Consider the following 140941-nt stretch of genomic DNA (forward strand, 5'->3'; position numbering starts at 1 on the left):
ATGACACTGTGTGAGATGGAAAGGTACCCCACATCTGCTTGGAGAGGACTCTGCTTTGCCTCTACTACCCAAAAAGAAACTCTGGGGCTTATGGGAAGCTCTTCACAGTATTTCCCTCTTTCTTGTCCAGGGGCCCCTGACTGCTGTCCAGTCCAACTTGCTGCCCAAGTGGCCCAGAGAGCAGTCCCAGTTCACCGTCCTCTTTGAAGACGTCTACGTTTCTAATTCAGATGAAGAGGAGGAAGAAGAGAGCCAAGAAAAGCAGAAGATCACCAATGCACATTAGTCTGTCTTATGAGATAATGGGGAAGAAGTTTTTTGAGCAGGAAGAAAAAGAAAAGACAAAAAAAAATCATTCTGGAGAGCCCACACAGACAGTGCTCTGCCATCAAGATTGTGTTCAGAACCCAAAGATCTGACATCAGATTCTGGTTCTTTCAATAATAACAGCAATGACACCACCACCTCATATTTGTCTAATACTTATTCATCAGACACTTTACTATTTGTTATTTCATTTTATCCTTACTACAACCCTGGGAGGTAGGTGTTATTTTTATCGCTATTTTTCAGATGAGGAAACTGAGGCAAATAGAGGTCAAGCAACTTACCTAGTTACCTTGCTAGTAAGTATCTGAATTTGGACTCAGGTCTTCCTGACTCTACACCACTGCTCTGGAGTGCCCATTAGTCATCCCTAACTCTAGGGAATTGGGGAAAATATTTGAATTCTTAAAACTTCAGTGACCCCATGGGCAGCTAGATGGAACAGTGGATGGAGCACCAGTCCTAGAGGAAGGAGGATCCAAGTTTAAATCTATCCTCAGGCATTTAACATTTACTAGTTGTGTGACCTTGGGCAAATCACTTCACTCTGATTGTATTTTATCCAGGACCATCTCCAGTCATCTTGATTCATTTCTGGCCACTGGACCCAGATGATTCTGGAGGAGAAAGTGAAGCTGGTGATTTAGCACAGCCCCCACCTAACTCAAATCCAGCTCACTTGCTTGTCATGACATCACCTCCTCAGATGTCATGATCCTCAAGAATAAAGGACAGTTCATTACCAAAAAAGAGAAAGAGAGCGTTTCAGAAAATAAAATGGGCAAATTTTATCACATTAGAAAACAAATAATGCATCTAAAATGTCTTAGGAAGTAGTTAACTTGGGAAAAGATTTGAAGCACAAATATTCAAGGTATATAAAGAACAAATACAGATTATATAGAGGAATATAAATCATAGACACAATAGATAGGAAATTTTGTCCTGCAAAGCTGACTATATTTAGGCACAACAAACAATTTTTAAAGGAAAAAATGCAAATTAATAACCAAATAAAAAATGTGGTCCATATTTATAATCACTAATCTAAATCAATAGAAAGATCTTATCTCAGATTGATAAAGATGATAAGAATCACAAATATTAGAGGAAATTTATTTATTTATTTTAGGTTTTTGCAAGGCAATGGGGTTAAGTGGCTTGCCCAAGGCCGCACAGCTAGGTAATTATTAAGTGTTTGAGACCGGATTTGAACCCAGGTACTCCTGACTCTAGGGCCGGTGCTTTATCCACTGCGCCAACCCAGTCGCCTCAAAATTTATTTTTCTTGATTGGAGTTTTGAGTCTTTCCTTTTTCACCTAGAGATTAGCAAATGCTCATCAATTTTAAAATGAAATCTAAGTTAAAATAAAATATCCTAAATCACTAGTATTAGGTAAATGCAACTGAATAAACTCATATTTTACCTCACCCTCCTGCAATTGGCAAAGATGAACTCAAAACAAGTCTTGGGGAAACTGGGAAAATGGACATCTTAATTTACTGTTGGTAAAGCTGCAAAGGTGAAAAAGTCTCTCTATATATATACCTTTTGATTCACTGGGGGAATTTTTCCCATAAATCAAAAAAAAAGGAAAAGGACTCAGGTATATGAATATATAAAAGTTTTATTTGTCGGGAAAAACTACTAGAATCTCAGGTGTGATGCCCTACCAAAGGATAATGACTGAATACATTTTGACAAAGAAATGGAATGGAACACAAATGTCACAAAGTAGGCAATTTCAGTGAACCCTGGGAAGAGCCATATCAATTAAAGTGTGCTGAGTAAAATCTGGGGGCTAATTGATAATAATAATGATAGTGTAAATGCCACAATTTGACACGTCAAAGAAATGATTAGTATAACGACCAGACATTATTGCGGGGTGATTATCAAGTTCTGAACAATCTGCCTCTTGCACAAGAAGTGAGGAACAAAAGATATACAAAAAAGTACATTTGAGATTAAAAAAAAAAAGAATGAAGGACAAACATCATCAAAGGGAACTTTAAATGTCCTTTAGAACTTCAGAGCTGAAGGAGGAGGTAGGGGTCTGGAGATAAGGAAGATTCAACTCAAAGAATTTTTCCAAAGAAGGCAGTACCACAGACTCAATTTCTCCAAGATCTTTGAAGATCCATCCTTCCCAGGTCCCACCCAATCTCACCAAGACCTCTAGAGAAAATGAACCTATGGAGGACACTTTCTTCCCTTCTCTCTATACCTACAACTTTTCTTAGTTTCCAGACTTTGTGGATTAGGTCCCAGCCTGGCTTTAAGGTCTTTTCTTTTTCTTTGCAAGGCAGTGGGGTTTAGTGACTTGGCCAAGGCCACAGAGCTAGGTAATTATTAAGCACCTGAGGTCGGGTTTGAACTCAAGTCCTCTTGACTCCAAGGCCGATGCTCTATTCCCTGTACCAGCTACACCTAGCTGCCCCTTGAGGTCTTTTCTAAAAAAAAAATAAAAAAAATAAAAATAAAAAAAAGGTTGGAAGTGGGAGGTGTTGCGGATGGGGGAAGAATGGGACTTTTTTCAAGGCAAAAATCATTATCCAGTTTCTTATCTCCAGGCAGGAGCTCAAGGAAGATGTGAGTCAGTCCTATTCATTTCAGTTTCGCAAATATTTGTGCCCCATTTTGAGGGGTCTAGACAGGACACAAGGGTATTATTTTTCCTTTTCTTTTGAATAAGGAGCAGTACTAGGGACCGCAGAGACCTCTATGCAAGACTCTTGATTCTTTAGACCTGAAGCCAAATCATTTGAGGAAAGGCTGAACAAAGTGTGGCATGTGATTATCATGAAATGCTATTAGAAATGTTGAACAGGATGCTCTCAGTAAAACCTGGGGAGACTTATATGAGCAGATGCAATGTGAAATATATTGTATACAAAAGAACAACAATATTGTAGGATGTTCAGCTGTGAATGACAGTTTTTCTCAGCAGTGCTGTGACCCAAGAGAACTCTGAAGGACTTTAGGATAAAGAATGATATCCATCCCCAGAGAGAGAATGTATGGCTAATATTATAATACAGATTAAAGTATACATTTTTGGCTTTATTTTTCTTGAGGTTTCTTTTGTGGGGAGGAGTGTTTTCTTTCACAACATGACAATTATGGAAGTATTTTGCAATTTATTTGCTTTCTCATTGAGAAGGAAGAGAATTAGGAACTCATAGTTTTACAAATGAATGTTAAAACTTGTTTATTATATGTAACCAGGGAAAATAAAATAAAAAGACCTGGAGGCCAGGTAATTCCACTCTCTTTTGGCTAATGTAAATAAAATATATCCTTCATGAAACTTTGTGTATCTGATCTGATCTCTTATTGTCTCTTCCCGGTAGGACGTCTTCCAATATCCTGATCATTGTCCTTTTGATTTTCTCTATTAATATTCCATCCATGTTCAAATAAACACAAACAGCAAAACATTACTTCCAGAATCTTTTTCAAAAACAATTAGAACATCTTTAGGTGACTTCCAAATAATTTACATATAGTTCTACAGGTGTTTTAAATTTCAGATGTAATAAGCAACATACATTAGATTCCAAATAAGATGGCAATATGAATTATTATCCTTCACCAAACATAATGTTTCAATACTGAAATCTTAGTTTTTTAGAACACACAAAGCAACAAAGAGGTTTTTAAAAACTTTAATCTTACCTTAAGGGACTTTAAATTTTGTTTCATAAGTGTATTCACTTCTACTCAAATATGCTCATATCATTCTCCAAGGAAAATGAGATTCTTCAGAAATTTAATCTTATACATATGATTATTTCAAAAAACCAATATAATTTTTGCTTATGCTATGTAATGATAACACATTTAGATTAAAACAGCAAGAGTTTTTCTGCTTGCAGTTATTACAATAACTTTACATTTTTTTGATGTTATTTAAAGATTAATCTAATGGCTAATTGATTTGGTATTGCAATGGCTACTTCCAATTTTCTGAGAATAAATATTTTCTATAATGTTTTAGACAATATCCTCACATTATTGAAATATATTAGCTTACAGATTTGAAAATTTAGTAGACCCTACTATAGACTAGACCCTACAGAGAAAATATTCTCTATACAGAATCACTTAAAAAACTTTATAAAAAGTAATTTCTTAGTGTCTCTATTTTAAAAAAACAGGAATAAATATTCCTGATGTTAAAGGGACAATCAGAAAACCTTCATAAAATACATTAGTTGTGAACCTGTAAAGTGAAAGATATTTCTTTCTTATTCAATCTTAAAGTAAAAAGTAAATCTTTAAAATTGGAATTTACCAAATCTAAGTTGGTATAAAATAATTTTAAATATCATAAATTAATCCAAAAGTTCTTCACAAACAAAAAACCTCTAATTATCCCAAAGTTTATAAATAAGTACCAATTTCCTTGAGTCAAATGGTGTTTGCAAAAGGAAGGGTGGGTTTTTTTAGGAGAAATTACCCTATGACAAAGTTCACCCAGGTTTTAAGATTTACTCAGACAATTTTTCTTTGTCTTTACCTTTATCATTAGAAATAATCCTATATTAGGTTCTAAAAATCCCCTCTCCCCCTTTTTAAGGATTTACAAGATTTCCTTTGCCCTGTGTTTTTGTTTGTTTGCTTTTTCTTTTTTGGCAAGGCAAATGGGGTTAAGTGACTTGCCCAAGGTCACACAGCTAGGTAAAATTATTAATTGTCTGAAGTCGGATTTGAACTCGGGTCCTCCCAAACCCAGGGCCAGTGCTCTATCCACTATACCACCTAGCCACCCCCCAAAAGGTGTACTTAACACTTTTTACGAAATTAATGAATCGTAGCCAAAAAGCTTTAGTTATATATAAGCAACAGTAATACATAAGAGATTTATTTTACTTAAACTTTCTTTGTTCATTCATTCTGTTTGTTGTTAATAGCACAATTTTAAACTCCCAAATGTTTAATTTATAAGAATATCTATCCTAACTAATAATTCTGTTACACTTACCATTTTGGAACATTATAATATCATCATCAAAATAATGCATTTTAAAAATTGAAAACTTCTCAAGTTAATATAATACTTTATTAAAGATTACCTTGCACGGAAAATCAACCCAATTTATATGGCTATCTAAAAGAGATCATATAACTTAAACTTCACATTTCTTAATTTAGGTAGTCCTGTTCCCTTTTCCTTCAGGGCTATAATTTGGATTAAACTAAATCAACCTGCTGTGCTAACTTTAAAAGCTTCCTACACATATTTATCTCAAACTCTCCTAGTTTAAACCTTATTTACTAACTGATTTCTAAAGGGAAATATTATCTTTGCAGTTTCTAACTGATATACTATTAAAAATTCTCTATAGTAAGGAGTTGGGCCCTAAAATCTTAAAAAGATGACATGCTAAATTAGATGATAATCTACTATTTCTTATTAATTTAAAAAAATTAATTCTAAAATCTAAACAAATAAAAGGAGAAATTCTTTATTTTAGAACTTTCATTTCATTTAGATGGGTGCTGAAAATGAATCCAGTTGCCCATGAATCTTATTTCTCAACTATTGTCAATTAGTTTTAGATGAATAATTTAGCATTCTAAGTTACACACACACACACACACACACACACACACACACACACACACATAATATTTAAAATTAATATCAGAAAAGAACTTTTTAGCTTTTATCCTTTATTCTGAAACCAAAAACTTGATTTTTCCTTAAAGCTCCCCAAACTAGCTCTGTGTTTATTTTCATGATACTAGAATTCAACCTACCCCCAAACGATGGGCATATCCTAAAACTATTTCAAATCTGGGTTCCACACTCCCTGAAAGATTTCATAACTTACCTTTTGGTTTATAATTGTCATATAATTTTAAAACTTACTCATAACATTCTTCACATGCTTAAGACCATCTGTCATGTTAAATATACCTCTTTTATGGTTCTGAAGCAGCCGTGAACCGGCTCTCCTAGGCCCACCTTGCTCCCCCACGCTAAGTCTCCCTAAATTCCGATTTTCTATAACAGTGTCAGTTCTTGGTAAATGAAACCTAAGGACCAAGTATCGCTTCCTCGTTGGGAAACATCCTGTTAGACAAACAACTCTAAACCACGAGGAACTCAGCTGCTGAGAACGTGTCCCCACTCAGCTCTCCCAGGAACTCCTTAAACCACAAAGCAAAATCCCCCTTGAGGTTTTCAGACATAAAAAGACTGTGCTGAGAGCAGCTCGGGGCCAGTTCTTGACTGAGCCCCAGCGAGCTGGTTAATAAATCCTCCTGCTTTTGCATCAAGTCTGGCCTTCTGTGGTGATTGGGGGTCTCTGTCTCTCCTGAGGGGCTTTTCGGCCCTAACATCTGGAAGCTCGTCCGGGATCCACGGGGACCCCCCTCCACTCCAGGAGACAGCCTTGGAGGTAAGACACTTGCCTAGGCATCTTAATCTACGTATTGTCCGTATCTGTGTATCAGCCCCTGTTCTATCTGTATCTCGCTTGAGTCTAACTTCTGGTTTCTGTTTTGGGACAACTCCTGCTGTCCGTGGTTGGCAGATGTGTCCAGGGACCACAGTTGTCACCCTGGGGGACACCCCGGGGGAAGGAGAGAGCCGGGATGCTCAGCATACTCCTTGTTGGAAGTAAGACGCCCAGATCACACGGCGTTCCTCTTGGAGTGGTCTTCGCGAGCCAAGCTTCTTACTCTCCTGTACGTTTTGTGTGTCAATGTCGCTGTCTTGTGTTTTAAAGTTATGGGTCAAGCAAACAGTAGCCCTCTTGGCCTGACCCTGGGACATTGGGCAGAAGTAAGAGCCAGAGGACATAACCTATCAGTGGTGGTCAAAAAGGGGCCATGGAAAACCCTTTGCAGCTCTGAGTGTCCCACCTTTGGGGTGGGGTGGCCAGCTAATGGGACCTTCAATCGGTCTGTCATCTTGGCGGTGAAAGGGATTGGATTTTGATCAGGGAAGGAGGGCCACCCAGATCAACAACCTTACATCTTAGTATGGCAGGACCTGGTGGAAGACCCTCCCCCTTGGGTCAAACCCTGGGTCCCTCCCCTAGTTAAAACCCTGGCTCTTAAGGCTGCCCAAACCCCCCAGCCTCCAAAAATTTACCCCAACCTACAGGATGACTTGCTCCTCCTTGAGTCTCTGTTACCCCCCCCTTACCCTACAGCTGGTCACCACCCTCATGTGCTGGCTGCTCCCTCCCCCTCAACCTGATGAGCTCCCCCCTCCCTCAGCCCCTGAGGCTCTGGGACCAGCCCTTGGCACTCGCAGATGCCCAGCGGCCACTCCCGATTCCACAGTGGCCCTCCCTTTCTGAGCGCTGGGTCCCCCACCACCCACTACGGCAGACAGGGAAACCCCCCTCCAGCCCTTACAATATTGGCCTTTCTCCTCCTCCGATCTCTACAACTGGAAGACTAACCTCCCCCCCCCCCTTCTCTGAGGACCCTCAACGTCTCACTGGGCTGGTAGAGTCCTTAATGTTCTCTCACCAGCCCACTTGGGACGACTGCCAGCAGTTGCTACAAACCCTCTTCACCACAGAAGAGAGGGAAAGAATACTGTTAGAAGCAAGAAAGAGCGTCCGTGGACCTGACAGGCAGGTCACTCAGCTACCCCATCTAATCGAGACCGCCTTTCCCCTCACCCGACCCGATTGGGATTTCAACATGGCTGAAGGTAGGGAGCGGTTGACCGTCTATTGCCAGACTCTTGTGGCAGGGCTAAGGGGGGCGGCCAGGTGGCCCACCAATTTGGCTAAGGTAAGGGAGGTCCTCCAAGGTCCCACAGAACCCCCTTCAGTCTTCCTTGAGAGGTTAATGGATGCGTTTCGATGCTTTACACCTTTTGACCCAATGACTGACAGCCAGCGGGCATCCGTGGCGATGGCCTTCATTGGTCAATCTGCATATGATATCAAGAGGAAGCTGCAGAGGGTGGAGGGATTACAGGACTACTCCCTACAGGATCTGGTCAAGGAAGCGGAGAAGGTATACTACAAGAGGGAGACTGAGGAGGAAAGGGAAAGTAGGAAAGAAAAAGAAAGGGAGGAAAAAGAAGAAAAAAGAGAAAAAAGAAGAGGAAAAAAACCTGACTCGCATACTAGCGGCTGTAGTGGCAGAACAGGGTCAGGGGCGGCCAAGGGAAAGAACACACAAAGCAGGGTGAGAGAAGCCATCGCAGGATTGCCGGCCCCTGGGAAGAGACCGGTGCGCCTATTGTAAGGAAAACGGGCACTGGAAGAGGGAGTGCCCCAAGAGAAAGATGAAAGAAGGAGGAACTAAGCTCCTGGCTCTGGGGACAGATTCAGAGTGAGGATGTCAGGGCCCAGTCCCCCTCCCCGAGCCCCGGGTAACTCTGTGTGTGGAGGGGAAGCCTGTAGAATTCCTGGTAGACATGGGGGCCCAACATTCCATCCTACTGGACCCTAAGGGGCCCGTGTCTAACAAGAAATCCTGGGTGATAGGCGCCACGGGACACCGACAATATCCATGGACCACCAAGCGGACTGTGGATCTGGGGACAGGGGAAGTGGCCCACTCCTTCCTTGTTATCCCCGAGTGCCCTGCCCCTCTATTAGGGAGAGACTTGCTAACCAAGCTTGGCGCACGAATCACCTTTCTCTCGGGAGGCCCTTCGGTCACCCTGCGAGGGCGGGAGATTGCCACCCTCACTCTGAAACTGGAGGATGAGCATCGACTATATCCTAGCACACCTGCACCACCAACAGGAGTAAGCTTAACCTCCCATTGGGTGACCAGGTTCCCAGATGCCTGGGCAGAAACGGCGGGCTTGGGGTTGGCAAAGAATAGACCCCCCATTATCATTGAGTTAAAGACAACCACTACCCCAGTGGCGGTAAGACAGTATCCCATGGGCCAAGAGGCAAGAACCGGGATCCAACCCCACATTAACCGGCTCATGGACCAGGGTGTCTTGATCAAATGCCAATCCCCATGGAACACCCCTCTTTTGCCCGTGAAAAAGCCCACCACAGGGGAGTATCGCCCAGTGCAAAACTTGAGAGAGGTAAATAAGCGGGTCCAGTATATCCACCCTACAGTGCCCAACCCGTACAATTTGCTTAGCTCCCTACCCCCACAGAGGACCTGGTATACTGTCCTAGACTTGAAAGATGCTTTCTTCTGCTTGTGCCTGCACCCGACCAGCCAGCCACTCTTTGCTTTTGAATGGAAGGACCCAGGGACGGGGGATTCAGGGCAGCTAACATGGACTAGACTACCCCAGGGGTTCAAGAACTCCCCAAGCATCTTTGATGAGGCCCTTCATGAGGATCTGGCTCACTTTCGGGCATCCCACCCCCAGGTCACCCTGCTGCAGTATGTTGATGACCTGCTATTGGCAGGAGCCACACGGGAAGACTGTGAACAGGGCACAGAACTGCTCCTTCGGGAACTGGGCAAGCTGGGGTACCGAGCATCAGCAAAGAAGGCGCAAATATGCAGACAGGAGGTCCAGTACCTGGGATACTCCCTGAAGGAAGGGGAAAGGAGACTGACAGAAGAGCGGAAGCGCACTGTGGTCCAGATTCCACCCCCACGGACTCCCTGACAAATGCGAGAGTTTCTAGGGACCGCCGGATTCTGCCGCCTATGGATCCCATCTTTTACCACATTAGCGGCCCCCTTGTACCTACTCACAAAGGAGTCGACCCCTTTCCAGTGGGGAGAAGAGCAGCAGAGAGCCTTCAACAGCATCAAGAGGGCCCTCTTGTCAGCACCAGCACTGGCTTTACCAGACCCCACGAGGCCGTTCCATCTCTACACTGATGAAATAAAAGGAGTGGCTCGAGGTGTTCTGACTCAGACCATTGGTCCATGGAGGCGCCCCGTCGCCTACCTTTCCAAGAAACTGGACCAGTCGCCAGCGGATGGCCCGCTTGTCTATGCTCGATAGCGGCAGTGGCCACTTTGGTCAAGGACGCCGATAAGCTTACCCTGGGACAGGTTCTCACCATAGTGGCTCCCCACTCTTTGGAAAGTATCATCAGGCAACCCCCAGAACGATGGATGTCCAACGCCAGGATGATCCACTATCAGAGCCTGCTTCTGAACGAGGATCGAATCCGGTTTGGCACCCCTACTGGTCTGAATCCCGTGACCCTCCTACCAGATACTACTGAGGAAGAAGTGGTAGTCCACAACTGCCAAGACATTCTGGCTGAGGAGACAGCATCCTGCCGTGATCTCCAGAGCCACCCTCTCCCCGACGCCCAGCTCACCTGGTTCACGGATGGGAACAGCTATATCACAGATAGAGGAAGGAGAGTAGCTGGAGCTGCAGTGTTGGACAAAGACCAGCTGGTCTGGGCCAGGGTGCTTCCAGAAGGAACCTCTGCCCAGAAGGCCGAGTTAGTCGCCCTGACACAAGCCCTATGCCTGGCAGCTGGAAAAACAGTCAACATCTACACCGATAGCCGGTATGCCTTCGCCACCGCTCACATCCATGGGACCATATATCACAGGCAAGGATTGCTTACCTCGGCAGGAAAGGAGATCAAGAATAAGGAAGAAATACAAGCCCTCCTGGAGGCCGTTCACCTACCCTCCAAGGTGGCAATCATATACTGTCCTGGACACCGAAAGGGGGACGGAGAAGTCGCCAGCGGGAACTGGAGGGCAGACAAGGAAGCCAGGTTAGCTGCTCTCGACGCACCCACTGCCTTGCTCCTCCAAGAAGAAATCCCAATGGACCAGAATTCTGGGGACGCACAAGGTACCCCCAGAGCTCACTAAAGACCAGACAGCTTCATTACTCTGCCGCCTTCATGACTTAACCCATCTAGGATATAAGAACCTAGAGACCCTGGCCAGAGCTACTCCTTACAAGATGCACGGGATAAGGGAATTGGCAAAGATGGTGACCGAGAATTGCAAGCCCTACCAGCTGGTGAATGCCCCCACACAGAAATCCCCATCAGGGCAAAGGGTTAGGGGGGGGACCGCCCAGGAAGTTACTGGGAAATAGACTTCACTGAAATGAGACCAGCTAAGTATGGGTACCAGTATCTCTTGGTCTTGGTAGATACCTTCTTGGGGTGGGTTGAGGCATTCCCCATGAAAAGGGAAACAGCTGCTGTAGTAGTCCAGACCATACTACATGAGATCTTTCCCCGATTTGGGATACCCAAGGTGATAGGGTCATATAACAGGCTGGCCTTTGTAAGCCAAGTAAGTCAGGGGTTGACCAAGGCCCTGGGTACTGAATGGAAGTTACACTGTGCTTATAGACCTCAGAGTTCAGGGCAAGTGGAAAGAATGAATAGGACATTAAAAGAGACCATTACTAAATTATCCCTAGAGACTGGCTTAAAAGACTGGACAGCGCTCCTACCATACGCCCTGTTTAGAGCCCGCAACACCCCGGGACCCCTACAGCTCACTCCTTTTGAAATCTTGTTCGGTGCAACCTTTGGTTGCAATGATATCTACCCCCCCCCCCCCGTTTGGTTTCTTCCTCCCTCCTTGACAGGTTGAGGGCGCTCGAGGTCACCCAACGAGAGGTCTGGAAGAAAGTATCTGCAGCTTATGAACCAGGGGACCTGCGAGTGCCTCACCGCTTCCAGGTCGGTGACTTCGTCTACATCAGATGACATCACTCAGCCAACCTCGAGCCCCGGTGGAAAGGACCTTACCTGGTACTCCTCACCACCCCCACCGCTGTCAAGGTCGATGGGATCGCTGCCTGGATACATGCCTCCCATGCTAAGCTGGCACAGCCCCCTGATCCATCATGGATAGCCGAGAAAACTGACCATCCCCTCCGTCTCCACCTTCGTCGGATGCATGATGATGGCAATTCTCCTAGGAGTTCCTCCAACTGATTCCTCCCATGCCTTCCACAATCCCCACATGCCCCAAAAACTTACTTGGCAGGTAGTGACTGGACTAGGTGGAGGGAAAGTAGTGTGGTCCACCACAGGTCAGCACACTCCCTGGACCTGGTGGCCCGACCTGTTCCCTGATCTATGTCGGTTGTCTGAAGGATATGAGGGATGGGATGCTTTTTGGGGATCGGATGACCGCATGACGGGATGCGGTACCCAAGAGCGCAAAGAGCGACTAGGCACACTCTCATTCTATGTTTGCCCGTGGAACCACAAGCCCATAGATTGTGGCCGTGCGGTAGACTTCTACTGCAAAAGTTGGGGATGTGAGACCACTGGGACCGGGTATTGGATCACAGGCACCTCACAGGACTTAGTGACGGTAACCACTAATTACACCACCAAGATCTGTGACTCCTACAAGTGTGACCCCCTAGCCTCCCCTGAGTGCCAAACATCGCATTGGTGCAATCCCCTATGGGTTAGCTTTACTGGAAAAGGAAAGGAGGATAAACGATGGGTGACAGGGCACACCTGGGGACTTAGGTTATACAAGGAAGGGTATGATAATGGCCTCATTTTCACCATCCGATTGAGAGTAGAATCTATCCCATCCCCTCCTCTAGGCCCCAACCCCGTCCTTCTGCCGTCCCAACCTCTCCAGGAATCCGAAGAAACCTCCCTCCCGAACTGGGCCCGAACCACTGCCCCACCCTGGAACCCTTACCTCCTTGGACCTCCCTAGCACCTCCATACTTGAAAAGCTAGTGCAGGGATCATTCCAGGCCCTTAACACCTCTGACCCTAATATAACTTCATCTTGTTGGCTGTGTTTAAACGCACAGCCCCCATACTATGAGGGGATAGCTCTCCTAACCAATGATACCAGCCTGCCCTTAACAACCTCCACCTGCTCCAAAGGATGGACTAACCAGCACAGACTGACCTTAGGTACCATTACGGGGCAGGGGCTCTGTGTTGGCACAGTCCCCAGTCCTTTTCAGTATCTCTGTAACCTAACTCTCTCCCTGACCCGCAATGATAGCACCCCCTTCCTGAACTCCCCGTCAGGTGCTTGGTGGACCTGTAACACAGGTCTGACCCTTTGTGTCCACACTAAGGTCTTTAACTCCTCATCGGATTATTGCATTCTGGTTCAGGTCTTTCCTAAAATAATCTATCATGAAGCACAATCTTTTGAAGACGCTCTTGATGAGGACCCCCACAGAGCAAAGAGGGAGCCTGTTTCACTGTCCCTAGTTGTTCTCTTAGGGTTGGTCGGCATAGGTACGGGAGCGGCAGCTCTTGTGCAAAACCCTCGCCACCTGGAGGATCTCCGGGTGGCAGTAGATGAGGACATCCAGGCCCTAGAATCCTCAATTTCACACTTGGAAAAGTCGCTCGCCTCCTTGTCTGAGGTAGTACTACAAAATCGCAGAGGCCTGGATCTCCTGTTCTTGAAAGAAGGAGGCCTCTGTGTAGCCCTTAAAGAGGAATGCTGTTTCTATGCTGATCACTCAGGGGTAGTAAGGGACTCCATGTCAAACCTCCGGAGGCGGCTGGAGGATCGCAGAAAAGAGAGGGAATACCACCAGGGATGGTACGAGGGCTGGTTCGGCCGTTCCCCCTGGTTCACGACCCTGCTCTTTACCCTCATAGGCCCCCTCATGCTTCTCCTGCTACTACTCACCATAGGTCCCTGCGTCATAAACCGCCTAGTGGAATTTGTCAGGGACCGAATTAACGCTGTCCATGTTATGATCCTCAGTCAGCGGTATCAGACCCTCCCCTGAGAGGACGAGCTTCCCCTAGAGTTTGAAGAATCAAACTTCCAATAGGAAAAGGGAGGAATGAAGCGGCCGTGAACCGGCTCTCCTAGGCCCACCTTGCTCCCCCACCCTAAGTCTCCCTAAGTTTCGATTTTCTATAACAGTGTCAGTTCTTGGTAAACGAAACCTAAGGACCAAGTATCGCTTCCTCTTTGGGAAACATCCTGTTAGACAAACAACTCTAAACCACGAGGAACTCAGCTGCTGAGAACGTGTCCCCACTCAGCTCTCCCAGGAACTCCTTAAACCACAAAGCAAAATCCCCCTTGAGGTTTTCAGACATAAAAAGACTGTGCTGAGAGCAGCTCGGGACCAGTTCTTGACTGAGCCCCAGCGCACTGGTTAATAAATCCTCCTGCTTTTGCATCAAGTCTGGCCTTCTGTGGTGATTGGGGGTCTCTGTCTCTCCTGAGGGGCTTTTCGGCCCTAACAGTTCAGAAAACTCAACCTTTCTTATCTCCCATTTTCCTTTTAATCTTTTCTCTTTTCTCAAGTTTTTCAAAATTCATTTTATGTTTCCTTTACATCCTTTTAAAATATTCACAACTCAATAACAAAACATTTTAAAGTTATTTTCTGTATTGTACAGTGAGGAATAAGACATTTCTTTTAAAATTTAAAATGTATATTTTTAAAAAACGTATTTTAATTTCATATATAATTTATATCCAAATTCTAAATTGCCACAATATCCCTTTTGAATCAAAAGAATATTTTACATAAAATAATCCTTAATTTGTAACCTTTAAAATGCCCAATTAAACCTAAATAAATAGCTATTATTTTGAGACCTATTTTCTTAAAACAAACATTGAGTTTCAAAATAACAGCTAGCCTGTATTTTTCTTTTTAGATTTACAAAGAAGGGTGGCTAGGTGGCACAGTGGATAGAGCACCAGCCCTGGAGTCAGGAGTCCCTGAGTTCAAATCTGCTCTCAAACACTTAATAATTAGCTAGGGTGTGTGGCCCCGGGCAAGCCGCTTAACCCCATTGCCTTGCCAAAAAAACCCCTAAAAAAAACCCCCAGATTTACAAAGCGACACAGAGGTGAAGAATTCAGGAGAAAAGCTTCCAATGTGAATAAGATGAGAGAGACAGAGAGAGAGAGAGAGAGAGAGAGAGAGAGAGAGAGAGAGAGATTCTTCAAAAAACTCATGGAAGTGAAATATTAAATGGTTAGAAGCCATTCTCTGGAAGGGGAAGAAAAGTCAGAAAAAAATACAAAAATACAAAAAAGGTAGAAAAATACCAGTGCCATTTAAAAATCTTATTTTTTTAAAATACTTTTTGATTTTAATTTATATAACCTTTGGAAAAATAGCCACTCAAAAAATCTGCCCAGAAGCTGAACACAAAGACTCACTTTTAGATTAGAGGCAGAAAGGGAGATATTTTTCTGACAAAGTGTGTTTAAAGCCTCTTTCACAATGCGGAAGGCTGGAGGTAAGCACATTGAGAGAGGAGGGGCCTAGTTTCCCAGGGAATGAGAGAAACAGGAAGGTCACAACTGGTCAATCTAAACAATAGCAACCACTTGGTTAGAAGACTCTCTTTCCCAACAAACCACTGGTCTGGGAGAGTCTTCTCCCAGTTAGAAAGGGGAAGGGGACTTGAGACATATATACTTATTTGGTCTCCCAGTGCTGGTGGCAAGATTGCCAACGCAGAACACAAAGAAAAAGTAGAAAAGGAAGAACAGAATCTTTACTCTTTCCAAAACAATATAATTTTCAGGAAAATCTGTCCTTATGTGTTTAATCATGATTGTTTTGAAAAAGAAAAAAATCAATTTCCTTGCTTTGAAAAAGAGAGAAGGGGAGAGGGAGGCAATGAGATGCTCACCTAGAAGGGAGGGGAGTGAGGAGAGGGAGCAGGATTTAGTCAATCAGGACAGACACTTTACTGCAAGCACACCAGGCAGAAACAGTGGAGAGTTTGATTCTTCCTTCGACACATAGAACATCAATTTAAACAAGCACCTACAAAAAACACATAAACCAAGTCAAAGTACCTTGAAACAAATTCTCTCACCAGACAGGCACCAGACCATGGGAAAACCCACTTTGTTCTCACATTAGAGGGTCTTAAAAACACAACACAGACAAAGACATGCAATAAGGTCCCAGAACAAAAAATAAGTATTCTAAACGCAGAGCAAAGCATAATATGTTTACTTTTTTGTTTTTTTAGATTTTTGCAAGGCAAATGGGGTTAAGTGGCTTGCCCAAGGCCACACAGCTGGGTAATTATTAAGTGTCTGAGGTTGGATTTGAACTCAGGGACTCCTGACTCCAGGGCCGGTGCTTTATCCACTGTGCCACCTAGCTGCCCCCACAATAATATCTTTAGAGAGAAAAAGGGAGAAGAGAAAAATTTTATTCCTAATGGAAAATAAATTCAATTCTTATATTGTAAATTAATAAGAAAAGGGGGAATTGAGCAGTAAGATTTTGTTTCAGCAAAGAAAAATGATAGTTAGAAATTATTATGGGTATAATCTATCTCACAGCTTAATTTTGAATAATTATGTCTTTGTGTTATTTATTTCCTATTAAATTCTATAGTCAGTGATTTTATGTTTGTTAAAGCCTCAGTGATCAGGGACTTTAATATATAAGCAACTACTTACAGGAGATGTGAAAAGTTTTTTAAAAAAGGTAATTTTAATATTTATATATTTAATAGAATAAAAGATGAAGTTAATTTTTTAATAAACTGTGAGGGCTCAAAACTAGTTTGTTAATTAATGAGAAAGATATTGCAATTTTCTTTCAAAATAGAAAAATATTAAAACTTGACCCTAGATTATCTTAAAGTGAGATGTGAACCTTAAAACTGTAAACCTTAAAAATATAAGGTTAAAATATCACAGAAAATATAGTTTTAGACATGAAGTTTTATTCTCTGGGATTTACAGCTAACCTATAAGTGGGGGCCATTTTGGTAACGATCACCATGAAATGAGAAAAAAAGGAACATTTTTCTAAAAGTAAAGGATAAGAGAAACCTCCTTGGTGGTCTGACAGTGAAGGTTGCACAATCTTAAGTTGCCTAATTGCTCATCAGAGACTCTCGTTCTTATACAATACTTTCTTTTTTTAGAAAGATTTTATTTTGAGTTTTACAATTTTTCCCCCATTCTTGCTTCCCTCTTCCCACCCCCCACAGAAGGCATCCTGTTAGTCTTTACATTGTTTCCATGGTATATATTGATCTCAGTTGAATGTGATGAGAGAGAAATCATATCCTTAAGGAAGAAAAATAAAGTATAAGAGATAGCAAAATTATATAATAAGATAATGGTTTTTGCACCTAAATTGAAGATAATAGTCTTTGACCTTTTGTTCAAACTCCATAATTATTTCTCTGGATACAGATGGCATTTTCCATCAGAGACAGCCCCAAATTGTTCCTGATGGGGACTGAAAGAATGAGCAAGTCCATCAGGGTTGATCATCCCCGCCATGTTGCTGTTAGGGTGTACAGTGTTTTTCTGGTTCTGCTCATCTCACTCAGCATCAATTCATGCAAATCCCTCCAGGCTTCCCTGAATTCCCATCCCTCCTGGTTTCTAATAGAACAATAGTGTTCTATAACATACATATACCACAGTTTGTTAAAGCATTCCCCAATTGAAGAAAATTCACAGTATTTCCAATTCTTTTCCACCACAAACAGGGCTACTATGAATTATAAAATACTTTCTGATGAATTTTTATCTCTTCCTGGACTTCAAGCATCATGAGGGCAGGACAAATCTCACAACATCCTGATCATTGTCTTCCTAAGTTTGCAATTAATGTAGGGAGAGATACCCATAGATCTTGACTTTTCATGTAGTGAGATGTAAAGTCTGAGTATTGTTAAAAGAAATTAGTTTTTTTTATGAGGAATATAACTGTGAAATTGCTATTATAATAGCATCATTAGCATCATTATCATTACACGTTGAAAAGAATATGGTAATGAGTCAATAGCAGGCTGGGTATGATCACCCAGCTGAGTTATATGGATGTTAAAACTATAAACTCATGGTACATTTAAACATTTCACTAATTTGTTTTTATTATTAATTTGTTTTTAACTTAATTTTCAGAGTTTTTTTTAAAGAACTTATTATTCCTTACCAACTATTTATTCAGTCAGCAAATCAGGATTTGTTAGGGTTCTTCCTTACACTTGAGACTGTGCTAAGTGTGACTGAAGTGGATTAAAGAAGTAGGGCATGGGAAGAAAGTTAGCTGAGAAATTGCATTAGAGTGTTTGAAGCAGAATCGATATGAATGTTGAAGTTCCCTCATATCAGCATAGGAGTTGGAGAGACAAGAATAGTCATGACCTGGACTCACTGAGAAAAAATGGGTAGCTACCAGGAGTTTCATTGGGTGGTAGATATGAATATTATGAATCTCAAAGGAGGAGAGGTTATTGAGTGATAAAGGTAAGAAAATTGGGAAGTTTTCCTTGATCAGTGAGCTAAGAGGAATTAGTGAAGATATAAACAGTCCTGTAAAGGGTGACCAGGGAGATTGTTCCATCTGAGAAGCCAGGTTTCATAACAGATAGTAGTTGGAAGTAGTGAAAGAGTAAAAAATTTAGGATGAAGGAAAGTTGTTGCCTTTGGAACAGGTATTCCATAAGGCACAGTGGTAGGGCTGGACTGTGTTTTATTGAAACTTTGGGATGGGAAGGTTGAGGGGATGTGAATGAGGAATCAGATAATAGGAGTGTGGAATGGAACTTGGATGATGATCTATAGAATTTAAGAAACATCCAGATGTGAAGAGTATGACCAGGTATTAGAATGTTCATCACTTTATGGAGGGTGTCATTCCTTTTCCTAAAGGAAATTGGAGTTATCTGGATCCAAGACGAGAGGTGCATAGTTGAAGAGTCAGCTTGAAGGCTTATTTCACTATTTCTCTTCCCTCTGAATAGTGAAGAGAGAGTTGAAAAGGTTATATAACAGGAAATGGACATCAAAATTACATAGCAGGAAAAATAAGGTAGAAAATGGAAGTAAATCATTGCTTCGGGGAACTGATATACTTCTTCATTTTTAAAAATCAATACTAAATAGTTTTGGTAGTTAATGCATTATAAGATTCTTTGAGGTCCCTTCATTCTTACTTTTAAACATGATTTTCCTGGAGATTCTAGAAGCTGTTCCCTTTGAATTTTGCTAATATGTTGTCCTCTATAAAGTAAGCCAGTGGTAGTTGATAGTACAATAAATCTTCAAATTAATTTATGAAGCATCATTATTTTTCATTAAAGTGCCTCCTCCTAACCACAAGTAACAGATATATCTCCAATTACTTGTCTTCCTTGATCTCTGTAGAGTGTTTTTTTTAAAATTCTATTTACAATGTCTTGAGTGTGTTGTGTCACATTGATTCAGATATCTGATGCATGTTGAAGTCTTTTTTTTTAGGTTTTTGCAAGGCAAATGGGGTTAAGTGGTTTGCCCAAGGCTAGGTCATTACTAAGTGTCTGAGGTTGGATTTGAACTCAGGTACTCCTGACTCTAGGCCCAGTGCCCTATCCACTGCTCCACCTAGCTGCCCCGGTATTATCAACTCTTATTTGACTCTCATACAAAGAAAGAAAAAATCTTGAAATACTCTAAGCAAGGGTGAATGAGATATTCCAGAAAACTTATATCTCTGGTGAGAGGGCTTATTGAACTTTTTGGGGGGCTACTTATCCACCATTAGTGTCCACCTGAACTCTAAGAAGTTGTGGCATATCCTGGGCTCCAAGAAGGTATGGCATGTCCAGTTAAACCATCTGGGCAAATGGGTTAAACCAGGCTGAGAATAACCAAGGGATCTCAAACCTGCCGGTGAGTTAGGGATACAATACGTCTGCCCCAAGCATGTTAAGACTTCTCTCAGCTGAATGAGAAGATGAAAACAATTGGTTCCAATGACCACAAAGGTAGCTAAAGCAGGATTTGTGGAGCACTGAGTTTAGTCAGACACTGAGAGCATCAAGGCCACCCACTACATCCTGGGCCAACACCAGTCAACTTGACTTCTGGATTTTGTTGACTCTGGAAGAGAGAGTGAAGTTGGAAACTTTGTGCTGATCTGCCTCACTTGAATCTAATTTACGTGAAATCAAGACCTTACTTGTGATATCATTGGTCATCTTCAAAAACAAAGAATGGGTAACATCAAGATGTGGGAGCAGCACAGTGGATAGAAAACTGAACTTGGAGTTGAGAAGGATTGAGCCTCAGATACTTAGGGCTGGGCAAGTCACTTAAGTGCTCTCTGCCTCAGTTTCCTTATCTACAAAATGGGAATAACAATAACATCTGCCCCTCAAATGAGATAATATTTGTAAAGTATCCATAAACCACCAAATAAATGCTAATATTACCATGAAAAAATGGGAGGGATTCTATGACACAGAAGCAAGTATGAAATATATTGTAGGGTGGAGAACACCTCCTATGCCTGAAATGAATTCTCTACCTTGGCTTCTTAGAATCCCTAACTTTTTTCAATGCAACATTCAACAGCATTCTTCTACATGAAGCCTACAATCATCAGTCCAACATCTCTGAAATTGCCTTCTACTTTTGTAAATGTAATGCCCTAATTAAATAATTAGATCATTTTAAGTAAGAGGAAAAAAAATAATACCCCTAAGATCCACTACTTTTTCTTTTTGGCTTTAAAGAATTTAGTTTAGCTGGACAGTTTTGAGTTCATCAAAATTGCTCTGAGCCACCAAAAATTCTTAACACTTAGGCAGAGATTGGATGCACGAACCTCTTTGTAACTGAGGCAAAATTTATTTTCCAGGAAAAAATTGAGTTAAAGGGGAATAGTAGATTGCATTATAGTATCTAGAGATAGGTATCTGGAAGAGAAATTGAGGAAAGGGCCAATCTTTTCTTGAGACTTCCCTCAGGCTGCATCCTCCTTTCTTCCATGCTCATTTAGCCAAGTACTTATGATATGTTGTTTCTCTTTCTTCCTCAGTTCTTCTGTTGATCCATTTTGCTCTGACAGATGGAATCAATCTGGGTGCTCAGAATCTATTTTTCTTCAGTTCTGTGATGACTCCTTTTAAATCAAGTCCTTAGAGAATGGTCCAGTCTCTCACAAAATGGATTTGATTAATTCAGGAGGTATAAATTCTAATAGACTGATTTAATCAAAAAAAGAGTTTGGGCGGCAGCTAGGTGGTGCAGTGGATAGAGCACAACCGACCTCAGAGTCAGGAGGACCTGAGTTCAAATGTGGCCTCAGACACTTAATAATTAAGCTAGCGTGTGACTTGGGCAAGTCACTTAGCCCCATTGTCTTGCCAAAAAACCCAACAACAAAAACAAGTTTGTGCTTAAAGAATAAGAGTCAAATGGGGTAGGTTCAACCCCACTTAATTATGTGTGTATGTCTGTGTACATATATATATATATATATATATATATATATATATATATATATATATATTATACAAATAAATACACATGAAAATATATTATATATTAAGATGTGTAAATAAATGTACATGTTATTTCTTCCAATAAAATTGGTGCTTCTTGAAATATAGCCTCATTTTTGCCTTTACAGTCTCAGTTTTAGCAAGTAATAAATTCTTTTTTCCTTCTTTTATTTTGTGGCAATCTTTTTCTTTACATGTAATGGATTCTTACTAATTTTCTTACTAATTGATTACTTTCTGTCATTTTTATCTGTTTCTATATTACTATGGAGAAAAGCTAAACATTTCTCTTACTTTGTTTTGTATCTTAAGAATTATACTGAGGCTATTAATCACATCCGTATTTTATTGTTTCTTTGAAATAATAAAAATAGAACTAGAAACAAGAAAAACAGAAAACTTCTTTGAAGTTTTCTAAACAACCTATCATGTCCTCTGCAAGTAGGAATTGTTTCGTGCCTTATTTTTTGAGGTTAATGCCTTGAATTTCTTTCTCCTGCCTTTTTGTTATATCTAGTATTTCTTTAGAATTATACCCAGGAATAGTCAGGAAAAGAAGTTGCCCATGTCTTTATTGGGAAAGGTTTTTTTATATGTTTGGGGTTTTTTTTTTTTTTCTGATATTTATCTATTGCTAGTCATTGGTTTTAGATGCAAACTATGCTAACCCTGGACAGCTACATATCACAGTGGATTGAACACTGGGCCTGGACTCAGAAAGATTCATCTGGTCTCAGACACCAGCTTGTTTTTACCTAATTTCTGTTAAATGCTGCCTTGTTTTCCCAGGATTAATTATCTCATTTGCCCTGGTAGAGGAAGCTTCTCCCTGGAAACTTCTTATACTATAAGAAATCAAAGGTCTAGTTTTATAAAATACAAAAGAAAAAGTCTCATCTCCTATTTCTAGTTTCTGTTCTGCCCCACTTAAATTGAATTGAATCTGCCTCAGTGTTCTCCTTTTGTAAAATTTAACCACTGACATTTTTTTATCATTATTACATTATTATGTGATTAGAGACTGACAATCTAGGTCTCCTTTAATACCTTCCATCTTTCCACTTTCTCTAGTCCTTACCTTTTGCTCCTCCAAATGAATTGTGCTTATTTTGCCTAGAATCCCCCTAGTAACTGGGTTGATATAGAATGAAGTTGACAGAATAACTTAGGCAAAGTACACATTTTTATTAGATGATACAATCCAGACATGGACATTGGATATGCCTGCAATGATTTTGATCTCGTTTCAATTCTTTGAACATCATTTTGTATTTTTACATACTCTGTCTAAGTAAGCAAAATTTTCAAATGTTATTTGTGTTTCATGGCTATCCAAATAGAATTTCTATTTTATATATATATATATATATATATATATATATATATATATATATATATATGTGTGTGTGTGTGTGTGTGTGTGTGTGTGTGTGTGTATAATATTATTTATACATTATATATACTTATTAGTTATGAGTAATGCTGATAATTTTTGGAATTTGGAACACTATGAACAATATAAAGACCTTAAACTCAAAGAATAAAGCTCTTTCTGCCAATAAATTATTCAATAAGAAAGTACAGTATCTGAAATGTCCACTGAGTGGCACTATGATCAAACCACCCACTTAGTGATTTCATCAGTCCAAGATGTTAGTAGATATGGATTTTAAAATATTTCTGGCAGTGTCCTGCAGAGATCTCCCAGTGGGACTCATACCACATTTCCAAGTGGTTTGGAAAATTAAAATTCATGCTATTCAGGGTCTGAATTTGGACTCAGATAATCAGTATACTGTGGCCACAAAGTTTATTTGACATAAAAAAAATAAAGACAAAACTGAAGCATGATCTCATGCTCCTCTTTCCCCTTGGATTTATTGCTTCCCTCCCCTCCCTCCAGTGGAACTAGAGACCATTTCCAAAATTTTATGATGGAAAATGCCATCCACATCCAGAGAAAGAACTCTGAAGTGTAAATGCAAATCAGAACAGAATATTCAATTTTCACTTTTTAAATTTTTTAAATTTTATCTGTTTTTTCCAGTTCATGCAAAGATAATTTTCTACATTCAATATTTTGCAAGTTTTTAAGTTCCACATTATTTTCTACCTCCCTCTCCAAGGCAATGAGCGAGAAATCTGATAAAAGATATACAATCAAGTTTAATATTTTTCCATATTAATCACGTTTTATTTTTACTTTTTAAATTTCTTTTTTTTATCTTTTATTTTTCATAGTTTCCCTTTTTTTTTGTTCTGATTCTTCTTTCATGGTAAAACTAGTATGGAAAATTTTTTAGCATAATTGTTCATGTGTAACCTATATCAGATTGCTCGTTGTCTTAGGGTAGGGGGAAGGATGGAGAAAATTTTACAAAAATGAATGTTGAAATCTACCTCTACATGTATTTGGAAAATCAATGGCTTAAAAGTGAATCTGCCTAGAGATCATAGAGCAAGAATAAAATGTGTGTTTAGAGTAATAAAGGAGTATCCATGGCCCCTAGTCTGTATCTCAGAATTTAAATAGGGAAGACTTGGAAGCATAGGCTCCAAAGGTTGTTTTATTATGTCTGACTTACAGATCCATTGGACATTGAGGCAGCTGACAGTTATGGTACTCAGACCCTCCTAATATTTTGGTCTCTGCTTCTGCTCCAGATCTTGAATTATCCATAACACTGGTCATAGTCAGTAAAGGATGGGTCTATGACCTTAATTCCATTATCAGTCTCAGATCAAATGAAATATTTAGAAAAAGTGTTTAGCATTCTTCTTGGCTCAGAGTAGATACAATATTCTTTTTTCATCAGTTCTCTGGCTTCCAGTACCATCAGCTTAGATAAGGTTCCAAGCCAACAACCCCATTGTCTGACATTCACCATCTATTGCTAACCTATCCTGATTAGGGGAGGGGTCAGGAAGTCCCACTAGGTCTTCCTACTCCCTAAATAAGTGACCAAAAAATCTCTCTCAAATGCAAGGTCAGAGGAAATAGGGAGCCCTAAATTCTTCATGTACACTTACATTTCTCATCATTTGCTACGGTTCATTATTAGTTTCCCTTTAAGGAAAATTTTTGAGCTATTTTGGCTCCCACAGAGATGAAATGTCATTGCTAAATAAATCTGCTAAGATATATTATGTAACCCCTAACCCCATTAAAGTTATATCTTAATGAGGAGAGAACATGCCAAGATAACTGATCAGTCAAAATCTTTTGAATAAATCTGAAATTAGTCTTTGATCAAATAAGAGATATTGCATTGAGAATTCAGCTGATTAAGGAAACAATCAAACCCCAGAGATTTTTCTATAAAATACCAGTTTAAAGCCTGATAATTGAAAGTCGGCTCAAACTAATAATAATAATAATAATAATAGTAATAATAATAATAATAATAATATTTGTCCTTTATTTTTGAAGATCACAACAACAGGGAGGTGATGCCATGACAAGCACCGGATTTGAGTGAGGGGGTTGTACTAAGTCCCCAGCCTCACTCTCTCCTCCAGAACCATCTGGGTCCAGTGGCCAGAAAGGAATAGGGATGACTAGAGATGACCCTGGATGTGAGGCAATCAGGGTTAAGTGACTTGTCCAAGGTCACACAGCTAGGAACAGTTATGTGTCTGAGGCTGGATTTGAACTCCTGTCCTCCTGATTCCAAGGTCAGTACTACAACCACTGAGCCACCTAGCCATCCTGCTGAAGGTTTGGGGATAGAATGGAATGGAAAAGGATAGGAGAGGGTACAAGAAAAATGATGGAAGGGTAGTGGAACACCTCAACTTCAATTCCACATTAAAGGAAGGCATGAGTACTCTGCATATTTCTCAGGAATGTTCCTGGAACCCCTGACAATGCTATATGCTTTGAGAAGCAAGAAAAAATTGCCCTGTCACATTTGTTGCCTAAAGCTGAATCCCCGTTTCCCAGGATTCTATTTGCACTGGTGAGAGAGTGTGTTATATATTTTTTTTAGGTTTTTTTTTGTTGCAAGGCAAATGGGGCACAGCTAGGTCATTACTAAGTGTCTGAGACCGGATTTGAACCTAGGTACTCCTGACTCCATGGCCGGTGCTCTATCCACTGCGCCACCTAGCCGCCCCAAGAGTGTGTTGTATTTGAAGGAGGATGTGATTCATCAAGCATACTTACTATACAAGTTTAGTAAATACGCCTTTCTAAAAGTTAATTAGGTCTGGCTGACTAAGTGATAATCAACCTATAATTATAAAAGGAAAGAATACCCGTGGGCTCCCTAGCTCATATAACACTAGAAAAACACCTCCAAGTCCTCAGAGCTATCCCTGAAGTTCTTAGGAGGGATATAGAAAACTCGCTCTTGAGACTCAGCTTGTCTGTTTGGGGGAGAATCAGGACAGCCACCTCAGAATGCTGTTGAATCCATAATGAACACACCTAGTTTCATGGGCAAATATTTAGTCTCCAGGTAGCACTGTCTTCTCTACTACAATAAGCTGCTGAAAAATGAGTAGGAAGGTAGGAAGAGACAGGACACCAAGGTAGAAGGACAGAGAAATGAGACAAAAGTAGGTTGAGTTGACTTGGGTTCCTTTCAAAATGGAAGTCCTAAAGATAACCGACATTGACTCAGTCATCAGCTCTGCCAGGGTGGCATTAAATAGGTCATGGTTATGTTGCAAAGACTAGGTGTCAAATTGATTTTATTAGGTTGAAAATGGTGTGCGGTAGGCCAGTAACCATCTCTGAATAGCGACTTTGGCCACATCCTGCTTATTTCAGTTCATCCCCCACCTTAAGTAGTTTCAATAGAAAATGTATTAAAAGACTCTTTCTTAGTCTTGACATGACCAAATCTCCCGCCACTTGCTGCTTTTCTCTTTTCTTTGGAATACTTGCATTCAAACCAGATGTAATTGGATGCTTCTCTGTCCTGGTCCATAACCTTTGGTACGGGCTGCAGGATTCCTAAGAATTGGACTGGGGAAGGGAGAAATGTTCCTGGAAGATGCCTAATGCCCATCCACATCAATATGGGCACCAGTCACATGAATGATAGATTCATGTGGGCCACTTAGGGAGTAAGGGGAGGGAGAATTGCCCCAAAGACTCCCAAGGACTGAGTACTCTACTAGTCAAAATGAAATCACCAGATGTTGGAAAAAAGGTCAGGCTGACAGTTAAGCATGGTCATTGCTATTTGTTTTGCATTATATCAGCAAAGTTGAGCTGAGCTGAGGCTCAGCTGTGTGAATTAAAGATTTAGAATTAGAAAAAAAAGATGCAAATTCCAACCTCCCAATAAAGAATGACAGAAGCACGTCATTTTTCAAGGGTTTGAGGCTATTAGTTCCCAAGAGTTAATAGTGTTCTCTTAACATCTAACAATTGAGACCCTAGGCCATGAGTCCCTTGAGAAAATGTAGTCAGATGTGGGGGGGGGGGTTGAGGGGAAGAAAGAAGACGCAGATCCTCTGCTTCCATACCATGTTAGACTTGAATTAGCTAGAGCAAGGACATATGAGGAATGACCAAAGCCCTTCACCCTTGTACAATCTATCTTGAATCCCCAGGATAGTCAATAGATTTAGTAGCCAGATTTCACCAGAAACCAAAAGAATCCAGTCTTATACGGATAGTCCAGTTATGTGATAGTGGAACAGAGCATTAAGCTATTTGGGAATAGGGCGATAACCAACAATCTGCTTTCCTTAATGCCTAGGCATTGGTGGCCCAAAATAGTGTTGCAGACTATAGTGTCCCATAAGAATTAGATGTTGCCCTCAATGTTGATCTACACATATCATGGATGCAAATGTAGAGACTACATCTTATTGCCTTCTGTTGAGGGGAGGGGGAGGGAAGGGAGGGAGGGAGAAAAAAATTGTAAACTCAAAACATTGCAAAAATGATTGGTAGAAACTATCATTTTATGTAATTAGAAAAAGAAATAAAAATGTTTATATAATGGAAAAAAAAGAATTAGATGTTGTTACAGTCCCTTGAGTTCTGGATGCCCTTAAAGGAGTGGGTTGAGAGAGTGTGTTATGTTTGAAGGAGGATGTTTTTCATCAAGCAATCTTATTATCCAAGCTGAAAGAGCTTGCCAAAACTCACTTCCTCTATGGCACTATAAATGATCTTCTTATTTAGTGAAAGGGAACTCTCAGGCCATTAACCCTTTAAATACAGTATGATTATTGATTGCATTCTTTTGGTCATTGAATATTCAGTTTGTCAATCTGGCTGTTGTATTTTTTGTCATCTGATCCCATTGGGAACAGGAGAACCAGTACATCAGATTAGATGTTCCATGCAATCAGTGAGAAGAACATTACAGAAGATCTCCATGGCTATGTCTGTCCTTGGTCATGGAAGAGCATCTTGGAGAGTTGAAGCATTGAGAGGCAATGACTCTTGGAACCTAGAAATTTTTGTTAATAAAACTAAGATCATGCAAAATGCTCTAACTAATGTCCTTTTTAAAAATTAATTTTATTTTATTTTTCCAATTAGATGCAATAGAAATTTTTCAACATTCATTCATTTAAAAATTTATAAGTCCTACATTTTTCTACCCCCCTCCCCCCTCCCCATGGTGGCAAACAGTCTGATTAAAGTTTGTACATGTATAATCATATTTAACCTATTTACAAATTAATCAAGTTGTGAAAGAGGAATTAGAACTAAGGGGGAAAGAATCATGAGAAAGAAAGGAAAAGCATAAAAGTTTTTTTTATTGTTTGTTGAATTTTACAATTTTCCCCCAATCTCACTTCCCTCACCTCACCTCCCCACAGAAGGCAGTCTGATAGTATTTGCCTTGTTTCCATGCTATCCATTGATAAAAATTGAATGTGTTGAGAGAAATCATATTCTTAATGAAAAAATAAAATATAAGAGATAGCAAAATTACATAAAGGTAATTACATCAGTCTTTGGTCTTTGTTTAAACTCCACAATTCTTTGTTTGGATACAGATGGTATTCTCTATTGCAGATCCCTAAAACTGTCACTGATTGTTGCATTGATGAATTGAGCAAGTCCTTCAAGGTTGATCATCACCCCCATATTGCTCTTATGGTGTACAATGTTCTTCTGATTCTGCTCATCTTGCTCAGCATCAGTTCATGCAAATCCTTCCAGGCTTTTCTGAATTCCAATCCCTCCTGGTTTCTGATAGACTAATAGTATTCCATAACATACACATACCATAATTTGTTCAGCCATTCTCCAAATGATGGACATTCACTCAATTTCCAGTTCTTTGCCACCACAAACAGAGCTGCTATGAATATTTTTGTACAAGTGATGTTTTTAACCTTTTTCATGATCTCTTCAGGTTATAGATCCAGTAGTGGTATTGCTGGATCAAAGGGTATACACATTTTTATTGCCCTTTGGGTGCAATTCCAAATTGCTCTCCACAAAAACTGGATGAGCTCACAGCTCCACCAACAATATCTCATCTCCCACAACAATTCCAACATTGATCTTTGTCCATTCTGGTCATATTGGTCAGTCTGAGAGGTGTGAGGAGATACCTCAGAGATGCTTCAATTTTGTATTTCTCTAATCAGTAATGATTTAAAGCAATTTTTCATATGACTATGTATCGCTTTGATTTCCTCATCTGTAAATTGCCTCTGCATGTCCTTTGACCATTTGTCAATTATAGAATGGCTTGTTTTGTTTTGCTTTTTATAAATTTGACTCAGTTCTCTATATATTTTTGAAATGAGTCCTTTCTCAGAAATGCTACTTGTAAAAATTATTTCCCAATTTATTACATTTCTTTTGATCTTGGTTACAGTGGTTTTGTCTGTGCAAAAGCTTTTTAATTTAATGTAATCAAAATTATCTAGTTTGTTTTATAATGATGTTCTCCATCGCTTTATTGGTCATAAACTGCTTTCCAATAAAAGAAGTTTTAAAAAAGTGAACATAGTATGGTTTGCTCTGTATTCTGACTCTGTAGTTTTTTCTCTAGCTGTGTATGGCATTGTCCAAAGCAGATCTTTCAGGGTTGTCCTAGCTCTGAGAGAAGCTGCATCTAATATAGTTGATCATTTCACAGTGTTTTAGTTAGTGTGGACCATATTCTCTTGGTTCTGCTCACTTCACTTAGCATCAACCCATGTAAGTCTTTCCATGCTTCCCTAAAATCCGATTACTCATTTTTTTTTAGAGCAAAAGTATTCCATGACATGGAATTTGGTTAATCATTCCCCAATTGATGGGCATCCCTTTAATTTTTAATTCTTTGTCACTTCAAAAAGAGTTGCTATGAATATTTTTGAATATGTGAGACTTTTCTCATGTTTTTATAATTTCTTTGGGATATGGAGTATTAGTATTGCTGGATCAAAGGGTATGATCAGGGGAGACTAGGTGGAGCAGTGGATAGAGCACTGGCCCTGGAGTTAGGAGTAACTGAGTTCAAATCCACCCTCAGACACTTAATAATTACCTAGCTGTGTGGTGGCCTTGGGCAAGCCACTTAACCCCATTTGCCTTGCAAAAACCTAAAAAAAAGGTTATGATCAGATATCTTGCTCTTTGAGCATCTAACTGTTTTTGTATAAGGTGTGCTACATGCTTAAAATTTACAAATATCATGGCAACCAAAGCTCTTAAACTCCTGTTACATCATCCCCTACCTTAGGGGCGTTGCAGAAGAGGTCATCATGAAGATTACTGGGGCCAACCAAGAAGGGATAGGCTGTGGGTTAAGGGGATGATGGTCACATTATGACTTAAACTAATCATGGTTGCTGTTAGGAGCAAGAAATTCATATATATCCCAGCTGGATCAAAAATGATGTGTGGTAAGGTATCAGTTCCATTTTAGTTGAACACTGCTTTGGTGATACTGTGCATGCTTCAGCCCATCCACAACCCTCTCCCCCACCCCCAGTTAAAAAAAAAACAATAAAAAAAAAGAAAAACCATACTGCTTGATATTTTAGGGGCTCCTAGAAGTCAATTCCCTAATAAAGTCTGGAATAATCACATGGGCTTTATGTGATTCTTTCCTTGGATTCCTTATATCAGAAGCACATCCAATTAGTTACTTTGCTTTCCCCATCCATAATGGTCTGTTCTTTTAGTTGTCCCAGGATGTTTTTCTGGCTCTAGGCTTGAAATTCTCAAAGGAAGTGGTAGACTTCTCATTATTTTCCCAATCACAGTATTGGGTGTCAATGACCAGACTGTGTAGACTATGGGGTTCCTTATGATACTGAAATTTTGGTATTCTCAATTTTTACACTCAGAGAATACCAAAATTTCAGTATCATAAGGAACCCCATAGTCTACACAGTCTGGTCATTGACACCCAATACTGTGACTGGGCACTTTGTTATGTGCTTGTCATTATATCACCTCCCTGGTGTGGTAGTCTTCAAAAATGAAGGACAAACATTTTCCTCTATTTCTATTCTCTCCTTACCAGTCCATAGAGCACTATCCTTGATAGAAAAAACAAATTTTAAAGAAAAGTGAGTAGATTTCCCTTTTCTCATGTATCTTTCGCATCCTTTTTTTTAATTCTCAGCATAAAGTTATTATAATTAGCAGCTTAAAAAAGCCCCAATCTATTGCTGTAATAAACATGCTTCAGTGACTTCAGTTTATTCTCATTTTGAGTCATCTCCTTACAAGACCATGTTAAATGTTTGCATTACTTCTTATGGACACCTCACAGAGTACAATCCTTGAAGTATTTTTGCCTTTTTTTTGTAGGTCCCCTAGCACATTTCATGGGGTTTGGGACATCTTAATTTTTAAACGTTTCAGTCATGTAAACTCTTTGTGACCCCATTTGGGGTTTTCTTGCCAAAGATACTAGCGGTTTGCCATTTCCTTCTCTAATCACCACTTCCTTAATAAAAAGTCTTCATAAATATTTCCTGAATCAAATCAAGAAGACCTGGCTGGGTTCAAAGCCATGTATCAAGGGCAAATCACTTAACCTCAATTTCCCCAATTGTAAAATGTGCTATTAATAGCTATGCTTCCTTACAGTTTTATTGTGCAGCTCAAATGAAAGGATAAATGTGAGATGCTCTAGGAAAATTGCAGAGCTCTGTAAATTAATGTTATTACTATTGCTCTCCTCTATTTGCCCTTGCTTTCATCACTATCTGTGTCATTTAAAAATTTTAGATGGACGATAACTTCATTGTCCATCTAAGCCACTCTAGGCAACTTCCCCTTATCAACCATGTAAAAGTTGTTTCTATCTTTAGTGTAGAAAAGGGAAAGCTCTCAAAAATCAACTTCCCTTCTTGAATTTTAGGTCATGAATTTCTATTTACCTTGTGAATTTGTTTTCCATATATTACATCTGCATGTCCCATCATTCCCTCCTCTCCTATATCATAATACTAAATGGAAATGTCCTTTTCTTCTTAAGTTTGCATAATTTCTACTTGAAGAGACAGTTTCTTTTTAATTGGCTAATATCTACTCCAGAGAACACGGTCTCTTCATTGCTTCCTTTACCTTTCCAAGATAAAATTATTGCTGAGGTAATTCATCAATTAAAGCAAATAGGATGGAACAGAAATCATTACTTTCAGTGATCAAGAGGTCACTGGTGACCTGGGAAAGAGGGCACAGGAGAATGGAAAGAGACAGATTACATATATATTACATATAATCTCTCACAAGGGTCCACCAGAAATGGCACCAGAGGTTCAAGTTATTCTATGGGTTCTCATCTAAATGAAAGCATATCTTAAGAGTCCAAAGTGATGTGTTTCCTTGAAAAAGTGTGCCAGAAGGTAAGATTAATTTGAAGCAAAAATAGTTAATGAAATAATATGGTAAGAAAGTTGCAACTGAAACTCTTTAACCATCCCAGTACTCAAACCCTCCCCAAAATATACATATTATCAATGAGAAGAGTGAATACACATAAGAATTATGGTGGGGGTGGGGTGGCACACATGTCAAACTACCAATATTTTCTGGTGATGTCATTGCATGGACTGCTTTCCAGTTTGCCAACTCCTTCTGAGTTTTGCATCTCTGCTTCTCTTTAGTAGAAGGCATACCTCCACTTCTCTCTGTTAAGTGGGTTATTTCTGAAGCCCCCAGCAATATTAGGAAAATAATATGAAAACAAAGGCTATATTAATATCAAAAAAACCATGAAAGAATATGTCTATTTCAATAGATGCAGGAAAAAGGTTTTTGACAAAATCAATATCTATTCCTGTTTAAAAAAAACTTTAGAAAGCATAGATATAAATGGACCTTTTTTTTTTGCAAGGCAATGGGGTTAAGTGACTTGCCCAAGGCCACACAGCTAGGTAATTATTAAGTGTCTGAGGCTGGATTTGAACTCAGGTACTCCTGACTCCAAAGCCAGTGCTCTATCCACTGTGCCACCTAGTTGCCCCTAGATGGACCTTTCTTTAAAGTTATAAGTAGCATAATTATTCAAAATCAAAAGCCAACATTATCTGTAATGAAGATAAGCTAGAAACCTTTTCAATAAGATCAGGAGTAAAGCAAAGATGTCCGTCATCACCATTATTTTTCAGTATTGTACTAGAAATACACATGTTAGCAATTAGACAGAAGAAAGCCAAGTTAATGAAGAAGTAAGATTATCACTACGTGCAGATGATATGGTAGTATTTTTGGAGAACTCTTGAGAATCAGCCAAAAAATGAATGAAGACAGTTAATAACTTCAAGAAAACTGCAGGATATGAAATAAACTCAAATAAATCATCAGTATCTCTGCATATTAGCAGCAAATCCCAGTAGGAAGAGATAGTAAGAAAAATTCCATTTAAAATAACTCCAGGCAACATAAAATACTTGGGAGCCTACTGCCAACACATAAACTATATGAATACAATTTAAAAGTACTAAATTATACAAAAAAGATAGATTTAAATAATTAGAGAAATAATTGCTTATGAATAAACAGAGACAATACAATAAAAATTATAATATTTTCTAAATTAATTTTATCAGTGCCATATCAACCAAATGATCAAAAGGACTATTTTATAGCTAGAAAAAAATTAAAATTCATCACTAAGAAGAAAAAAGTCAAATAGGATTGGAACTTAGCAATTCTCAACTATAAGTCCAATATTCTATCCTTTGTACCACCTATCCTCCTTTAGAAGGACCTTTTCTTAAGGGGACAAAAGTATTGCGCTGGGGTCCCCTCTCCAACCACTTTGATGCTTGAGTTCTTTTTCAAGACTTTAGCTTTCTGAAAGAATGGAGGAAAATGTCAAGCAGGATGGGAAAGGCTTTAAATGTTTAACTAAGAAAAGTAAGAGTTGATTCCGGTCATCTTTCTATGAGAAAGCCCTCAGTCAGAGACTGAGCCAATCCAGAAGCCAAGGAAATCTCTGCAACTTCATTCTCAGTGAGTTTTTGTTTAAGATTGAAGTAATGCCCAGCCTAGACTGGATTTTTGGTAGAGATCAATTGGCACTTGAGAGTAAAAGAGATCAAAGGCCTTCCATGGTGGCAGATCTGCCCAAGATGGGAGTGGGGATGGGTGGCTCAAGACAGCAAAATGATTTCACCAGAAGAAATTGGTTGCCCCAAAGCACTGGAGGCATCAGTTTTCCCTCCATTCTTGTGTTCTAGGTTCAAATGCTTCCTACATACATACATACTTCTGAACCTCTATTTCTTAGCTATGTCCACTCTTTTCCACAGTTGGTAGATAGATAGATAGAAAAACAGATAGATGGATAGATAGATAGATACACATACACACACACGTATATACACATACCACATCTATATAGATTCATATGTGCATATTTGTGGGACTGTGGACCCTGCTACTAATTAAATTCTTTTGTTTTGAATTTGTTGTGTCCTCTGGCTGACTAGCAAGGTAAATGCATGAGTCAGGGCTCAGGGGTTATGGTTCTGAATTAGGAATGAAATTTTGTCTGAGGAATCCACCTACAATTTGAGACTGCCTTCTTGGGTCCCACAATGGTTAAAGGGAGATGAAAGATGAGAGAATACCCTGAGCAAGTTAAAGGATTTTGAAAATGGATTTGGGGGAGAACAGAATCAAATCCATTTTGTCTTGGATTTGCTATGTTTCTTCTTTCCCTGTGATACCTCTCTGACACATACTGTCTCCTTGAAGACTTTCTTTTCACCAGCCTCTCAAAGAAAAATCAGAGAACTTCCAGGGTTCAAGGAAGTCACTTCCTTTTCTTGATCTAATCTGATAAAGTCCGTCTTATCTGATAAGCAAGGTTCTAGACAAATGCTAAGTGACTGACTGATAAACAAGGTTCTAGACAAATGCTAAGTGACTGATAAACAAGGTTCTAGTTTCTTTGATCCAGTACAAATGACCATGATAACAAGGACATATTCTTTCTGTCAAAGTTGGAGCATCTGTTTTTGTTTTGGGAGTGTCTTTTTCTACCAATGTGCTTTGCCTGCTCTTACTAAAACTTCTTTGTAAAGAATACATCTCCTGGGAGGCAGCTAGGCAGTACAGTGGATAGAGTCAGGAGGACCTGAGTTCAAATCCGATCTCAGACATTTAATAATTTCCTAGCTGTGTGACCTTGGGTAAGTTACTTAACCCCATTGCCTTGCAAAAAAAGAAGCACATCACTTTTGCTATTCTCTCTGGATCAGGCAACTCAGAAGGAAAGAATATACACACATACACAAATACATATATAGAGACTATATATATACACACAAATGTCATCTGTGGAATGTCACATGTTTGTGACTTATTGATGATGTGTGCTACACTCAAGTGAATTAACTGCAGTTTTCCTGCCTGTCTATATTCTATATTTTTTATTTGAGTAGTAGCTAGTAAGAATCATGAAAATTCTCATCAAAAAGGCAAAAAGGTTAGGAGAGATAGGAACATGTTGGCACTTTGGGCCCATGAAAGGGGCCAATAGAAAGGGATAGATGGTAGGTGAAAGCAGAAGTGATTGTGAATAGACCAGATCTCAGAACTGAATAAAGAGAATGGAACAGATGGTTCAATGGGAGGACTTTGGTTGAGCAAAGATAAATGGATAATAAGACAGGAAAGATTTGAAGTGCTGCCAGGAGCAGAAAAAATTAGGAAACTCATTCAACATCTAGTCTCTCAATCTGCTGGGTCAAGGAAAGAGTGGGAAGAGGAGGTCATATCTAAGGGATTCTGGGTACCTAAACCCAGAATCCCAAACTCCTGATAAAGGGAAAGTAAGGAGCTGAAGGGAGAAATTGATATTCTTGTAGAGAGTGTGATGCATTCCCTCCCCACTCATCTCCACTTCTCAAAATTGCGACCTTTGTTCAAAGCTCAGGTTTTGGCACCATCACCCCTGTGGTGTTAAACGCTGTCTTTGCCAAATGATCATCTATTGATTTATGCTTGTGATCCTTGAGAGACTTGAAGATCCCATCAACAGGAATGGCTTCATTTTTGCCTTTGTATACTTAATATCTTAAAATGGTGTTTCACACACAAGATGCAATCTTGACAAATGTCATTGAATTGATCTTTCTCTTGGAAATTAAGTCCTTTCCAGGCTTAATGAATACAAGCTACTCTCCACAAATTATAGAGTGGGAACCAAACCGGGCTTCTTATAACCCAAATTGCAACTCTCTTCTTGCCTGTCTGTGTACTACTTTGGTATAGTCTTCTTCACTTCCACCTTTCAGAATCCCCAGCATCCTTCACAGTTCAGATTGGGAACAATACCTGCATTTGGTCTTTTCTTGATCTGCGCCCCCCTCCCTCACTCCATTACCTTGTGTATGTTTTGTCGGCAATCAGCGAGTGAACCAGACACTGTGTGAAAGGCAAAAACAGAGTTCCTGCTCTCAAATTGCTTCTGGTCCACTTGAAGTACTTCAATGAGGAAGTCTCTTCCTCCTCAGAATGTTTCAGATTGAACTTCCCTTGTTCAATCCCTCATCATTTATCTGGCCAACAAAAGGCACTTAGGAATGCTTAGTGATTGATTGATTAATTGAAGCCTATGTCCCTCAGAGAGACTGAAAATGGGGTGCTGGAGGGGTTGGGGGGGCGGAGGGAGAAGGAAAGACTCCACCCATGGGCCTACTTCCAACAAACCTGTGGAGGGATTCCAGTCTACCTCTTTTTTCGCAGTTGGAGGTGGAGACCAGCTTGAGAAGAGACTTGTTTTCCAAGATGGAGCCATGGAGGGAGAAGTCCGAATCCGGGGGGTGAGCAAAGCCCAAGAAAAACAAACACTTAGAGACTTTCTGAGTTAAAGATGAGGGTCAGAGATCCCTAGAAACAGAAGGAGTGATAGAGACAGCAAGGGCCCTGAGAGACAGGCTTGTAGGGAGGCAAGGTGTGGTATATCTAGAACTGAATCCTGGCCCCTGGGCCGTGGGTTTGGGTCCTGCTGTACCCTCAACTCCCTCAGGGACCTTTACTCAATCAGCAGAGCAAAACACATTTATTAATCACTTACAGTATCCCAGGCCCAGACCCAGGTGCACACACCAATGTGGGCAAGGAAACTTGCCTTCCTGACAAGAAGTTGGTCAGTTCTTTCTCTCTAGGCTTCAGTTTTCCCATTTGTAAATTGGGGGAGGGGAGGGAAAGAAGGGGGCAGGTTAAATTCATTGTTGTCTAAAAGCCATTCCATGTTCCCTGTTTTAAGATTGTTGTGGTTCTCCAGACCCACTTCAAGGGGTCTGAAAGGTGGAAACTATTTCCGTAATAATACCAAGATATCTCCATTTCTCATATGGTAATATTGATGGATATAACCCACATAAACAAAAGCTTTTGTGTGAAGTTCTCAGTAATTTTTAAGAATGAAAAGGAGTCCTGAGACCAAAAACGTTTAGAACTGTTCCTCTAAGATCTCCTCTAGCCCTGATATACCCTGAACTAAGGACCCTCCCAACTCTGATATCCTTTTTTTTTTCTTTTGGCAAGGCAATGGGGTTAAGTGACTTGCCACACAGCTGGGTAATTATTAAGTGTCTGAGAACGGATTTGAGCTCAGTGCACTATCCACTGTGCCCCCTAGCTACCCCATGACATCCCCTGTTCGAAGGGTCCTCCTAGCTCTGACATCTCTTGTTCTAGGAACCTTATGTAGAGATAGAGACAATGACAGGACAAATGAGCAGTCTTTGAAGCCCAAAGAAGGTGCATTCTAATTACTTTCTCCCTTCCCTAAGGTGATATTCTGACCTCTGTCCTTCTCTTATTGCAGGACTGGCCTTTCTGAGTCCCAGAAGTCACCAGACTCCTTCCCTGTCCCCCAGACCCTGGCCCTGAGCCAAGTAAGGCCTGGACCAGTGGTGGCACCAGGATCTGTGCTGCCCCAGCTTCCTGAGGGTATGGCTGCTGTCACTATACCCATTCGACTGGATGCTCTCTCCTACCTTCTCCACAGTGCTCTTCTTGGGGCCTACAACCTCAGACCTGGCCCAACTCTTTGTCCTTGCCACCCTAACCCATGCTGTGTACAGCCACTAGCTTCAGATCATCCAGTGGCCCAGGATCTTCCTAAACAGCACTGGGTCAGAAGGCAGAGCCAAAGGGAAACTCTTTGCTCAGGGGAGATGTGGCCCAAGGGTGGCAAAGGGCTGGAATCCACTGTAGATACCAACAAGCAGAGTCGAAGGGTACGACCTTCACACATTCAACCTTCTTTCAAGGATGAGAGGAGCGAGTACCCGCGCCGAAGACCCTCTGCCCCTCTGGCAAAACCCAAGAAGGAACGAGAGAGCAAGTACCAGCAGCGAAGAGCCTTTGCCACCTCTATCCCGCCACCCTCAGAGAGGTGGGAGAGAAAATACCAGCATTGCAGACCTCCTTCCCCTCCACCACAGCCCAAGGATGACTCTGTTGGTGGGTATCCCCATCAAAGGTCTCCAACTACTGAAGATTGGGAGATTGAGTACCAGGAATCCCAGAGTTCTACCATGCCAGACCCCCAAGATGCCACCTCAGTCTGCTCGGAGAACATGCTCCTGGACCCTAGGGAGGAGGACAGCCTAGAGGCTCAGGCCCTCCAACCCTAAAGGGATACCTTCTCTCCAGCATCTGGAATCCTTTCACAGATTTTGGGGAGCTGTGAAGGGGATAGTTAGTCTCCTCTGGAAACCCAGTCCTAGACATCCCAGCCCCAATTCGTTCCCATCTCCTAGCACACTCCCACCCACATAACCACCACCTTACTACTATCTTCATTTCCATTTCCCACTCCCACTCCCATCCCTAACTCTGACATTGGCCGGAGGTCCCTGGGCCCCAACACCAAAGATGGGGGCTTCATGCCCCATTTGTCCAGCAGGTCTGGGCATCTGGTGGTACCACCTTTTCCCCAAGGTTCTCTTCAAAATATGTCTAGTGGTGCCCTAAACTTCAGCAATAATGCCTAATTTGGCCTCCCATAAAGTACCCAGATGTTGTAAGCACTGCCCCCACCCCATGGGGACTCCCTAATCCCTTCGTTCTTGACCTTCTAGAAACCTGAGCATCCTAGTTGCCTAGTTCAATAATAAAAGTTATGATTGGTCATTTTTGAGTCCTGGTTATTTAAATGGAGGCAGCAGAGGGTTAACCAAGAAAGGCAAGCATTCTGGAGCTGGGAGGAGCAGATAACTAGGGGGGTCACAGATCAGATGAGGGACATCAAAGGAAGGCAGGGGGAAGGCCTGAGGAGCTGTGTGTGGGGGCCTACCCTTCCCCCAAAAGAGTTGTCTCAGCAACTCTCATTTAGGGCCTGCTTCGCCAACTCAGCAACTACAGGAACTAGAAGCTACTGGTTCCTGGGCCTATTGTCCTGAGGGGTTAAGGGATTTGGGGGGCCCCAGGGGAGGGCATTCAGGAAGGGCTAGGACTAGACTGGGATTCAGTCTGCATCAGGAGGACGTGATCATCGGTGGCTTCAGCACCATCTCATCGACCAAGGTATGGAGCCAAGCCTCAGCTCCTATACTAGGAGATTTAGACAGAATCCAACCCCTATCCTCATTGAGGGTCTCAGTATCCTGAATTCCCAGGGATTTATATCTAGGGAACCCAAGCATCTTTTATGTCCAGGTCTCTTGGGAACTGCCAAGATATCCTCTCTGTCTGATAAAAGATCCCTAGTCTCTCAAGTCTTACCACTCAAGTCCCAACCCCCTCAAGGAGAAGGGCATCTAACATTCCCCCTTGGAGATCCGGGTATCTTGCATCTTTGGACCCCCACAGGTACCAAAGTATCTTAATAACACATATATCCAGAGAAACTTGTACCCAGTCCATTCCCTCTCAAAAGCCAGGCAACCTGATGCCTCAGTGTCTACCCCTGCCCCTCTAGGGACCCAAACATACTAGTTCCGTAACTCTCAAGGACTTAGATAATTAGACTCCAGGGTCCCAATTCTCTAGGACTCAGGTATGTGGCATTTCATACCTTCTAGGACATTCAGTTGGCTAATCCTGCCTCCTCCCAACCCAGCACCATTCAACCAGGTGCCTCTCTGTTCCATCCATTCTTATTTTTCTAAAGAACCTAGACATATAACAACTCTGCTACTAAATTCTCAGACACAGAATCTATCTCCACTCCCCCAAAATGAGATCGATAAGGACCCTGGCATTCTTGGGACATAATATCCTCTGCCCCCACCCTCTCTCCTTTGGATGATCTGGGTCTCCAAGGTCCTTAGGTCCCCAGTACCAACAAGGTCAAGAATCTACCCATCTAGTCAAGCACCTAATCTTCATAGTGACCTCATCTCTCTTCTTCCTCTTCCTCTCTTCCCTCCCCCCTCTCCCAGGACACCATGTACAGCTTCATGGGTGGGGGTCTCTTCTGTGCCTGGGTGGGGAATATCCTCCTTGTGGTTGCCACAGCTACAGATCATTGGATGCAGTACCGGCTATCTGGGGCCTTCGCCCACCAGGGTCTATGGCGCTATTGTCTCAGCAACAAGTGTTACCTGCAGACTGAAAGTATTGGTAAGAGGGCTGGGGTTGGTAACGGGTGGGGTGTCCACCTCTGGGACCCTGTTACTGGGAAAAGGTTGCTAAGACACTGGGTGTTTGGCTCTAACTGGATAGAGCAGGTTGGGCAGTAGCAGAAAAAAACAGAGTGGGTGGATAGATTCAGAGGCTGGGGAGCTTAAGTTTTGCAGATCATCAGAGGTGGGGGGCTTTTATGAGATTTTCAGAACTAGGAGTCTTAGAACATAATGTCAAAGCTGTGCATACCCTTTAAATAGGAATGGGAGGACTTAGAACAGGGAAGGTCAAAGCTGGAAGGGTCTTAGAATAGAGAAGGTCAAAGCCAGGAGGGGTATTTGGACAGGGAAGGTCAAACCTGGGAGGGCCCTTAGAGTGGACAATGAAACCTAGAACTGAGAGATGCCTCAGTCTTTTCACCTGAAGCAATGGCTTAGGAAAAAAGAATGGGAGTCTGGGACCAAGACAGTTGAGTCTGCTGTCTGTTGTCTCATGGAGCATATCTGGCCACCGAAACAGAGATGAAATGATTTGTTGCTTGATCCACTCATTTTTAAAAATGAGGTTATCTTTGGTAGGAAAAACTCCATTGCAGCATCAGTTTTCTGGACCTCAGTTTCTCCTCCTCATTCTCCACCACATTAGGAGGCAAAAGCTCTGCAAACTTTCCTTGACCATACTAAACCCCTTTCATTAGGTAGATCCATCCCCCAGCTCCCTTGTCCATGAAGTTGCAGTAACTCCCTATTGCCTCTAGAAGATAAATCAAATCCCTCTACTTTCCACTTAAAATTCTCTAAGCAGGACCTGTGGTCAGCATCTTTCCCAGGTAATTTCCCATTATTCTGCTCCACCTACTTAACATTCCAACCAAACTACGTAACCACCTGTCTCCAATCCAGGACATTCTATCTCTCATCTCTGCCTCTGTCGAGGCCCAGTCCTCTATCATGAACACCTCCACTCCCGGATCCCCAGCTGAGGATCTAGTGATACAATGGAAAGAGCAGAACACTTGAAGTCAGGAAGACCTGAGTTCAAATCTGAACTTGCACAATTATTGACTGGGTGACCCTGGGCACGTCACTTCATTTCTGTCTACTTCAGTTTTCTCATTTATAAAATGGAGATAACAGTGCCCTACATTATATATACAACATACATATTGTAATGTTATTTATATTAAGCATTTAGCATAATAGTAAATATGCAATAAATTCTTGTTTCATGTCTCTTCCCTTTTTTCCTTCCTTCCTTCCTAGCATTAGGGGAAATGAGAAAGGTTTCTTATAAAGGGTAAAATCTTCCTTCTTTCCTTTGTTCTCTTTCTCCCTCCTTTCCTCTTTCTTTCCCTCCTTCCTTTCTTTTTTCTCTTTTCTTTCCTTTTTGCTTCCTTACCAACAAGTCAAAGGGGTGCTTTCCATCCTTAAATTTCCCTGAAACAATTGGTATATATATGTTTGTGTATGTATATATAAAAACTTATAGATATAGATTTAGCCATATATCTACCACCATCACAATCTACTTTGCAGCCTGCTTATCCTTGTACATTAAAGTAACGAATGATCCTGGAACTGATTGAGAGGTGGGTATGCAGGTAAAAGGCAGCCAGAATGAAGAAATAAAGAATGAGAAACAGATCTAGGGAGATTGAGAACCAAGGAAAATAGAAATAGGATTATGATGGCAACAAAAAGGATGGTAGCAACTGAAACCAAAACATCAAGGTAGAGATAGGGAAACAGAGATAAACAGATTTAGGGGATGGATATAGACACAGACATGAAGGAGACAGGATGGGAAGATTGAGAGACAGAGATGGGCAGGGAGGGAGGCAGAAATAAACAAGAGAGCAGAAAAATCAAGTGACAGGAAAACACAGAGATAGAGACATAGAGAGACAGAAAATGACAAATAGGGAGAGAGAAGGAGGGAAAGAGGAGGAGGAGAAAAAAGGAGGAAAAATAACAAGAAGAGAAGGAGAAAGAAGAGAAAGATGGGTGAGGAAGGAAAGAAAGAAGGGAAAGGATCATAGAAGAGACAGAAACAAACAGAGACAGAGAGATGGGGAGGGGAAAATCCTCTAGGGAAACAGATGGAGACAAAGAAAAAGATAGAAAATAAACAGAGAGAAATAGGCAAAATTAAAAACAGAACTAAGTCCTATCAATCCAGGGGAAACAGCTGGTAAGCCAGGTAGGCCATAAGTACAGAGGACACAGGGTCCAGTTGCAGAGAACAGGTTGGACCCTGTGCTGAATGCAGGGGCGCCAAGAAAGGCAAGAACCAGTCCCAGCTCTTGTGCTCATGAAATCCCAGGTGGGAGATACCACCCCAACAATTAGGTGCAACAAGCTAGCCCCGGGTAAATTGGAGGTGACTCTCATAGGGTAGGTGCTAGATGTTTGTCCCTCATTTCTGAAGATCACATCAAGGGAGGTGATTCCATGACAATCATATGTATTGGATTTTAATGAGGAGGTGCTATGCTAGGTCACCAGCCTCACTTTCTCCTGCTTCGCCTTCTTGGTCCAGTGGTCAGCTATAGCAATAAGGGAGATGGGAAAGGCTTCTTACAGAAGATGGGATATCAGCTGGGACCTGAAGGGAAGCAAGAAACCCAAGAAATGGTGATAGGGTCGGGGTGGGGAGAAGAACATGATGATGCAACCTGGCAATAGCCTTAGAACACAGATCTTTACAGCTCAAAAAAAAAAAATCCTGGACTGCAGGATAACCCAAGGAGAGAAGAACTAGGTTCCATTCTTTTTCTTTACTTCCAGCTCTATATTTCTGTGCCTCCATTCCCCTATCTGCAAAATGAGGGTTTTTACTCTAAAATTTTGATCCCTCCTCACTCTGAGATTCTCAGATTCTATATCTTGAATTCTAGAATTGGACTTGATCAATTTACCTGCCAAGTTACAGCTTCTCTCTATGGAACAGAGAAAGTACAAGTCTTTCCAACTTCAGATTTTTATGGGGATGCAAGGAGGTAATATTTACCTAAATAGTGGCGGCTAGGTGGCAAAGTGGATAGAGCACCAGCCCTGGAGTCAGGAGTACCTGGGTTCAAATCCGACCTCAGACACTTAATAATTACCTAGCTATGTGGCCTTGGGAAAGCCACTTAACCCTGTTGCCTTGAAAAATCTAAAAAAAACCAAACCCCCCCCCCCAAATATTTACCAAATACTTGGTGACCAGAGAAGGCTACATGTATTAGGAGAATCAAATAAGCTAATTAATATATTTGAACAAGGCTATATAAATATTGCCTGTTTTCATTCTTTTTATTTTAGGTTTTTGCAAGGCAGATGGGGTTAAGTGGCTTGCCCTAGGCCACATAGCTAGGTAATTATTAAGTGTCTGAGGTCGGATTTGAACCCAGGTACTCCTGACTTCAGGGCTGGTGCTTTACCCACTGCGCCACCTAGCCGCCCTGCCTGTTTTTATTCTTATTACTGAGAGTTATCATTTCTTCTAATGTGATGTTCAATACATTTGTTTTATTAATGACATCATATTTCTATACATTTCCTAACAGCTTTGTGAGGAAGTTGGAACAAGTATGAAGCAGTTGGGAGGAATGGTAGATAGAGGGTTGGATTCAGAGTCAGGAAGACCCAAGTTCAAATTGTGCTTCAGAATCAGTCTCAGTGCGTCCATCTGTAAGATAGAGATAATAATGGTACCAACTTCTCAGGATTTTTGTGAGCATCAGATGAGATGTAAAGTGTTTTGCAAGCTTGAAATGTTATGTAAATGTAGTTATCATCATTACCATTTTGTAGAAGAAATCGAGGCTTGGGGGAGGGAAGGGGATCTCTCAGTATCACAGAATCTCAGAACTAATAAAGATTTCTGGACTATCTCTTTCAACCAGTACGTGAAAAAGAATCTCCCCCCTAGGACATCCCCGATAAGGGGTCCTCTAGCTTCTTCTTGATACCTCCAGGGATCAGGGAACTCACTACCTCCCAAGGCAATCTGTTTCACTTTGGGACTGCTTTCATTGTCAAGCCTAAGTCTACCTCTGCACTTTTCTTCCATAACCTCTGGTTCTGCCCTCTGAGATTAAGCTGATATATGAAGATAGTTGACAAGGCTAACCTGAATCTTCTTTTAATGTGTCCATTTCTCTTAATGTCCCTTCATCTGCCATAGACTCAAGGTCCTTTACTACTCTGGTGGACATCTCTGGGACACTGTTGAGCTCATCACTGCCCTTTACCTTGGTTACCCAAATCTAGATGAGTCTTACTAGGATATTGTACAATGGATAGAGCAGTGGATAGAGTACTGGCCTTGGGGTGAGGATGGGAGTTCAAATTCCACCTCAGACACTTGACACTTATTAGGTCAGGCAAGTCACCTAACCCTGATTGCCTCACATCCAGGGCCATCTCTAGTCATTCTGATTCATATCTGGTCATTGGATCTAATGACTCTGGAGGAGAAAGTGAGGCTGGTGACAGCACAGTCCCCACTTACTCAAATCCAATTCAAGTGCTTGTCATGGCATCACCACCCTGATTCATGGTCTTCTTCGAGAATAAAGGACAAATGTTGTTATCATTAGAACAGCAGAATTGTAAACTATCTAGTTTTATACATGAGGCTTTCCTTTGGGAAACCTAAGGAAACAATTGGTTTTCTGACCACAGCATCATATTGTTGATACATTCTGAACATGCAGTCCTCTAAAAACAAAAGCAAAATTAAAATAAAAACCCAACAACCTGGATTTTTCTCAAACAGTTACTCAGTCAAACCTTTTCTATCTTCCCCAGGAAAGTTGACTTCTTGAACCCAAGTATAAAACTTTACATTTATCCTCATTCATTTCATCTATTGAGATTTAATCTCATTGGTCTGGCTGGTCAATATCTTTTTTGGATGCTGACTTTATTGTGTGGTGTTGGCCATCTTTGAACAAGCATGCTATCTTTGCCTTTAATCTGAATTATTGAGAAAAATATCACTTCACAAGGGTCATATATTCAGTTAGTGTCAAGAACCAAGAATAAGAATAAGAATTAATAATTATTTGAGACCTTGTCTTCTCAGAGACCTATGTCAGAGGAAGAAAAAATATCCAACCAATTGTGCTATCCTAGGAAAGCCTTGAGCTCAATCTAGCAATAATCTTGCTGAACATGGAGAAGCATATCACCAAAAAGATGACCAGATGCAGTCAAGTTCTCTGAGAAAACAGGAAGAGAGAAAGAACACTTCAGTCTTGGAAGATCAGGGAGGGTTTCCATGTAGGTTGTGCCTAGGCTGAGCTGGGCAGGAAGAGAGGACACAGGCAAGGAGAGAGGGCTTTCTCAGTCATGGGGATGACCTACGAGCTGGCAATGAACCAGAGGAGATAAGGTGAAGTTGAGAAAGTTCTCCCCACACAATAGAGCTGGAAATATGGGAGGAGCATTGAGAAAAAAGGCAGGAAAGGGGGCCCTTCAAGTTGGCTCTATGTTCTAATCCTGCCTCATGTCATACCAGCTGTGTGATCCAAGACAAATCTCTATAAATCATGGAGCTTTGTGAAAAGAACAGATCAAAGGGCCTGAGTTTGGTTTCCAAATCTGCCATTTAATAACAGGGGACTTCAAGTCACTCACTTTACTTTTCCGGACTTCAGTTTCTTCATCTGTAAAATGAGAGGGATAGGCCTAAAGAGATCTATTCCTATGCCTGGGAAAATCAAATAACATTGGATTTGGAGAGTACTTGGTGAACTTTCAGACTCTATAGGATTTTAACTTTTTATTATCTTTATTATTATCTTATTATCTTAAAATAAACACTGAGCTGGGTGGATGATATTTTTCCCTCTAGGTAATGGGGAACCACTGGAGGACTATGAGCAGGGGAGGGAACATCAGGAAGATATTTTGACAAATGTGTAAAGAAAGAAGAGAGGACAGAGGGTCTGACTAGTACTCCAGAGGCTGAAGACTGAGAAAAGTCATTTGGATTTAGTAATGGGAAGGTCATTGGTAATTTTGGATTAAAAAAAAACATTTTCAGGATATTGATGGGAATAATGAAGACAGAGTGAGTTAAGATTTATATTTGAGGTGGCGAATGGAGGATGGGGAAATCATGCTAGAGGATGGAGAAAGAGTAGGGGAGCTGAGAGAGGTTATGAATGGGCAATGGGAGTGAGGAGTCAGTGACTTAATGGTCCAGTAAGATATGTTGGGGAGTGGGGAATAATGTAAGAGAAAAGGTAGGGGATGGAGTTGCGGGAGTGAGGGAGAAAGGTGTCTGGATACTCCATATCCCAGTAATACCCCAACAAGTTATGGCTGGAACCTGAGAATGAAGGAAGTGAGCAGTTGTTGAACCTTGAATAGCATATTGGAATGCGACCCGGGCCTTCATGATCCTGGCTGCTCTATGCTGTTTTGCGGGTATCGTCATTGGGATCCTGGCATTTGCCCAGCTGCCCTCCTTCCACCGACTCACACGCCCCTTTTCAGCAGGCATCATGTTCTTTATTTCCAGTAAGTGAACAACTTCTTCCTTCTCTCCCACCCCACCCTTGGCATTGGCCTAGTCTAAAGTCCTCACCCAACTGGAACTCACATCAGTGGGAAACCTAACAACACTGATCCATTATCAGTCCTCATTCATATGCCATTCCCCTCTCAACTCTCACCCCAGTTCATCCTTGAATCTAGAATGAGAGATCCTAGTTTTAGTTGTAAATCTAGCTCCATTTTCTCATCCTTTATAATCATTCACAAAACTATCACCAGTTCCATTTCCATCCCCATTGTCAATCACATTCTCTACAGACAACTCCAACACTTCGTCCATGAATGAGTCAATGACCCTATCCCTACCCGCATTCCTGATACTATCAATACCTCATCTCTAACTCCTACACAATCCCATTCCTTTGCCCAACTGCAGCTCCAGATTCACCCCTATATCGATTGCTGTCTTAACTCTCATGCTCTCTCCTCACCCCAGTTTTTACTCTAACATTTCCCATTTGCATCCAACCCCTACCTTCATCCTTCCCCTGGGCTTCTGGTTATATCTCAGCTCTCTTCGTCCTTCTTGCCATGGCCATCTACACTGGAGTCACCGTCAGCTTCCTGGGCCGACGCTTTGGTGATTGGCGTTTCTCCTGGTCCTACATTCTGGGTTGGGTGTCTCTGCTCATGACCTTCTTTGCAGGTAATTGTGGACGAGGTTGAGAAGGGAACAATCAGGCAGGGTGTGTGGGGAGAGACTGTGGTGAAGTGGTGGGGATGAAGAGGGTCTGGATCCTTGGTCTGGGTTCCCTCACACCCTCTGTCTTTGCAGGAATATTTTACATGTGTGCCTACCGAATGCATGAATGTCGTCGCCTGTCAGGGCCTCGCTGAGTCCTAACGTCCTCCGTAGACACCTGGATACTCCTTGTCCCTTACCCCAACAGTACACTCCCCCTTTTCATTTACATTTGGATCTAACATAAATGAAGACTGAAAGAACAGGAAATCTGGGTCCTTGAGGGGTAGGGGTAGGGTGGTCTAGATTTTTGAGTGTCTGAGAAGGGGTAGAGCTGGGGCTAACACATTTGGGATATCTGGATCTGGGGAGGGGTGAGAACTATAACTCAGACACCTGATTTCCCTGCCATGACTCAGTCGTAGTAGCTGAAATCTCGGGCTCTCAACGAATTTGGGGACAGGAGTCTGAGTATCTGGAGCTAGATTGAGGCAGGGAGGAAGAGAAGAATGGAAATCATTATTCTGACTTCTAATAAAACTAATCTGAAGCCCACTTGTGGACTCTGAGTCAATATTTATCCCAGTGGTCACTAGAGTCTCTCAGGGATTATTGGAATGAGGTTAAGATAAGCAAGCCTAAATCCCTAAGGGAGCTAGCAATGGGAGTCAGGAAACCTGGAAGACTGAGTCTGAGGCTCAGGATGCCTGGGTCTCTGAAAGAAGGGTTGCAGATCAAGATGTCTGTGCCTCTGAATAGGGTAGGGGTGGATTGAGGGATGGAGATACCCAGGTCTTTGAAAAGGTGGGTGGGGTCTGGGGGACAGAGTTCCATGGCAGTTGAGGGAGGTGTCTGGGGAACTATACAGTTAAAAATCATCATCAAGGTAGTGCTGAGCAAGGTGGGCCAAGATGCCTTTTAAATGGCTCCAAAGCATCCCTGGGATCCTTTCCTTTAAGAGTTTGTTGTTCATCTACCTAACATTCTTTTTCCCATACTGGGCTCTCTTCTATCACCAAGAACATGAGACCTTGGTATATGCCAGCCCATGGATCATATGTGTGAAGAAACAATGTAAATTCTTCAGCAAGATGGGTAAGGCCTCCCATCCCCATCTTCACCTCCCTCACTACATTTCTGGACTCCTTCTATTACCTCTGAACCTCACAAACCTCAATCTCCCCATCCCCTCATGTGTGAGTGATCTCTTTTGGACTCTTAACTGGTGACAAATGTCTTCTAACATCTCACCTATGATAAGTTACTTCCAACCTGTAACAAATGGCATTGGTTAGGTGCTGATCCCTGCCCTTCCAAACTGACCCTTTGCCTTCCATACCTGACTACTGATTGTTTAATGTTTGTCCAATAACTCCTTGGGAACAATTGACTCACCTCTTCAGGAGCTGACCTCTCCAAGATCTCCCTCTCTGAGTCATCAACTTCACATCATCAATCATGTTTAGTTTTTTCTAGTATGATTAAACCATTTTTTCTCTTCCCCTACCCCCTAAATGATCCTCATTAACCCACCTGGTCACTGCTGTGGGTGAAAAACTGACTATGATATAGTTGTGGGCAATCCAACAACTTTAGGAACAATTTAACTTAATTCCACAGTCATTTATTAAGAGTTTGGGACCCTATGCTCAGGACAAGGGAAAACAAACAAAATGAAACAAAAAATCATGGCAAGTAATGTATTCTTTGCTTTCAAGGATCTGTGATTTTGACTGGGAGGGTCCAACCCTGCCCAATCCTTCTAGAGTTCTCACCAAGTATTTAGTATCTCTTTATTGTGGGAAAGGCACTATGATAAACACTGGTGAGACAAAGAAAGGGAAAACCCCCATTCATGTCCTTAGGAAGCTCAGAGTCTGATGTGGGAAGACATCATTCAGACAACCCTGTACAAATGAGATACAGGCAACATCATTCTATAGATGGCCTTTGAGAGTCATTTGGGCCAAAAAGTTCACCACCCTGCTGCCAACTTAGGGTAAGTTCTGAACTTAATAAGATTGGTCATCAGATAAATCATCATCATTATTGTTCTCATGAATATTGACAATATTAATTATAATTATATTGATATAGATAAGTAATTACATAAGTTGTTTTGTTGATATATTAATTATATTTATACTTGATATAATTCAAATATTATGTTAATAATAGTAGTTTACATTGATAAAATACTTTGTGTCCAGAGTGCTTTCCCACAGATGACTTCTTTCATTCTCAAAATAACCTGGAAGAGAAATTTCTTTAATCCTTGTTTTACAGATGAAAAGTGTCTGAGGTAATTTTTGAATTCAGGTCTTCCTGATTTCAAGTCCCCCTACTTTAATCACTTACTGAGAACTTTCATTCTGTCACTAGAGTCTTTTTAAAAACCAAGGGTTAGGGGCGACTAGGTGGTGCAGTGCCTAGAGCACCAGCCCTGTAATCAGGAGTTCCTGAGTTCAAATCTAGCCTCAGACACTTAATAATTACCTAGCTGTGTGGGCTTGGGCAAGCCACTTAACCCCATTGCCTTGAAAAAAAAGCAAGGGTTATCTCCTTGCCATGGATAGGGTGAAGTTTATATAAGGGAAGACAAAGAGGAAAGCAATTATTCAGTGACTTCTTATGCATCAGACCCCATGCTTAGTGTTTTTCAAATATTTCAATTTGTTCCTCACCACAACCTTGAATGGAAGTGCTGTCATGATCCCTCATTTTTTAGCTGGGAAAACTGAGGTGGAAATAAGTGACTTAACAGCCCAAACTCACACAAGTCAATGAGTGTTGGAGAAAGTCTCAGTTTAGGTTTTCCTCAAACTAGGATCAATTATTTTAATCTTAGTGGAAAAAGAATTAAAAGTCAAAGGAGACATTAAAACTAAGTATTTTTGGGGAAATTTGAGAAAGGAAGGACCATTTCTGGCTGAAGGGAGATGACAGAGAGTGAAAGGTTTGCAGATTGATTACAGATCTTAAAGATGGGGAAAGAGCACATGGATGCAGCAAACATAGGAAAAGATGAAAGAACAATGATGAGTTCAGTTAGGATGAAGTTGGAGTTTGTGAAGGAGAGGAGTTTGAAATAAGGCAAATAGGAGTTCAGTTATAAAGGGTCTTAAAGACCAAGATAAATGGTTTTTATTTTATCTTTGAAAAAAGTGGAAGCCACCAAAGACTCCTGAGAGGAGGAACATGGGATTTAGAGCTAAAAGTAAAATACAGCTAGGAGTGAAGTAACCTGCCTAAGGTCATTCAAGAGTAAGTCTGATGACTTAGTACGCCTCCCCCCACTCAAATCCAATTCATGTGCTTGTCATGGAATCACCTTCCTGATGGCATAGTCTTCCTCGATATCGAAGAAAAAACATCAGCAAAGTTAGGCTCTGAGCCTATATCTTCAGACCCCAGACTGAGTGTACATTCTTTTTCTTTTGTTTTTTAGATAATACTTTATTTTTATCAATTGTGTGTAAAACCATTTCTAACAAGCTTTTTTTAATTTTGAGTTCAGAATTCTTTCCCTCTTTTCCTACCCCTCCCAGAGGACAAGCAATTTAATATAGGTCATATATATATATATATATACATATATATATATATGTATATATATATATGCGATCAAGCAAAAAATACCCATCTTAGTCTGTTTTGTGAAAGAAAACAACAAAAACATGTAAAAAGTAAAATGAAAAATGGTATGCTTTGATCTGCATTAAGACTTTTTCAGTGCTTTCTTGAATGTCTATAGCACTTTACATCAAGAGTCTGTTGGAATTGTCTTGGATCATTATTTTGCTGAGAAAAGCTAATCATGGTTGATCATCACCCAATATTGCTATTACTGTATACCATACTCTGGTTCTGCTCACTTCACTTTGCATCAGTTCATTTAAGTCTTTACAGGTTTTTCTGAAAGCATCCCATTCATCATTTCTTATAGCACAATAGTATTTCTTGTTTTTTTTTCCAAGGCAATGGGGTTAAGTGGCCTGCCTAAGGCCACACAGCTAGGTAATTAAGTGTCTGAGGTCGGATTTGAAGTCAGGTACTCCTGACTCCAAGGCTGGTGCTCTATTCACTGCACCACCTAGCCGCCCCAATAGTATTTCTTTACAAGCTTATACCACAACTTGTTCAGTTGATTTCCAGTTGATAGAGAATCCCTTCAATTTCCAATTCTTTATCACCACAGAAAGAGCTGCTATATTTTTTTATAAACTGGTTCTTTTCCCTTTGTGAAAAATATCTTTGGGAACAAACCCAGAAGTGGTATTGCTGGGTCAAAGGGTGTGTGTACAGTTTTATAACCCTTTGGCTCTAGTTCCAAATTGATCTCCAAAATGGTTGGATCAGTTCACAACTCTACCAACAGTGTATATGCATTCCAATTTTCCACATTTTTTGGCATATTAGTCAAGCTGATAGATGTGAGGTGATATTCAAGAGCTGTTTAAATTTATACTTCTTGAATCAATAGTAATTTGGAGAATAGTTAGCTGCATTGGTTTTGTTTGTACAAAACCTTTTTATGCTAATATCAAAATTATCCATTTTACATACATAATGCTTTCTATCTTTAGTCAAAAATTTATCCCTTATTCATAGATTGACAAGTAAACTATTTCACATTCCTCTAATTTGTCCATGATAGAACCCTTTACGTCTAAATCATGTAGCCATTTTGACCTTATTTTCATGCAGAATGTTTCATGTTGGTCTATATCTAGTATCTTGCCAAACTGCTTTACAGAGCTGTCCCTGCAATTGTCAAATAGTGACTTGGATCTTAAAGCTTGGATCTTTCTGTTTATTAAATACTAGATAACTGTGGTTATTGACTAGTCTGTTCCACTGCTCCATCACTCTATTTCTTAGACAATGCCAGATTATTTTGATGATTACTGGTTTATAATTTGAGATCTAGTATGGGTAGGTCTCTTTTTTCATATTTTTCCCATCACTTCCCTATATTCGTCAACTTTTGTTTTTCCAGATAAATTTTATTTTTTCTAGATCTGTGAAATAATTTTGAATAAATTTGGGTAGAATTGTCATTTTTATTAGGGTGACTTGGCCCACTAAGAAGCCATTAATATTTTCCCAATTGTTTAGTTATGGCTTTCTGTGAAAAGTGTTTTGTAAATTGTGTTTATATAGTCCCTGGGTTTGTCTTGGCAGGTAGACTCCCAAGTAGTTTATATTATTTATCTTTATTTTAAGGAATTTCTCTATTTCTTGCTGACAGTCTTTTTTTGGTAAAAAAATTATTTTACTTTACATCTTGCAACTTTGTAAAATTCTTAATTACTTCATTTTGAGCTGATTGTCTTGTATTCTCTAAATATACCTCCAAAACATCTGCAAAGCTAGTTTTGTTCCCCCATTGTCTAATTCTTTTAATTTCTTTTTCTTTTCTTATTGATATAGCTAACATTTTTAAGTACAATATTAAATAATTGTGATATTAATGGGCATCCTTGCTTCACCCCTGATCTTACTGGGAAGTCTTCTAGCTTATCCCCATTATAGATAAGTAACGAATAACTAAAACCATCAACAAGCATTATTATTTTTAAGAAGTTCCATTTATTCCTATACTCTCAAAGTGTTTTTAAAAGGAATGGCTTTTGTATCTTGTCAAAAGCTTTTTCCCATATCTATTGAGATATGATTATTGGTTTTGTAATCGATATGGTCAATTATGCTGATGGTTTTGCTAATATTGAACCAGCCTTGCATTCTTGTATCAATCCTATAAGGTGATTTTTTTGTGATATATTTCTGATATCTTCTGTACAGTATTTAAAAAAATTTCCCTGATATTCATTAGGGAAATTGGTTTTCAGTTTTTCTCTGCTTTGGGTGTCAGTTCCGTGAGAGTGTGTGTGTGTGTGTGTGTGTGTGTGAAAAGGAATATAGAAAGCCTATTTTTCTTTTTGTTATTACATCTTAAATTCAGAAATGTCTTCCTCCTTCACCTCATACTGGAGAAGGCCATCATTTGACAAACACAGATCCATGTGTGTATATATATATATATATATATATATATATATATATATATATATATAATTTATTCAGAGGATCCCTTAAAAACAATATTTTGCATATTTCTAATCAGTTCTTTCTGTGGAAGTAGACTGCATCTTCCTTCAAAAGTTGATTTGAGTAGATGATTTGTAGTTGATCTGAGTATTACTATTATTACACTCATTTGTAGGTGATTTGAGTATTACTACACTCATTCGTAGATGTTCTTTGAACAACACTGTTCTTACTGAATACAATATTCTCTTGGTTCTGCTCATTTCACTTTTCATTGTTTCATGCAAGTCTTTCCATATTTTCTAAAGTCAACCTGTTCATCATTTCTTACAACATAGTAATATTCCATCACAATTATATATCACAATTTGTTTAGTCATTGCCTAATTGATGGGCATCCCGTAAATTTCCAGTGCTTTACCTCCACAAAAAAAAACCCCAAACTATTCTTAGTACATATAGGCTCTTTTCCTTTTTTCTGATCACCTTAGGAAATAGAACTAAAATGGAATTGCTGGGTCACAGGGTATAGATAGTTTAATAACTCATTAGGCATAATTCGAGATTGCTCTCCAAAATGGTTGAATCAGTTTACAATTCCATAACAGTGAATTAGTGTCCTCATTTTCTCACTTTCATCCAACATGTCATTTTTTCCAATCATTTAACCCAATCTGATAATTGTGAGATCTAAAAATAATTTAGTTTGCAAGCATTTTTTCATATGATTCCATATAACTTTAATTTTTTTTTCATCAAAAAATTATCTATTCTGGCAGCTAGGTGGCACAGTGGATAGAGTACTGGCCCTGGAGTTAGGAGGACCTGAGTTCAAATCCAGCCTCAGACACTTAATAATTACCTAGCTGTGTGACCTTGGGCAGGTCACTTTAACCACATTGCCTTACGAAAACCACAGAAAAAGAAAAAGGAAAAAGTTCATATTCTTTGACTACTTTTCAATTGAAGAATGACTTGTATTCTTATAAATTTGACAAAGTTCTCTATATATTTTCTGCTTTCCTTCTATTGTTGATTACATTGGATTTTATTTGTATAAAACCTTTTTAAATTAATGTAATCAAAATTATTCATTTCATATTTCACAATGCTATGTCTTTTTATTCATAAACTCTTTTCCTGTCCAAAAGTCTAATAGGTAATAAATCCATTTTCTTCTGATTTTCTTATGTCTCCCTTTATATCTAGTTTATGTATTCATTTTGACCTTATCTTGGTAAATGGTGTAAGATATTTATCTATTCCCAATTTCTGCCAGATAGTTTTCCAGTATTTTCAAGCTTTTATCAAATAATGAATTCTTATACCAAAAGCTTAAATCTTTACATTTGTCAAACCTAAGGTTAATAGAATCATTTACTATTGTGTATTGTATGTCTAGTCTGTTCTACCAATTCACCTATTTCTTAGCCAATGCCACATAGTTGTGATGATTATAATATAGTTTAAGATCTGGTACTGCTAAACTTACTCTCTTTACATTTCTTCATTATTCCTTTGATATTTTTGACCTTTTGTTCTTTCAAATGAAATGTTATTTTTTTCCTAGCCCATTTTTAAAATTTTGTAATTTAATTGGGATAACATTGAATAAGTAGTTCAGGTACAATTGCCATTTTTAATTGATTCTGTCAACCCACAAACAAAATTTTTCTATTTAAATCCAACTTTATTTGTAAAAAAAAATGATTGTAAATTATCTTCATGTAGTCCCGGGGGTTTCTCTTGGCAGGCAATACTTTTAGGGATTTTATGCCATCTATAGTTAATCAACTATGATAGTATATCTTTTTTTTGGTGATATATATATAGAAAAGTGGATTATATATCCTGCTACTTAGCTAAAATTGTTTCAACTAGCTTTTAGTTGAATTCCCAGAATTTTCAAAAATATCATCCTATCATCTGCAAAAAGAATTCATTTATTAGCTCATTGCTCATTTCTTCAGTTTCTTTTCTCTTATTGTAATTGCTAACATTTCTAATATTTAATATTGGTGATGATGGGTATCCTTATTTCTGATCTTAAGGATTTTAGTTTATTCCCATTACAAATAATGCTTGCTGATGGGCTTTTTTTTTTATCAATTTAAGGGAAAATCCATTATTTCCCATGTTTTAATAGAAATAATCTTATTAGGGGTGGCTAGGTGGTGCAGTGGGTAGAGTACTAGCCCTGGAGTCAGGAGTACCTGAGTTCAAATCTGGCCTCAGACACTTAATAATTACCTAGCTGTGTGGCCTTGGGCAAGCCACTTAATCCCATTGCCTTGTAAAAACTTTAAAAAAAAAGTAAACTTATTTCTGTTAGTTGTATTATTGACATAATTATGTTAATGGATTTCCCTATACTAAACCATCCCTAGTATGCTGGTATAAATGTCACTTAGTCACAACACATCATTGTAATGGTTGCCTTTCTTCATTCTTGAAGAAGACCATGACATCAGGGAGGTGATGCTATGACAAGTACATGAACTGGATTTGAGTAAGAGGGAGCCTGTGCTAAGTCACCAGCCTCACTTTCTCCTTTAGAATCATCTGGGTTCAGTGGCCAGATAGGAACCAGTGCAACTGGCGATGGCTCTGAATGCAAGGCAATCAGGGTTAAATGACTTGCCCAAGGTCACACACAGCTAGTAAATATCTGAGACTGGATTTGAACTCCCATACTCCTGACTTCAAGACCAGTGCTCTATCCACGGCACCATCTTTGTGATATATTGTCTTAGTCTCTTGACAAGTATTTATATTTTTTGCATTCATATTCATTAATGAAATTGGTCTATAAATCTATATTTCTGCTCTATCTGTTCTCATTGTCAGCACCATATTTGTTTCATAAAAGGAGTTTGGTAAGACTCCTTTGTCTATTAAACCAAATAATTTAAAATTTTTGGAATAGTTGATCTTTTAATGTTTGATAGAATTCGTTTCTAAATTCATCTGGTCCTGATGCTTTTTTTTAAGGAAGTTCATTTATGGATGATTCAATTTTTTTTTTTTTTTACAAAATAAGCTTTTTTAATTCCATCTCATCTATGTTTTTTATTTTTTTAGGCTTTTTTTTTGGCAAGGCAAATGGGGTTAAAGTGGCTTGCCCAAGGCCACACAACTAGGTAATTATTAAGTGTCTGAGACCGGATTTGAACCCAGGTATTCCTGACTCCAGGGCCGGTACTTTATGCACTGCGCCATCTAACCACCCCCATCTCATCTATGTTAATCTAGATGGTTATGTTTCCTTTTAAGTAAAATTTTTATCGCATTATGATCTGAAAAGGATACATTCACTATTTTTCCTTTTTTTTGTTTTTGCAAGGCAATGGAGTTAAGTGACTTGTTCAAGGTCACACAGCTAGGTAATGTGATTTGAAATCAGGTCCTCCTGACTCCAGGGCCGGTAATCTATCCACTGTCCCGCCCCTCCATTTTTTTTTTTTTTTTTTTGCTTTTAATGACAAGCTAGATTTATCTAGTTCTGAGAGGAGAAAATTGAGGTTCCTCATTAGCAGTTTTATTTCCTACTGTAATTCATGTACCTTAAAAAAAACCTCCACAGCAACTCTTCTTTCTGGTCTCCCTCTTGTTTCACCAACTGAAATGCGTTTCCCTGCACTCCTTTCTGTTTTCCCGCACTCCACCCTCATCTCGCTGACCGTCTTCCCTGCCCGCATCCTCAGGTCTTTGGCCGTATGCTCCCCTCCAGCTCGTACCCTCTCCTGTTCAACCCTGCCCTCATGAGGCTCCGGCCTTGCTCTCCTCTCCAGGACAAGCCGAAGTCTGTCAAGTGACGTTGATCTTGTCGCTGGCGCTGTCCGTGCCGCTGGTGCTGAGTCTCCCGGCGCAGTGCACCGGGTTCTTGTCTGGCTCCATGACACAGGCCATGCCCATGTTCACCAGCCTCATCTGCCTGATTCTCGGTGCGCGGTCCTTCCGGGGCCCGGGGAGGGGGTGGGGGGTAGGAGGGGGTGAACCCAGAGCTGAGCTCTGCGCGTCTCTTAGGATCCTTTGGCCCAATGGCTTTGCTGGAGCTGTGTCCCCTCCCGCCACACTCCCCCAGGCTTGACTCTCCTTTGCTCCCCTCCAGGTGTCACAGAACTGCTCACCTTCGTGTTCTTCCTCATGTTGCTGAACCACTTCAAGTTCCTATTAAAAGATTTCTCTATTAGGCTCAACTGGCCGCCCTGCCTGCTCTTAATCTCCGCAGTGGTCTACATCGCAGTCGGTGCGGCCTGGGATCGGGAGCCGGGAGCGGGTGGCGGGAAAGGGAGGAAGGGGCGGCATCGGAGGGGTCGGGAGAAGAGAACAAGAGTCTGGGGAGGCGGGGAGGGGGGGAAAGGCAAGGCGAGAGAGGATGCAGGGCCAAGGCGAGAGAGGATGCAGGGCCAAGGCGAGAGAGGATGCAGGGCCAAGGCGAGAGAGGATGCAGGGCCAAGGCGAGAGAGGATGCAGGGCCAAGGCGAGAGAGGACGCAGGGCCAAGGCGAGAGAGGACGCAGGGCCAAGGCGAGAGAGGACGCAGGGCCAAGGCGAGAGAGGACGCAGGGCCAAGGCCAGAGAGGACGCAGGGCCAAGGCGAGAGAGGACGCAGGGCCAAGGCGAGAGAGGATGCAGGGGCAAGGCGAGAGAGGATGCAGGGCCAAGGCGAGAGAGGATGCAGGGCCAAGGCGAGAGAGGATGCAGGGCCAAGGCGAGAGAGGATGCTGGAGAGAGCGTGGGAAGGGAGGTTGCAGCAGCGGGAAACAGTAGTGTGAAGAAGAACAAGATCTGGGGAAAGGAGAGAAGGGGGGGTGGCAAGTGGGGAGAACAGGTAAGGCAGGAAGGAATGAAGTGGCGAGGGGGGAAGGACTGAGGCGGAATGAGAGGGAAGGGCATGAAACACCCCTTCATGGGGCTCAAGGGGCTGTAGAAAGGAGGAAAATCGAGAACGGTGATAGAGGCTGTTGCTAGGGGTAGGGAAGAGAACCTAGATGGGGTATAAAAGGAGGGAAAAGGAGAAGTGTGGAGGGGGAGGCGGAGAAGGAATTAGTAGAGCAGGAAAATGCAGAGAGGAGGATAGAGGGGACGGTTGTGAACCAAGAAGGGGCAGCTATATGGTGCAGGCTGCAAATTAGAGGGACCTGGGTTCACCTCAGAGTAGTTGTGTAATCCTGGACAAGTTACTTAACCTCTCCAGTCTGTTTCCTTGTCTGTAAAAGGAGGGTAATTAAGAGTATTTCCTTCCCAGGGTTGTCAGGAGGATCAAACAAGTCATTTGCAAACTGCTTCGCAAACCCACTATAGAAATGCTAGTATTTTCTGTAGAGTGGTGTAGTGAAGACAGGGAAGCAGCATATTGAAGCAAGAATACCAAGGCTGTAGACAGAGGTGGAGTTAACAAGACAGTACTGATGGGAAGAGAGATTAAGAAGGGATATGGAGTGATCACAATGAGATTGTTGGAGCAGAGCATAGGGGCCAAAGCAAGAAAAGAAAGGAAATTCAGTTGACTAATACTTCCTGAGAGTATAGCTGGTACCTCTCCTTTCCCCAGGGACCTTCATCTTCTATCATCATCTTAATTTCTCCACCTCTCTGATACAGCCTGTAGGGAAGCAGTTGGTTTCCCAAAGCTCAGTAGTCCAACACATTTCCAAGACCTCCCAAACTACTGAACAATCTGAGGCCTTACAGAAGAAACCACCCAAACTTTCCAGAACTCATGGTCTCCTCTGGATCCCAAGGACCAAACTTCTGACTTCAGGGAATAACCCACAACTCTGGAATCAAAAACACCCCTTTTCTAAAACATCTAGCAGATTCTGGGGTTATGAGAAGCCTTGGCTTTCCCAACACACTAAAACCTCTTCATACCCCTTGGGTTTTAGGGTTCAATCAATCTTTATGAATTCCCCAAGTCCCACTGATCCCCCCAGATCTCAGAGCCCCAATTTTAAAGAAACAGCCCTGTAAAGTCTTGCTCTCAAAATCTCAGCAACGGTTCCCCCATGGCCTTATAACTCACCAACTAGATATTAAAGATGTCAAAAAATACTGCCTTTTAGGAGTACTTCTTCTAGTCCTCTGCTGGAGGTTTCCTCCACCACCCCCCAGCAAGATAAGGGTTGCATTTTCTATGATATCTGTCTCCATTCCCTTAAGAGAACAAGGAAGATTTTCTGAGATTAATGATTTAAAAGTGACAGATGTCAATGTTCTAGATGAAGTTCTCATTAAAGAAAGCCTGCGGTTTCTTTTTCAATCCACTGTTTGGTCCATTTATCATCTCAGTCTCCAATCCCACTCCCTCTCTATAACTGGCCATCATCCTTACCTCTAAACCCAGTCCCAACTTGCTCACTAACTCCAACCTGATGTCTAACCCAACTCTCTTCCAAACCCCACTTCCTTTAACTCCAAACTTAAACCCATATTTTTCCTCATGCCTAACTTCACTTTCACCATTCTCCACAAGTCACCTCCAACTCATCCCACCCCATATCTATGCCCATTCTCATCTTTTTAAAAATATTTTGTTTTTTTTGTAAGGCAATGGAGTTAAGTGACTTGCCCAAGGTCACACAGCTAGGTCATTATTAAGTGTGTGAGGCCAGATTTGCACTCAGGACCTCCTTCTATCTCCCAGTCCTACTGCATTCCCCTTTCTCTGCCCTGAAGTTGGGGGGGGGAGGGATGGAGTGGGGTTGTCAGTGATGTCAGCCTTTGGAAAGTTCTATGACAGTTGGGGCCCCAGAGGGAGTGGGGAAGATGAAAGAAGCCTAGGGGGAGAATACAACTATTGTACCCAGGGGAAAATCTGAGGGACTAGGAAAGAGGGGAAAGGCCCTAAAGGACCTTGCTTTTCTTGTACTCAGTGGAAAATGAGGAAAGGGGAATGGAATTCATTCCACCATACAGAGGATTTTGTGACCTTCAAAATGACTCTAAACACCCTTTGCTTTATGCTTCTCCTTCTCACTGTGTTTTTGCCGTACTGGATGAAGATTGAAGTGTCTCACACTGATCTCTACATGGGCCTATGGAAACCCTGTGGGGATAAAATATGTGAGGACATTCTGAAGTCAGGTACATGGGGTTACGGAGGAGAATGGAGGGCAGAAAGTGGGGTTTAAGGATATTGAAAGAGGTAATGTATGTGAATGGGGACAGGGATAAATATGGAGAAGAGAGATGGTGGATGGAGGTTGGACAAAGATGGGAGGATGGAGAACGAAGATGGAGAAGGGAATAAAGGTAGGTTGGGTGGGAGGGGAAAGAGGATTCCTCAAACCTACTGAATATGATTTAAGCAACTTGGGTTCCATTAGTCTAAGGGGGATATTTGCTGTGGGGGGGCATTTGGGCACAGGAGAATGTCCATGGGGATCTGTGTGTGCGTATTTGTGACTGGCTATTGCTATCACTGCCTCTCTCCAGACTTAACTAAAGTAGTCCAAATTCTGATGGGCATAGCTATTGTAACAGGCTTCCTGGCTCTTGTGGACATCTTCCTGATACTGATCAATGCAGTGAATGATAAGACATCCTTTTACCTTTTATCTGCTCTTTGGAGTTTTGCCACTGGTAAGACACCTAGACTACAGTGTCCTTATGGGGCTTGGTCAAGAAATTTTGGGAGGCTGGATACATGTTGTTCTGGGTTGGTGATACCATCTAATTCCTCCTGCAGCCTTCCTGGGCCTTGTTGGTCAGAGCACCTTCATGGTGGGCATACAGATAATGTTTCTCCCAAGCATGGATCACTTTGTCTTTGAATGGGTCTTCTACTTAGGCTGGGGTACTTCCATACTGTACCTCCTGAGTGGTGAGAGGGGCTGAAAAGGGCTAGGGGGAAGAGATAAGATTGGAAAAGGAGTACAAGGATAAAGGATGTTGATGGTGATGGACATGAAAATGAGGGTGGAAGTGGGAAGGGGCAGAAGATGGGTATAGGACTGGAAAGGAAGAACAGGCTAAGTAGATGGGTATAGGAATGAGGATGGGCTAAGGGTGGAGGTGGGTTTTGACATGGGGATGGGAATGGTAACTTAAGAGCTCTCCCCTCTCAAAGGTTCTCTGATATTGGTGAGGAGGTACCCCAGAAGGGTGAAGTCAAGAATCTTGATTCAAGAATCCAAGCCAACCTTCTGCAGGACCCCTTCCTCCATTCTAACATCTTTATCTTCAGGTCCTCTTCCTCTTTGTTGTTATTCTTCCCAAGGATCTCCTTTGTGTTTGGCAGGGAGGGAGAAGAAAGAAAAAATGGCTGAATTAATCTCCAGGCTACTCTGGAGACCTAATTTTCTAGCTAAGAAATCATTTGTATAAATGAAAACAGTGAATAGACAAGTAAACAATCCAGCTAACCACTGGTGTCTTTGGGAAATAAATTGTACCTTTTGATGGACCTCCTAGACATTTCAGGTCAAAAAGCCCATGAAACCTCAGGGATTCTGGCTTCTCAAGCCCCTTGGAGTCCAGGTGTCTACCCTATAGTACCTTTGACCTCCAGTTTCCCTTCATTGTCCATGCTTTAACCTTCCTAGCATCCCCTTTTGGGATCAAAAGGTTCTGCCTCCTCCCTCTATTTACTTCAGGGACCTAGGCAGTTAGTCACACCATCCCTTCCCCAGGACAACAAGAGGGGCTTAGTCAGTTTTACCAAGTCTCTGCTGTTACTAGCCACACCTCCCTCCTACCCACATCCTGGCCACTTTTTTTTGTGATGACCTCATACCATCTCCAGGATACCTTCTTCCCTTTCAGGAAATAGGAGGGAGAGATCTTTTCCCTCAACATCCCATTTGATCCTCACTACCTGGTGGGATGTTAACCTGTCTTTACTCACACCCAGGCCCCATTAGCCCCAGGCAGAGGACTGTGAAGCTAGGGATGGAAAGAAGGAATACAGAGATGCTCTGAGTCATCAATCTGGTGTGAAACCCCCTACCGCTTCCCTTTCCGGACTCACACTAGGAGTCCCCAACCTCTTGTTGGCTTGGCCAGGTCTCAGTCCCCTCCCAGGCCCCTGAAACATTTGCTCTCCAGTCTTCTGTAATCCTTCAGGTCCAGCCAGGGGCACCAGCATCTCCCCAGAATTCTGGCTGCCCCCCCAATTCTCCCAAGCCCACCCTCCTTGTTCTCTGCCTAAGTGCCCAGGCATTTGGCTTCCAGTTACTACCTACTTCTGAGAATAAGGCTCCTCCGTTCTTGAGCACCCAGGTCAAGGATGCGGCCATCCTGGGTGCTTGCCCTGCTCTCCGGGAGCCTTGCTCTGGCTTTGCTGCTGGTGGCATTGAGTACTGATAACTGGATCGCTGCTGTAGGTGCTAAACACCAGTCTCATTCTGGCCTCTGGCATCCAGAACTGGATTCTGTGAAAGGTAAGAGGGCAGCTCCCATGGTTTTGAGAGGTGTTGATCCCGGAACACCCAGCTTGGGCTGAGCTGCTGGCACCTCTGTTGTAGATTTCATCCTGGCCACCCGGGTCTTTATCATCATGGCTGCCCTGGCAGGGCTGCTCTCCATCTCCTGCCTCTTCTTTCTCACTCCATCCCTCTGCAACCCCAACTTCAGTCACCTGATCTCTTTGATTTTTTGTGTCACGGCCTTTACTGCAGGTGAGCCCCATGGCAGGGGAGGGAGAGAAACCTAGGAGGGAGAGCTGGCAGGTTGGGGAGGTGGGAAGGGCCTCACAGCCCCCATCCACAGGCCTCTGCAGCACAGTAGGAATGGCGGTCTACACTGGAGAGCGATGGAAGGAGCCTTATAATTCTCAGATTCAGATCTCCTTTGCCTGGTCCTTCTACATGGGATGGATTTCTGTTGTCTTATTCCTTTTTACTGGTGAGTGGGGGGGGAGGAAGTTAGGTATGGGGAACATGTAAAGGACTAGAGGCATCTGAGAATAGAGTCTCTCATCCTAGGGAAACAGAGAAAAAGGGCAAAGTGGGTTTTACCTCTTGGGTTTCTAGAGAGAAGCCCTAGATCAGGAGAATGGACAATATGGAATGGGGGGGGCAGGATGCAGCTTGGGGGCTGCTGGGGAGGGAATCAAAATGAAGCCCTTCTGAAGTCTCCCTCTCTACCACAACAGGAATCCTGAGCCTCGTGGTACACCAGGGTACTCCACGTCCCAACTATGAGATCCTCTCTGCTTAAGAATTCAGCCCCAAATTCACTGAATAAATCAAGTCACCCACTGGGTAGATTTGTGTCTCATTTTTTCAGCCTAATCCTAAATCCCCACTCTGCTTGAGTTACTTTCTCCTTCAATCTCTTCCTGGTAACCAACAGCAATCCTTTTCCAGACTCCCTTGACTCCTCCCTAGTGTTGGTCCCAGTACATTTTTGCCTAATGTTCCACAAATAGCCCACCTCCATTCCCACTTTCTCTTCCCCCACTCGGAGCCTCTTGCTTTCAACCAGTTTGCCACTCATCTGTTAAGGCCTAGTGTCCCTCAGTGTACCCTTATACACCTCTTCCAGTCTTCCCCTTATTCCTGGTTTCCTTCCCCCCCCCCTCCACATACCATCTCCTCTATTTGTTCACTCCATTCTTTCCCTTGTCTCCATCCTCCCATTTTCCTCTTCCAAATTCCCAAGCTACTTGTCTCCAAGGTAAACTCTATTCTATCTCTCCAAGTCTTATGTCTGTTGTTTCCCCCCTTTGGCCTCATGTCCCAAACCCCAAATGTCCTCTTAACTCCCCAACTTCTTATTCTGCCCCATCCATTTCCACACTATTTGGGTCTGACTACATAAAAGACTTATTTCAGGAGTCCTTTAGTCCAGCCTTCCTCTACCCTGACCTAGGGCCAATGGACTTTCTCAAGGAGAGAGAGAGAGAGAGAGAGAGAGAGAGAGAGAGAGAGAGAGAGAGAGAGAGAGAGAGAGAGAGTGTGTGTGTGTGTGTATGGGGGGGTCCCTTTAATGAAGTGAAAAGGGATTCTGGAACTCCTTCCTCATAGAGAACTCGTCCCCCCTCCCCCACTCACCATCTCCCCACCTAAGGCGGGAGGTGCTGGGGCTGGCTGAGCTGTGTGCGGGGCCCATCCACGGAGGCTCCCCTCCCATGGAGACATCCTGAAGCGGTCTAACTGAGCTGGGTGTGAACCACAGAGGTGGGGTGTGCCCCTCAAATGTTGGTACTTGTACTGAAGTGCAGGCTGGCTGGGGAGGGGCTGGGGTGTCACACGGGTGGGGGGCTCCTCAAGGGGAGGACCTTGTTCCTTTGGAGCAGGCTGTGTGTGGTGTTTGTGTGTGTGTGTGTGTGTGTGTGTGTGTGTGTGTAGGACTTCTATGTGACTCCAGAGAAGGGAATGAATGGGTGGGAGAAGCCGCTCTCCACAAACGGAGTCCCAGCTCCGCCACACCCCCTGGTCTGTAGCGGCCCCTGGATGGGAGTGAAGCGCAGCCTGCAGAGCACCGGCCTGATTCTGGGGGTCCTGACCAACATCCTCCTCCTCCTGGCCACCAGCACCAACTTTTGGAGCCGCTTCTCCAATGGCCACAATGGATTGTGGCTGACGTGCCAAAGGAACAATTGTACCAACTCCCCCTGCGAGAGTGAGGGTCACTGGCCTCGGGCCCCTGCCCGTAGCTGCACAGCCCTGGGGGGCACCTCGCCCTGCTAGCCTATGCCCTGGCCCTCCGAGGTCCTTCCCTCCGCCTTGTCCTTCCCTGGAGGTGCGCCTCCACCCGCCACAGCCTCCCTCCCCGTGCCACACAAAGCGGGATGCCGGGCCTCATGGCGGGAGGGGGTGTCACCGCCCCCCTTCACCCCCTGCCCCCTCTGCCCAGCCATGCTGACGCTGACGGCAACCTGCATGGTGCTGGCCAGCGGATGGAGCATCCTGGCCTCCCTCTTGGGGCTCCGGGTCCTGTACGCCTCCCGGAAAGGCAAGCTGATCCCCCTGCGAGGTCGCAACGCCTACCTCATCTTCCTCCTGAGCGGTAAGAGGGGCCCGGCGGGAAGGAGGGGGCCGGGGCCGGGGCCGGGGGCCGGGGGCCGGGGGCCGGGCCGGGGCCGGGGGCCGGGGCCGGGCCGGGGCCGGGGGCCGGGGCCGGGCCGGGGCCGGGCGCCCAGGGCGTGGGGTGGAGGCCGGCCAGAGAGAGGGGCTGGGGGCGGGGCGGGGGCACGAGCCAAGCGGACTTGGAAAAGGGGGCGCGAGAGGCTACCTGGGACAAGACGCGCCGGCCGAGGGCTGGGCCCAGGACGACGGGCGGGGGATCAATCCCATGCCGGGGGGGGCTCAGGCAGCGGGGGGCTGGTGGTCGGAGCGGCAGCCGGGGCGCACCTCGGGGCCCTGCTCACCCGAGGGTGGGGGGCAGCGCTGCTGCTGCTGGCAGGCATGGTGGGCTACACGGCGCGGGACGCGCAGAAGCTGGACAGCTTCTTCTCCTGGTCCTATTTCACGGCCTGGCTGGCGATGCCCTTCGCCATTCTCGCAGGTAGCCCCCCGGCCTTCCAGGCGCCCCAGGGACCCCTCTTTCCTTTCCTAGCTCCACCAAGCCCCCCCCCCCGCCTAATGGCCAGTCTGTCAGAGCTCTCCTCCTGGGGTGCCCCGGGGACCCGGTCCTGTCCCAGGCGTTCCGGGGGCTCCTCCCCGGGACCCCCCACCCCTCCTGGCATGAGCCCCTCAGCCCCGCCAGACTTGCAGAACCCTCTCCTCGGAGTCCCCCAGCCCCCTCCCCTCCAGGGACCCCCAGTGTCCCCGAGTCACCCCGCTCCCCCGTCCCCGGGCCCCGCCCCCCAGGGTTCTGCTTCCTCTTCGCCGACATGATCCTGCAGAGCACCGACGCCATCAGCAGCTTCCCCGTCTGCCTGTGAGCGCGGCGCGGCGAGCCCCGGGCCTGGCCCAATAAAGGCGCTTCTCCCCCTGACTCGAGGGGTCTCCCTCCTCCCCGTGGGGGGCCCGGGGGGAGGGGCAGGGAGGGCCGAGCCCCGCCTCACCCGCCAGCGCCACGCCCCTCCCCTGGCCCCGCCCCCGGACTCGCTCCCGCCCATGCGCAGCGAATGCTCAGGGGGGCGGAAACTAGGCGGGGCTCCAGACTCTCCTTCCTAGCTTGCCCCGGCGCCCGAGCCCCGCCTCCCGCACACACCTCCTCCCTTCATTGGCTCGCGGTCGTACGCCCCTCCCCAAGCTTCCAAAGCATTTGGCGGCTGATTGGAAGAGAGGTGCTGTGGGGGGAGGGCGAGGCGGGATCATCGTCTTTCTGATTGGTGGAGGGCTACGGGTCGGTGTAGGGTAAAAGTGAGCGCAGTTTCGGAGGCGGAAGTGTTAGTGGCTACGGATTGGCCAAGACGGAGCTAAGGGGAGGGACCTAGAGACGGTCCCGGCTTCCGATTGGCGGAGCCCCGTGAGGGCGGGGCGCTCTAGTCCCGGAGCTAGCCAGGGCCAAGGGGGCCGCGGCTTTAGGCCGAGGGCAGCCTCAAGATGGCGGAGCTGCGCGCGCTGGTTGGAGTCAAGCGGGTCATAGACTTTGCTGTGAAGGTGAGCGCGATCTCGCCCCCCCGTGTCCCCTCCGCGTCCTTTGACCGTGCTGCCTGCCGTAGGAGCACGAAAGCCTGGGGGCGGGGCCGGGAGCCTCCCGGCTAACTGTGCGAGGGCAAAGGTCCCGGGCTGACCTTTACCCTTGGCGCCTTCCCTTCCCCCCCCTGACCCCTGACTCCCACCAAGGAGTGACCCTAGTGACCTAGGGTCTTTCACCGACTGGAACACTGAAGTTCAGGGTGTTAAGAGCCACCGGCCCTAGGTCCCCCCTGCCCCCCCCAGCGTGGGCGGACCCCAAGGGGCGGGGCTTCGAGATCACCTGGTGGGGGGAAGGGGAGAGACCCCTCCCACACCTGGGGGGAATCTGAGGCCCGGAGAGGGCACCTCGGTGGGAGAAGGGGTCACCCAAGGAGGGAACCCCCTGGTTGGGATGTGATCCGAGGGACCCCCATTGGGGGGGTTACCCGAAGAGACCCCCCAGTTGAGGTGTGGGAAAGGGGGGTCACCCAAGGAGGCACTCCCCCACACAGGGCCATGGAGGAGGCGTCCTGGAGAAGTGAGCTGGGGAGCTGGCCTCCTTACCTGTCCCCCCCAAAGCAGGGGTCTGAGGGAGGGGAAGTAGCTGGGGCCTCTTGCCTTCAGACTTTCCTCCCCGATACCCTCAGATTCGGGTAAAGCCGGACAAGACCGGGGTGGTGACCGATGGGGTGAAGCACTCCATGAACCCCTTCTGTGAGATAGCGGTGGAGGAGGCCGTGCGGTTGAAGGAGAAGAACCTTCTGAAGGAGGTGATCGCCGTCAGCCTTGGCCCCAAGCAGTGCCAGGTGAGCCTCTGTGCCCGGGGGGGGGGGGCCCGGGTGGGCAGACGGTGCAGCCAGGGGGGCGAGGAGCAATGACCACATCCCTGTCTTCATCCCCAGGAGACCATTCGAACAGCTCTGGCCATGGGGGCTGACCGTGGCATCCACGTGGAGGTGTCTGCGGCTGAGGCGGAGCGTCTGGGGCCCCTCCAGGTTTCCCGGGTGCTGGCTGCTTTGGCCCAGAAAGAGAAAGCTGGCCTGGTGCTGGTGGGCAAACAGGTGGGAGAGCTGCCCAGCCTCCTCCCCCTCCCCTCCCTGCACCTTCTCTCTTCTGTGTGCCCTCTTTGCCCCACTTTTCCCTTCCTTTCTCTCCCCTCCCCTTAGCAAGCCCAAGTTCTCCAGGGTCTGAAGGATGGCCTGTCCTTGGGCTGCACTGGCCTTCCAAGAGTAGTGGGAGGAGGAGCTCACTCTGGGGAGGGGGCAGGAGCTGCCTGGCCTTCCCCATGGGAGCCTGTTGCCCTTTCTGTACAAGGAGATGACTTCCAACTCTTAGATTCCACATTCTAGCATTCCCTCATCCCCTCCTCACAGGCCATCGATGACGACTGTAATCAGACGGGACAGATGACAGCTGCCATGCTGGACTGGCCTCAGGTGAGCCTCTGGGGATGAAGGGCCCGATGCGGGAGACCGAGTCTGTTCCCAGAAGGTCCCTTGAACATCCCTTACACCCCTGCCAGGTGCTCGCCCCTTCAGATACCCTGAAGCCCCATGTGAGCTCTCAGGGAGCTGCCCTGGGCCCCTTCCTGACTCTTGGGCAGCTCCCCCAAAGTTCCCTCCAGACCCCCTGTAAACAACCCCTCCCAGACTCTTGTAAGACATGCCGTCCTTCTCTCCAGGGCACGTTTGCCTCAAAGCTCCAACTAGAGGGGGAGAAGTTGACAGTGGAACGGGAGGTGGATGGTGGCCTGGAGACGATTCGCCTCAAGCTGCCTGCTGTGGTCACCGCGGACCTCCGGCTGAACGAGCCACGCTATGCCACTCTGCCCAATATCATGGTAAGGGGTGCCAGCCGCTGGTTGGGGGGGGTAGACCAGTCTGAACTGTGCCCTCCCCCTCATACCATGCACATCACACACACACACATCCCCCACATCACACACATGTATCCCCCATACCATGCACATCACCCCACACACAAGACACCATACATGCATAATGCATACAACATATACACCATGCACACTACACACAGACCTCCCTCATATATACCACACAAATGTCACACACTACACATACCACAGATACCACACACACCATGAATACCACACAAACAGCCCCCCACACCACAACATGTACCCCTCTCACATACTAGGCAACACACATGCCACACACTACACCAGATACCCCAAACACCATGCACACTATAAACAGACCTCCCCTACCACACACAGCACACTACCACACACCATACTTTTACTCAGACACCCTGCATACAACATGCACACCATACCGACATCCTCCCCACCCTACATACACACACACCTCACACACCACACATATACACTATGTACACCAGACACCACACACATACCATACATGTACCTCCCCCCACACCACACTCCCCCTACACATATACCATGCATACCACACACACATACACACACAGTTCTCATCCCTGTCTCCTATTTGTAGGCCTAGGGAGAGCTCTAAAGATTATAAAGCATTTTAGTTCCATTATCTTGAGTCTCAGAACAACTCTGAGGTTGGAGCCATTTGTATTCCCATTTTACAGATGAGCAAATTGAGCCCCAGAGAGCTTAGGGGCCCACAGTTGGTAAATGTCCCAGGTAGAGTTTAAACCTGGAAGTCCAGGTTCTGCATGTCACACATGTCACCACACCATCTGCTTACGGTCAGCTCCTGCTCCAGCCTCTCTTACCACCTCCAAATGTAGGGTGGATCCAATTCTGTCCCATGCATGCTTGATGTCTGAGGAGCGTGATGCTGAAAAATGATTGGCTTCGGAGCCGTTGAAGTGGCCCCAGGAAGTGTGTGCTGGAGCCCTGGGTCTCACCTAAACTAGAGGGTCCTCGGGCATTTCCTCTCATCCACAGCTGTCTTCATAGACAACCCTCACTGGTTCCCAGTTTGTTGGCTGGAGGCTTGCTGTGGTCTGGTTGGCTTCAAAGGGTCTCTGGTCACCCTTTCTGGGAGCCCCTGGAGTGGTTGTCTCTTGACATACTAAGGCCCTTCTGACAGTGGGAAAATCCATAAGCGGCGCTTGACCACAGGGCTACATTTGGGGGAGCCCCTGGGCTTTTGCCCTTCTGCTGTCTCGGTAGGAGTGGACCCATCAAATCGTCCGCCTCCACCTCCTACCAGAACGGCAGAGCCCAGACTCTCTCTCTTAATCCTTCAGAAAGCCAAAAAGAAGAAGATCGATGTGGTGAAGCCTGGGGACCTGGGGGTGGACACATCCTCCCGCATTTCTGTGCTTAGTGTGGAGGATCCGCCCCACCGCTCGGCAGGGCAGAAGGTGGAGACCACTGAGGACCTCGTGGCCAAGTTGAAAGAAGCAGGACATGTTTGAACTCCGCCTCCCCCCCCCCCAATAAATTTGTTGGCACCCTTCCCACCCCTTTACCTTCTCTCTGTGGCCTTTGTTAATTGAAATGTCTGCTCCGTGGTCCTGCCCTCTGAAAACACCCGGTTCTTCCGGAAATCTCCCATAATTGACAGCATCCTCTCCTCATGCCTTGGCTCTGACTCCCTGACGTCCCCAGAGGTGTCTCGCCCCTCCCTTATTTCTTGGAGTCTGTGGCCCCAGCTTTGGGGCTTCCCTGGTCCTGGCAACTCCCTGAAGCCAGGGTTGCTTTCTCTTTAAACCTCGGATGCCCCTTTGGTCACGGGTATTCTGTCGCCACTGCCTCCAGCCTTGGCTCAGGTGGGGTGGAGGAAGGGTGGAGAGGGGAGGGTGTCTCAGGGAGTATCCCAGCACAGTTCCATTCATAAATCCACGGGCTGTATCCCCTATATCCGTGTGGCTCCCCACCCAGGAAGCCGCTTGGCTCGTCAGACCCGTCCTGGTTCTAGGAGGGTTGGAAGGCCCGACCCACCCGTCTTTTTACCTTTGACAACATGGTCCCCCGGGGGCCTCGGCCGCTCCGGCAGCTGCTACTCCTATTTCTGGGTGAGCACCCCTCCATCCCTACCTGCTAAGGCCCGATGCAAGCAGAGAAACCTTGACCTAGAGCCCTGGGGGTGACCCTTCCTTGGGGGGGACCTCATTGCGGGGAGAATTGCCTTAAGGCCTCTGAGACTCACCTGCCCCGCCTCTGAGAGACTTGGGTGGACCTCGCACCCGGAGGGTTCTCCCGACTAGAACCTTCTCTTGGAAGGCTTCCTTAACCTTAGACTTCTCAATCCATGATCGCACCCTGGCCCCTTTTTCTCTTTGAAAGCCCTTTGGCCCCTTTTCCAAAGCCCGCTCTCCCCACCAGACCCTTTAAAGGGGAGCTTCCTCCCAAGGTCACTCTCGGGTCCCCAGATGGCCTGAGAAGCTGGGGGTCTGATCAGCGCCCCGAGCCCTAGGCCCTCCTCAGGGCGGTGGCGGGCCCCTACCTCCTACCGCCCGTCCAGTTTCAGGTGCGGGAACGTGGGCCCTCGCAGCTCCCCGCGGCAGCAGCTCCCCTGCAGTGCCCTCCCCCGGGAACGCCACGGGGCTCGGGGGAGCCCCCGGCCCCGACACCCCCAGCGCCTTCCGCGGGACTGAGAACTCGACCCTTCGCGGTGAAGAAGCCTCCCCGGCCCCGGCCCCAGCCCCGGCTTCGGCCCTGATCCCGACCCCGACCCCGACCCCGGCCCCGGCCTCGGCCTCGGCTCCGGCCCCGATCCCGACCCCGACCCGGCCCTGGGTGGGGGCGCCTCCTCCCCCGGAGAGGAATCGCCCGCGCCCCAAGTCCCCGCGGGGGGGCCCGGCCCGGGGGCTCCCGGGGGCCCCTTGGACGTGCTGGTGGGCTCCCCCATCTCCCTCCGCTTGACCCCGGCGCCCGCCGCGGACCCTCCGGGGCTGCTCGTGGTTTGGCGTCGGGGCTCCACGGTGCTGGCGGCCGGGCCGCTGGGGAGCCAGGCCGCGCCCCCCAGCCTGGCCCCGGCCTACCGGGCCCGGCTGCGCTTTGACCGGGCCACGGGCGGCCTGGACCTGGAGCGGGCGGAGCTGGCGGACGCGGGGCGCTACACCGCGGAGCTGATCCGCGCCGGGCGCCAGCCGGAGCGCCGCGAGCTGGAGGTCTCGGTGTACGGTGAGGGGCCCGGGGCCCGGGGCCCGGGGGCGGGGGGCAGACAGGCCCGGAGCCGAGTGCGAATCCTCCCCTTCCACCAGGCCGGGCGCCCCGGGAGGCGGGTGGGGGCTGACCCGGAAGGCCGCTGTCCCCGCAGAGCCCGTGCCGCGCCTGGCCGTGGCCCCCGCGCACCCCGAGACGGAGGAGGGGGCGCCCGAGCTGCGGCTGCGCTGCGTGGGGGCGCGGCCCGCCCAGGGTCGGCTCAGCTGGAGCCGCGGGGGCCGGGCCCTGGCGGCGGGGACCGCAGACCCCGAGGGCCGGCTGAGGCGCGACGGGAGCGACCTGGTGATCGCGCGGCCCCGGAGGACGGACCAGGCCAACTACACCTGCCGCGTGCGGAGCCCCTTCGGGGCCAGCGAGGCCACGGCCGCGCTCACCGTGCTCTGTAGGCCGGCGGGGGGCGGCGCGGGGCGGGCAGGGGCGGGGGGCGGCGCGGCCGGGCAGGGGCAGGGGGGCGCCCGGACCCCCCGGCGCGCCCCGACGCCCCGCTCCGCCCGCAGACGGCCCGGACCCCCCGGTCGTCACCGTCTCCTCGGACCGCGACGCCAGCCCCGGCCGCTACGTGTCCGCGGGCAGCAACGTGACCCTGCGCTGCCAGGCCGCCGCCCGGCCCCCGGCCCAGCTGTCCTGGAGCCTGGCGGACCCCCGGGAGGCCGCCGTGCCCGCCGGGCCCCGCCTCCTGCTGCCCCGCGTGGGGCCGGCCCACGCGGGGACCTACGCCTGCCTGGCGGCCAACCCCCGCACCGGGCTGCGGCGCCGCGGGCTGCTGAATCTCACCGTGGCGGGTGCGGAGCCGGGGAGGGGCCCGGGGGCGGGCTGAGGGCGGGCCCGGGGCGGGTCCGGGGGGGATGAGGGCGGGGCGGGGGCGGGGCCGGGGCGGGGCCTGGGTGCGGGCTGGGGGCGGGTCCGGGGGATGAGGGCGGGGCGGGGGCGGGGCCGGGGAGGGGCCCGGGGGCGGGCTGAGGGCGGGCCCGGGGGATGAGGGCGGGGCGGGGCGTGGGATGAGGGCGGGGCGGGGGCGGGGCCGGGGAGGGGCCCGGGGGCGGGCTGGGGCGGGGCGGGTGCGGGGCCCGGGTGCGGGATGAGGGAGAGCCCGGGGCGGGGCCCGGGGCGGGGCCGGGGAGGGGCCAGGAAGCGGGCTGAGGGGCGGGGCCCGGGGAGGGGCCCGGGTGCGGGCGAGGGAGGGGCGGAGGCGGGGCCCGGGGCTCTCAGCTGAAAGAGCCCCGGAAGGGTGGGGCCCAGGGACGGGAGGAGCGGGGCCAAGAGGAGGGGGCGGAGTCTGCGGGGGGAGGGGCGGGGAAGAGGGCGGAGTCTGGAGGGAGGCGGGGGAGGGGCAGGGCTAGGGGGAAAGAGGGCGGAGTCCGGGCGGGATAGAGAGAGGAGCCGGGGACGAAGGGGCGTGGCTCAGGGCGGGGCTGCCCTGACCCCGCCCTCCCGCCCTCCCGCAGCCCCGCCCCCCGGCCCTCCGCGCTGCTCCCTGCAGGGCGCCCCCGGGGGCCGGAGCCTGCTTCTGGGCTGCACGTGGCCGGGGGGCGTGCCCGGGGCGTGGCTGCGGTGGGCGGGGCTGCCCCCAGGCACCCCCGCGGGCCCCGCCCTCTCCTCCCTGGCCGTCTCCATCCCCGCGGGGCCGCGGCTCAGCGGCGCCACCTTCACGTGCCTCGGGAGCCACCTGGCGGTGAACAGAAGCTGCAGCGTCACGCCCAGTGAGCGGGGCGGGGCTTCTGGGCGGCCAGCGGAAGGGGCGGGACTCTCTTGGGGCTGGGGGGGGCTCTGCCCTCCCCAAGTGGTGCTTTGCGCCCCGGGGCCGGGGCCGCCTCCCCCGCGTGGCCAGCCGGGGAGCCCCGGGTCCCGGGGCAGCCGCAGCCCCCCAGGCCGGGCCAGCCCGCGCTCCGGGGCGCGGGGCCGGGCCCTGGGGGGCCTCGGAGCCCCGGCGGCCCTGATTCTGCCCTTTGTCCCCAGAGGCCCCCGAGGAGGTGCTGCTGAGGCTGGAGGCCCGGGAGGCCGGGCCCGGGGAGGCCCGCGTGGCCCTGGAGGCCACAGGCTGCCCCCCCCCAGCCAGGCTGGCCTGGGCCCGGGAGGGCCGGCCCCTGGTCCCCGGGGCCGGGGCCCGCCTGCGCCTGGGCCCCGAGGGCCAGCGGCTGCTGTTCGACAGCTTCAGCGTGGAGCACGACGTGGGCAACTACTCCGTGCTGTGCAGCGGGGCCCTGGGGGCCGGCGGCGACCGCATCGCCCTCACGGGTCAGTCCCGGGCGGCCCGGCGGCCAGGGGCGCCCTCCCTCTTCGGGCCCGGCCTGCTGCCACGGCCCGCAGGGGCCGGCCCCGAATCCCGTCCCGTCTCTCCTCCCCGCAGGGCCTTCCATCTCCTCTTGGCGCCTCCAGGCTGCCGATGGGGCCGCGGTCTTGACTTGGGACGTGGACCGAGGCTGCGTGGTCAGTGGCTTTGAGGTCCAGGCGCGGCCCGAGGAGCCAGAAGCGGGGGCCGCCGGCCTGCAGGGAGGGGCCTGGACATCCTTGCTTCGCCTGGGGCCCCGGGAGCGCTCAGCTGTCATAGTCCTGCCCTCCCAGCCCCCAGGGCCGTGGAAGCTTCGCGTGCTGCCCACTCTGGGCGGGCAGCCTGGGACTCCCTCCTCTGACCTCCGCTACCGGACCGGTGAGCTTGCCTGTGTCCGAGGGCTCGCCACCTGAGGCCGGCCGGAATCTCCTAACCCCCCTCTCTACACCAGGTCCCATCCTGGGCCCCGGGACCATTGCCGGCATCGTTCTTGGCTCCCTGCTGGGTGCGGCCCTCCTTGCAGCTCTGCTGGTCCTGTTTGGATGTTGTGCATGTCAGCTGTGGGGTGAGCGAGAGGGGGGTTCTATAGCCGACAAGGAAAGAGGGGCTCGTGTGACCCGGTGAGGCAGCAAGGAGGCAATGCTTAATGGGGTGGGAGCAGCTGAGGAGGCACCAGAATCATGGCCAGTGAGGACAGAACAGGCAAAATGCTTGACCGGTGGCAAGGATGATACGCTTTGGTCAATGAGAAGGGTAACCATGGTGGAAGAGGCAGAGTGGAACCAAGTCCGCTGGCTTGGTTTAGATCATTTCTTTGGACAGTAGGACAGAGAAGACAAAAAGGGACCTGGGAGCTGAGCCAACACGGGGAATAGATGCCTCATGGCTTGAGAAACAGAAGCCAGTGGGACCTAAAAGATACACATTGAAGAGAACTCATTCTGATTTACCACTCTTCTTTCCTCCCTTGGCCAGTGTTAAGGCCAAACTCACCAAGGACATAGAGGGCAGGGTGCAAGAGGTGCAGCTAGCAAGTCACAAACTTTCTCCTTTCTCCTTTCCTTTTTACTGTGTAGGGAACAACATGAAGAAGCCTCGGATCTTCCCCCCTGCAACCTCCACTCCAGAGAAGAAGACCCAGAGTGTAACCCCTGTAGGAGACTCACAACTTTCCCCCTGGGGTTTTGCCACAGAACCCAGCCCAACCTGGGCCAATCCTGTGAGTAGATGGACAGTGAGACACACTCGATTGTTCAGAATGGGCAATGAGACCAATGTTTTTCCCTGTGCACTAAGTGGAGGAGTAAGACTCCCCAGTATAAAAGTATGTTAAGGTGGGAGATGTCTGGCCTAAAGAAATGGGGAAGTGGGGGCATTTGCAGTCATGGGACTTCGATTCAAATGGCACTTTACTGTTTGTGTGACCATGGTCCAGTGACTTGTCCTAAGTTTTGAGGGTTGAATTGATGAACTCATATGATTCTAAGTGTCCCTTAAAAACAATAGCAGGATGAAATGGAACTTCCTGTTTTTTTCCCCCATTCAGGAAGGATTTCCTTTTCAATTCTTAGGGAGGGGTGGCCCTAATTTTTTATTCCACAAGATGGGACAAATCCCACTTTAAGAAGATAAGGATTTCCTTTTGAGGGGGTGGGATTCCTGTTTGCCCCTTCTTTACAAGATGGCGGTGAGAATTCCTATTTGTGTTCACCCATGTGAGGCTGAAACTTGGGGTTCTCTCTTCCCTCTTTGCCTAGACACACTTGGGGAAAGGTGGGGAATGGAGTATAGAGAGATGATCTTCCTTCTTGCCCTATCTAGGCCCCAGATTTCTGCCTCCAACCCTTCTTGCCTCTTTCCTTCCAGGTTGTGGTCCCCAGTCATGTCCCTTCTGCCAGCCCCCAGGGAGTCCACCGAACTATTCGGTCAGCCACACAGGTGTGAATGGCAGCAGTCAGTGTTGGCCCTGAGAATATTAAACATAAAAATTCCTGAGAAACCAGGAATTCCCCTTGCCACCCCCCCCCATCAGAAGATGAAGGGTCTCAATTTTGCATTACTAAGTTTGCAACTCTTTGCTTTGCACAATGGAAAAATCAGGGATCTCAAGTCTCAAGTCCCCCAATAGAGAGACTTCCTCACTTTTCCTACTTGAAACTTGAAAACCTTTTGAGATCTAGTAGGGCATTGTTCATTGCAAGAGAAGGAAGTGGCCTTTCTCAAATGGACAAAGTGCCCGCGTGGGGTGGGACTTCCTGCTTTGGCTTGGTGGAGGGTCAAGGCTTCCCATAAGTCGATGGGGTTGAACTGGGCTATGCGTGTATATCTTTGGTGGAAAGCAGTGAGGAATAAAACAACTTGATGAACCTCTGGTACTTTGGGAGAAGTTGGAGATAAGGATATCGGGCTCCCCCAATCAAGACAGGCTTGAAGACCAGATACCAAGTTCTCTCAAAGAGACTGATTGAAGCCCAGTTGTCTGGGACAGGGATGCTATAGACAGGGTTTTGGAAAAAGGTGTTTATTGGTGTGGCGGTTTCAACACTCCCCATGGTTTGGGACACACTGGGTCCCAGGGTCCTTCCCCCCACCCTCACCCCATTTCCCCTCCCCTCCCTACCACCCTCAGGACCCTGGGAATGGAAGACGATATGGATGGGGCCCAGGCCCCCCTCTGAGGTACAGTCCCTGTCCCTCCCTGATCCAGCCCACCCCCCCCCCCGACCCTCCTTAGCCCTGGCCAACTCTGAGTGGTATGGACATTGAGGAAGTGTTATGTAGTGGACGTTGTTAACAAGTATCCCTGGGACTAGGCCCAGGACTCATCCTCCCTCTGTCTGAGTGGTGGGTTTGGGGGTCTCTAATGGGATTAGATAGCAGCAGACCTTCTGTTAGATTCTCTCTGTCCCTTTGCAAAACCACCACCTCTGGGGTAGAAACTATGGTTGGGGCCAGGAGAGCCAAACCCAGAGCAGAAGATAGTTAGAGCTGGGGGCAGGGGTCAGGGGGACTATTGCTGATCACAGTCGCTGGTGGGTGTAGGTACATGGAGGTGAGGTACAGTTGGCTGACTGGGCTTCAAGCCAAGACTGGAGTGGCAAGAGCTAAGACAGCCAGCAGCCGGTAGACAGGGCTAGGGACACAGGCAAGCAGCTAAGGGTGGCAAAGGGATAGGGAAACTGAGGCAGACAGCTGAAGCAGAGGAGGCCACAGCCACCAGCCTGACAGTAGGTTGGAAGCACCAGTTGGCCTGGGGGGAAGGCCAGAAAGTGGGGGCAAGGGGAAGGGGAAGGATGATTGGGCAGGGGGACACCCAGAAATGTGACAGGCAGCCCTGGTGATTGGGGGGGCCCAGAGGTGACACAGTGCTTCCCCCAACTTTCCCTTTCACTGGGGCCAAAATCCAACATAAAAAGGGATTGGGCCACTCCCAACAGGGGAGAAAGCTAAAGCTAAGCCTGGGGATAGGGGCCAGGGACCCCTACAGCCAGGGCAACCACCTAAAGCTGGCATGCAGAGATGACAGGCAGCCTGTGGCTGGCAGGGCTGACAGGGTACCCAGAGTGGGTCGAGGCCAGGGCCAAGGGGGTCAGGGGCAACTGGGGTACAGTCAGACATGTGAAGGGGTGACGACGATGGCTGTAGAAACGATGCATAATTTTGCGTTTATCCCTCACAGTGATGGGTTCTCTAAGGATTTCTCCTCTTCCTCCTCCTCTGCCCGGGACTCTGGGCCTTCCTCGCTGGCTCTCACTCTCCAGGCTGCTGGCTCACTCCCTTGCTAGGGCTTGGTCTCTGTCAGCCTCGGCTCTTACATGCCTCCCCACCACAGCCAGCCCAGGGCAGAGAGTAGGGCCAGGGGCCCCGGGGGCCTTGAGGCTGCGTTCTCCAGGGAGCCTGGGCCTGAAAGCAAAAGCAAAGAGGAGGAAAAAACAAGGTCAGGAGGATAGAAGTTGCTTCGACCCCCATCCCCAGCCCATTTTCTTTGCTCCCTTCTGCAGTGAAAGCTGTCTCCCCCCCCCCCAATCAAAGCCATTCTCATTATCTTTCTCTGCAACCACAGAGCCTCTGTTCTCCCTCCTTTGCTTTTCACCTCTTTTCTCCCTCCTTTTCTTTTCCACTGTCACAGATTTGTAATTCTCCATATCTGTTAACTACTTTCTGTCAACTCTCTTCTCCTGTGGCTTTGTCTCTCTAACTGTCTCTGACTTTTTGGTTGCTGTCTCTTGCTTTTCTCTGGTTTTCCACTTGCCCAATGCTTGACTCCAACTGGATGCTCTCTGGCCCATGATTCTTGACCTTTTGTTGCCATTTGTGTCTGATTTTCCATGTCTCCCCAAGTCTTGCCTTTTCTTTGGACTTTCCCTGTCTTTGGGAAATCTTGTTTTCCCCCTCTCTTCCCCCAAGTTCCTTTCTCTTTGGGTGTGTTTTTTCTCTCCTCTGTCCCACTATGACCATGCCCTGGCTCCTCTCCCTCCTCTACTCCTAGGGCTGATGCACTCTGGCCTGGATGGTGGCCCCTGGCCCCAGCTCTAGCCTGGGGCACACTCACGCAGAAGGCGCATGGAGGCGCTGGCGGCCCCCAGCCTGTTGGCCGCTCGGCATGTGTAGTTCCCATAGTGGCGGCCACTGACGTTGGCGAAGAGCAGCATGGAGCGGGTCCTCTCTGTCTGCACCTTCAGGCCCTCAGCCGCGCCGCCCCCCAGCCTGCGGGCAAGGGTAGTGGTTGTTCCTTCCTTCCAAGCCTCCCCCAGACCCATCCAGGGAAGCCTCAGTGTCCTGGGGGTGTGTTTGTATGGTTTGTGTGTGTGTGTGTGTGTGTGTGTGTGTGTGTGTGTGTGTGTGTGTGTGTGTGGTGAATGTGGTATGTAGATGTGTGCGTGTGGGTGCAGAGACTTCAGTTCTTGGAGAATTCCCTTATAAAGCTCAGTGTGTGTGTGTGTGTGTGTGTGTGTGTGTGTGTTTGATAAATGTGGTGTGTGGATGTGTAGTGTGTGTGTGTGTGTGCACAGAGACTTCAGTTCTTGGAGAATTCCCTTATAGAGCGCTGTTTGTGTGTGTGTGTGTGTGTGTGTGTGTGTGTGTGTATGTAGTGAATGTGGTGTGTAGATGTGTGTGTGCAAAGACTTCAGTTCTTGAAGAATTCCCTTATAAAGCTCAGTTTGTGTGTGTGTAGTGAATGTGGTGTGTAGATGTGTATGTGTGCAGAGACTTCAGTTTTTGGAGAATTTCCTCATAAAGCTCAGTTTGTGTGTATGTGGTATGAGTGTGGTGTGTGTGTGTGGGTGCAGAGACTTCAGTTCTTGGTGAATTCCCTTATAAAGCTCAGTGTGTGTGTGTGTTTGGTAAATGTGGTGTGTGGATGTGTGTGTGTGTGTGTGTGTGTGTGTGTGGTGAATGTGGTGTGTAGATGTGTGCGTGCATGTGTGTGTATGCAGAGACTTCCGTTCTTGGAAAATTCCCTTATAAAGCTCAGTGTGTGTGTGTATGTGTGTGTGTGTGGTGAGTGTTTTGTGCAGATGTGTGTGGTGAATGTTTTGTGTAAGTGTGTGTGTGTGTGGTGTGTGTAGTGAATGTGGTATGTAGATGTGTGCGTGTGGGTGCAGAGACTTCAGTTTTTGGAAAATTCCCTTATGAAGCTCAGCGTGTGTGTGTGTGTGTGTGTGTGTGTGTGTGTGTGTGTGTGTGTGTGTGTTTATGTGTTCAGCCTCTTCAGTTCTCGGAGAATGCCCTTATTAAGCTGTGCCTGTGTGCGTGTGTGGACAGAGACTTCAGTTCTTGAAACCCTCCCCAAACCCAGCCTGGGCTCCCCGCCACTTCTACACTCCTCCTCTTGGGGTGGGGTGCAGGAACTGAGGTCCGTCTCCGCTCTGCGGACTCTCCGTACCTGCCCGTTCCCAATTTGGGGGAGTCATTCCCCTCAATCTCCGCCCCCGCCCCCATTCTTCGCTTCGAACTCTAGAGGGGACCCAACCCTCAGGACCCCTTCCCCTGCCCAGCCCTCCCTTCGGCATGGCCTCGCCCCGTCGCCGTCCTTCCTCACTGTTTGTCGTCTTTGAACCACTGGAAGTCCGCCGGGGGCACGGCCATGGCCTCGCAGCGGAGCAGCGCGGTGCGCCCCACGGCTGTCCGGGCGCTGGTCACGTCGGTGATAGTGGGAGGGTCTGAGGCAGAGAAGGGGGGCTGGATGAGCCCTTCTGACGTCGCCCCCCTCCGCCCCCCACTTCCAGCCCCAGCCCTGCGGGGCCAGGGTCGCAGACATCCCTCCCTCAAGCTCCGGGGAGTCCGGGCGGCCGCCCCCTTCCCTCCAGCACTCAGGGTCTCGCCCTCCCGCTACGGGGCCAAGGCGACGCGGAGCTCACAGTTGACCGTGACTGGCACTCGGCGACTGTCGGGGGCCGAGGCCACGCCATTGTGGGTCACGCACTCGTAGTCCCCAGCCTGACTTCGCCTGATGTCCGAGATTTCCAGAATCTCCCCCTCGGATGTGAAGCCGTCTGAGGGAGGAGGGGCAGGGCGGACACAAACACACTTAAACACGGGGACGACACGGGTACAACACAGACACACATCAGCAGGGGCACAGCGAGGGCGGGGGGCAAACAGGGGCTGGGACCCTGGGGTGTCCACGAGGAATGGAAGTCACTGGGTCAGAGACTTTGGGAGTCGCCAGGAAAGGGAGCACTGGGGCCCTGGAGAATAGGTGATGGCCAGGTGGACTCCAGGGATTGCAAGGCGGGCAGATTTCAAGGGGCTCTGGGCCAGAAGTCTCAGACTTACTGGTGTTCCTTGAAAATGGAGCCCTCCCTTAATTCCAGGTGCCACCAGGCTCCTTTAATTCCGGGTGGCCCATCTGCCATCCCATAGGCAAAGCCCCACAGGGCTTGTCCTCACTCTCCCAGATCTCAGTGTGTCTTCTATTTTCCAGCTCTGACCTGTCATAGTCTAGGGTCCTTCCTACTTCTGATAATTTGGGGTTCTCAGGACCCTCTTCCTTCTCTTTTGTATTCTGAAGAGCTTTCTAGTTCTGACATTTCCTGTTCTAAGAACCAAATGGGGGGAAAGTATCTCACAAACCTTAAGGTTTTATGTGAGATGCAGTATATCATAGAGAACAACATCAGCTCATTGGCTTTAGACTCAGACTATGTGATTATTCACAAGTCATTTAACTTTTGAGGTTTCTGGTTGGTTCAAGGATAGAGGATTGGACTCCAGAGTCAGGAAGTGCTTAAGCCAAGTATAGACACTTCTTAGAGACCCCGGGCCAGTCATTTCACCACTGCCTTCTCACTTTCCTCATCTGTAAAATGGGGACAATAATTTTGCCTACTGCCCACCAGAATGGCTTCAGGATCATATTTAGAAAATGCTTTAAAAGTCATCAAAAGGCTATACAAAGGCTTGTCATTATTAGGGTTAGCCAGCTAAGTGAAATCCCAGATCCTTGGAGTGTTCTGCTATTTTTACCATTATTGATGGGTTGTATCCTGTTCCCCCCCACCCATGATAACTTGGTGGTCTGATATTCTAAGTTCTAAGGACCCTTCCAGCTTTTTCCATCTTCTATGATGCCTTCTGTCCCTGACATTTTATGTTCTGTTGTTTTTTCCATTTCAGAATTATGGAACCATATTCTAAAGCTCTCAGATTCAGTGTTGTAAGGTCCAAAGAAGTGAGCCCCACTAATAATCTTACTTATAAGCTATTTGAGAGAATAGTTTATATTGAAGTTCTCTTTTCTTCTCCAATGTTGTTCCCATAGGACAGTCTCTGCTTAATGCAATTTTGCTGACTTGAATCCAATGGATTGAGTCCCTGGAATCTCATCTCTCCCACCATAGGTGGGACCTAGGGGTCAGAGATCAAATTTTGGTCTCATGTAAGGATCTATTTCCTAACAATCAGAGCTCTTCCAAAGGGCATGGGATGCCCCAAATGACAGCAAATTCCCCCATCAGTGGGGGTCTTTAAATGAGGGATTGATAGCCACCATCATCCTGGGATCTTCAATTCACAAAAATGTGTTAAGTACTATCTAGGTTCCCAGGCCAGTGCTTTTTTCTAACCACTGGCTGGATGTGGAAAGAGGAATTTATGCTCAGGTACAAGTGGGATTTGATGGCTTCTGAGGTTCCCAGGAGCTGAGAGGTTCTCTTATTCCATGATCCTATCCAGTAAACATTTAATGCTTGACTGATGAGATTGAAAAGAACATAGCTAGTTCACCCTAGAATCACATTAATGTAGGATGCATCTGGGAATTTCCTTAGGTAATGAATGGACTTGAGATCTACAGGTAGGGGTGGGAATTACCCAGTGGAGCACATTTCAAGGAATATTGCAGAAGCAATTCCTTTTTAAGCATGTTTTGGACTAATTGGCCTTTTAGGGTCCTTTCCAACTCTCTCTCTCTGTGATTCTTTTTTCTTCAGAGTGCTCCATTTTTCTTATCTCCAAGGTGAAAACTTTAGGGTCATCCTGGGTACCTTCCTCTCCATATCCAGTCATTTATTAGATATTGTCCATCCTACCACAGTCACATCACTTGCATTTGTCCCCTTCTCTCCACTCGACTGGTCACCATCCTAGAGGGTAAAGGACCTCTTTGCCTCTTATTTAGACTTCTAAAATAGCATGCAAAGCAACCTTCCTGCATCCAGTCTTTCCCGCCTCCACAGTCTTCCTCAAAACTGGTGTTGACTCCTCTTCCTAACTTCTGTTGTAATCTTGCTGCTCCCCCTCAAAAATTTTAAGGGTTCCTACAGCTTTTTGGATATAGTCTCAATATTGGTGGTCCAGGATTCTCCACAATCTGGGTAACAACCATACCTTGCTTTCTTTATCTTATACCACTCCCTCCAGCCTGGAAGGTCTTTCCTCCCAGTTTCATATCCAGATGTCTATGGTAGTCCCTTCCTTAAAGTTCCAAGTCAGAGAACATCTCCTCCATGAAACCTTTCCTATACCCCTCCTCTCATAGAAAATGTTGTACCTCAAATTTCTCATAACATCCTTTGGATCTGTCCCTTTGCTCCCATTTCACTCCATCTCAGCTATTGGTGTGCACATCTCTCCTACTGGACTGACATTTCTTGAGGGCAGGACCCTTGTTCTTATCTATTATTGCACACAGAACCAGTGATTAATATAGGTCTATGACTCCCGAGTGACTAAAAACTCATGGATCTTGAACTCAAAGAGACCTCAGAAGCCACTGAGTCCAGTCCCTTCATTTTAAGGCCAGTAGAAGTGAAGTGATTGACAGAGATCATAAGGTAATGTCAGAGAAGGGATTTGAACTTTTTTCTAGCTTTGACATTTTATGTTCTAAGCTATCTTCCAGATCTGATATCCAATGTTTCATGATCTTTCCCATCTTTGACTTCCAAGGCCATTGAAATGATGAATGAATATCTGGGACAGTACTGTAATAAGTTCCCCAATATTTGAAGTCTGTAAGCAATGGTGGGATAATCTCTTGCTGGGCTAATGAAGAGAGAACTCCCATTCAGATATGTTGGATTAGATAGGAAGGGAAGAGAATGGAGTGATTATTTATATGGTGCCCATTATGTTCCCCATACTATTTTAAGTGTTCTTAGAGAAATCTCCTTTCATTCTTACAACCACCCATGGAGGTGCTATTATTATCACCATTTGATGGATGAGGAAACTGAGGACAATAGAGGTTGTGTGACTTGCCCAGGGTCACACAGGAAGTATCTAAGGCCAAATTTGAACTGACCCAGGCCCAGTGCTCTATCCAGAACCACCAGTTTTCTTTAAAAGGGACTCTGAGATCCCTTTTATCTCTGAGATTTGGATATTGAGGGCAGAAAGTCAGTGAGCTCCCTATCATTGGAAGTATTCCAAGAGATGCCAGATGGTCATCTCTTCCTTCCCTGCTGCAGGTATCCCTACACAGGCAGTGGGTAGACTCGGGGCCTCCTGAGCTCAATGAACTCCAAATCTGGGAGTTTAAGCTCTATGACTGTGGTTTTAGGATAAAAAATAAATTCTCCACATATGTATATTTGGACCTTCAGTATCTGGGAGTTAGGATTTAAGGAGTTTGGGGAGGGCCTGGGGTTTAGCAAGTACAGCCAGTGCAGGGTGGGGGAAGAGACGTTGAGGGTGAAGGTGGGAATATGGGACCCAGGTGGAGGATTAGCAGGTGGTGGGGAGGAGGAGGCCCTCACCTCGGAGCTGTCTCCAGGTGACGGTGGGCTCTGGCCTTCCCACAGCCAGGCACAGCAAGTTCACGTTCCCACCCTCATTCACTGTCACAGCAGAGGAGATGTTCACGATTCGGGCAGGGACTGAAAAGAGAAGGGGAGAAAGGGGAGCAGAAGGGGACACAAGTAAGGATTCTTTAGCTCTTCCTGTTCTGGCATCTTAGGTCTCCTGATCCCAAATCTCTGACGCTTTTTAGACAGCTTGATCTCCTACACCTCCACCCACCCTGGATTCGGGAAATCCTGGACTCCTAAAATCCTGGACTCCTAACCCCTTTCTAGCCCCCCAACCCCCCACCAAGGAGCCAGGCATTTTGATTTTCCAGTCTCTTCTCCTTTCCATTATCCAGCCACTGGATAACCTAGCCTAGCCTACTAAAGTCGGCTAATCACCCTGATCCTCCTGCTTAGTTCCCTCAAGAACCCTTATATCCCAGTATTTAATCCCTGCCCTGCCCCAGACCCCAGTTATCCACCTCCCTAGTCTTCCCTAGCCTTCAGGTCCTAATTCCTGTCTCCTAGGAGGGAGGTGGATGATAAAGGTGCAAGAATCAACAGCATCACTGGCCATTGGGCCTCCAGCCTGGGATGGGGCTGGGACAGAAAAGCCTAGCTCAGCATTTTCCTTGGACACCTGCGGATCTTTCTTTGACTCTTGTCTCTCTGCTCTCTGTCCATGAGTGTCTCCCTCTGCTTTTCCCTTTGTAGGTTTCTGACTCCTAAGCCCTTTCCTTGACTCTTCCTTGTTATGTTCTCCCAGTCTGGGGCTATGTTCCTTCCTCCCGTGGAGGCTTTTGGTGTCACCTAGCTGCCTTCAGGAGCAGGATGGCACTCTGGGTCTATTCATCCTTATGTTTGTCTCTGGGTCTCTCTGGAGTCACTTCTTTCACTCCTTGATTGCTATGGCTGCCTTTGTCTTTGTTTCCTATCATCCTCTGGGGTCCTGATCCTTCTCTGTCTCTGACTCTGTTTCTGTCTCTATCTTTCTCTCTCTTTCTCTATATCTCTGTGTCTTTCTGCTTCTATCTCTGTCTCAGACCCTCTCATTGTATCTGTCTGTCTGTCTTTCTCTGTCTCTCTCTTTCTCTGTCCTGCCATTTGTCTGTCTCTGTATATCTCTCTCTTCCCTCTCTTATATCTCTTTAATTTCTATCTTCTCCTTGCTTCCTCCTTCTGTCTCCCTCCTTTCCCTTTTCTCCCCCCCTTTCTTTCCATCTCCACTCCCTTTCCTCTCTCCCTGAGCCCAAATTTCTGTCTCTTTAGAGGTGCTGGCTCCTCTGGGTGCCTCCCAGGCCCCCAGTTTCCCTCCTGGCCCCTTGGGCTACTCTCTGGCCTCAGTTCCCCCCCCTGGCCGCTTGGGTTCCTCTCTGGCCTCAGTTTCCCTCTGGCCCCTTGGGGTCCTCTCTGGCCTCAGTTTCCCCTGGCCCCTTGGGCTCCTCTCTGGCCTCAGTTTCCCCCTGGCTCCTTGGGCTCCTCTCTGGCCTCAGTCTTCCTCTCTGACCTCAGTTTCTTCCTGGCCCCTTGGGCTCCTCTCTGGCCTCATTCTCCCTCTCTGGCCTTCATTTGTCCCCCCTGGCCCCTTGGGTTCCTCGTTGGCCTCAGTTTCCCCCTGGCCCCTTGGGCTCCTCTCTGGCCTCAGTCTCCCTCTCTGACCTTTGTTTTTCCCCCCTGGCCCCTTGGGCTCCTCTCTGGCCTCAGTTTCCCCCTGGCCCCTTGGGCTCCTCTCTGGCCTCAGTTTCCCCCAGCCCCTTGGGCTCCTCTCTGGCCTCAGTTTCCCCCTGGCCCCTTGGGCTCCTCTCTGGCCTCAGTTTCCCCCTGGCCCCTTGGGCTCCTCTCTGGCCTCAGTTTCCCCCTGGCCCCTTGGGCTCCTCTCTGGCCTCAGTTTCCCCCTGGCCCCTTGGGTTCCTCTCTGGCCTCAGTTTCTCCCTGGCCCCTTGGGTTCCTCTCTGGCCTCAGTCTCCCTCTCTGGCCTCAGTTTCCCTCTGGCCCCTTGGGCTCCTCTCTGGCTTCAGTCTCCCTCTCTGGCCTCAATTTCTCCCTGGCCCCTTGGGCTCCTCTCTGGCCTCATTCTCCCTCTCTGGCCTTCATTTGTCCCCCCTGGCCCCTTGGGTTCCTCTTTGGCCTCAGTTTCCCCCTGGCCCCTTGGGCTCCTCTCTGGCCTCAGTTTCCCCCGGCCCCTTGGGCTCCTCTCTGGCCTCAGTTTCCCCTTGGCCCCTTGGGCTCCGCTCTGGCCTCAGTTTCCCCCTGGCTCCTTGGGCTGCTCTCTGGCCTCAGTTTCCCCCTGGCCCCTTGGGCTCCTCTTTGGCCTCAGTTTCCCCCTGGCCCCTTGGGCTCCGCTCTGGCCTCAGTTTCCCCTTGGCCCCTTGGGCTCCTCTCTGGCCTCAGTCTCCCTCTCTGGCCTCAGTTTCTCCTTGGCCCCTTGGGCTCCTCTCTGGCCTCAGTTTCCCCCTGGCCCCTTGGGCTCCTCTCTGGCCTCAGTTTCCCCCTGGCCCCTTGGGCTCCTCTCTGGCCTCAGTCTCCCCCTGGCCCCTTGGGCTCCTCTCTGGCCTCAGTCTCCCTCTCTGGCCTCAGTTTCCCTCTGGCCCCTTGGGCTCCTCCCTGGCCTCAGTTTCCCCCTGGCCCCTTGGGTTCCTCTCTGGCCTCAGTTTCCCTCTGGCCCCTTGGGCTCCTCTCTGGCCTCAGTTTCCCCCGGGCCCTTGGGCTCCTCTCTGGCCTCAGTTTCCCCCTGGCCCATTGGGCTCCGCTCTGGCCTCAGTTTCCCCCCGGCCCCTTGGGCTGCTCTCTGGCCTCAGTTTCCCCCTGGCCCCTTGGGCTCCTCTCTGGCCTCAGTTTCCCCCTGGCCCCTTGGGCTCCTCTCTGGCCTCAGTTTCCCCCTGGCCCCTTGGGCTCCTCTCTGGCCTCAGTCTCCCCCTGGCCCCTTGGGCTCCTCTCTGGCCTCAGTCTCCCTCTCTGGCCTCAGTTTCCCTCTGGCCCCTTGGGCTCCTCCCTGGCCTCAGTTTCCCCCTGGCCCCTTGGGTTCCTCTCTGGCCTCAGTTTCCCTCTGGCCCCTTGGGCTCCTCTCTGGCCTCAGTTTCCCCCGGGCCCTTGGGCTCCTCTCTGGCCTCAGTTTCCCCCTGGCCCATTGGGCTCCTGTCTGGCCTCAGTTTCCCCCCGGCCCCTTGGGCTGCTCTCTGGCCTCAGTTTCCCCCTGGCCCCTTGGGCTCCTCTCTGGCCTCAGTCTCCCCCTGGCCCCTTGGGCTCCTCTCTGGCCTCAGTCTCCCTCTCTGGCCTCAGTTTCCCTCTGGCCCCTTGGGCTCCTCCCTGGCCTCAGTTTCCCCCTGGCCCCATGGGTTCCTCTCTGGCCTCAGTTTCCCTCTGGTCCCTTGGGCTCCTCTCTGGCCTCAGTTTCCCCCTGGCCCCTTGGGCTCCTCTCTGGCCTCAGTTTCCCCCGGCCCCTTGGGCTCCTCTCTGGCCTCAGTTTCCCCCAGCCCCTTGGGCTGCTCTCTGTCCTCAGTTTCCCTCTCTGGCCTTCATTTTTCCCCCCTGGCCCCTTGGGTTCCTCTCTGGCCTCAGTTTCCCTCTGGCCCCTTGAGCTCCTCTCTGGCCTCAGTTTCCCTCTGGCCCCTTGGGCTCCTCTCTGGCCTCAGTTTCCCCTGGCCCCTTGGGCTCCTCTCTGGCCTCAGTCTCCCTCTCTGACCTTTGTTTTTCCCCCTGGCCCCTTGGGCTCCTCTCTGGCCTCAGTTTCCCCCTGGCCCCTTGGGCTCCTCTCTGGCCTCAGTCTCCCTCTCTGACCTTTGTTTTTCCCCCCTGGCCCCTTGGGCTCCTCTCTGGCCTTCGTTTTCCCCCCCTGGCCCCTTGGGCTCCTCTCTGGCCTCAGTCTCCCGCGGGTCCTCACCGTGCACGATGAGGTAGACCTGGGCGGTGTGCGGCTGCTGGCGGGTCTGGAAGGAGCAGGTGTAGAGGCCCTCGTCGCCCAGGCCCACGCGGGTGATGAGGATGGAGAACTCGGCCGGGGAGTTGGTGAGCAGCCGCACCCGCGGGTCGCTGGTCCAGCGGTCGTTGCCCGCGTACAGGATGTTGGAGCGGTTCAGCCAGGCCACGCGGGTCACGTGCTCGTCGATGGAGCAGCTGCGGCCACGGGGGAGGCTCGGACTGGCACCAGCCTGGGCCCCGGGCCCCGGGGGGAGGGGGCTGGGCACCCTGGGGCCGGGAGCTCCCGGGGGAGGGGTCGGAATGGGTCACCTACCTGGAGGGACAGGGAGGAGATGCCTGGGGGGCGGGGCAGGGGGGCCCTACGGGAGCGGAGTGGGGAGAGCAGAAGAGGGGGCTTGGCTGTACCTGAGTGTGGCGTTGTCTCCCTCGCATACGGTGTAATTGTCTGCCAGAGAGCTGAACTCCAGGCTCTGGGACAGCAGCCCTGGGGGGAGGGGGGGAGGGCACATGATCTCCATCCCCTCCCCCCACAAGCCCAGGACCTGGGGCACCCCGTGGCAGGGTAAACACAAGCACAAGCTGTCCTTGTCATCCCTTGTTCTAGTGGCTTAGGGCTGGCAAGCCACTCCAGCGAGAGAGATGCCCAGAGAGGGGGCATAACAGAGAGAGAGAGATGGTAATTGAGACATGAGTACAGTGACTTCGAGAGACAAAGAGGTTGGGACAGGGAGAGATGATGTGGCTAAACTGGATTACAAAATACCCAGGAACCACTGATTGGAGGCAGGGAGAAAGGATCCTGGCCAAATCTCCCTGCTGGCAGTGTGAAGAGGGGAGGGAGGGGAGACACGGGTTAATCCAGGTCCCTTTTTATCCTGGGACTTTTGCTACCAGGCTACTCCAATCCTCCCTCTCCCCCAAGATCTCTCTGTCTCTATCTCTATCTCTGTTAGTTTCTCTCTCTCTCTCTCTCTCTCTCTCTCTCTCTCTCTCTCTCTCTCTCTCTCTCCCTCTCTCTCTGTTTCTTTCTCTCATTCTCTATCTCTCACTCTGTCTCTCCTTCTGTAAGTCTCTCTGTCTCTGTCCCTATCTCTGACTGTCTCCCTCTCTGTCTTTCTCTGTCTCCTGTCTGTCTCTGAGGTTCTCTGTCTCAACCTCTGTCTCTCCCTCAGTCTCTATGTCTATCTCTCTGAGTCTGTCTGTCTGTCTGTCTCTCCCTCTGTATGTCTCTCTGTCTCTTTCTTTGTCTTTGTCTCTGTCTGGAGATATACAGGGATGGATGGGGAACAGATGCCTCACCCTAGAGTTCATCTATCTAATCCCCTGCCTCTGTGCACCCCATTTTCCTTCCTGCTCCTCTCCCTCCCCAAGTCTTTCCCATATTTAAGAAACCAAGAAAGGCCATTTAGTGGAGAAGTTACAGTCCCTAGGATGCACTGAGACACCCAGAGGTGAACCACCACACAATATACCCCACCCACCAGACCACAGAGCTTTTACTAAGCCTCTTCTTGCCCTCCTTATGACTTTTCCACTGTTCAGAATGTTCTATTTAGTCAAAATAGTCTCAGAGGCAGGGAGACCAAGACTCAACGAGAATCAGAGTAACCTGAGACCCCTAGTCACCAGTCGGTGACAAAGACAGTATCGGTACACAGCCACACTGACTCCAAAATCTCTCCACTAGAAGTCCCAGTTCCCTCCTTCCCCTACTCCCTTACCCTGGAGCAATGATCCTTCTGTTTTGATTTCAACATACTGACACACACTCACTCTCATACACAGAAAGGGAAACACAGGAGACACCCAGGCAGGGGCATTCCCAAGGACATGCAGTCTCCTACACATCATAAAGAAGCACAGAGACAAAAACTGAACAAACAGGGATCTAGACACAGCCACAAGGACAAAAGTCTCAGACTCACCCATATCCAAACAGGCAGACACATAGGCCCAAGGACACACACACACACACACACACACACACACACACGCACGCATGCACGCACGCACACACAGCCCAATAGAGAGATACAAAGTCGAATCACACAGAGATAGATACAGACATACACAGAGACATGCCAATAAGCAGACACAAAAAATATAGAGCCCCACAGACAAATGCACAGCTATCTAAACAAGCAAACAGCATAAAGATATACAGTGTCATACAAAAACATCTAGAAAAAAAGAGCAGACACATACAGAGAAACAATAGACCTATAGTCACAAAGTGTCATATATAAAGACACAAATCTATAGATACCTATATGTATGAATTAGCAAGCACAAATTTCTTGAAATGACACTTTCTTCCAGAATATCTCTGGCTCTGGCTCTGTCTCATATACACATCTGATTTAGAACCCCACTTCCAAGATCAGATATCAAATGTCCTCCCTTTGGGGCTGGACATTACAACAGGATGGTGCAAGACAACAGGTTGGGACTATTACAAAGTAAAGTAACCGAGATAAAGAAATGGAGAGTTTCCCTTCCTATCTGCAATTCCTCAGGTAAGAAGATAATTGGAGCGAAGTGTGGCAAGAGAGCTGTGAGGTCTAGGGAGTTAGAGGGAGCTTGGACTAATGAGGTCGAATGTTCATCCTGACTCTGCCATTCTATGCTTTAGCTCTCAGTGTTATTAACTCTGTATTCCATTCAAATCCAGGCTCAGAACCTTACTGTGTGACCTTGGGTAAGTCGCTTAACCCCTATTTGCCTCAGTTCCTCATCTGTAAAATGAGAACACACTGGAGAAGGAAATAGCAAACCAGTCCAGTATCTTTGCCAAAAGTCCACAGGGTCATGTGGCATTGGACACGATTCAGCAACAACAGCAACAACAAAACCATTTTATGAGGATTTGACAAAATTATCATATTATAAGGAGAAGAGTTTGGGCTATGGATACACACTCCTACTTCCCTAGAACCCCCAGAACGACTCTTACGTAGCTCTTCTGATCTGGAAGTAGCTGCAGGAGCTCAGTTGTGCAGAATCCTCAGAGTCTAACTCATGGATTAATTGTTGGCTGGAAGTATTATATGAAGATGGGAATTATTGAGAGAAGATAGGAAATTTAAGGTTATTACCTGGAAGAAAGGGGATGAGATACTGGGTTTTTTATTCTGAGTGAAGAAAATGATTACTCAAGGTTCCAGGTTCAGAAGTGATCTACCTTCTTAATGTGAAACTGGAACTGGTTTAGTTGGAGTTTGAGGTCAGCCCATTTGTCCCCCTTCCCTTGCTCCAAGTGGATGCTATGGGTCTGACTCCCATGGCCCCAGCAGCCCAGATGTCTACTTGGGCCAATTATCTTTCAAAAGGAAGCTCAGTTCTTTCATTGCTACCTTGACCGCTCCCAATTAGCCAAGCAAGGAAACAAGCACCAAGACTTATCACCTCAGTGACTTCTGCCAAGACAGATGAGTCAGGTCCAGTCAGGTTGTCTATTTTCAGACCTTAGCCCTGGCTCTTTCTCCTTAGGGAAAGGTGAATTCTCTAGAGGGGGTTGGGGGTGGGGGGAAGTAGAAAGGCCTTCTTGCTGCTGTTACCCAGAGAGGAGCTCAAGATATGAGAAAAGAGAGGAAGGGGCCTAGAATCACAGAAGCAGAAACCTTCTAAAGCCATTGGAATTCTTTCAAATCACAGTCTAAAAGGTTCTTAAAATAGAAAACATATAGTGTCTGAGCTATCTCTCACACCAACAGCAGCTTGAATGTGCCCTATCCTCCACGCCTTCTCCAAGAACAGTGCAAAAAGTACAAGAAACCTTAAAAACAGTGAATGTTAGAGCTGACAGGGACTTTAGGATAGAACATCAGTGCTGAAAGTGTTTTCAGAACTTGAAACAGAGAATGTCCAAGCTAAGAAAAATCTTAGAATAGAATATCAAAGCTGGGAGGGTCCCCAGAACTTAGAACAGAGAATGTCAAAGCTGAGAGAGCCTTAGGATAGAATTGGGAGAGTCCTTAGAACTTGGAACAGAGAATATCCAAACTAAGAGGGACCTTAGAAAATACCAGAGCTGGGAGGGTCCTTCGAACTTAGAACAGAGAATGTCAAAGCTGAGAGAGCCCTTAGGATAGAATATCAGAGTTGGGAATTCCTTAAAACCTAGAACAGAGATCAGACCAGGGAGGGTCCCCAGAGTGTCAGAGTAAAAAGAGACTTTCTGAATGGTTAAAGTCAGAGTTGGAAGACACTAGAACCTAGAGTAGAGAATTTGAAAAGAGGAGGTGATCATGAAACAGAATGTCAGAACTTAGAGTAGCCTTTATCATAGCTGACCTTAAAACATTAAAAATTCTTTATAACATGAATGTTAGAGTTTCAAGGAACCTGAGAATGTTAAAGTTAGAACAGACTTTATGAATAGAGAATGTCAGATCAAGAAGGAAATTTTGAACTTACAATGTTAGGAGAGAGTTGCTCTAAGGAAACAGAATGGAGATTGTCAGAGTCAGAAGGAAGTTTTGAACCTAGAACAGAGAATGTTAGGATAGAGTTGCTCTAAGGAAACAGAATGGAGATTTTCAGAGCTGGGAGGAGCCTTAGAAAAAGAAGTCTCTTAGACATTGAATATTAGATTTGGAATATTAAAGTACAAATATGAAAGTACACTGAATCAGAATGTCAGATTCAGAAGTAATTCAGAAAATACTAAGGGCAAATGGGATATTAGACTACAGACGTGTAGAATGTCAGAGCTAAATCAACTTGAAAATCCAGAACAAAGAATGCAGATAGTACTGGGAGAGATACTGGCAACCAACCAATCTATTCCTCTCGTTTTACAGTTGAAAACCTGTCTGAAAGAGAAGAAATGACTTTCCCAAGGTCACATGGAATTAGTGAGAGAGCTGGGATTAAAACCTAGGTCAATGACTCCCATCCATTTGCTGAGAGATTTTCATGATCTTGGTTAATTTACTAAACAGTCAGGAAATGAGTAGAGACCGAGAGAAATGGGGAAGCAGATCAGAAGACAAACATGGAAAAATACTGAAACAGAAACAAATAAGAGACCCAGATGGAGACAGAATAGCAAAAAGATTCAGAGACTCGGGGACAAGGTAGAGAGTTTTTCAGAAGAAAAAGAGATGGATATTTTAGAAGGAAAATACACAGGAAGGATCTTAGAATTGGAAATGATGAGAAAGGAAAGATGTTGAGGGAAACAGGAGCAGAAATACAAACACTTAAAAAGAAACAGAAAAACAGATAGAAAAAGTGCAAAGGAAACAATTAAAGATAGAGACCTGGAGAAATCTTGAGAAATATATATACATATATTATATAATAAAAACGAAGAGAAAGAAACCATGAAAGATACACATACACACAGGAAAAGAGGCACAGAGGAGAGAGACAGAGAAAGAGAAGAGAGACAGAGAAAGAGAAGAGAGAGACAGAAAGACAAAGAGACAGAAAAAAGAGATGGAGAGATGGAGGACAGAGAAGAGAGACAGGCAGAGAGACAAAGAGAGAAAGAGAAAAAAGGAGAGAAGTGAGAGATAGAAAAAGTGGGAGAGAAACAGGCAGAGAGAAAGAAAAAGAGACAAAACTGGAGAGAAGTGAGAGTCTGAGAAAAAGGAGAGAGACAGAGAGGCAGAGAGATGGAGAGAGAAAGAGATGTGGAGAAAGGTAAAGAGAAGATAGCAGATAGAAACCTGCACAAAGGATAGGATGACATGAAGAGACAGAAATCATTGAGAGATGAGACAGTACAAAGTAGAGAAGAAATGAATGAGAGAAAGATGAACGGAAAAGTAAGAAATATAGCAAGGCACAAGTCAAGAGAAATAGAAGGTTAGAGGAAGGTGGGAAGATTCAAAGAGAGACAGAAACAGTGATAAAAGATGAGAGGCAGGGCGAAACTGAGAAACAGAGACACTGGAAAAAACCAGAGACAAAGCCAAGAGACATACAGAGGGGAAGTTAGAGAAGCAGGTCCAAGCAGCCAGGCAGAGTAGGGAAAAGCTTTGGTCCTTTCCACTCATTCCCCTCCCCCTTCTCCTGTAGGTGATGCCAGATCCCTGACTATGAGAGAATCTCCTCAGGGAGCCCAGAGGTCGGACTGGGCCTAGGCCCCCTTAACCCATTTATTACTGGGAGAAGCCTCAGCCGGAGGTAGGCCTGGACCAGAGAAGTTTCATTAGTCGGGCATCTCTTCAACCCATTAACCTCTCCGACAGGCTCCTGAGCAATCGCTGCCATCCCTGGTCCCTCCCATCCCCTCTTCTTCCCCGTAGCCACCCCAACCCTTCAGGCACCCGCGTGGCCACTGCCCTGCCCCTGGTCCCTAGCCCCCCCGGCACCCCTCCCCCTCCCAAGCCCCCATCCTTCAGCACCTACCCTCCTCAGGGACCCTGGCACCTAAGCCTCCGGCCCCGCTCCCCCCCCCCCCCGTTCCTCCCCCCAGTGGTCTGGCCTCCAAAGCCCACAGCCCCCCGTAATAGCCCCGAATGACCTACTTCACCTCCCCCCCAGGCCACCCCAAGCCTCTACACTTTCACTTATTTGAAACCTTGCCCTCCCCCCGGCCGATCCCCCAGCGGCACCAGGCCGATGCAGCCCTTTTCCTCCATCTCCTGCTCCCATGCCTCTCTCTCGGGGGCAGCCAGCTTCAGGACTCAGGTTTCTGCCCCCCCCCCCCCCCCCCCGCTCCCATCCGATGCAGGCTGCCGAGGCCCCAGGACCCCCGGGGACTGTCACCCCCTGCCCGATCCCTGGGTGTCCCGCTGCCCGCGCCCTCCCCTCGGCCTCCACCCCCGGGGGGACCCTCGCGTCTAGGTCCCCCCGCCCCCCCCGGCCCCATCACTAAGGTCACTACCAGCTCTCGAACCCGCTGAGCAGCTGCCAGCCGCCGAGGACCCAGGCGCCCCGCTCCCGCGCCCCCGCCCCCCGCAGGGCCCCCCAGCTTCCAGCCTCCCCGCCCCCCGGCCCCAGCGCTGCAGTACCTCGGCTGATGACGGCCAGCCCGGCCAGGGCGGCGGCGGCGAGGAGCCGGAGCCGGGCCCGGGGGGCGGGGGGGGGCATGGCGGCGCGCAGGGGGCGGGAGGGGGAGAGGGGGGGCCGGTCCGGGGCGCGCGGGGCCCGGGGGGGAAGGGGGAGGGGGAGGGGGGGCTCCCCGCCTGCGGCACCGGGCGGGGGGGGGGGGCGCGAGGAGCCGGCGAGAGCCCTGCTGCAGACCCGGGGAGGGGGCGGCGCTGACGGGCAGGGGGACCGGCCAATCAGGGGATGCGGGGGGCCGCGGGGCGGGGCAGAGGGGGGGGCGCCGCCTGACGGATGGAGAGGCCTTTGTTACTGCGGTTCTGCCCACCCCTCTCCCGAATCCCCAGTTCCCTCACCCCCGCCCCCGTCGGGACCCAGGCAGCTTGCCCACCAGCCGCCCCCGCCCGCGCCAGCAGGCACACAGCCCGGCCCCGGGAGCCTGCAGCGCAGGGACCCGAGCGCCCGGCCCCGCGCCCCTGCCAGCAAGGGCGCAGGGGTCCCGACCCGCACTGGCAAGGACCCAGCGGTCCGGACCCGAGGACCCGGGGGGCAGGTGCTCCAGACCCTCACATGCCAAGGGGCCAGGGGGCCTGACCCGCGGGTCCCTCCCTGGTCAGGCTCCAGGAGTCCGGACCCGTGGATCCCGCACTGACGAGGACCCGGGGGGCCCAGGCCCCCGCTGACAACGGGGCAGGTGCTTCAGGCCCCAAATGGCAAAAACTCAGGGGTTCTGATTCCTGCAGACCCCCCCCCCCCGCACTGACGAGAACCCGGGTTTCCCAGGCCCCCCACTGACCAGGGGTCAGGCGTCTTGACCCGGCAAGAACCCAGGTCTCCTGTCCTGTAGGTCCCCCACCGGCAAGGATTTAAACTTCAGATTTCCAGCTCTCACCCGGTCCCCAGAACTCAGGGCACCCTGCCCCCCTTCCCTGCCCCTGCCTCACCGCACTCCCCGAATCCCAGGGACTCCCGTGACACCATGCTGGACCCCCAAAAGGACCCAGGGGGCTTGCTCCTTCACTGACACAACCTTCTCCCATAAGAGTCCTGGCACTCCTCCCAGCTGCCCCCGAGGGATGCCATCAGCTTATTTGGGGCCCTCCCCACTCCCCACTCCTCTGACTATCCTCATCACTAGGTCCCCTAGCTCCTTCAGGAGTTATTGGCAAGAAAAGAAACGACAGGACTTGTTATTCAAGAGTCTTGGCCGGCTTTGAGCTGGGCTATCAGACAAGAATCTTCCGGACCCATGGACCGACCCATTGGCAAGCCGGCCACCAGCTCTGTTAGGCCTGGGTGGCCTGTCTGTCATATGGCCATAGATCTCCTACACAGTCTGGGTTGAACCTGGAGGTCATGGTACTTAGAACTCTGTTACACTTCTGCAAAGATTCCTATCTCGAATGCGCCAGAATTCTAAGATTCTGTGAATTGTGAAGAGATACCCCATCCTGAAGTCTTCAGAGAGTAAAAGGTTCATTTAGAAGCTTCCCCAGGGTACAACTGAGCATGATGCCCTTACAACCAGAACCTGATTCCAGACTGTCTCTGTCTCAGATAGCTCTATAAATAGCCACACACGCACACACACACACGCACACACAAATACACACATATATATTTATATGCTTATATATATATATATATATATATATATATATAATAGATTTAGCCTTTCTATAACACTTTGTCAGGTTGATCCTATTATCTTCATTTTACAGATGAGGAAACTGAGGCAGACAGCAATCAAGAGGCTTGCACAGCGGGTAAGTGCCTCAGGGCAGAATGGAGCTCAGGTCTTCCTGATTCTGAGGTCTGGAACTTTATCCACCAAGTCACCTTTCTGACTCACACATTTCTTATTCAATAGGCGTTGTTTTTATCTAAAGACCCATATGCATGCAGAAGGGGCTTCTAATTCTGAAGAGTTCCTGATGCAGAGTCCCCTTCTACCCATAACAATACAAATGATCTCCGAGTTGGGAAGTAAACCCTAGGAAATTGTCTAAGGTCGGGAGAAGTTAAGATACTTGACCAGGTTTACCTAGGAAACTTCAGGGTGAAGGCTTCTGGCATCAGCCTCAGAGCTGTAGCTGTTATGCTGTGTGATCCACCTGTCTCGGTTTTCCTCTCTGTCTCTTTATCTATATTGGAGTCAGGGAAGTGCCATCTCTGAAGCTTGAACTATTAGAATGAAACTATTAGAATGGCAATGCTAAATAATCACAGTAACAGTTAAACATCGATATAGAAATGATCACGGGTGAGGTACTGTCCTAACTGTCTTTTTGTAAAAAAAAAAAAAATCTCAATTGATTTTCATACCTCTGAGAGGTGAATGCCTTACAGTTAAGGACATTGAGGTTAACTCAGGTTAAGGGACTTGACCAGGATCACACAGCTAACCCCCTCTGAGGCTGAATTTGAACTTAGATCTTCCTGTTTCCAGACTCAGGGCTCTTTCCATTGTGCCACCCAGCTCATCCTTTTCATGCCACAGCACAGAGTCTGATCTGCACAGACACAGGACATTTCTTAACCAGGAAGACTTTACACAGATAAAATCAGAGGATCTGGATCTAATAAGCTCTCTCTCTCTCTCTCTCTCTCTCTCTCTCTCTCTCTCTCTCTCTCTCTCCTCTTTTTCTCTCCCTCTCTCTGTCTCTTTCTCCTCCTCCCCTCTCTCTCTCTGTCTCTCTCTGTCTCTGTCTCTCTCTCTCTCTCTCTCTGTCTCTGTCTCTGTCTCTCTCTATCTCTGTCTCTGTCTCTCTGTCTCTGTCTCTCTGTCTCTGTTCTCTGTGTCTCTCTGTGTCTCTCTGTCTCTGTCTCTCTCATTCTCTATCTCTGTCTCTGTCTCTCTGTCTCTCTCTGTCTCTGTCTCTCTCTGTTCTGTGTCTCTCTCTGTCTCTCTGTCTCTGTCTCGTTCTCTGTCTCTGTCTCTCTGTCTCTCTCTGTCTCTGTCTCTCTGTCTCTGTCTCTCTGTCTCTCTCTCTGTCTCTCTCTGTCTCTGTCTCTGTCTGTCTCTCTGTCTCTCTGTCTCTATCTCTCTGTCTCTGTCTCTCTGTCTCTGTCTCTCTGTCTCTATCTCTCTGTCTGTCTCTCTGTCTGTCTCTCTGTCTCTGTCTCTGTCTCTCTCTCTCTAGGTAGTATTGTGAATACATTGTGAGTCAAGAAGATCTAATTTTAAAAAATAGACTGAGGCACTTGACACTTATGGGTATATATTACCTTGGACAAGTCACTTAACCTTGATTGCCTCACACCCAGGACCATCTCCAGTGGTCCTGATTCACATCTGGACTCAGATGACTCCAGAGGAGAAAGTGTGAGGCTAGAGACTTAGCTCTCTTAACTTAAATTCAATGCCACTTGGTTATCATGACATTATCTCCCTGATGTCATAGATTTCTTTGAAAATAAAAGACAAATACCATCATCTTTATCTAAACCTATATATTTGTACCTTTATCTACATATATTTGTATCTATCTATCTATCTATCTATCTATCTGTCTGTCTGTCTGTCTGTCTGTCTGTCTGTCTGTCTGTCTGTCTGTCTATCTATCTATCTATTCCCCCTCCCCTCCCTTCTCCTACTCTCATCCCCTCCCCTCCCCTCTTCTCCTCTCACCCTCTCCCCTTATCCCCTCCCCTACTCCTATTTCCTCCCTTCCCCTCCTCTCTTCTCTTCTCCTCCCCTCTCCTCCCCTCCCTTTCCATCCCCTCTCTCTTCCTTTCCCTTCTCTTTCCATCCCTTCTCTCTTCCCTCCCATATCTCCTCTCCCCTCCTGTCCCTTCCCTTTCTCTCCTCCCCTCCCCTCCCCTCCTCTCTTCTCTCCTTTCTCCTCTCTTCTCTCCTCTCCTCTCCTCTCCTCTCCTCTCCTCTCCTCTCCTCTCCTCTCCTCTCCTCTCCTCTCCTCTCCTCTCCTCTTTTATCCTCCTTCCCAGTCTCCCTCCCTCCCTCCCCATTTCTCTTCTTCTTCCTTCCTCCTTCCTTTTTTTCATCCAGCTGTCTCTGCCCCCTCTCTGAGTCTGTGTTTGTGTCCTTTCCCACTCCTATTCTTACTTTGGATTCAGACAGTTTCCAGCTCCTGTCTTGCCAGCTTTGTTTTCCTGGACAAACCACATCACCTTTCTGATGCTCAGGAAGTATCAGAGGCTAGATTTGAATTCAGCTTCACCTGACTCCACTGCAGCACTTAGTTGCTCCTTGTCACTAGGTTCTTCAGCAATGGTTGATATTTCCAACTATGAGTCTTCCTGGAACAATCTTGGTATGCTTCTGTTAAATGTTAAAAAGCTGTGTAGGAGGCTATGATGATCCATGAGGGTTATAGCAAATATCAGCTTTTCAAAAATTAATAACTTTTCATTTAATTGATCTACTAAATGCTTCATCAAATTCAAGGAAGGTTTTTTTTGAATTCAAATCTAAGTTTGCCTATCCCTCTTTCAAAATCAGTTGCAAAATGTTTTTGTCCTGTGTTTTATAATTAGGTTGAATTTCTGGCGTCTTTCTTGAATCAAGACCTGAGATTTTTTTAGTTTCTCCCACTTCTGACTTTTGTAGTTGCTTGATTTTAATATTTAATTTTGTCAAGGAATGAAGTTTTTTTCCTGAATTTTTTTTATATAATTGCCCTTCCTGGGTTGTTATGGAACACAAGACTCAAGGTGCTATTGACAAAAAACAATATGAATTACTTATCTACAGTTCATAAGATTGGCTTCTGATTGTGTTGGAAGTTTGTACTGGCGTATGCTAAAACATTCAGGTATCAGTCGATTAAAAGAGTGTGTGGAGTCCACTAATGGTTTGTCTGCTTTAGTGATTCAGCAGGTTTATAATAATATTGATTAATCATAAAATAATTATCTATATGGTGTCTAATATCATTACCATCATTATCCATAATAACAGCTGCCTATATAGAGAATGATACTACATCATCACCACCATCATCCATAATAATAGTCACCCTGTATAATGCCAGATACTGCATCATCATCATTACCATCACCATCATCACCATCACCACCATCATCATCCATAATAATAGCTACTTATAATAGCCACCTATATAGTCACTGATACTACATCATGACCATCAACATTATCATCCATAATAATAGCTACCTATAAGGGCAGCTAGGTAGCATAGTGGATAGAGCACTGGCCCTGGAATCAGGAGGACCTGAGTTCAAATTTGACTTCAGACACCTAGCTGTGTGACCTTAGGCAAGTCACTTAACACCATTGCCTTAAGTAAATGAAATAAAAAAAAATAATAGCCAACTATATAGTTCCTGATACATTATTATAATCATCATCACCATTATCATCGTCATCCATAATAATTACTATTTATAATAGTGCCTGATACACCATCATCATTATCAACATCACCACCATCACTATCATTATCCATAAGAATAGCTACCTATATGGTAACTGATACTACATCATCCCCATCATCACCATCATCATCAACCTTAATAATAACTACCTGTGTAGTGCCTGATACTCATCATCACCATCATCACATCACCACCATCATCCAGAATAATAGCTACCTATATAGTGCCCGAGACATCATCATCCATTGTCATCTTCTTCATCACCACTATCATCATTCATAATAATATTAATAGCTCCCTATATAGTAACTATTATTTGCCAGGTACTATTATCTCATTTCATCCTTGCAACAATGCTAGGAGAGTGGTGCTATTATTATCTCCATTTGATAGCTAAGGAAACTGAGGCAGACACAGCTAAATAAGTTGCCCCAGGTCACATAGCTTGTAAATGTCTGAGGTAGGATTTGAACTTAGATTTTCCTGACCACAGAATTAGCACACTATCTATTGCACCCCCATGCCAAGTGTATCTTGTCTTCTTGTGGTGTGAGAAAATGAAGGGGCACCACTCACTTTTCTATTCTCTATGCTAAGATGATTGGTAAGATAGGCCTGAATAGAAGCAGACTATTTCTGTCACTCTTAGGAGCTCTTGAATCCCTCTGACCCACATGATAATATATCACTTGAGTTGCCAGAGTGCAATTTACCTTAAAAAAGCATTTCTCCTTGACCTTCAGAGCTGCCATTGTATCTCAGGGCATAGATATCACCTAGGCTGAAATCCACCTACTTGGTCATTGTCTCCCTCCTCATGACATGAACAATGAACTTTGAGGGTATGGTGCTGGTGGCTTTTATTACCCTCACATTCCAATTATTTAAAATTGATTTTACATAGAAACAATCCTAGGGCAAATTACCATTCTGCTATTATGCTTTTATACTTAGTGGATTTAAAAAAAAATCCCTGTTTTTTTTTTTGTAGTTGAATAAATGGATGAAGAAATAAATTCATTTTCTGCAGGCTCACTAAAAATGTATTCTGCAAAATGCCAGTTGAAGATATGATGGCAAGGATAATATGGACCTCATTCTGTTCCCACATGATTTTAATTTCTTTTGCTAAGTCTCTATATTTTGAAGTCTTTTTAGTTCCAGAAAGCTTCATGGTTATGAGTATTTGGTATGGCAGTACTTATTTAAAATGTGGTTCTTAAGTGTTTATGGATCAATGCTATATTTAGGATAATGATCTGATTCAGTGCTAGAGTTCCTACTGATACTCTGTGCTTTGCATTTATAGAATGGGAATTTGATGTCTAAGAGGTCATGAAAAATCGTAAGCTTCTGATGCATAATTCCTGCCAGCAGATCATATATTGCTGGGGGTTCAGTAGGCACTAAAGTTGTACAATCTGTGGTGATGTGTTGCACAGTTTCTACCATTTATATAATTTACAGTGATCACTAAGACAAGGAAGCCTAAAGGTAACACTTTCAAAATTTGTAGTGGCAATGACCTATTCCTCAATTGTTGTCATAAACCTCAACATTACCTCTCCCTTTCTCCCTCTCCCTCCCCCCCTCCTCTCTCTCTCTCTCTCTCTCTCTCTCTCTCTCTCTCTCTCTCTCTCTCACACACACACACACACACACACACACACACAAACACACACACAACATATACCAAAAGTATTTCTGTAGTTTTTAATGCTGTTTTTTCCTGTGCATTAAGAATAACTGTTAATTTTCTTTCTCTTTTGGGTACATGAAGTAGCCTAGGAATTATGGGCTTTGTTTCATCAATATTGCATAAGTTTTTATTAGGACACTTTCAAAATCTCCATTTTCCAGTTTCAAAGTAAATATGATAGCTGATATTTTATAGGTGTTAATTTCTTCATACTTTGTCTTTTCTTTCAGGAAAACAACCCTTGCATCAATTATGTTTTCTGGTAAATTAAATATTCCACACCCACATTTCCATTCAACTTTGATTTCAGGATGCTAGTAAGTCTCTTAACACATTGAACCACAGCTTTCTGCTCAACATCTCTATGCTTCATGTCTCTTATCTGAAAGAGTAGATATTGCCATTATTAAGTAGTTTAATGGGATATCTAGATTCAGTTTTGAAGCCTTCAGGCTCTGTCTTTCCTTGACATGAATTAGAAATTTTTTGCTTATCATTACATTTGTTATTGTTAACTAATGAACATATCATTGCCATTATTATTGTCTCATCTCATTCTTTTCAGTTTTTTGATAGAATTCAGATAGTTCTAATTCAGATAATTCAGCCCTGAGAATGACTCTATCTTGCTTTATTATTTTTAATATTTTCTGAAGACTATTTCCCAGGTGAATAAAAGATCATTTTGTGATCAAATGAATAGTAAAATGTAAGCTTATCTTTTGTAGACTTATTGGTGACATTTTTCAGAACAGTCCAACAACATTCAAGAAGATGGGGATTGGGGTGGCTGGGTGGTACAGTGAATAGAACACCAACCCTGGAGTCAGGAGTACCTGAGTTCAAATGTGACTTCAGACACTTAATAATTACCTAGCTGTGTGGCTTTGGGCAAGCCACTTAACCCTGTTTGCCTTGCAAAAATCTAAAAAAAAAAAAAAGATGGGGATTATAATCTATCTTGTCCTGTCCTTCTTTCTAGTACACTATATTTTGAAAAGTCTCCATTTTATATATTTTTGCGAAGATGAGTAGTGCAACATCTAACTAAAACATTGTTCTTGGATTTGGATGGATCCACATTATATTTTATGAGCCAGAGACAACAATTCTGCTACAGTTGCCATACATTTCATTTGCAGAATTTTCAAGAATTTTTTGAGACTTGTATTTGTGGTGTGAATATTTGTCATCAGGTGCGACCCTGGTCAAGTCACTTGAGCCTGTTTGCCTCAGTTTCCTTATCTATAAAATGAATTGGAGAAGGAAATGGTAAACCACTGCAGTATCTATGCCAAGAAAACTCCAAATGGAGTCATAAAGTCAGACTTGACTGAATTAACTGAATAACAACCACGAGTTTCTAAAAGATAACTAACCTAAGATACATATTTCAAACTTGTCTTTGTTTTGTAACCTGAAATCATGAGCTGCTGTTTTTAACATATAAATGCATAACATGGACTGATAAAATCCAGATCTATTTACTTCTAGGCCAGGACCCTTAATGTTTGTCTTCTTCAAGAACATTTCCGACTGGTAAAAGGACTCTAAGAGGCTGTCCTTGTTCCTGAATAACCAATAGCTCAACTGAAAGATTCTCAAGTACCTGAGCATAGTCATTTTTAATGCTTCCCCACCCCAGAAAGAAAAAGGAAAAAAAAAAAGAAAATTCATATTAATCTATGGTGTGTTACATATGGCATTTTGGGAGGTAATTATTGAGGGTATTACTCATATTTTACAGATAAGAGAATTGATGCTTAGAGAAATGATGAGACTTGCATGTAGTGAGTCTAGGACAGGATCAGAGTTCAGGTCTACCTCACTCCAGGTCTAATACTCTAGTTTTAGGAAAACTAACCTTTCTATTAGAATAAGGCTAAACCCGGAAACCCTGGAGATTTTGCTACGATCTAAAAATGAAAAATATAAAGTGAAGTGATAACTGATCAGCAATGAGAAACAGCTTGGTTTTTGGAGAGAGTGGTGGATTCAGAGTCGGGATGCCTGATTTTGACATCAAAAGCAAGTGACTTTATCTCTTTGAGCATTATCTCCTTATCTACAAACTAAAGTATGACCAAATAATCTCCAAGGTTTATAAATACTATTCAATCCGGTTTAATTCAATAAATATTTATTAAGACCCTACTATAGGATAGGTGCTAGCAATACAGTGACAAAGACAGAGTTCCTGCCCTCAAGGAAATTCTATCTTACTGGGGGGGGGGGGGGGATGACCCTGAAGTAAGTAAGCACAAAGGTTATATAATATAAAGTAATTTCAAAAGAGAGAAAAAGTTAGTAGCTGGGGAGCTCAGAAAATGCCTTCCTTAGAAGGTGTCTCTGAGTTAATAGTGAGAAAACATTTCATTTTCTATATAAAGGAATGTTTGTAAAAAAAAAGGAGAGTGGTAGAGGAACAGCTTGCAAACCAATTTGAAAGAAATGGACAGTGATTGAAAGGAAGTAATAAGAGATAAGATAAGAGGGATGGGTGAGAGACAAGATTGGAGGACTTTTAAATGCAAGGTGAAGAAGTCTATATTCTCCATTAGAGGGTAGAAGGAGCTAGAGGCTTTTGAGTAGTAGGATAACATAGTTCTGTATTTTAGGATCATCAAGTTGGCAGTGGTGTATGTGTGTGTGTGTGTGTGGTGTGTGTGTATGTGGTGTGTGGTGTGTGCATGTGTGTGTGGTGTGTGCATGTGTGTGTGGTGTGTGCATGTGTGTGTGGTGTGTGTGGTGTGTGCATGTGTGTGTGTGTGTGTGTGTGTGTGTGTGTGTGTATGTGTGCGTGTGTGTGTATATGGGCAAATAGACTGGAGACAGGAGAAACTCAAAAAGAGGCACCAGTTACGAGGCCATTATATCCATCTAGGCAAGATGGGCCACTTCCTGAATTAAGGCAGAGGCCAAATGAGGGAAACACAAGGAACAGATGCAAGAGATGTGGGAATAGAATGGATAAGACTTGGCTACTAATTGGATTGTAGTGGGCATTAGGAAGGAAGGAGGAGAAGGAAGAGATCTACTAAATTAGGCAAGGTCAAAGATTTGTGAGGGACAGAGAATAGATAATTATGTTTGTTTTATGCATTCCGAGCTTGAGATAGCTAAGCAATACTAAGATGGAGAAGTCTAGTAGGAAGTTGATCACGTGGGACTGAAATGAGAAAATAAGGATTAGTTAGATATGTGGACCATGGAGCCTTTCAGTCTTTGCATTCTATATTCTCTCATTAGTTTTTTCCTGCTTATTCATTGTATAAGATCATGGAAGACCTTGCTTTAGCCTTTCCCATATCCCCCATAGTGCCTAAGATAGATAAATGTCTGTTTATGGATTCAATAGATATCATCTGGCAACATCACTAACATCTTTCTTAAAGTAACAGCTACAGATTATCTCTAATCTCAATGATGACTATTCATCATCCCCTTCACCCTTCTTCCAGTCTCCTCATTGGAATTTGACATCTGAATACTCAATATTGGTATCTTCTTGACTGTAGATCTCCTGGGGTTTCTGGGCTTTCAAGGAGATAGAGGCATATTGCACCTCGCCTTCATCCTTCTGTGAGGGGATCTGAACAATTTGGGGAGGAATTTCTGGATTGGCATGCTGCCCAGAATTCTCATGTTGATCCTGTGAGACAGAGAAAGGTCAAGGGAATTTGGGGAAGAGATGGTGACCCTAGGTTGTATCTAGATTTTAAACTTCTTGTCTCTGTTCTACCTTGCCTTTCTGCTTTGATATTCTAGGTTCCATGTTCTAATATTTTTTTCCAACACCAATCTTCTGTCCTTTGTTCTACTGGGTGTCTCAGTGGTTACTTTCTCCTCTCTTCCCTAGTCTTTTTTTTTTTTTTAGCTTTTGCAAGGCAATGGGGTTAGGTGACTTGCCCATGGTCACACAGCCAGGTGATTATTAAATGTTTGAGATCAAATTTGAACTCAGATCCTCCTGACTCCAGGGTCAGTGCTCTACCCATCATGCCACCTAGCTGCTCCCTTTTCCTAGTTGTAACCTATGGATGACCTAATTTAACATTATCCTATGACCCAAAGTCTTTTAGCCATTTATCCCAACACCAATTATGTCTTGCCAAGCCACATCCTTAGTTTACTCTCGTCTACTTCCTTAATTTCTACTCATAATTTACTGAAGATAGAGAAAGTCAAAGGACACCAGGTTGACTGAGTCCACTGCAAATTTGTGTTACATAATTCCAACTGGGCAAGATAATCCTTTTATTCCTCCTCACTCAAGTCATCATTCCCCTCATAAATGAAATGAAAAATCCCAGATTTTTTCACTCCTTCCTAACCTGCCTTCACTGTTAACTGATGACCTCATCTCATGTTTCACTGAAGATATTGAGGTCATTTGCCAAGATTTCCCTTCTCTTCCCTCCTCATCTCACATTACTTAGATTCCTTCTTTCCGCTCTCATCTCTTTTACCTTTGTCTTATAGTAAAAGTTCACCCGCCACCTTGCCAAGGTAAACTCCTTCTATATGTACAAGAGATCCTATTCCATCCTCTTCCATCTCCACAATAGATTGCCCTCTTTCCATCCCCTCCCTCTCATTAATCTTTGATCTAATTTGATTGCTTGCTTCCCTACTGCTTACAAACATTCTTATATAGCCCTCCTTCCTACAAAACTCTCACTTGATTCAATTTCCATTCATTATGGTATAGTGGAAAAAGCAATTTGGAATCAAGAGGATCTATATTCAAATTTTGACTCAGCGACATTAAAAGCTTTGAGACTTTGGGTAAATTAATTTCATTCTCTGGATCTCAGTTCCTTCAAGCTGTCAAATTAGATGCTTCAATAGAATATGCCCAAGATTTCTTCTAGCTTTAAATCCTATTTTTTAGGATGGATTCTCTGTCTTTCTGCAAAATATCTTTCAGGATGAATCTTAGACTAATTCCTTCCTTTCTTCTCTATGCTACTCTGTTATAATATAAAGTCAGAAATCTTTGTTTTAGCCCTGGTTTTGCAAGTGGTCATATAGGGTTAGCTTTAACAGTTTGAAACTGCACTAAGAATTTTAGGCTGTCTTGTATTGAAGTTTCCAGTTGAACCAGATGGCCACTGAAGTCTCTGTTATGCCACAACTATTGCATTTGCCTAATAGATCTTTTAGTCTTGGTTCTCTTCTCCCTCCAATTTATCCTCTACTGGTTACCATGATAATCTTTCCTTATACACAGACATGTCACTCTCCTACTGAAAAAAAAATCTTCAGTATCTCCCTATTGTCCCTCCTGTAAAATTCAGATTTGTTAGTCTGGGGTTCTAGGTCATCCACATTAATCCTATCTTTTCACCTCCAAATCCCATTATTTTTCTCAAAGCACTCTAAACTCCAGCCAAATGTCATTACTTATTATCCCTAGCACATAGCCCAATCTCTTTGTTTCTTCAGCTTGTTCTCAGGTCAGTCTTTATTATTCTCCTCCCATCTCCCATTTTCCTCACCTTGTTTTCCATCTGATGAATTTCTACTCCATTTTAAAGTTCACTCATGCCAACTCTGATAGGTATCTTTCCTAGGCACACTAGTTAGCGACAATCTTTATCCTCTCATCTCATGTAGTCCTGTGTCCCATAAGTTTCAAAGTAGTATTGATATATATATATATATATATATGTATATATATATATATATGTATATAGCAGTTATATTTCTATCCCCCTCCCTAGCTAGATTGTAAGTATTATGAGGACAGGTATCAAATTTATGGAAACTTTTCATCTCCTCTAGCACTTGACATCTGCACATGTGTTAATAAATATTTGATGAATGAAACCGAATCATTGCCCTAGGCGAAGTCACCTACTCAGAATCCATTTTCTCATCTTTTATTAGCTGGTGCTTCTCTACCAAGTTAGATATTCTGTCTTTCCCCACCTGGTTCCTTAGATAAGGAATTGCCTCTGCACCTAAAAACTCCAAGAGTTAGGGTCAACTTAATGAGGCTAATTATCAACACGTCTACAATATGATCATTCATGTGTTTTTGGACAATGGTTGGAAGGTGCTATCTTGCCAACTAGACTAAACTATTCAAGGATGGAAAAATTATAACCCCTATCATACTGGAAGCCCACCCCCACTGGTGTGGATGGGGATGAGAATTCTTTCTTCCCAATCCTTTCTATTTATCCAGGGGTTATATGGTGTTGTTGATTGAGGATGGGGATCAAGAGTCTGGGGTAACTCACCAGTGGGATTCCATTGGAGACCTCAATGGTGCTGATCTCAGACTTGGAAATCCTCATATCTTCCTCTGATTGTTTTCTCCTCAGCATTTGTATTCTGAGAAAGGACCACCATGCTTGGTTATGAACATTTTATATGACATTTAAAGTCCCTTCCAGTTATGACCTTCTAAGTTCCTTTCACATTTTTTTTTTCTACAGTCTATGTTCAATGTTTTATATGAGGTGACTAAGTGGTGCAGTGGATAGAGCCCAAGACCTTAAGTTAGAAAGATCTAAGTCCAAATTTGACTTCAGACACTACTTGCTGCATGACCCTGAGCAAGTCACTTAACCTCTGCTTGCCTCAGTTTCCTCAACTGTAAAATAGTAGCATCTATTCCCCCATCCCTATTTGTTAGGAGAACAGATGAGATAATATTGGTAAAGCACTCAGAACCTCTTATAACCTCTTAATAAATGCTTTTCCCCCCTCTTTTCTTCCTCAAACTAAAGCAGTCTTTGTCCTAAAGCCCCTTCCAGTTTTGATATTTTTCCACTCTAAGAACTTTCCCAGCTCTTATATTGTGTTCCAAGAATATTATTAGCTACTATATTTCCCATTCTTAGATGCTTTCAATGCTACCAATCCCTGCTCTAAGACCCCTCCGTTCTGCCATTCCCTGTTCAAAGATCCCTCCCAGCATTGACATCTCCTGTTCTAAGGGCCCTCCCAGCTCTGAAATTCCTCATTCTAAGCCCCACTTTCCCCATGGTCTGACACTCCATCTCCCATATTCGAAGGCCTCCCACTCAGGTTTCTAAGCTGAAAACTCACCGACAAATCACCAGGCAAATGAAGAACAGAGCAAGGAAAATGAATAGAACTAGGAGTCCTTGAATCATTGTTTCCAAAAAGAGACTGGAATTCCATGGGCTGATATCTAAGGATGTACACAATCGGCAAGGAGCTAGACTCTCCATGGTTCCTTCTTCAGCCTCTTTCTTCCCTCCCCCCACCTCCACCAAAGGCCCCAGGAATTATGCTGTTTTATATCAAGTATCTCTTTGTACCTTATTCTCCACTGTCACTCTATCCAGACTGCTGTCCCCCAAATAATCCACTCCATCTGTCCTCCATCACCATTTTCGATGCTGTTCCCCCACCCTTGTTCCCCCCCTCCATATTTAGAACTCACTTCCTCCTCATTTCCAGCCATTGACTTCCTTGGATTCCTTTAAGTCCCAGTTACAACTCTATCTTCTTTCTTCAGGAAGTGTTTTGAAGGCCTTAATGTTTTTTCTTTTTGTTTGTTTCTTTACCTTTACCCGATTAGCTATCTCTTGTTTATCCACTGTATAATTTGTGCCTAGTGGTTAGCAAGCTGGCTTTCCCCTTGGACTGCCAACTCCTTGAAGACAGGGACTATTTTTTTCTGCATTTTGTATTTCAAAAGCTTCACATACTTTTGATACAAAGTCTATCAAGAATAAATACAAATTGGCTTGATAGGTGAGACTAGTGAGTTAGTCCGGAGATTAATGAGACCGACTCCTTCAATGCCACCCAGAAAAGAAAATGGAGGATCCCCAAGGAGCAATCTTCTCATGGATTCAACTCCCTCTCTAGTCTCTGAACTCAAGAACCTAGTTTTGTCTGGGTCTAGTCTTCCTCTCTAACTTTCCTTCCCCTGAGCAAACCAGATGTCTAGTGAGCACCCTCTCCCCAAACTCACCATGAAACCTGAGGTGGACAACTCTCCCTGTCTTCCTTGTGACTTCTGGGAATGTCACCAAACAGGTAAGATTAGGGCCGTTTTCCTGTGCCTGGAAGGTGTCCAGGATTCTGGAGGAATTGGTATTTGGTAAAGCTTGTCTTTGGAAAGAAAGGTCAGTCCCATTCCAAAGGAAAGTGATAGGTGTCTCATTGCTGCAGACCCCAGGAACCATACAGGCCAAGGTCACCTGTTGACTGGGTTCCAAGATCTTTAGTATGTGGACCTTTAACTTCTGGGTCAGATCTGGAGGAGAGAGGGAGATGGAAGGAAGAATGGTCCCCCCCACCCCAAAGTGAACAGTCAGGTGATGGCCTTGGGGTGCCTTATTCTCTGACTCTTATCTTTCCATCCCCAGTGTCTTCATATCATATGCAACCCATAATGTTTTTGTACCACAAGAACAAGCCCTCTTAGTAGAGTGTTTGTTTCTTTGATACATCTATGAAGACCCCCTTCTCACCTCTATCCTTGATGCCCAGAAGCTGAAGTGCTCACCCCTGCCTAGGATCATATTCTTTATAGAAAGAATCAACATATATCTTTCCAGCCAAGGTCCTTGAAATTGTCCTTCATGTCTCACCAGCCTGTCCTTCCCTGGCTTCCCAAATTGACTTCTTTCCTGGTCTTTTCATCACCCTAAACAATTCCATGGGATAAAGAACTCACCCTTCACCTGGAGGGATACTCTGTCATTTCTGTAACTGTATTTTAGTTTTCCCTTTTCTATACGGAACTCATAATCCCCTTGATCTTGTTTTTTGACTCCATTAATTCTCAGGGAGCAGTTGTCCATTTGAGGGTTCCCGATAAAGTTGAATCGACCCTTGGCCCAGGACTGAATAGCACTTTTGGGGTCATTGGTGGCAACTGGTTTGTCTAATGATTCCTCATGGTACCAGTATCCATGACCTATGTTGTTATTCTTGTATTTCTGGGAGTAGTAGAAAGAGCAGGGGATGAAGACACATAGATCCTCCTGCACAATCAGTGTCTTCTCAACACAAAGCCCAAACTCTTGATACTCCTGAGAAAAGGAGCCTAGGAAAAGAGAAAGACTCAGCTGCTTTGTTTTTCTCCATCCAATCATCCCCAGTCCACCCACAACCCTCCAATGATTCACCACCAATTTATCTTTCAGAATCTCCAATCTCTCTCTGACTCCCTTTCATTATGAGTCTGCCCCCACTTACCCTCCCAGAACTGGAGCTGCAGCAGCAGGAGGAGGAGGAGGTTCATAGTGAGATGAAGGGATCAGAGGAGATCAGAGCAATCCAGGGGGACAGCCTCTGGCCATTCACAAAGCTTTCTGGAAGAAAGAATTCCAGGCAGAAAAGAAGAGGCATATCAGAACTGGAGAAAGGAGAGGGACTTCTGAGAACATCAGGGAGTCTGATACCTTTTCCCTTCTGTTCATCCTCAGAATAGAGGGCCCCAATGGAAACCACTAGCTTAAAAGAGGGAAGTCAGATCTATGGGAAAGGAAGATGGTCTGAAGGATGGAACTGGGGGCGGGGAGGGGAGTGAATAGCACTTCCTCCATCTCTGGTTCCTGGTACTCAGTGGATTTTTTTAAAATTTGTTTTTGTTTTTGTTTTTAAGGCAGTGGGATTAAGTGACTTGCCCAAGGTCACACAGCTAGGTAATTGTTAAGTGTCTGAGGTCTGATTTGAACTTAGGTCCTGACTCCAGGGCCAGTGCTCTATTCACTGTGCCAACTAGCTACCCCTCAGTGGACTGTTGTTCAAAGAACTCTTTTCTCATCAGAAGTTGGGCACCTGGGGCAGCTAGGTGACTCAGTGGATAGAGCACCAGCCCTGGAGTCAGGAGGACCTGAGTTCAAATCCGGCCTCAGACACTTAATAATTACCTAGCTGTGTGACCTTGGGCAAGTCACTTAACCCCATTTGCCTTGTCAAAAAAAAAAAAGAAGTTGGGCACCTGAGGACCCAAGATTATACCTCTGAGCTCTTCGTTGCTCCAGTGCTGTTATCAAACTTGTTATCATTTATTCATTTTGGAATCATGTCTGACTCTTCATGACCACCTTTGAGGTTTTCTTGGAAAGAGATTGGAGTTTGCCATTTCTTTCTTGAGGTTTGTCATTTCTCTCTTTAACTCATTTTACAAATAAGGAAACTGAGGCAAACAGGTTGCCCAGGATCACTCAACTAATAAGTGTCTGAGGCTGAAGTTGAACTCAGGGATTCTCAACTCCATGCCCAGAATCCTATCTACTATGCCACCTACTTGCCCCTTGCTACCTAACCACACCCTTATAGGTCCTTTTTGCCTACTCCCTCTCTTGTGGCATGTCCCCACTTATCAATTTCTGTCTTACAGTGAGGATCTCAATCTTTGACCCTTCTTGAAGTCTCCAAAGCCTCATTATAGACTCCTTATGATAATGACAGTAATTCCCATTTCATTAAAATATATTGGATAGTTTTTTGTTTTTATATTGATTCAATTTCCTCCTATATTCCTCCTTTTTCTCTCAGAGTTCTTCCTTAGGACAAGGGATTGTTTTCTTGAAAAAAGAAAAGAAGGGAAAGAAGAGCAAAAAAAGAAATGGGCAAAATCAATTTAAAAAAATCAGATGATATGATGATATAGATGGAAAATGCCCAAAAGACAACTAAAAAGTTAGTTAAAACAATTGATTTTAGCAAAGAAGCAGGATATAAAGTAAATCCACATAAGTCATCAGCATTTCTATATGCCACTAAAAAAATTCTGCAAAAAATAGTTAAAAAACTCATTTAAAATCAAATGTAAATAAAATTATGATAACCATTTCATATAGATAAAATCAGATTTAAATAAATGGAGAAATATTAATTGTTCATGAGTAGATAAGATCAATATAACAATGATAATTTTACCCAAACTAATTCATATATTCAATGCCATGACAGTTAAATTACCATATCTTTTTTACTGAATTAGAAAAAATAAAAATAAAATCATTTGGAAAACCAACAATTCAAGAATATCAAAGGAAATAATGAAAAAAAAATTAAAGGAAGAAGGTTTATCAGTACATGATCTTAAGGTAGATTATAAGACAGTGATTATCAAAGCTATCTGGTGCTGGCTAAGAAACCAAAAGGTAGATCAATGGAATAGAGTAGACATGCAATTTACAGCAGCAAATAAACAAAAGCAGCCTTATATTTGACAAGGATAGGAATTCATTATTTGGTAAAATTGTTGGAAAACTGAAAAGCAGAATGGCAGAAACTGGGGCTTAAACCAATATCTTAGATTTACCAAGATAAGGTCAAAATGAATATTATGGCATAGACTTAAAGAGATTTTACAGGGGAAAATGAGAGGAACACAGAGCATATTACTTATCAGACTTATAGAGAGGTGAACAATTTATGCATAACCAAGACATAGCAAAGTTGGGTGTTATCAAGGGAATTATAATTTTATATTATATGGTATATGTAATGAATTTAATTTGGTTTCTAGAGATTCTTTTCAGAAGCAGGCTCTGGGCCTGGGAAACTGTGGGAAAAAAATAGTAATTTGTTTTACTTTTGACAAGTTCTGATTTTTTTTGCCTGTCAAGTGAAATGGTTAGCCTTGTTCTGTTCTGTACTGTACAACCTAGCTATTCCCACAGGACTCTAATTGGATGGATACAAGTGATATAATTGTTGTATTGTCCTGCATGGTTGGTTTGTTCTGGGAAGGTCATTCAAGTTCTCAAAATGCATGCCCAAACTTCAACAAGGTGGAAGTCCTGGGGAAAAGAAGTAATCCCATGATTTGGGAATAAGTTCCTTGCAAAGCAAGTAATTAATAAATCAGAGTGCTTGGTTTGTACTCTTTCCCTGGACTGCTCTGTCACACCCAAGTTAAAGACTGCTCAGTAAAAACTTGGTTAACCATGTAAAATATTTTTGATTACAACAAATTAAAAACTTTTTATTCAAATAAAAACAATTATAGCCAAGATCCGAGGGAAAGCAGAAAATTGAGAAGAAAATTTACAGAAAGTTTATCAAAGGTCTCATATCTTAAATATATATAAAGAACTTTGCCAAATATACCAGAATATGAGTCATTCCCCAATTGATAAATGGTCAAAGGTTATGAAGGGCAGTTTTCCAATGAAGAAATCAAAATAATCTATAATTTTAATCATATGAGAAGATGCTCTAAATAATTATTGATGAGAGAAATACAAATTAAGACCACATTGAAGTATCATTTTACATCTACCAAGATGACTAAAATGATGAAGGGGAAAGTGCAAATATTGGAGGATATGTGGAAAAATAAGGACACTAATTCATTGTTGATGGAATTGTGAATTGATCCAACCATTTTTGGAGAACAATCGGAAATTGTACCTAAAGAGTTATAAAACTATCTATACCTTTTTGATCTAGAAATACTACTATTTGGCCTAGAATTAGGGAAAAAAGAAAAGAAACTTTTAGGTACTAAAATGTCTGCAACAGCTTTCTTTGTGATGGAAAAGAACTGGAAATTTCCCTTTCGATTTTGGACTGGCTGAACATGTTGTTGGTATATGGGTTTGATGGAATACTACTATGTTATAAGAAATTATGTGCTCCATAAATTTAGAAAACATGGAAAGACTTGCATGAAATAGCCAAGAGTGAAATGAAAAGAGCTAAGAGAACATTGTATCTAGTAACAGCAATGTTGTTTTAAGAATCACTTTTGAAAGAATAAGTTATTTTGATTATTATAAATGCAAAAATTAACTATAAAAGGCATATGAAGACATTATTCAAAGAAAGAAGTGATAAATTTATTTGTATCTAATGGTAGCCGTCTCTAGAGCAAAGGGGAGGGGAGTTGGAAGAAAAATAATTATATGATAATTTTGTTGTATATTTGAAAGGCATAGCAAGTTGTGCATAGTAGAGTTGCAGTTTCATTTGTAATCATTTTAAAATGTTTATTTATTTTTTTATTTAAGGCAATAGGGTAAAGAGTGACTTACCCAAGGTCACACAGCTAGGCAATTATTAAGTGTCTGAGGTCAAATTTGAACTCAGGGCCAGTACTCTATCCACTGTCCCTGTAATCATTGTATTGTATTGTTATGGAAATGTTTGTTAATTCTATAAATTAAACATAAAATTAATTTTAAAAAATCGTTCATCTCATTGGAAAAAGTATGACATTCTGTATTCTGTTCCATAGCCGATGAAAACCTATCCCTGCAGATGAAATTCAGTTTTCTGCAGATAGTAACAATCCAAAATGCTTTTATGATACCCTGAAGGTTATTTATGAGCCATAGACATACGATTTATTTCAGCTACTCAATGTGGATGGAACCACATTGCTTAATGATAGGGATGTGATCATATGGACTGAACATTTCCAGAGTTCTTAACAGATCACCATCAAACAGTGCATTGACCATTACCTCAAGTTGAAGTTAATGTGTCCCTAGCTGAGGTTTCAACTGAAGAAGAGATTTTGGATGTCATTAGGTTCCTTTCAAGTGGCAAAGCACCTGGTGCTGAATCTATTCCATTTGAGATTTATAAGGTGCGGGGTCCATTGCTTATACAAAAACTGAAATTTTGCAGGTTACATGGCATGAAGAGATTATCCCCCAAGAGTTCAAGGATGCCTCCATCGTCCATCTCTATTTAGGTAAAAGGAATTAGATTGTCCCGTGATAATCACCGGGTATTTCTCTGTCAGTCATTACTGGTAAAATTCTTGCCAGAGTCCTTCTCAATAGTCTGATCCTTCACCCGGAAATTGGTCACCTTCCTGAGAGCCAGTGTGACTTAAGGATCAAGGCACAGTCAATATGGTGTTTACTTTCCAACAATTTCAGAACAGAGGTCTGTATACAACATTTGTAGATCTGACCAAGGAAGGTCTTCGATACTGTCAGTCATGAGGGTTTATGGAAAATTATGTCAAAATTTGGTTGCCCAGAGTTCATCAATATTGCACCCAAATTTTATAATGACATGCTTGCTCAGGTTCTGAATAGAACCTTGTGACTTCTTGTGACTTCCTGGTCACTAATAGAGTGAAACAAGGCTGTGTCCTTACTCCCATACTTTTTAGCATGATGTTTGCAGTCATATGATCAGACACATTCACTGAGGATGAACATGGCCTCAAAGTCAGCTACTACATTGTTGGTGAATTCTTCAACTTCAAAAGACTAGAAGTCAAGACCCAAGTGGAGGGGGTGTTGGTGCAGGATCTTCTGTTTGAAGATGATTGTACCTCAGTGCAGTCTCTGAAGGTGAGATGCAACAAAGGATGGATTGATTCCCTGCTACTTGTGCCAATTTTGACCTAACAATTAACACCAAGAAAGCATAGATGGTTCATTAACCATCATCCATATGTGGAATGGTCATATATATAACAATATATATATGGTTTTATATATATATATATATATATATATATACACACACACACATATATATATATATATATATATATATATATATATATATATATATATATATGATTAGAGCAAAAGGAGAAGTTTTGAATACTGTGGATAAAGTCTCTTATTTTGACAGTATACTTTCCAGAGAAAAACACATTGATAATGAGGCTGACTCACATATTGCTAGAGCCAGTTCAGTATTTGGGAAGTTCCAATAGAAAGAGTAAGAGAGAAGAGGTATTAAACTAACAAACCTAAGATCCACAGAACTATTGTGTGGACCAACTTGTATGCCTGTGAAACCTGGGCAGTCTCTCAGCACCATGCCAGGGAATGGAATCATTTTCTTTATATTGTCTTAGGAATATTTTGAAGATCATCTGTCAGGAGAAGATACCAGTAACTGAGGTTCTTTCTCAAGCTAAATTGCCAAGCATTCAAATGTTAATACAGGGAGGACAACTACGATGGACTGATCACAAAGTCCATATTTCTGTTTGCCAAAAAGACCATTTTATAGAAAGCTCACACAAGGCAAGTGCAGTGAGTTACAAGAAGCAATACAGGGATACCCCGAATACTTCTCTTAAGATCTTTGGAATTGATTGTTCAGCATGGGAGACATTGGCACAGGACCACCCAGAATGATGTGCCTTCATCAAAGAAGGTGCTGTGGTCTATAAGCAAGGCAGAATTGAAGCAACTCAAATGTGAGATGTGTTAAGTATAGAGGACCCAGCCCAGGTGGGCTGGACTCTGTGCCTATCCTGTGGTAGAGCATTCTAAACTCATATTGGTCTAATCAACTCCAGTGGGGCACACTGTAATTTGACTCCAACCTTTTGATGTCATTTTGGTCTTCTTCAATAAAAGACAAGAACCAATCAACCCCTGAAAAAGAGTGGGGGCAAGTGTCTTTCTCCTGTGATTTCTCCAGGGGCCTTACTTGTTCAAGAAATCACATGAAATACCCAATTTTCAATTGTTTGCTAGGGGTTGTTCTTTTCATGACATTTTTGAATATTTTGTATACAGTTTCTCAAAAAAGTTTTAAGTTCAAAACTTCACTAAGACTTTTGAGACACCCTTCACATCATTTTCCTGTCTTTTCTTAACTATACATCATTTTGAATCAGTTCATATAAGTTTTCACATGTTTTTCAGAATTCAGCAGTTTCTTAATTTCTTACAGTTGAACAATATTTCCTTATATCATGTACCACCATTTCTTTAGCCCCTCAATAAAACCACGTCTTTCTTTTTTCTTCTTTCTCTCCAGTCTTTTGATAACAAAAGATAGGTTGCTATCAGTATTTTGATGTATGTGGAGCTTTTCTTCTTATCAATGATGTCCTTGGGTCCTATGCCCACTGGTAAAATCTCTGGGTCAAAAGGTTTGTATATTTAAGTCACTTAATGTGTTGCATAATTCCAAATTGCTTTCCAGAAGTAATTTGTTATTCTACAATATGTTGTATTATTTAATGACTTCATTAACAATGTTCCACAATCCTCCTCAAGGACAATGCCCACTTTATGAGGGAATCTTTGTTGCCAAAGTACTGAGCATGAGAGAAACTTTTATTTCTATAGTATTTTGAGGTCTACGAAAGGTGTGTGGCTTTGAGGCTGTTTTAGCAGGCATAATTATGTCCACATCATAAAGATAACCTTCTTGGGCGGCTAGGGGAGCAGTGGATAGAGCACTGGCCCTGGAGTCAGGAGGTCCTGAGTTCAAATGTGACCTCAGACACTAAATAATTACCTAGCTGTGTGGCCTTGGGCAAGCCACTTAGTACCCCATTGCCTTTCAAAAAAAAAAAGAGAGAGATAACCTTCTGTCTGACATCTCCAGTTTACCCCATATATACCTTGTTTGGACATTGTTGATCAATTACTGTCTTCATCATTAAATTTTGAGCTACTTAAAAACAGGGATTTTCCCCCTCCCTTGCCATTTCCCCTCTTTTTCATATTCCTAGCCCTGAACACACTGTAGATATTTAATAAATGTCTCTTGACTTTTCCTCTGTTTCCCTCTCTGGAAAATGAGATATCAAAAATAGACTAAAGTTCCTCCCCTGTTTAAATTTTCAATTTTCCTCTCCACAGAGATTCACATAATTATTGCCTATTAGAAAAAGATAAGATGGCAAGAAGCCACTTTGATTCAGAAATGTCTTTAAATCAATTTGATTTGATTAACGAAGAAAGTATGCACATATATGGAAACATAATTAGACATGTATGTGAGCCCTCCTTTTTATTAAATTTAACAGAAAGTTCTTTTCCTTGTTTGTTATAGTCAGAGATTTAGCAAGATGTTGTTGAGTTGGGGCAACGAGATGACACAGTGGATGGAGCACTGGCCCTGGAGTCTGGAGTCCCTGAGTTCAAATGTGACCCCAGACACCTAATCATTACCTAGCTGTGAGGCCTTGGGCAGGCCACTTAACCCCATTGCCTTGGAAAAAAAAAGATGTTGAGTCATTTTTCAGTCATGTCATCCCATTTGGGCTTTTCTTGGCAAAAAATACTTTAATAGTTTGCCATTTCTTTCTCCAGCTCATTTTCCAGATGAGGAAAGTGAGGCAAAGAGGGTTAAGTGACTTGCTGAGAGTCAAAAAGTTATTACTTTGTAGGAGGCTAAGTTTGAAGTCACAAAAACGAGTCTTCCTGACTCCAGTCCTGGTACTCTATTCATTGCAGCACCTAGCTGTTTATTTGTTTTCCAATTATATACAATAGTATTTTCTACCAATCATTTTTTGCAAGGTTTTGAATTTTGCAATTTTTCCCTTTCCTCCCTTTGCTCTTTCCTTTCCTATAGAAGGCATAGAACAGTATTGAAAGTGTTGAGAGAAAAAATATATCCTCAAGGAAGAAAGAAAATATTAGGGACATCAAAATTATGAAATACTTAAGACAACTTTTTTTTAATTGAGGATAATAATCTTTGGTCTTCATTCAACTCCACAGATCTGTCTCTGGATACTGATGATATTTTCCATCACAGATCCCCCTAAGTTGTCCCTGATTATTTCACTGATCGAGTGAGCAAATCCATCACCATTCATTGTTGTTAAGATATACAATGTTCTCGTTTTGCTCATCTCACTCAGCATCAATTCAGGAAAGTCTTTCCAAGCTTCTCTGAAATCCCACCCATCCTGATTTCTAATAGAACAATAGTGTTCCATCATATACAACAATTTGTTTAGCCATTCCCCAGTTCATGGACACCCCCTCAATTTTCAATTCTTTGCTACTACAGAACAGAACTGCTACGAATACTTTTGTACATGTGAGATTTTTTTACCCTTTTTCATGATCTCTTCAGGATATAGACCCAATAGTGGTATTACTGGATCAAAAGATATGCACATTTTTATTACCCTTTGGGCATAATTCCAAATTGCTCTCAGTTTACAGCTCCACCAACAGTGTATTAGTGTCCCAGATTTCTCACATCCCTTCCAACACTGATTATTGTCCTTTCTGGTCATATTGGCTAATCCAAGAGGTGTGAGGTGGTACCTTATACATGCTTTAATTTGCATTTCTCTAATTAGCAATAATCTAGAAGAATTTTTCATATGACTAAAGATAGCTCTGATTTCCTTGTTTAAAAATTCCATTTGCAAATCCTTTGATCATTGAGGAATGGCTTGTTTTATTTTAAATAAATTTGACTTAGTTCTCTATATATTTTATTTTATTTTTTATTTTTTTTGCAAGGCAATGGGGTTAAGTGACTTGCCCAAGGCCACACAGCCAGGTAATTGTTATGTGTCTGAGGCCAGATTTGAACTCAGGTACTCCTGACTCCAGGGCTGGTGCTCTATCCACTGTGCCACCTAGCCACCCCTCTATATATTTTAGAAATGAGTTCTTTGTCAGAAACACTAGTTGTAAAAATTGTTTCCCAATTTACTACATTTCTTTTGATCTTGGTTAGAGTGGTTTTATTTGTGCAAAAGCTTTTAAAAAAAATTATTTAAGGCAATGGGATTGAGCGACTTGCCCAAGGTCATACAGCTAGGTAATTATTAAGTGTCTGAGTCTGGATTTGAGCTCAAGTCCTCCTGACTCCAGGGTCAGCCCTCTATCCACTGCTTAGTTGCCCCTCAACTATGCCACCAAGCTGCCCCTCCACTGCACCACCTAGCTGCTCTGCAAATGCATTTTAATATAATCAAAATAACTCAGTTTGTTTTTTATAATGTTCTTTGTCTCTTCCTTGGTCATAAATTGCTCCCCTTACCATAGATCTGACAGGCAAACTATTTCTTGTTCTCCTAATTTGCTTAGAATATTGTGTTTTATGTCTAAATCTTGCACCCCTTTTGATCTTATCTTGGTGTAGGCCAATACATTATTGATAAAGGATTCCCCCTCCCCCCCAACAATATATCAAAGATGGAGGCATGCTTCTTTTGAAAGATCTTCATTGAGGGACAACCTGTAACATCCAAAGGTAGCCCATTCCACTTTGGGGCAGATCTATTCATTAGAAGTCTTTTCCTGACATGAGATGAAAGCAAACTTCTCTGCAATTCTTATTCTCCCCCCCCCACTTCTATCCTCTTTTATCCTATTCTATTTTATGGGAACAAACAAAATCTTAAAAAGCTTAATCTTAGAAATGCAAGTCTGCATCTACATGATAGACTTGCAAGTCCTGGAAGATAGTGGTCCAATTTCCTCCCCTAACCCTCTCCTCTCCCTCCCACCCCCAATCTTCTCTCGAATCTCAATGGTCCTCATATATAATGCTACTGAATATCCTTCCCCATCCTGGATGCCTGCCTCTGGAGGCTAATCACAGTTTTGTCCCCAGAAAAGATAAGATCAATCCCACGACCACCAGCCCCTCTAAGGCCTCATCACTTCAGCCTAGACTTTTGTAATAGCCTACGAATTATATCTAAGCAATCAAGAAATAATCATTTATTCAGACCTTATTTCGTATCGAACATCTCGGATACAAAGAGGAAAAAAAGTGTCTCTGTCCTCAGGAACTTACATTGTACTAGGGGAAACAACATAAAACTAGATTTGTACAAGTTATATACAGAGAAAATAAAAAGGAAACTTACCGGGTTCCACTCCGGCAGCTGTGGAGATTGGCAAAGGCACCCATCCTAAAAAAGGCGGCATTTGAGAGGAGTCTGAAGAAAGTCAGGAATTCCGAGAGTTATAGTTCAAGAGGGAGAGCTTGGCAGGCAAGAGGGCAACAAAGTAAAGAACTGAGAAGTGGGAAATGGACTGTCTTGCTGTGAGGGATAGCAAGGAGGCCAGTGTGTCCAAATCATAGAGAGCACGGAGGAGAGTAGAACATCAAATTCTAGAGAAGGAGGAAGGTGCCAAGTTAGAAAGTCCTTTAACTGTCAGACAAAGGACCTTACGGTTGATCTTGGAAATAATAGGAAATCACTAGTGAACAGAGGAGGTGATAGGGTCAAAACTGCCTCATAAGAAAATCATACTGGGGTGGCTAGGTGGCACAGATGGAGCACCAGCTGTGGAGTCAGGAGGACCTGAGTTCAAATCCGACATCAGACACTTAATAATTAGCTGTGTGGCCTTGGGCAAGCCATTTAACCCCATTGCTTTGCAAAAACCTAAAAAAAAATCATACTGGTAATTATGGGAAAGATAGACTGAAGGGGAAATGGACTCGAGTCAGGAAGATCAAGGATAAGACTTTGCAATAATCTATGTTAGAGTGAGAAAGGTTTGGTTTAGGTCAGTGGAGGTGAGTGAAGATTCATTTGGGAGAAGTAACTAGAGAAAGTATAAATTTAGGGGTGGCTAGGTGGCACAGTGTATAGAGCACCAGCCCTGGAGTCAGGAGGACCTGGGTTCAAATCCGACCTCAGACACTTAATAGTTACCTAGCTGTGTGGCCTTGGGCAAGCCACTTAACCCCATTGCCTTGAAAAATCCTAAAAAAAAAAAAGAAAGAAAGAAAAAAAAGAAAGAAAGAGAAAGTATAAATTTGGCAATTGCTTGGTTATGCGCGGTGAGTGAAATTGAGCAAGAGAGGATGACAGTAAGTGGAGAACCTGTGTGATTGGAGAATGCTGGTGCCCTTGGCAGTAATTGGGAAGTCCAGAATGGAGAGGATTTCTGGAGGAAGACCAAGAATTCTCTTTAGGACACATTGAGTTTCAGAAGTCTATGAGACATTCAATCTGAAATATCCAACAGATTATTAGTGATTTGAGACTGGAGCTCAGGAGAGAGAGACTAGAGCTGGATGAATTGCTCTAGGACTCATGAAGATGACAATTGAAATCATAAGTGCTTTTGAGATTACCAAACGAGACAGATCAGAGAGAAAACAGCAGAGGTCCGAGGACAGAACCTTAAGCAATACTTCTAGTTAGTGGAAATGAAATGGTAAAGGTACAGTCATGGAGGCTGAGGAAGAAGGGGCAGAAAGATAGGAGAAGAACCAGGAGAGACTCAGCTCCCCAACACCCAGAGAGGAGATGAAGAAGTTAATGTTAGAGACTGAAGAGTAATTAGAGAGGATGAGGACTGAGAAAAAGCCCATGAGATCATTGGTATTCTGGTGAGTCTCATCCTCCCAATCTATCCTCCACAAACTCTTTAAATGAATTTCCTTTAAGTGTTGGTCTAACTTAGAAGGTGAGTGTTCCTTTCCTATTAAGTAGACTCAAAGGGAGGTTGCCTATTCCCTCAAGAATCAAATATAAATTCTTTTGGCTTTTGAAGAAAGCCTTGAACAACCTGCAGTATATAGGGATCTGAACCCAGAGGCAAGAAGACTTATTTTCTTGAATTTAAATCCCATCTCAGATCCTTACTAGCTTAGCTGTGTGACCCTGAGCAAGCCACTTTGCCCTCATACCTCAGTTTCCTCATCTGTAAGATGAGTTGGAGAAGGAAATGACAAACTACTTTAGTATCTCTGTCAAGAAAACCCAAATGGGGTGGTGAAGAGTCAGATTTGACTGAAATGAGTGAATAAGAACCTAAGTTAGCCCCAATCTACCTTCCTGGTCCTATTGTACCTTATTGCTCTCTGCTCACTGTGCCATCAAACTCAACTGATCTTGTGGTTTTTTTTCCCCCCTCATAAAGAGTATTCTGTCTTCACCCCATGTCTTTGCAGGAGCTGTCCACCAAGTCTAGAATGTATGATTTTCTCTCTCCCATCCTTTAGAATCCTGAATTTCCTTCATGGCTCATCACCAACCCCCTCCTTTTGTGTCTGTTATGAATTCATTTCCCCTAACTCCAGTTGGTTATTGCTGCGTGACAATATTTTAAAATCTTGGATTATTTTGCTCTCTATTATGATTCCCACAGTGGCTATTGAAGTTCTGACTTTCTCCTTTGAGAATCCAGAAATAGACATCCAATTGGACTATGACATAGCCTGAAGGGATAGAGAAAACATGTAGTTAGGGTTCCAATAAGGAATACTTTGGTCAATGCAGCCCTCAGCTCTGAATGAGATTGCAGAATGTAAGGGGCAGGAAACAGAGATGATAAGGTGTTCACATTTGACTCCTTTCAGAGTCTGAGTGGGTGCATTCACCATTTGTAAAATGCATGAAGTATTGAGTTGCTTGTGTGCTGAATGACCTGATTGTCTCTGATTATGAAAATGGAAGGTTTTTATCCCTGGTTGGGTCAGCGTAAAAAGGTTTTATCCAACTTTACTCCTTTTAGGAATTTCCTCAACTTGTAGAGTGGTTATCCATTAACTGGTCACAGGGTTAGCCATGTTCCTGGTTGCCCTTAAAGTAGGAGCAAACCCTGGGAAGAATCAATTTTGGCAGAAATGATAGTGGAAACAATAATAGCTAACACTGAGAGTGCAGAAAAATCTAGTTTTAGAGAGGGATCAGAAGTTCATAGGATCAAAGATTTAGAGCTATGCATAATTCTAGAAGCCATCTGCCTAAACTTCTACTTCCTAGATGATCCTCAACATTCCATGGCTCCCTGTTTTTCGCCTCTAGACCTTCCTTGGCCAGTTGATGATCCTGGCCTTCCTATTTCTCTCCAATCATCCTCAGGTCTGGTGCTGGTCCTACTTAAGGCCCCCCCCCCCAAAAGCAGCAATCACCATAGGTCTAGGTCCTAGGTAAGATAAAGGGATCAGGGGAGAGCAGACCTATCCTCAGGCAGACTCAAGCCACCCCACATTGCCTTTTGTGAGAACAGAAGAGAGATACAGGAACAGGAGGGAGTGGAAGTAAAGGAACTGAATATTTTCAGATTAGCTAATTTGATTGCATCTGTAGTTCCCTTCTATTGACCTCAGGGTCAGGGTCCCCAAGATACCTTTCCAGTCTAATAGGAAGGAAGTCAGAGATGTAGAAATAGATGACCTGGAAGATAGGTGTGGGAAAGGGAAGTGACTAGCACTTTCCCTTTGTCTTGTTCTGTGTGTTCAATGACCATTGATTCAGTAACCTTGATTTGGGGGAAATTGGGACCTCTCCATTCCTCAGTCCTGTTCCTCTAAATAGTCAACTGCACTATCCCTCTGCCTCCACATGTTCCTGTTACACACTCCCTCTCATTCATATGTTCCCACTAATCAGTCCCTGTCCTTTTGTGAGGATCTCAATCCTCCTTCTTGTCTATACTTGATGTTCCACAGCCCCAATTCTTGTACTGTTATAATGATGACAATAAATCACAACTTCTTTGAAAAATGAATTGTGTTGCTATCTTTTATTTTTATAGTACTTAAATTTCCCTTGTATCACTTGTCCTCCTTTCAGAATTATCCCTCAGAACAACAGTTTTATTTGTGGAGTGGACATGGAGAAAAGAAGTGGTAGAACAAGAAAAATCTTTAAAATAAATCACTTCGTTAAAAAAGTCTATCAATATATAATACACTGTTCCACAGCTATGGAGCACTTACTTCTGTCAAAAAGTAGAAAAAACTTTTTGTGCATGATTTATCTGAAGCCTTGCTTCACTTTTTCACTACTTGGTGCAGATAGGTTTTTCCAGGACTTATTTTTAGTCATATACACAGCTTGTCCCAATAGTCTTAGTGCATTTTAGTCAAACATTGATCAAGGCACGTCAAACAATTAAACATCAAAAATTTATTATGCTCCTACTTTGTGTCAAAGAAAATCAAATGACAATGTCTGCCCTCAAGGAGTTTCCAGTCTAAGTGCAGACAGCACAACAACCACTATGATAAGTAGGTAATCATCAGCAGGAGAACACTGGATTTTAGAGGGTTTGGGAATCTTCCTATCCCTCCCTGCTCCTTCTAGGAACCTCTGCTTTGGCTCTACCCTCTTTGCCCCTCCAGAGCAGGATCAACAGTAACAAATGGGTTTATGTTGAAATATAGGAGTCATGAGAGACTCATCTCTTGGGTTTGCCTCAAACCTGCCCATATAGTTATCTAGAAGAAGGAACCTGTGCAGAGGAGAAGAACGCAAAAGGAACAAGATATGGAAAGGAGATGAAAGAGGATTTCCCACACTAGCCCTTCCCTCTCCTACACTTCAGAGGGGAAAAAAAACTAACCCAAAGGGAAGTCAGATGTTGAGGAAAGCTGGGCCGTGAGAGGACAAACAAAAATGGCTAATACTTCTTCATTGGTTCCATGATCTCTTCATTGCCCCAGTCTTCTCCCACTTGATCTGACTTACTATCTCTGCCTCCTTTTTTTTGGCAAGGTAATGGGATAAATGACTTACCCAAGGTCATATAGCTAGGTAATTATTGTGTCTGAGGTTGGATTTGAACTCAGGACCTCTTGACTAGCTGTCCAATTTCCCTTTTCACTCTTAGATGCCCTTAGGCAGTTTCCATCCATCCAAAAAAAATCCTCATCCTCCTAAAGCCCCAAAGCTTCATCTTCATCCCATTGTCATAATGGTAGCAACTCACATTTACACAGCATTTTGCTCTCCATAAGACATGTCCATGACTTGTAGGGGTAACTGTGTAAATCTGTAGGATTCTGATCCCATCTTCCATTCCCTCTGATGAATTAAATTCTCAGATCTTGTTCATGTTTCCTTCAGGGTTCTGAATATACAACTAAGGTGATGGTGATTTTCTAGTGCTTTCACAGTATGCTTTCCTTCTAGATGATCCTTGAAAATCAATTTAGTTTTCCATCCCTTGCCTTGCCTTGCTTTCCTTAGCCTTCCTTTGCTTTCCTTTGTCTTCCCTCCCCTTGAATTCTTAGCCTTTTTCCTTCTTTTTTTAAATAACAACATATGTCTTAATAATTCAATGATTTAAAATTAAGATGATATCTAATTTAAATCCTGTGTTCTTCACATATTTGAGAAATAAATACTCCCCATTCCTTCCCAAAGCAGTAATATCAGTAGCCACACTAGCTAATCAAGGTAGTTCATTAAGTGACAAGATGGTGCTGCAAGGTATTTTTCATCATCCCTCTTTGGCAATATGGTTCAGTAGCTAAACACCTATGCAGAACAATAAATTTTTATTGAAATAAATGTAGCATATCATGTGGCACATAAATATTATAGTGGAAATATATATTTCTTTCCTTACACTCCATTTTGTGATCTGACATCCATTCTGTAACTCTAATGTATGTAGCGATATTAGCTTACTAGCTGGCTTGCTAAATATTCTGCACTCCCATTCTCCACACCCTATGCTTAACCCTCTTTGACTTTGTATTTTGAAAAAAGATCACTTTCTTTCTTGGTAAAAGGCCAAGAGACTGAGCTGACCAAGTTTAGAACACTGGATTGGCTTTCACTTATCTTCACCTGGGAGATAGTTCCACTTGAAACTGCCAGGGTCAAAAAATTGGATGGGCCTTCACTTTCTCTGCAAGGGGGATCAGGCCCCCTAGCTGAGGTACCCAGGATCAGAACATTGGAGGATATTTTATTTAGGCAAACCCTTCACCTGAAATGATGAAGATCAGAACATTGGGAGGGCTTCTGTTTACTCTGCATTGAGAGATAGTGCCTTCCCTACCCCCAATCAGAGTGATGATAAGTAGAATGGGTTCCCTAAAAGACCTACTCAAATCCCTAATCAATGGGGTAATCAATAACAGTCCCTTGATGACTTGGTGATTTTGAACCTTCATCAGATACTTAGAGATCAACTCTTCCTTCCCACAGGAATTACCTAATTCTTCATATGGAATACTTCCCCTCCCATTCCATTATTCCCTCTCTCTCCCCCCTTTCATATTCCATCCTATAGGTTTTCTTGCTAATTCTATGGACCTCTTGACATTCTTTATATCCACCATTGACCCCTGGTAGTGGTATCAATGGGCAGGTACAAAAGTCTACTGCAAAGACTCTTAGAGACTTCCTTTCCTGTTAGAATCTAAATGAACCAACTGGATAGGAAAAAAAACTGAATTTAGGTCACCAGCATTTCCTCTGACCTCATAATGTCCAAAGGTAAAATTGTTTTCTGGCAGCTGCACCTCTACAACATAGTACAGGTAGCCTCACTAACCCCTCTGTTTTCCCTGAAGAAAGGAAAGAACTCAACCTCTTGCTTTAGTTATGGGGGAGTCTTTCCCTCTTAAATTCATGAATAGCTGGCCAAGGTTGATGCTTCCTTGCAGGCAGGACTTTATACTTTTACTGGGGAGATCAATAGTTGAATCCAAATTCTATGCTTCAATGACAGGGAACTTCCTTCCTGTCGTGTCTTATAGATCCATGAACCTTTGGCTAGGTCTAGGAACAGGACTCTTGGGTCTAATGCCTATGGCCCAAAGGAAGGGAAATCCTTCCATGTTTACAGTGGGATTCAGAGTATAAGAACATGGCTTACTCCACTGTTAATGTAAGCTACCTTGAATGACTGTAAACAGCAAAAGAAGCTATTTATGACCATCCCCAATACTACGGCTTCTTTGTTCTATTTATATACAACATCTGACTTGGTCTAAGGGTTCAGCTCTGTGTTCAAATTCTCTCTCTCTCTCTCTCTGTCAGTCTATCTCTCCTCACCTCTCTCTCCCTCGCTCCTATTTTAAATTCATTATCTTTATTATCATTGTACACATTGTTCTCCTAATTCTACATATTTTCTCTTAATCATTTCACAAAGATCTTCCCAGTTTTACCAGAACATGTTATTATTTCATCATTTATTATGATTTAATATTTCATTTATTAATTTATCACAATTAGTTTCATCATTCGCTATCCGGAAGATTACACCCTTAACCTTCAGTTTTTGGCCATTAGGAAAAAAAGCTGCTATGAATATATATATATATATATATATATATATATATATATATATATATATATATATATATATATCTTTTTAAAATCTTTCTTTTATTTCTTTAGGATATCAGATTCATAGTGATATGGCTGGGTCAAAGACCAAACAGAGTTTGATTACTTCCTGGGTAGAATTCTAAATTGCTTTTCAGAATGACTGGATCAATGCACAGATCCACCAAGCATACCCTAGGGCATTTTTCTTTCTTTCTTTCTCTTTTTTAATCACACCTCCTCTAATATTTGTCAAATTCTTCTTTTGTTCTCATTTCCAGTTTGATGGATATGATGAGGGGGTACCTTCAAGTTTTTTAATTTCAATATTTCTATTCATATAGTTAGTGATTTTTTGTGTTTCTCCCTTCAAAAACTGCCTGTTCATATAATTTGATCTTTCAACTATTGGGAAAATGGTTAATATCTTTAAAATTTTGAATTCATCGTTGGGGGCCAAGATTAAAGTAGAGGGAACATTTTAGGAGAACTCTCCCAATATTTCCCTCCAAACAACTTCAAAATACCAACTCAAATGGAATTCTATAGTTAAATAACTAATAAACAGCTGGGGAAATATATTTTTCCAAAACAGCACAATTTTGGAGGGTGAAAGGAGAGGTCTGTGACATTGGGGTGAATGCCAGCTGGGAGTGTGGAGGTCCACCAGCTGTGGGTCTTTGGCAGTACTGTGATGACAATAGCAGCAGCAATACTGAGAACTCTCACTACTCAGATGGTCATTGAATTGCAAATCTGATCAGAAAGAGATTTTAGCTATGCTCAATGGGCTATGAAACTGCATATCCTTTGATCCAGCAATATACTACTAGGCCTGTATTCCAATGATATCAGAAAAAAAGGGGAAAAGACTCACATTTGTAGCAGCTCTTTTTGTGGTGGCAAAGAATTGGAAATTGAGGGATGGTTCATCAATTGGGGAATGACTGGACAATTGTGGTATATGAATGTAATGGAATATTATTGTTCTATAAAAATGTTGAACAGACAGATTTCAGAAAAAACCTGGAAAGACTTACATGAACTGATGCTGAGTGAAGTGAGCAGAATCCGGGGAACATTATATATAGTGATAGCAACATTGTATAATAATCAACTATGACCGACTTAGCACTTCTCAGCAATACAGTGATCAAAGACAATTCTAGGGACTTCCGGCCAAGATGGTGGGGAGAAGACAGGCACTGCATTAAGTGCTCCCTGTGTCCCCTCAAAAATAACATGAAAGAAAGATAATTCTAAAAGATCTGTGGTTCTGAAAAATGCCATCCACATCCAGAGAGAAAGCTATGGAGTCCAAATATAATCAAAACATACTATTTCCACTTCTTTATTTGTTTTTTGTGTTTCTTACCTTTTGTTCTGATTCTTTTTTTCACAGCACATGGCTAATATGGAAATATGTTTAATGTGATCCTGCATATATAACCTATATCAAATTGGATGGGGGGGAAGGAACAGAGGGAGAGAGAAAATTTTACAAAAAATAAATGTTGAAAACTATCTATATATAATTAGAAAAAATTTTCAAAAAAATAAAACAAAGAAAAAGCAAAAAAAAAGAGATTTTGGGGGACCCTCTTTATGTACACAGAGTGTAAGAACAGGTGTTATTTGAATACTCTTATTGCCCATTACCCAATTCTGAGTTAATGTGCCAGGGTGGAATAGAACACTTGTGGTGGCAAGGGAGCAGGGACCTAGGTCTAGTTCCTGTGGTTCCATGATGGAGAAGGAGCAGGGACCCTAGTTCCTTGTCACAGTTCCAGAGTGAGAGGAGTACTATCACTTGTGGTAGCAATGGATCAGGAGTTCTTCTTAGTTGGAAGCAATACATAGACCAGAAAAATACGCCCATATCTTTCTTTAAAATATATGAAATGAAAAAATATCTTGAAAATATTTAAAATTTATAGACCTCCAAAAACAGTTATGAAAACAGCAGGGTAGGAAAAACTTGAAGAGCTTACTTCTGTCAGATCAGTGACATGTACCCCTCCCCCAAAGATGGGAAGAGTCCAATTCTAACATAAAGTTCAAAGTCAAGACAGAACAGAAAAATAAGTGCAAAAAACCCCCTGACCCTAAAAATCTATTATGATGACAGAGAAGTACAAGACAGAAACTCAGAAGACAACTTGTAGATAAAGTATCTACAAGTGAAGCCTCAAAGAACAAATACAAGTTGCACATAAGTCTAACAAGAATGCCTAGAGCAACTAAAAAAAGAAGCCAAAAAATCAAATAAGAGTCAAGGAGGAAAACTGTGGAAAATGAGAGAAATGTAAGAAAAATGTGAAAAAGAGAATTAGCACAGTTTGATAAAATAGGTATAAAAAGATGGAAGAAAATAATTCCTTAAAAAACAGAATTTTCCAAATGATAAAAGGTGAACAAATCTCACTGAAGAAAATAATTTCTTATAAATTAAAATTGATCAAGTGGAAGCTGATGACTTTATGAGACATCAAGAACAATTCAATAAACATAAAATGTTACAAAAATAGAAGAAAATGTACAATATGACATCAGAAAAACAACTAACCTGGAGAACAGATTGAGGAGAGACAACTTGGAAATTATTGGGGGGAAAAGAATTTTTGGACTCTCTGAAATCATATTTCAAAGAAAACTGCCCAGAAATCTTAGAATAAAAGTACAAAATAGAAGCTAAAAGAATCCACTTAATCCATCCTGAAAGAGATCCCCAAATGAAAATTTCCAGAAATATCATAACAAAATTGCAGAGTTTCCAGGTCAAAGAGAAAATGCTGAAATCAATCAGAAAGAAAACATTCCAATACTGTGGTATCATAGCAGATTACTCAAAATCTATCAGCTACCATAATAAAAAAGTGGAAGGCTTGGAATATATTATGTAAGACCAAAGCTCGGCTTACATCAAAGAATATCATACCCCCCAAATCGAAGTAATATCCTTCAAGGGATATTATATTTAATTAAATAGAGGACTTTCAAGTCTTCCTGATGAAAAGACAAGAGCTGAATAAAAATTTGACTATTAAACATAATAAAAAAAAATAAATGAGACTGAGAAATTGTGAGGAACTTAATAAGGTTAAATTGCTTATATTTCCAAATAGGAAGTTGATTTATATAAGCCTGGAAAACTTCTTGATCATTAGGGAAGCTTTAAAGAGTTCACTTAATCAAAGAATATGGACACAAGCCTTGCTTGTTGATATGGTCTTAAAATAAAAATGAAAGGGATTTGAAAAAGGAATGAACTGGGGGAAGAAGGAAATGAAAGGGAGAATGAAGAAAATTATCTTGCATAAAAGAGAAATGCTAGTAAGAGGTTTTACAATGGAGGGGAAAAATGGAGGAGGGGAAAATGGGCAATATTAGAACCTCAGTCCCATCTGAATTGGTTCAAAGAAGGAAAATATACACACATAGAATGGTTATAGTGATCCATTTTACTCCAAAAAAAGTAGAAGGGTAAAGCAGCTAAGAGAAAGTGGAGAGGTGATAAATGAGAGGGCAGAATAAGGGGGACAGTGATCAGAAACAAAATGAACTTTTGACGTGAGAAGGGTAAAAAAAATAGTAAAGGGAAAGAGAAAAGAATAAACAGAAGAAAACAGGAGAGAGGAAAATACACAGCTGGCAATCATAACTGTGAATGGGAATGGGATGAACTCAACGAAAAAATGGTAGTGGATAGTAGAATGACTTAGAGATACAGATCCAACAAAATATTGTTTACAAGAAATACTCCTGAAATAGAAAAAGTACACATGGAGTTAAAGTAAGGTCATGGTACAAAATCTATCATGCTTCAACTACAGTTCAAAAAGGCAGGAGCAGCAATCATAATCTCAAACAAGGCAAAAGTAAAAGTAGGCCTAATTATGGAAGCTATAACTTGTTAAAAGGTACTGCAGATAATGAAATAATCTCAGCACTAAATATGCACACTATGACATAGCATCTAAATTCTTAAAGGAAAAAGTAAATGAATTACAGGAGAGGAGGTGGAAACCTTAATTTATCCCCATCAGATCTAAATAAATAAGAAAGAAGTTTAAAAATGAATAGAAACCTAAGAAATGAGTGAGACAAAGAATAAATAGTACAACTTTTAATTTCAGTAAAGATAATGACAACAGTGAGACAACATACCAAAATAAAATGTAGCCAAAGCAATAGTTAGGGGAAAATTTATATCTTTAAATATATTTTATGTCAATAAAAGATATTTTATATCAATATAAGAAAGATAGAGCAGAACAACAAATTGGAAATGCACATTTTTAAAAATCTAGAAAAAGAACAAATTTTTAATTTCCTATTAAATGATAAATTAGAAATCTTGAAAATCAAAGGAGAGATTAATAAAACTGAAATAAAAATAAACTTATTAATAAAACTAGGAACTGGTTTTTATGGAAATAATTACTAATTTGCTTTAAAAAAGAAGAAAACTAAATTGGCAGTCTCAAAAATGAAAAGGGTGAAAGTGCCACCAATGAAGGTCCAATCAAAGAAAATATTGGGAGCTATTTTGCCCAACTTTATACCATTAAAACTGACAATATAAATGAAATGGTTTGATATATACAAAAAGTATAAATTTCTCAGATTACTGAAAGTGGAAATAGAATGCTTAAATGATTATCTTAGAAAAACAAATTGAACAAACCATAAGCTTTTCATGAACTCCTTCAGGAAAAATCCCCAGAATGTGATGAGTTTAAAAGCAATTTCTAGCAAACTTTTAAGGAAAAATGGATTCAATATTATATATACTATTTGGAAAAATAGATCAAAAAGAAGTCTATCAAATTCCTTTATGACACAAATATGGTTTTGATACCTATATCAGGGAGAGCAAAAAGAGAGATAGAAAAATCATAGGCCAATTACCCTAAAAAATTGATGTAAACTCTAAATAAAAAATACTAATCAAGAAATTAGAGAAACATATCACAAATTTCATACACTATGACTAGTTTGAATTCATGCCAGGAATGCGAAATTGGTCCAATATTAGGAAAACTATAAGCATAACTGACCAAATCAATGACAAAACAAAAATTCTCACAATTAGTTCAATAGATACAGAAAAAGTTTCCCCCCAAAAAACTACACCACCCATTCCTATTAAAATCACTAAGAAGAACAGAAATAAATGGAATTTTTCTCAAATAATAGGTAATATCTATCTAAAACCAACAGTAAGTATTATCTATAATGAAGATAAATTAGAAGTTTTTCCAATGCAATGCTGGAACAAAGATGTTCACTAATAGCACTATTATTCCACATTGCTAGCTTTAGAAATAATTCAAGAAAAAGAAAGTGAAAGATTAAGCATCTTGCAACAATAAAGCAAAAGTATCACTTTTTACAGATGATACAATGTATACTTAAACAACCTGGGAATATAAACTGAAAAGCTAGTTGAAACAATCAACAATTTCAGCAAAGTTTCAGACTATAAAATACATTCACATAAATCATCGGCATTTCCATTTATTGTCCACAAAACTGAGCAGAAAGATAGAAAGTGAAATTCCACTCAAAATAACTGTAGACAATACAAAATATTTGGGAGTCAACCTACCAAAAGCAAATAAGAACGGTATGAACACAATTTCAAAACACTTTTCACATGAATAAAGATGGATTCAAACAATTTGAAAAAATATCAGTTGGTCACGAGTAGGCTGGGCTAATAAAACAAAAATGACAATCTTACCTAAATTACCTACTCAGTACCATACATATCACACTACCAAAACTCATTTTTAAGACCTTGAAAAAATAATATCCAAATTCATCTTGCAGAAAAATGTCAAAAATATCTAGGGAATCAATGAAATAAAAAAAATGAGGGAAGAAGGACTAGCAGGAACAAATTTCAAATTATGTTGCAAAGCAGTAACCATCAAAACAACTTAGAAATAAGAGTATGACCCAGTGGGATAGATTAAAGGCACAATATACAGAAGGAATTACCCTAGTAATCTAATGTTTGATAAATCCAAAGTTCCAAGCTCTGGTGATACTATTTGGCAAAAATTGCTGAGAAAATTGAAAATCAGACTGACAGGAATTAGATCAGAGCAACATTTTATCTCTGATAGCAAGATAAGCTCATGCTGGGTGCATGATTTAGTCATAAAGAGATTTTATAAATAAATTGAGGGAGGGTGGGAAACTTTGTTAGATCAATTGATAAGAGAAAAACTTATGGTGAAACAAGAGATAGAAAGAATCATAAAAAGGTGAAATGGATAATGATGACATAAAATTAAAAAAATAAGCAAAACCAAGGCAGAAAAAATATTAGAAAAATATAAAAGTAGAAAAATTATCACAGTATGTTTCCCTGATGAAGGTTTCATTTCTTAAATATATTGGGAACTGAGCCAAATTAATAAAAAAAAGAGCCCTTTGCTAATTGATAAATGGTCAAAGGATATAAACAGGCAGATTTTAGAAGAATAAAAGCTTTTAAAAGTCATATGAAAATGTTATATATTACTAGAGAAATGAAAATTAAATGAACCCTAAGGTGCTCCCTAATACCTACCAGATTGGCAATTATGACAGAAAAGGAAAATTTCAAATGCTTGAAGGAATACCGAAAAATACATATACTAATGTGCTGTTGGTGGAGCTGTGAACTGGTTCTACCATTCTGGAGAACAATTTGGAGCAAAGCCCAAAAAGTGCTATAAAATCTTTAGATCCAACACTGTGGCTAGTAGGTCTCTATCCCAAACAGATCCAAGGAAAAGGGAAAGGAATCATATGTACAAAACTATTTATTTGTTCAGTCATTTTTCAGTTGTCTTCATGTCTTCATGACTCCATTTGGGGTTTTCTTGGCAAAGAAACTGGAGTGTTTTGTTATTTCTTCCTCTAACTCATTTTACAGATGAAGAACCAGAGAGAAATAGAATTAAGTAACTTGCCAAGGGTCACACAACTAGTAAGCATCTGAGTCTGGATTTGAACTCAAGTCTTCCTGGCTCCAAGCCAGGAAGCACCACCTAGATGCCCCAAACTATCTACAACAATTCTTTTTGTAACGGCAGAAAATTGGAATCAAAGGGATCATCATAAATTGAGGCGTGGCTGAACAAACTCTGGTTTATAAGTGTAATGTATTATTATTTTGCTTAAGAAATGATGAACAGGATGGTTGGAGAAAAATCTGAGAATACTTCTATGAACTGATGCAAAATGAAATGAACAGAAATAGAGCACCGAACACTGTAAAAGAAATACTATTGTGTTGATAAACTATGAAAAACTTAGGTACTCTGAGTAATCCTTGACAAAGAACTCATGATGAAAAATGCTATCCACTTTCAGAGAGAGAATAGATGGAGTCTGAGTGCAGAGCTGAAGCATATTTTCTCCTGCTTTGTTTTTTTTTATTTTTTTTCAACACAGCTAATATGGAAATATGTTTTGCAAGACTTCGCATGTATAATGGATATTCATACTGCTTGCTTTCTCAATGGGTGGGTAAGGGTTAGATTGAGGGAGAAAATTTGGAATTCCAAATTCTTTATTAGAGTAATTTATTGCAATGATTTTCTTCAGTGCCTATTTACCTTCTAATTTTTTTATTTTTAAATTTCAAATAGGTTTTTAAAATTTTATTTGTTTAGTTTTGAATTTCACAATTTTCCCCTTAATCTCGCTTCCCTCCTCCCACCCTCCACAGAAGGCAGTCCGTTAGTCTTTATATTGTTTCCAAGCTATACATTCATCTAAATTGAATGTGTTGAGAGAGAAATCGTACCATTAAGGAAAAAAAATGAAATATAAGATAGCAAAATTACGTAAGAAGATAACAGTTTCTTTTAAAAAATTAAAGGCAATAGTCTTTGGTCTTTGTTCAAACTCCACAATCTTTCCTCTGGATACAGATGTATTCTCCTTCACAGATACCCCAGAATTGTTCCTGATTGTTGCACTTATGAGATGAGCAAGTCCATTAAGACTGAGTATCAACCCCATGTTGCTATTATGGTATATAATGTTCTTCTGGTTCTGTTCATCTCACTTAGCATCAGTTCATGCAAATCCCTCCAGGCTTCCCTGAATTCCCATCCCTCCTGGTTTCTAATAGAACAAAAGTGTTCCATAATGTACAAATACCACAATTTGTTCAGCCATTCCCCTATTGATGGACATTCACTCAATTTCTAATTCTTTGGCACCACAGAGTTACTATGAATAATTTTGTACAAATTATGTTTTTATGCTTTTTTATGATCTCTTTAGGGTATGGACCCAGTAGTGGTATTGCTGGATCAAAGGGTATGCACATTTTTATTGCCCAAGGGCATAATTTCAAATTGCTTTCCAGAAAGGTTGGATGTGTTCACAGCTCCACCAACAATGTATTAGTGTCCAAGATTTCCCACATCCCTTCCAACATTGATCATTGTCCTTTCTGGTCATATTGGCCAGTCTGAGAGGTGTGAGGTGGTACCTCAGAGATGCTTTAACTTGCATTTCTCTAATAAGTAGTGATTTAGATAATTTTTCATATGACTATGGATCATTTTGATATCCTCATCTGTAAATTGCCTTTTCATATCCTTTTTTATTGGGCATACAATCAGGCAAAATAGCTCTGAATTATCTCTTTAATTTCCTCCTCATTGGTGGTGAGCTCACTCTTTTCATTTTTGATACTGGTAATTTGGTATTTTTCTTTCTTTTTAAAATCAGCTTAACCAAAGGTTTATGTATTTTTATTGGTTTTTCATAAAATCAACTCAGTTTTATTTATTTGATCAATGGTTTTCTTGCATACAATTTTATTAATTGCTCTTTTGATTTTCAGAACTTCTAATTAAGTTAGAACAGGATCTTTAAATTGTTCTTTTTCTAGGTTTTTCAATTATATGTCCAATTCATTGATCTCCTCTTTCTTTATTTCTCTATTTTTTTCATATAAGCACTTAGAGATACAAAAATTCTCCTAAACACTGCCTTGACTGCATCCCATAAGTTTTGGTTTGATATCTCGTTGCCATTTTCTTGGATGAAATGGTTGATTATTTCTATGATTTGTTTGATCCACTATTTCTTTTTTTTCAGAAAGATTTTATTTATTGTGAGTTTTACAATTCCCCCCCCCCCCATTCTTGCTTCCCTCCCTCCACCCCACACAGAAGGCAGTCTGTTAGTCTTTATATTGTTTCTATGTTATACATTTGATCCACTATTTCTCTAAAATTTATTTAGTTTCCAATTAATTTTTGGTTTATCTTTCCAGGGTACTTTATTACATGTTGTTTTTATTACATCATGATCTGAAAAGCATACATTTATTATTTTTGCCTTTCTGCATTTGATTGTAAGATTTTTATGCCTTTTCACATGGTCAATTTTGGTATAGGTGCCATGTACTGCAGAGAAAAAGGTGTATTCTTTTCTATCCTTATTCAATTTTCTCCAGAAGTCTAACATAGCTAAGTTTTTAAATATTTTATTCACCTTCCTTCTTGTTTATTTTATGGTTAAATTTATCTAATTCTGAGAGAGGAAGGTTGAGGTCCCCCACTATTACATTTTTGCTATCTCTGTCTCCTTGTAATTCATTCAGCTTCTCCTCTAAGAATTTGGATACTGAACCACTTGGTGAATGTATATTTAATAATTATATAACTTCATTGTCTATGGTTCCTTCCAAGAAGATGTTGTTTCCTTCCTTATCCCATGTAACGAGATATATTTTTGCTTTTGTTTTGTCTGAGATCAGTATTGCTAAACCTGTTTTTTTACTCCTGCTAAAGCATTTTATATATATATATATATATATATATATATATATATATGTATATATTTTCCAGTCTTCTAACTTAATCCTGTTTGTATTGCTCTGTTTCAAATGTGTTTCTTGTAAACAGTATATTGTAGATTCTGGTTTTTAATCCATTCTACTATCTCCTTCCATTTTATGGGAGAATTCATCCTTTCACATTTCCAGTAAAGATGACTAATTCTGTATTTCCCTTCATGCTGTCTTTCCCTATTTATACTTTTCTTTTTCCTTTCCTCTTATTCCTTCTCACCAATATTTCGCTCCCTTTTCTCTTTAACTTTTTTTTAAAAAAATTAAATTTAGCTTTTAACTTTTACCTTCACCTTCCCTTTTATCTGTTCTTTCTTTCCTTTCCTTTCCTTCTCCACTTCCCTGTGGAGTAGGATAGATTTCAAAACCCAATTGGGAATGTATGTTATTCCCTCTCTGGGTCAAATCTATTATGAATAGGATTTATTAGGTGTTCACACCCTCTCTTTTTTCTCTCTACTATAATAGATCTTTTCTCCCTCTTCATCTGTTGTTATTTATTCACTAAATGCCTAGCCTTCTCCTTGTATAGTCCTTTTTATTTCTTTTATTGTTTCAACCCTGTCTTATACCTACAACCCTTCATCAAAATCAACTCCTTTTATCTGACCTGATAGAAATTCGTTCTCAAAGGCTGATTGCTTGCTTGATAAACCATATTGCTTCATAAACATTAAATACACTCCTCTCTTCTTTCCATTAGAAATAAACTCCTCAAGAGTCACAGATCACATGGAATTATAATTGATTTATACTACACCCTCTTTTCAAGTATCTTCCATGGATTCACAATCTTCATGAGCCAAAGCATTCATCATGCAAAGCCAAATCATTCCATGAACCATTTATACCTCCCCTGCCCCAAACACACCTCCTCAAATTGGAGCAAAAGCATCAAGCTAAGCAAAATCACTTCATGGTCTTTTCAGGTCTAGTCCCTCTAAGCATACTCTCTTCATCCATCTTTTTAGTACTTCAGCCATTGCCCTACAACTCTCTTTAGCCAAAGTATCAGGTACACTCTCTCCCTCAGTCTCAACCATAACACTATAGCCCTAAGGCTTATCACTTCCTGATCTATTTATGTCCAACCCTTCCAAGTACACTCCCACCCCATGTTCCTATTGCACTACAACCTTTCTTAACTAAAGTATCTAGTAAAGTAAGTTCACTTCATGATTTAATTATGTATAGAGTTTCTAAGTACTCTCCCTCCCTGTCTCTATAGGAAACATTATTCCCTTAATCAACATTGCTTCATGACTTTCTATACTCATATCCTATGAATACAATCCCTTCAACTATATTCAACCATTTAATTTTCCTAAGAGAAATACAATTCTCAAGAGTTACAAGTGTTATCTTCCCTTGTAGTGTATACAATATATAGCTCTTGATTAGCATTTTTACCCTTTCTGTCCACCTTTTTGTTTCTCTTGTGTTCTATATATTTGAAAATTGAATTTTCCATTCAGTTCTGGTCTTTTTGTAAAAAAAATTTGTAAGTTCTCTATTTCATTGAAAATTCATCTTTTCCTC

At 43.9% G+C, this 140941-nt stretch overlaps 9 protein-coding genes across 11 annotated transcripts; 7 read left to right on the forward strand and 2 right to left on the reverse strand.

Annotated features, from left to right (window-relative positions):
• Positions 1–6345: 6345 nt before the first annotated feature.
• Positions 6346–12175, forward strand: LOC141508740 (uncharacterized). Its single transcript, XM_074217616.1, is given in 8 exon segments — positions 6346–7753; positions 7755–8408; positions 8410–10204; positions 10207–11071; positions 11073–11286; positions 11289–11749; positions 11824–11917; positions 12020–12175. Coding segments are annotated over 8 exon segments (4542 nt in total). The 5' UTR covers positions 6346–7450.
• A 28083-nt stretch (positions 12176–40258) lies between these two features.
• Positions 40259–47824, forward strand: LIM2 (lens intrinsic membrane protein 2). The gene is made up of 4 exons (XM_074219479.1): positions 40259–40433; positions 46802–46951; positions 47499–47633; positions 47763–47824. Exons 1-4 carry the CDS (start codon positions 40259–40261, stop codon positions 47822–47824), a joined length of 522 nt encoding a protein of 173 aa, XP_074075580.1.
• A 703-nt stretch (positions 47825–48527) lies between these two features.
• LOC141509733 (uncharacterized) lies at positions 48528–59984 on the forward strand. Its single transcript, XM_074219481.1, has 5 exons — positions 48528–48570; positions 48690–48764; positions 57512–57664; positions 57832–57969; positions 59277–59984. The coding sequence occupies exons 2-5, from the start codon at positions 48761–48763 to the stop codon at positions 59693–59695; spliced, it is 714 nt and encodes a 237-aa protein (XP_074075582.1). The 5' UTR covers positions 48528–48570; positions 48690–48760; the 3' UTR covers positions 59696–59984.
• A 2068-nt stretch (positions 59985–62052) lies between these two features.
• Positions 62053–63946, forward strand: NKG7 (natural killer cell granule protein 7). Its single transcript, XM_074219478.1, has 4 exons — positions 62053–63105; positions 63190–63342; positions 63434–63568; positions 63819–63946. Exons 1-4 carry the CDS (start codon positions 62952–62954, stop codon positions 63881–63883), a joined length of 507 nt encoding a protein of 168 aa, XP_074075579.1. The 5' UTR covers positions 62053–62951; the 3' UTR covers positions 63884–63946.
• Positions 63947–64703: 757 nt separating this feature from the next.
• On the forward strand, positions 64704–66607 carry CLDND2 (claudin domain containing 2). Its single transcript, XM_074219477.1, has 5 exons — positions 64704–64845; positions 65112–65290; positions 65525–65677; positions 66056–66175; positions 66481–66607. The coding sequence occupies exons 2-5, from the start codon at positions 65122–65124 to the stop codon at positions 66552–66554; spliced, it is 516 nt and encodes a 171-aa protein (XP_074075578.1). The 5' UTR covers positions 64704–64845; positions 65112–65121; the 3' UTR covers positions 66555–66607.
• Positions 66608–66698: 91 nt separating this feature from the next.
• Positions 66699–70664, forward strand: ETFB (electron transfer flavoprotein subunit beta). Of its 2 annotated transcripts, none has more exons than XM_074219475.1 (6): positions 66699–67218; positions 67884–68042; positions 68139–68297; positions 68610–68672; positions 68918–69076; positions 70441–70664. In XM_074219475.1, exons 1-6 carry the CDS (start codon positions 67162–67164, stop codon positions 70609–70611), a joined length of 768 nt encoding a protein of 255 aa, XP_074075576.1. In that variant the 5' UTR covers positions 66699–67161; the 3' UTR covers positions 70612–70664. The 2 variants fall into 2 exon arrangements, with proteins under 2 accessions (XP_074075576.1, XP_074075577.1); XM_074219476.1 differs by lacking the exon at positions 66699–67218 and adding an exon at positions 67382–67480.
• Positions 70665–71144: 480 nt separating this feature from the next.
• VSIG10L (V-set and immunoglobulin domain containing 10 like) lies at positions 71145–77161 on the forward strand. The gene is made up of 11 exons (XM_074219482.1): positions 71145–71211; positions 71661–71829; positions 71925–72322; positions 72459–72746; positions 72862–73146; positions 73810–74064; positions 74321–74599; positions 74712–75011; positions 75085–75198; positions 75710–75852; positions 76500–77161. Exons 1-11 carry the CDS (start codon positions 71160–71162, stop codon positions 76575–76577), a joined length of 2361 nt encoding a protein of 786 aa, XP_074075583.1. The 5' UTR covers positions 71145–71159; the 3' UTR covers positions 76578–77161.
• Positions 77162–77355: 194 nt separating this feature from the next.
• On the reverse strand, positions 77356–95827 carry IGLON5 (IgLON family member 5). Its single transcript, XM_074219483.1, has 8 exons — positions 95749–95827; positions 89189–89267; positions 88746–88978; positions 84836–84955; positions 80996–81130; positions 80677–80797; positions 79186–79340; positions 77356–78536 (listed from the first exon to the last, which is right to left on the reverse strand). The coding sequence occupies exons 1-8, from the start codon at positions 95825–95827 to the stop codon at positions 78445–78447; spliced, it is 1014 nt and encodes a 337-aa protein (XP_074075584.1). The 3' UTR covers positions 77356–78444.
• Positions 95828–102937: 7110 nt separating this feature from the next.
• On the reverse strand, positions 102938–112271 carry LOC141509736 (myeloid cell surface antigen CD33-like). 2 transcript variants are annotated; one of them, XM_074219485.1, is made up of 6 exons: positions 112032–112271; positions 111508–111879; positions 110800–111084; positions 109902–110007; positions 109088–109181; positions 102938–103221 (listed from the first exon to the last, which is right to left on the reverse strand). In XM_074219485.1, the coding sequence occupies exons 1-6, from the start codon at positions 112075–112077 to the stop codon at positions 103090–103092; spliced, it is 1035 nt and encodes a 344-aa protein (XP_074075586.1). In that variant the 5' UTR covers positions 112078–112271; the 3' UTR covers positions 102938–103089. The 2 variants fall into 2 exon arrangements, with proteins under 2 accessions (XP_074075586.1, XP_074075585.1); XM_074219484.1 differs by having other exon boundaries at positions 103147–106491.
• Positions 112272–140941: the final 28670 nt, after the last annotated feature.

The sequence above is a fragment of the Macrotis lagotis genome, chromosome 1, assembly GCF_037893015.1.
Source record: "Macrotis lagotis isolate mMagLag1 chromosome 1, bilby.v1.9.chrom.fasta, whole genome shotgun sequence".
In the NCBI taxonomy this organism is placed as follows: domain Eukaryota; kingdom Metazoa; phylum Chordata; class Mammalia; order Peramelemorphia; family Peramelidae; genus Macrotis; species Macrotis lagotis.

Coding starts and splice junctions, on each gene's coding strand:
- LOC141509736 (XM_074219484.1), bottom strand. CDS start 112,077: ATGAACCTCCTCCTCCTCCTGCTGCTGCAGCTCCAGTTCTGGGAGG. Junction 109,182..109,901: donor ATTTGCCTGGTGATTTGTCG/GTGAGTTTTCAG, acceptor GTCCTTTCTCAG/AATACAAATGCTGAGGAGAA. Junction 106,492..109,087: donor TCTCCAATGGAATCCCACTG/GTGAGTTACCCC, acceptor TCTGTCTCACAG/GATCAACATGAGAATTCTGG.
- ETFB (XM_074219475.1), top strand. CDS start 67,162: ATGGCGGAGCTGCGCGCGCTGGTTGGAGTCAAGCGGGTCATAGACTTT. Junction 67,219..67,883: donor TCATAGACTTTGCTGTGAAG/GTGAGCGCGATC, acceptor CGATACCCTCAG/ATTCGGGTAAAGCCGGACAA. Junction 68,673..68,917: donor CCATGCTGGACTGGCCTCAG/GTGAGCCTCTGG, acceptor CCTTCTCTCCAG/GGCACGTTTGCCTCAAAGCT.
- NKG7 (XM_074219478.1), top strand. CDS start 62,952: ATGCGGCCATCCTGGGTGCTTGCCCTGCTCTCCGGGAGCCTTGCTCTG. Junction 63,106..63,189: donor AGAACTGGATTCTGTGAAAG/GTAAGAGGGCAG, acceptor CCTCTGTTGTAG/ATTTCATCCTGGCCACCCGG. Junction 63,569..63,818: donor TGTCTTATTCCTTTTTACTG/GTGAGTGGGGGG, acceptor CTACCACAACAG/GAATCCTGAGCCTCGTGGTA.
- LOC141509733 (XM_074219481.1), top strand. Junction 57,665..57,831: donor CCTCATCTGCCTGATTCTCG/GTGCGCGGTCCT, acceptor GCTCCCCTCCAG/GTGTCACAGAACTGCTCACC. Junction 57,970..59,276: donor AGTGGTCTACATCGCAGTCG/GTGCGGCCTGGG, acceptor TCCTTTCCCCAG/GGACCTTCATCTTCTATCAT.
- IGLON5 (XM_074219483.1), bottom strand. CDS start 95,827: ATGCCCCCCCCCGCCCCCCGGGCCCGGCTCCGGCTCCTCGCCGCCGCC. Junction 80,798..80,995: donor AGTGCCAGTCACGGTCAACT/GTGAGCTCCGCG, acceptor TCTCTGCCTCAG/ACCCTCCCACTATCACCGAC. Junction 78,537..79,185: donor CGCCTCCATGCGCCTTCTGC/GTGAGTGTGCCC, acceptor TTTTGCTTTCAG/GCCCAGGCTCCCTGGAGAAC.
- LIM2 (XM_074219479.1), top strand. CDS start 40,259: ATGTACAGCTTCATGGGTGGGGGTCTCTTCTGTGCCTGGGTGGGGAAT. Junction 40,434..46,801: donor CCTGCAGACTGAAAGTATTG/GTAAGAGGGCTG, acceptor AACCTTGAATAG/CATATTGGAATGCGACCCGG. Junction 47,634..47,762: donor GCTCATGACCTTCTTTGCAG/GTAATTGTGGAC, acceptor CTGTCTTTGCAG/GAATATTTTACATGTGTGCC.
- CLDND2 (XM_074219477.1), top strand. CDS start 65,122: ATGGGAGTGAAGCGCAGCCTGCAGAGCACCGGCCTGATTCTGGGGGTC. Junction 65,291..65,524: donor TACCAACTCCCCCTGCGAGA/GTGAGGGTCACT, acceptor CCCTCTGCCCAG/CCATGCTGACGCTGACGGCA. Junction 66,176..66,480: donor GCCCTTCGCCATTCTCGCAG/GTAGCCCCCCGG, acceptor CCCGCCCCCCAG/GGTTCTGCTTCCTCTTCGCC.
- VSIG10L (XM_074219482.1), top strand. CDS start 71,160: ATGGTCCCCCGGGGGCCTCGGCCGCTCCGGCAGCTGCTACTCCTATTT. Junction 71,830..71,924: donor GGTGAAGAAGCCTCCCCGGC/CCCGGCCCCAGC, acceptor TCCCGACCCCGA/CCCGGCCCTGGGTGGGGGCG. Junction 73,147..73,809: donor GCTGAATCTCACCGTGGCGG/GTGCGGAGCCGG, acceptor GCCCTCCCGCAG/CCCCGCCCCCCGGCCCTCCG.